The sequence below is a fragment of the Impatiens glandulifera genome, chromosome 8 (assembly GCF_907164915.1).
Source record: "Impatiens glandulifera chromosome 8, dImpGla2.1, whole genome shotgun sequence".
Lineage (NCBI taxonomy): Eukaryota > Viridiplantae > Streptophyta > Magnoliopsida > Ericales > Balsaminaceae > Impatiens > Impatiens glandulifera.
Genome location: NC_061869.1, coordinates 135,353 through 264,684, shown reverse-complemented (window position 1 = coordinate 264,684; position 129,332 = coordinate 135,353). Strand labels below are relative to the sequence as shown.

The 129,332-nt window shown below is 34.7% G+C and overlaps 12 protein-coding genes, 1 long non-coding RNA gene and 1 pseudogene across 16 annotated transcripts; 9 read left to right on the top strand and 5 right to left on the bottom strand.

The window, feature by feature from the left end:
- Window positions 1-21,165: 21,165 nt before the first annotated feature.
- On the top strand, window positions 21,166-25,855 carry LOC124912539 (malonyl-CoA decarboxylase, mitochondrial). Of its 3 annotated transcripts, none has more exons than XM_047453177.1 (16): window positions 21,166-21,266; window positions 21,490-21,578; window positions 21,679-21,769; window positions 21,971-22,100; window positions 22,179-22,362; window positions 22,912-23,056; window positions 23,139-23,229; window positions 23,577-23,635; window positions 23,697-23,774; window positions 23,874-23,957; window positions 24,140-24,279; window positions 24,413-24,541; window positions 24,720-24,792; window positions 25,180-25,265; window positions 25,417-25,504; window positions 25,662-25,855. In XM_047453177.1, the coding sequence occupies exons 1-16, from the start codon at window positions 21,204-21,206 to the stop codon at window positions 25,668-25,670; spliced, it is 1,539 nt and encodes a 512-aa protein (XP_047309133.1). In that variant the 5' UTR covers window positions 21,166-21,203; the 3' UTR covers window positions 25,671-25,855. The 3 variants fall into 3 exon arrangements, 2 of the variants coding, with proteins under 2 accessions (XP_047309133.1, XP_047309132.1); XM_047453176.1 differs by having other exon boundaries at window positions 22,161-22,362; XR_007096686.1 differs by lacking the exon at window positions 25,662-25,855 and having other exon boundaries at window positions 22,161-22,362; window positions 24,720-24,796.
- LOC124912541 lies at window positions 24,966-25,773 on the bottom strand. The gene is made up of 2 exons (XR_007096687.1): window positions 25,625-25,773; window positions 24,966-25,410 (listed from the first exon to the last, which is right to left on the bottom strand). It is a non-coding gene; the product is annotated as an uncharacterized LOC124912541 (long non-coding RNA).
- Window positions 25,856-27,666: 1,811 nt separating the features above from the next.
- Window positions 27,667-31,217, top strand: LOC124911568 (protein OSCA1-like). Its single transcript, XM_047452071.1, has 10 exons — window positions 27,667-27,983; window positions 28,101-28,259; window positions 28,358-28,493; window positions 28,588-28,689; window positions 28,775-28,897; window positions 29,108-29,188; window positions 29,275-29,615; window positions 29,723-29,968; window positions 30,249-30,573; window positions 30,654-31,217. The coding sequence occupies exons 1-10, from the start codon at window positions 27,667-27,669 to the stop codon at window positions 31,215-31,217; spliced, it is 2,394 nt and encodes a 797-aa protein (XP_047308027.1).
- Window positions 31,218-35,697: 4,480 nt separating this feature from the next.
- LOC124911222 lies at window positions 35,698-36,728 on the top strand (annotated as a pseudogene).
- Window positions 36,729-38,008: 1,280 nt separating this feature from the next.
- LOC124912285 (starch synthase 3, chloroplastic/amyloplastic) lies at window positions 38,009-44,963 on the bottom strand. Its single transcript, XM_047452881.1, has 17 exons — window positions 44,709-44,963; window positions 44,402-44,547; window positions 44,063-44,129; window positions 42,587-43,951; window positions 42,113-42,327; window positions 41,493-41,763; window positions 41,138-41,313; window positions 40,742-40,849; window positions 40,320-40,429; window positions 40,011-40,116; window positions 39,668-39,838; window positions 39,450-39,578; window positions 39,134-39,316; window positions 38,896-39,027; window positions 38,678-38,789; window positions 38,459-38,582; window positions 38,009-38,356 (listed from the first exon to the last, which is right to left on the bottom strand). Exons 2-17 carry the CDS (start codon window positions 44,528-44,530, stop codon window positions 38,224-38,226), a joined length of 3,531 nt encoding a protein of 1,176 aa, XP_047308837.1. The 5' UTR covers window positions 44,531-44,547; window positions 44,709-44,963; the 3' UTR covers window positions 38,009-38,223.
- A 1,470-nt stretch (window positions 44,964-46,433) lies between these two features.
- LOC124912195 (cysteine-rich PDZ-binding protein) lies at window positions 46,434-48,478 on the bottom strand. Its single transcript, XM_047452759.1, has 4 exons — window positions 48,359-48,478; window positions 48,133-48,250; window positions 47,469-47,560; window positions 46,434-46,741 (listed from the first exon to the last, which is right to left on the bottom strand). Exons 1-4 carry the CDS (start codon window positions 48,372-48,374, stop codon window positions 46,677-46,679), a joined length of 291 nt encoding a protein of 96 aa, XP_047308715.1. The 5' UTR covers window positions 48,375-48,478; the 3' UTR covers window positions 46,434-46,676.
- A 4,207-nt stretch (window positions 48,479-52,685) lies between these two features.
- LOC124911565 (glutamic acid-rich protein-like) lies at window positions 52,686-55,754 on the top strand. The gene is made up of 6 exons (XM_047452068.1): window positions 52,686-52,951; window positions 53,020-53,719; window positions 54,010-54,138; window positions 54,276-54,434; window positions 54,780-55,187; window positions 55,614-55,754. Exons 1-6 carry the CDS (start codon window positions 52,686-52,688, stop codon window positions 55,752-55,754), a joined length of 1,803 nt encoding a protein of 600 aa, XP_047308024.1.
- A 16,638-nt stretch (window positions 55,755-72,392) lies between these two features.
- LOC124911525 (N6-mAMP deaminase) lies at window positions 72,393-75,046 on the top strand. Its single transcript, XM_047452025.1, has 11 exons — window positions 72,393-72,576; window positions 72,680-72,750; window positions 72,883-72,974; window positions 73,090-73,149; window positions 73,392-73,616; window positions 73,705-73,781; window positions 73,887-73,956; window positions 74,055-74,168; window positions 74,284-74,350; window positions 74,487-74,591; window positions 74,700-75,046. Exons 1-11 carry the CDS (start codon window positions 72,476-72,478, stop codon window positions 74,849-74,851), a joined length of 1,134 nt encoding a protein of 377 aa, XP_047307981.1. The 5' UTR covers window positions 72,393-72,475; the 3' UTR covers window positions 74,852-75,046.
- A 534-nt stretch (window positions 75,047-75,580) lies between these two features.
- LOC124911162 (phospholipase A I) lies at window positions 75,581-83,238 on the top strand. Of its 2 annotated transcripts, none has more exons than XM_047451612.1 (18): window positions 75,581-76,304; window positions 76,462-76,609; window positions 76,733-76,811; window positions 76,930-77,083; window positions 77,173-77,382; window positions 77,491-77,736; window positions 77,831-77,993; window positions 78,067-78,327; window positions 78,456-78,574; window positions 79,034-79,195; window positions 79,387-79,579; window positions 79,677-79,813; window positions 80,562-80,700; window positions 80,972-81,175; window positions 81,272-81,734; window positions 81,840-82,073; window positions 82,158-82,247; window positions 82,363-82,505. In XM_047451612.1, the coding sequence occupies exons 1-17, from the start codon at window positions 75,768-75,770 to the stop codon at window positions 82,222-82,224; spliced, it is 3,516 nt and encodes a 1,171-aa protein (XP_047307568.1). In that variant the 5' UTR covers window positions 75,581-75,767; the 3' UTR covers window positions 82,225-82,247; window positions 82,363-82,505. The 2 variants fall into 2 exon arrangements, with proteins under 2 accessions (XP_047307568.1, XP_047307567.1); XM_047451611.1 differs by having other exon boundaries at window positions 75,582-76,304; window positions 81,840-82,056; window positions 82,363-83,238.
- A 14,302-nt stretch (window positions 83,239-97,540) lies between these two features.
- On the top strand, window positions 97,541-103,118 carry LOC124912154 (EH domain-containing protein 2-like). Its single transcript, XM_047452717.1, has 16 exons — window positions 97,541-97,708; window positions 97,823-97,902; window positions 98,320-98,388; window positions 98,497-98,554; window positions 99,339-99,394; window positions 99,484-99,520; window positions 99,591-99,652; window positions 100,302-100,418; window positions 100,737-100,839; window positions 100,930-100,979; window positions 101,116-101,244; window positions 101,367-101,618; window positions 102,076-102,155; window positions 102,337-102,466; window positions 102,538-102,681; window positions 102,782-103,118. Exons 1-16 carry the CDS (start codon window positions 97,624-97,626, stop codon window positions 102,965-102,967), a joined length of 1,638 nt encoding a protein of 545 aa, XP_047308673.1. The 5' UTR covers window positions 97,541-97,623; the 3' UTR covers window positions 102,968-103,118.
- A 266-nt stretch (window positions 103,119-103,384) lies between these two features.
- LOC124912552 (mitochondrial pyruvate carrier 3-like) lies at window positions 103,385-104,451 on the top strand. Its single transcript, XM_047453189.1, has 5 exons — window positions 103,385-103,540; window positions 103,825-103,923; window positions 104,005-104,057; window positions 104,151-104,224; window positions 104,316-104,451. Exons 1-5 carry the CDS (start codon window positions 103,474-103,476, stop codon window positions 104,377-104,379), a joined length of 357 nt encoding a protein of 118 aa, XP_047309145.1. The 5' UTR covers window positions 103,385-103,473; the 3' UTR covers window positions 104,380-104,451.
- A 622-nt stretch (window positions 104,452-105,073) lies between these two features.
- Window positions 105,074-108,305, top strand: LOC124911797 (fumarylacetoacetase-like). The gene is made up of 14 exons (XM_047452314.1): window positions 105,074-105,413; window positions 105,498-105,576; window positions 105,708-105,766; window positions 105,903-106,027; window positions 106,129-106,203; window positions 106,289-106,367; window positions 106,548-106,647; window positions 106,766-106,825; window positions 106,906-106,976; window positions 107,097-107,159; window positions 107,386-107,450; window positions 107,555-107,651; window positions 107,730-107,855; window positions 108,043-108,305. Exons 1-14 carry the CDS (start codon window positions 105,183-105,185, stop codon window positions 108,109-108,111), a joined length of 1,299 nt encoding a protein of 432 aa, XP_047308270.1. The 5' UTR covers window positions 105,074-105,182; the 3' UTR covers window positions 108,112-108,305.
- A 386-nt stretch (window positions 108,306-108,691) lies between these two features.
- On the bottom strand, window positions 108,692-110,755 carry LOC124911795. Its single transcript, XM_047452313.1, has 3 exons — window positions 110,510-110,755; window positions 109,303-109,530; window positions 108,692-109,210 (listed from the first exon to the last, which is right to left on the bottom strand). The coding sequence occupies exons 1-3, from the start codon at window positions 110,681-110,683 to the stop codon at window positions 109,004-109,006; spliced, it is 609 nt and encodes a 202-aa protein (XP_047308269.1). The 5' UTR covers window positions 110,684-110,755; the 3' UTR covers window positions 108,692-109,003.
- Window positions 110,756-119,512: 8,757 nt separating this feature from the next.
- LOC124911380 (E3 ubiquitin-protein ligase UPL5-like) lies at window positions 119,513-124,347 on the bottom strand. The gene is made up of 3 exons (XM_047451856.1): window positions 122,430-124,347; window positions 120,168-120,757; window positions 119,513-120,085 (listed from the first exon to the last, which is right to left on the bottom strand). Exons 1-3 carry the CDS (start codon window positions 124,345-124,347, stop codon window positions 119,822-119,824), a joined length of 2,772 nt encoding a protein of 923 aa, XP_047307812.1. The 3' UTR covers window positions 119,513-119,821.
- Window positions 124,348-129,332: the final 4,985 nt, after the last annotated feature.

Below are 129,332 nucleotides of genomic sequence, written 5' to 3'. Positions count from 1 at the left end.
TACAGTTGCCAAGTACAGTTATCAAGTGTACAGTTACCTCCTAGTATGGGTCGGCGCTGCATTATACCTTGGGAAGTCTCAACCGCATTAAATGCTATGTGGCTTGATAGAAAATAATTGTTATAACTTATGAAAAGTTTAATGAATAGATAAAACTAAGTTCAAATATATATGTTAAACTACTAAGTTATATCAAGTATATTAATTGGTTTAAATATAACAAGAAGCTGTTGTAGCGTAGTGGTAAACGCCTCTGCCTGTCACACAGGTGATCAGGGATTAAATCCCACTGGCTGCAAATAATATTTAAAGTTTTGTTATTTCAGGGAAATTGAGTAAAATCCATTCGGTTGGAAATATATATATTGTTTGACTTCGGTTTGTAGTAAAAGCAACCGGTTCGGCCAAGAAGTTCAGTCAACCGGTTGGTCAACTGGAGTTCAGTTAGGAGATCGGTCAACAGGCATTTAATGAAAGAAGGCTTTGGTCAACCGACACTTAATGCAGCCGCTTCAGTCATAAATAATCCGGTTGATTAAATGCAGCCGCTCAGTCATAAATGTTCCGGTTCCGGTTGATTAAATGCAGCCGCTCAGTCATAAATGTTCCGGTTCCGGTTGATTAAATGTTGTATATTCCGGTTGATTAAATGCAGCCGCTCAGTCATAAATGTTCCGGTTCCGGTTGATTAAATGCTGTATGTTCCGGTTGTGATTAAATGAGTAATCCAAATCCAGAAGCAATCTCCAGGCAGCAGGTAACTGTCAGGCATGCTTGTCCAAATCCAGAAGCAATCTCTAGGCAGCAGGTAGCTGTCAGGCGGCCGGCTAAGAGCATGTCTGCCATGTGTCCAAACATGCCAAACGGCTAAGTGCATTGTCTGCCATGTGTCCAACATGCAAACCGGCTAAGCGCATGTCTGTCATGTGTCCAAATTGATCTGTCCAAGAGGGAAGGCGTGCAAGCATCTTGATCATTACCGGGAGAGAGAAAATATGACCGTTGTCATACTTTTCATATAAATATAAGGCAAGGAAGAAGTAGCGAATCAATCAAGCAAGAAAATCATTCAATACAATTCAAGTGATAAGATTCTAGAGAGATAAACTTGTATATTCAAAACCGGTGTGTCTAAAACCGGAAGCTTTCTATACTGTGTTGTGTTGAGTTGTTGTATTACATCAAAAAGTGAGTTTGGTGTAACCGGCGAGTAGCGAAGTTGGGCTTGACCGGAGGTATTGTTATAACTATAAAAGTTAGTGGAGATCCTTCTCATAATCTGAGAAGAAGGGGTGACGTAGGAGGGTTTGCTCCAAACATCCATAAAAAATCTTGTCTCGTGTCTTTTATTTATTTCCCGCTTATTTATTCCAAAAACCGAACTATCACTAACCTAAACATAATACTTAATCAAAACCAGTTCATCTATCCTCTCCAACCGATTCCTCAAAAATATCATCCAAAGTCTTGTGTGTTGCTTCAAGCCGAAACAAACTACTTCCGCACTTGAACTCGGTTCAAGAAGTTTGTAACGGTTTGTGTAGTGTTAAGAAAGGTAATAGTCTCTAACCGGACTATCACCAAAGAGTGTTGTGTTGTAAGCGGCCACCCTTCCCAGAAACCGGAAAATACCCCGGTCCTCCAAGGGCGTCCCCGATCCTAACAAGTGGTATCAGAGCGAGGATCTTAACACTCAAGCAACCGAATACCATCATGTCTTTCATCAACGAGTCCCCCATGTTCTGCATCGAAGAATATGTTGATTGGAAGATACGGATGGAAGTGCATTTGGCCTCACAAGACGATGACATGTGGTATGTTATTACCGATGGTCCGATAAAGATTGATAAGCCAAGATACAAATGGACGACGGAAGATAAGAAGATGAACAACCTGGATAATGTTGCTAAAAACATTTTGTTCAAGTCGTTGGACAAAAATATGTTTAGTAAAATCAAGTTTTGCTCCTCTGCTAAAGAAATTTGGGAGAAGTTGATCCAATTGTGTGAGGGCATTGACCAAATAAAGGAGAACCGGAAAGATCATAAGGCTCTGATAACTTATGAAATCAATAGCAAATGGGCCGATAGCGATTCGGACGACTCATCATCCAGCGACGGCGATGATAAAGTTGATGCATGCTTCATGGCGGAGAAAGAATCTGAGGTATTTGATTTCTCTTCTGAAGAATTTACTAAAGAAGACTTAGTTATTGCACTCAACGACATGGTCGATGAGTTCAAAAAATTGGCTGTTTTAATACCGACCCAAACAAAATATGAAACCGGAAAGTTAAGTGGTACCGCTGGTGAGCCAAGCGGAACTGAGACTTACGAACCGGTTGGACTATCCTTAGAGAATGAGAAGCTCAAGGAGACAGTCCAATCGTTAACCGAAGAAAATGAGAGAATTAAATATGTCACGGCTTCTTGGAAGAGATCTAGTGAAGCGGTAAGCCAGATGTCTAATTACCAAAGACATCCCAAATGTAAATTTGGTATTGGTTATAACAAATCCGCCACTCACAATCACTTCAACGGGATGAAACTCACAAAAGACAATTTTCCTTTCATAAGATTTGTCAAGAGTTCATCAACCGACAATGAGGCACAACGTGACTCAAAACCGGAAAAAGAAATAAAATATGTAAGTCCTACGGACTCGGAAAAATGGCTTTATCCTGAGAGAAGGAAAGCCAACCGACCAGCAGGTAAACAAACTGATACACACCCACATAAAATTAATCAAAAGTCACCACAAAATAAGGCACTCTTAGGACAACAGAAAGATGTAAAACCAAGCATCGGAAAAGTAATTAGAATCATAACTAGGAAAGTTATCCGACTTATTAAAGTCTGGATTCCTAAGGGATTAATAAGCCACGGACCCAAAGAAAAATGGGGACCAGATTCTTTATTGTCTATAAATGCAGGTGAATCAAGACAGAAGCTTGGAAGAGACATCATGGCATCCGGACAGCCGGCTGCTGACGAACACATCATTTGAAGGGAACAAGCATGAAGTGGCTAACATCCTCACAAAGCCACTTCTCGAGTCTAAGTTTTCTTCCCTTAGAAATATTTTAGAATTGTTAGATTACAAAATTTGAAGAAAATTTGTTAAAAAAAAAAAATTCCTTAAACGAAACCGTTTTTCCAAAACCGGCCAAACAAATATAAGTTTTCAAAAAAAAACGGCCAAACAAATGTAAGCTCTTTAAAACCGGCCAAACAAGTATAAGCTCTTTAAAACCGGCCAAACAAGTGTAAGCTCTTTAAAACCGGTCAAACAAATATAAGCTTTTTAAAAAACCGGCCAAACAAGTGTAAGCTCTTTAAAACCGGTCAAACAAATATAAGCTTTTTCAAAAAACCGGCCACACATTACAAGTTTTGAATATTTATTCTAAATAATCAAAAAGGGAGAAATTGATAGAAAAATTAAGTAGATTAATTTTAAACCGGCCACACATTACAAGTTTTGAATATTTATTCTAAATAATCAAAAAGGGAGAAATTGATAGAAAATAATTGTTATAACTTATGAAAAGTTTAATGAATAGATAAAACTAAGTTCAAATATATATGTTAAACCGCTAAGTTATATCAAGTATATTAATTGGTTTAAATATAACAAGAAGCTGTTGTAGCGTAGTGGTAAACGCCTCTGCCTGTCACACAGGTGACCAGGGAACAAATCCCACTGGCTGTAAATAATATTTAAAGTTTTGCTATTTAAGGGAAATTGAGCAAAATCCATTCGGTTGGAAATATATATATTGTTTGACTTCGGTTTGTAGTAAAAACAACCGGTTCGGCCAAGAAGTTCAGTCAACCGGTTGGTCAACTGGAGTTGAGTTAGGAGATCGGTCAACAGGCATTTAATGAAAGAAGGCTCCGGTCAACCGACACTTAATGCAGCCGCTTCAGTCATAAATGATCCGGTTGATTAAATGCAGTCGCTCAGCCATAAATGTTCCGGTTCCGGTTGATTAAATGTTGTATGTTCCGGTTGATTAAATGATCTGATCAGTCATAAATGTTCCGGTTGATTAAATGCTGTATGTTCCGGTTGATTAAATGAGTAATCCAAATCCAGAAGCAATCTCCCAGTCATAAATGTTCCGGTCCAAATCCAGAAGCAATCTCCAGGCAGGTAACTGTCAGGCATGCTTGTCCAAATCCAGAAGCAATCTCTAGGCAGCAGGTAGCTGTCAGGCGGCCGGCTAAGAGCATGTCTGCCATGTGTCCAACATGCAAACCGGCTAAGTGCATGTCTGCCATGTGTCCAACATACAAACCGGCTAAGCGCATGTCTGCCATGTGTCCAAATTGATCTGTCCAAGAGGGAAGGCGTGCAAGCCTCTTGATCATTACCGGGAGAGAGAAAATATGACCGTTGTCATACTTTTCATATAAATAGAAGGCAAGGAAGAAGTAGCGAATCAATCAAGCAAGAAAATCATTCAATACAATTCAAGTGATAAGATTCTAGAGAGATAAACTTGTATATTCAAAACCGGTGTGTCTAAAACCGGAAGCTTTCTATACTGTGTTGTGTTGAGTTGTTGTATTACATCAAAAAGTGAGTTTGGTGTAACCGGCGAGTAGTGAAGTTGGGCTCGACCGGAGGTATTGTTATAACTATAAAAGTTAGTGGAGATCCTTCTCATAATCTGAGAAGAAGGGGTGACGTAGGAGGGTTTGCTCCGAACATCCATAAAAAATCTTGTCTCGTGTCTTTTATTTATTTCCCGCTTATTTATTCCAAAAAACCGAACTATCACTAACCTAAACATAATACTTAATCAAAACCAGTTCAATAATCCTCTCCAACCGATTCCTCAAAAATATCATCCAAAGTCTTGTGTGTTGCTTCAAGCCGAAACAAACTACTTCCGCACTTGAACTCGGTTCAAGAAGTTTGTAACGGTTTGTGTAGTGTTAAGAAAGGTAATAGTCTCTAACCGGACTATCACCAAAGAGTGTTGTGTTGTAAGCGGCCACCCTTCCCAGAAACCGGAAAATACCCCGGTCCTCCAAGGGCGTCCCCGATCCTAACACGGCTCTTTTTGACCAACCGCATTAAATACAAATCAGAAAGAGAAATATGACTGTTGTCATATTTCCACTATAAAAGGAGAAGTTGAAGAGCTGAAGAAACAAGTAACTTTAATCTTGAAATTTTTTTATCTTTCTAAGAACAACAAGCATTAATTTGTATTTGTGAATCAAGTGTATTACAAATCTGTGTGAGATCTGTAAAGTGAATATCGAGTAGTAAATAAGACTCGATCGTGTGTTGTATTGTGTTTGAATATTCCTAGTGAATATCCTTCTAGTTGTTTAGAAAAAGGGGTGACGTAGGAATTTTATCTCCGAACATCCATAAAATCTTTGTCTTGTGTTCTTTATCATTTCCGGTCATTTTATTACCCGAACTATTTTCACTATTTCAACTGATCCTTCTACATTCGTGTTTCTATCCGATCTGTGTGTTGTTTCAGGCTGAAACAAGCTACTTTCGCACTTGAACCCGATTTAAGAGCTTGTGACAGACTGTGTAGTGTTGAGACTAGTGTTAATTCTTAACCGGATTAGCGCCAACCATTATGTGTGTGTAAGAGTTCTCCTTTAGCCAGACCCCGGTCCCCTATCGGCGATCCCAATCCCAATAGGATCTTTCAAAACACTATTTTTAGGACAAATTTCAAGATTTTTCAAATTAGGCCATTATAAGGTCTAATTTTTGTTCCATTAGTTTTGAAATGATAAATATAGTTGAACACAACTAAAACAAGAACATCATTCAAGCATTAAAATAGTTTTGAAGATTGAATCAAAATTCAAAATTTTTAAAAACACTGTTTGATCAAAAATGATCAAAACAATGTTACAATTGCTTGAAAATCATACTAACACATTAACAAACATGTATAGAAACTAATTAAATAAAAAATCTGATTAAACTCAAGAACACAATATTTAAAAAAATCTAGATTTTAAACTTAAATTTTCGAAATTTTTGATTCAAGCTGATTTGATCAATTCTCTTTCAACATAAAGTTCATACATGATATAGATAATGATTCTAAACAAATAAGTCACATGAACAAGCCCTAGAACAGATCAAAATAGAAAAAATTGAAAAAAAAAATCAAATTTTGAATTACAAATTGATATATAAACGTTCTGGTTTCATACAAACACTTAAGATGTGTTGGAGGCTATCTATAAGCCTAGATCGAAGCAAGAGTCGCCGTAGATAGTTTTCACATAAACCAATTCTTGGCCGGATTTCAAAACCTATATTCAAATAGTTATATATTGTAATTGTTCAATTTCTGGTGTAGAAATCATATAGGAGTATTTATAGTACCTCAAGGTCGGTTGAGGTAAGCCAATTCAAGTCGGATTTGATAATCTCCGATCTTATCCCTAGTTCTTATCCTCTCTTTGGCAGCCTAGCTAAGGGATATGATAAGATCAATATGTATAGGGGTATTGTAGGCAGAGATAAGATGAACATGTGGATGAAGAAATCAACGGATAAGGTCAGCTGTAGAAGAATCTAAAGCTTCTAGAAGAAACGCGATCATAATCGTGGGTTGCAGGTTCCAGCAAAGAAGACGGTCAAAACGACGTCGTTTTGATTTGTCTTCAATTGCTTCATTGGTGTTCTATGACGTTCCGTCAGCGTTTGGCGATCTATGCTAACGAATTTGACGTCCTGTTAATGAATCTAAAGCGGACCCGTGCGCTTGTGTGCTCTGTTACAACGGGCTGCTTGGACGATTCATGGACGCTGGATGTAAATAAAAACATATAACCAACTTGGGGATTAAATAACTATAATCTGCACAAATTTAATTAATACTTTGTAACAAATAACGATAGGCTTAAAATAAGTTATATCAATATTTTTATTTTAACTTGAAAAAGTATTTGGTGTGTTAACTGACATATATTATTGTTCACACCACAATATTTAACTTTTTAACAGAAGATTTTAACTTGTAAAAAAATTGTTTCAATGTCTATATATTATATAATAAACTAATGGATTGATTAAGTAAGGGGTATAAGATCACGTTTAAGATATGTGTATCAATATTATTATTTACACCACAACATTTTAATCATATTGAAAGCTCAATATTGAATTATTTAAAAATAAAAAATCAATAAAATACGTTGTAACAAATAACAATATGAAATATTTCAGTTCAACTATTTGATATGCATGGTGTGTTAAAGGTGTTTCTTGTTGAATTAGAAGAGAAACATATGACCAACTAAAGGGTTGAATAACTATAATCTACACAAATTTGATTATTACTTTGCAATGAATAATAATACGTTGAAAATAAGTTATATCAATATTTTCATTTTAACTTGTAAAATATTTTTGTGTTACTAACGGATATTATTGTTCACACCACAACATTTAACTTTATAATACGTTGGTTTAACTTGTAAAAAAATTTTGTTTCAATTTTTATATATCATATAATAAACTAATGAATTGGTTTAGTAAGGGGTATATGATTACTTTTAAGATATGTGTGTCAATATTATTGTTCACACACAACATTTTAATCATATTGAAAGCCCAATATTAAATCACCTAAAATAAAAAATTAATAAAATACTTTGTAACGAATAACGACATGATGCACGATATGTGCCAATAAAATATTTCAGTTCAACCATTTGATATGCATGATGTTGAAGGTATTTTCAGTTAGATTAGAAGAAAAATATATTACCAACTTGGTGGCTAGATAACTACACAAATTTAATTATTACTTTGTAACGAATAATAATATAATGAAAATAAGTTATATCAATATTTTCATTTTAACTTGTAAAAGTATTAGATGTGTTACTGACTAATATTATTTTTCACATCACAACATTTAACTTTGTATAATGTGATTTTAACATTAAAAAAAATATTTTAATATCAATACATCATATAATAAACTAATGAATTGATTTAGTAAGGGGTATATGTTTACTTTTAAGATATTTGTGCCAATATTATTGTTAACACCACACCATTTTAATCATATTGAAAACTTAATATTTGAATCATCTAAAATAGAAAATCAACAAAATATTTTGTAACGAATAACGATATGATGCACAATATGTGCCAATAAAATATTTTAATTCAACCATTTGATATGCATGATGTTGAAAGTATTTTCAAGTGGATCAGATACAAAAACATGACCAACTTGGGGGTTGGATAACTTTAATCTGCATAAATTTGATTATTACTTTATAAGAAATAATGATATTATGAAATTAAGTTATATCAATATTTTCAATTTAACTTTTAAAGTATTTTAACTAACGGATATTATTGTTCAGAACACAACATTTAACTTTGTAACAAGTGATTTTAACTTGTAAAAAAATTACTACAATATCTACACATCATATAATTAACTAACAGATTGATTTAGTAAGGGGTACATGATTACTTTTAAGATATGTGTGCAATTATTATTTTTCAGGGCACAACATTTTAATTATATTGAAAACTATCACCTAAAAATATAAAATCAACATTTTAATTATATTGAAAACTATCACCTAAAAATATAAAATCAATAAAATACATAGTAATGAATAATGATATAATGCACGATATGTGCCAATAAAATATTTCAGTTCAATTATTTGAGATGCATCATCGATGATGTTGAAAGTATTTTCAGTTGGATCAAAATAAAAATATATGACCAACTTTGGGGTTGGATGATTATAATATGCACAAATTTAATTATTACTTTGGAACGAATAAAGATATGCTGAAAAAGAAGTTATATCAATCTTTTTATTTTAACTTGTAAAAGTATTTGGTGTGTTAATTGACGGATATTATTGTTCACACAACAACATTTAACTTTGTAACATGAGATTTTAACTTGTAAAACAAAATTGTTTCAATAAATATATATATATATATATATATATATATAATAAATAACATATTGCTTTAGTAAGGAGTATATGATTACTTTTAAGATATGTGTGTCAATATTATTGTTCACACCACATCATTTTAATCCTATTACAAAATCAATATTGAATCACTTGAAAATAGAAAATCAATAATATATACTTTATAACGATAAGATGTACAATATGTGTATATACTTTATAACGATAAGATGTACAATATGTGTCAATAAAATATTCCAGTTCAACTATTAGATATGCATGATGTTGAAGGTATTTTTAGAAGAAAAACATATGAACAACTTGAGGGTTGAATAACTATAATCTGCACAAATTTGATTATTATTTTTTAACAAATAACGATATAAAGAAAATAAGTTTATTCAATATTTTAGTTTTGACTTTTAAAAATATTTGGTGTGTTAACTAACATATATTATTTTTCATACGACAACAATTAACTTTGTAACATGTGGTTTTAACTTGTAAAAAAATTATTTTAATGATAAACTAATTGATTATTTTAGTAAATGATATATGATTATTTCTAAGATATGTGTGCCAATATTATTGTTAATACCAAAACATTTTAATCATATTGAAAGCTTAATATTGAATCACTTGAAAATAGAAAATCAATAAATTACTTTGTAATAAATAATGATATGATGCACTATATGTGCCAATAAAATATTTCAGTTCAATCATTGGATATTCATGATGTTAAGGTATTTTCAGTTGGATCAGAAGAAAAACATATGATCAACTTGAGGGGTTGAATAACTATAATGTGCACAAATTTGATTATTACTTTGTAATTAATAACGATATGATGAAAATAAATTATATCAATATTTTCATTTTAACTTGTAAAAGTATTTGGTGTGTTAACTAGTATATATTATTGTTCACATCACAACATTTAACTTTGTAAAATGTGATTTAAACATTTAAAAAAATCTGTAATATTTATATATCATATAATAAACTAATGAATTGATTAAGGGGTATATGTTTACTTTTAAGTTATTTATGCCAACATTATTGTTCATCCCACAACATTTTAATCATATTGAAAGCTTAATATTGAATCACCTGAAAATAGAAAAATTAATAAAATATTATGTAACGAATAACGTATGATGCACGATATGTGCCAATAAAATATTTCAATTCAACCATTTGATATGCATTATGTTAAAGGTATTTTCAGTTGGATCAGACGAAAAAATATGACCAGTTTAGGGGTTGGATAACTATAATCTGCACAAATTTGATTATTACTCTGTAAACGAATAACGATATGCTGAAAATAAATTATATAAATATTTTTAGTTTAAATTGTAAAAGTATTTGTTGTGTAAACATGAATATTATTGTTCATACCTCAATATTTAACTTTGTAATAGGTGATTTTAACTTGTAAAAAAATTACTTCAATATCTATACATCATATAATTAACTAACGGATTGATTTAGTAAGGGGTATATGATTATTTTTATAATATGTGTGTCAAAATTATTTTTCACACCACAAAATTTTAATCATATTAAAAAATATCACCTAAAAATAGAAAAATTAATAAAATACTTTGTAACGAATAATGATATGATGCACGATATGTGCCAATTAAATATTTCAATTCAACCATTTGATATGCGTGATGTTGAAGGTATTTTTAGTTGGATCAGAATAAAAATATATGACCAACTAACCAACTTGGGGGTTGGATGACTATAATATGCACAAATTTGATTATTACTTTGTAACGAATAACGATATGCTAAAAATATGTTTTATCAATATTTTCATTCTAACTTGTAAAAGTATTTGGTGTGTTAACTAACATATATTATTGTTCACACTACAAAATTTAACTTTGTAACATGTGATTTTAACTTGAAAAAATTTGAGAGGATATAGTAGAAGTTGAAACAATTATGTATAAGATAGAAAATACACAAACATATATTTCGTTCAAATATTATTTTTATCAATTTAAGATAATGTGATAATTTACGTTAAAAAAATGGAAAATGAATTAAATCAATAGAAATGAAAACTAGAATTTTGAATAAAAATAACCATATTTACAAAATCTGACCTAGAGTAAGCATCTCATAAGGTTTTATATATTTTCTTTAAATGAATCCTGATAAAGTTCAAAATATTTGGGAATCTTAGTTTAGTAGTTGATTACACTATTGCATTTCCCGTTATACAAAAAGGGATAAAACTAGATCGAGTTCGGTTGTAGTAGGTGGAGGTGACAGAACCTTCATTTTCTTCTTATATTTGCTGAAGGTGGAACTCATACATGATCTGGGCTAAGTAGTCCTTCATATCTTTTGGGATACTCATCTTGACAACACATTCCATAGTTCTAGATAGTTGACAAAGTCATTGTGTTCGATTGTCCTGTCTATAACAACCATACTACCATGACAGGAAGTCATGTAGTTTCGCCTAAACTACTTAAATAGTTCACTAGTTTAGTAGTAAGTGATCCATTTGAGGCCCATAAAAATAATTATGGGTTGGTCATCCATCAGATAGACTATTTTCTTGATATTATACCATAATAGAAGCTCACGAATGGTATCATTGTCATGAACGGGTAGCTCTAGTTTAGCGTTCCTAATGCATTAGAATTGGAGGGTAGCATTCATCTCATTGACTAGGAGTGGGGGAGGTATGCATTTCATCTTCTCCAAAAGCCATACGTAGAGGATGATAGGAGATCCTCTTTTATTGAGATGGTAGGAAAAATAGGATTCATTCAATCCTAATAGTGTCTCTACTAGGATGATGTCAGTGTGGTCCTTATTTCCAGCCCTAAGATGATAGGCCACTTCCAAGATTTTCGAAGATGGAGAGAGATTGCTCGAGAGAATGAGAAGGAAGTGAACCATCATGAATGTCATGGTGAACAAGGAAGTGCCAAAATTCAGTGGAATTCCCTTAGTTTGAGTTGCCAATTTTATCTAGCGGGGAATATTCAAGTAAGTTCGGGCAAAGATCTTGTCTACCGTGGTCTTCGTGTAGTCGAACTCTTCTTGGATGAGACGCCTAAGAGACATGGATTCTTTGTAGGGTTTGAGACTTATGACGTTCTTGTTGTCGATCATCATAATGGCTTTGAATTTCTCAATGGTTGGGTAAATCTAGCGATTGCCCAACATGAAGGCTTCGTGCACCGGATCCCACTTACGTTGCATCTCTATCATGAAGTTATGATGGACCCGAAAGTGAGTGTACAAGTGTTCAGTCCGTAGTATCGGTAATACCACTCTATTTCGTGGAAGTGTTGGCTCCATAGGAATAGATCATCGTTTCCTAACAAGGTTATTATGCGATCGTATAATCAACTTGACAAACATGTGATTTTATTTTGATAAAGAAAATATGCTTAAAGATGTTTTAGTATATCTATTATAGATGTATGCATGTATAATAAATAAGAACATATTGGGTTGACTTGTCAAGGTTTTGTTGTTCGGGCACATCAAATAATGGTTGGGTAAAGTAACTAGGTTTTGTGTGCTAAGGTTCGAGTAAAGGTTTGTGTTAGAATTTCTCCTCACCGTTGTTAAGGTCGCATCCTAATGGATGTATCAAAGCCGAAAGGGGGGATCCACTTTAGGTTCCTAGTTTTTTCTCACGCAACATCTCTCGGTCACAGACCGGTATGATCGGTCTTAAAGTAGTTTATAAAAGTGCAAAGTTCTAATTTGATACTTCTTCACGTAGTCCTTGGTGATATACCCATTTAGTTTCCGACAATTATTAGGGTATAGTCTAAGTACATGGTAAAACCTAAGTACCTATCAGGGTGATGGACCTCATAAGGTGGACTATTATGAATGTGGAATGTTATAAATAAAAATTTATATAGAAGAGCTTTTGTTTATAAATCAAAATTGAGTCCTAGTAGAGTCGCCATGAAAGCTGTAATGCAAAAACATCGGACTCCTATATTAGGTCCCCTTGGTTCCTTCATAGCTTAGCACGTGTCTTGTGGACACATAACAATATGAGGAGAGGGCCCATAGTCTTTGTTTGAGGCTCTATGATTTCAACCTTGATTTGCGTTCCAGACATCTTTTAAAATAAAATATTAATTTTAAAAGATTTTGATAAGACCCAACCGCTTTAAAATTAATCATGTAAGAATAATTAATTTTATATTCAAGTTTTAGTAATCGAGGGACCTGTTGTAATCAAATAAAAATTTGATTTTGAAACCCAATTTTAAATTAATTAAACATAATTAATTTAACAGACCACTTATATAAAAACAGAGTCGACAAATGATTTTTAGAAAAATCAATAAAATGTACGTGTATAAACGTACTTTATACCATAGTTTCTATAAGGGGTTCGTTATTTACTTACACTCGAAAAAGGGCTTTCACGCTATATCCTTCGCGTTCGCCAAAGGACGGTCTTATTTAAAAAAGTTATGGCTATTAAAAGATTTATTTATAACATTTACTCTATTTTATTAATAGTGCAAGGATCCTAAACAATGATAGATTTAGATTACGTAAATAATTGTACAAAATTATTTAAAGGGGTGTGTACCTATTGCGTTGATATTTTAACAAGACTTGAAACATATCAAAATGGGTGTTAGAATATGGATTCAAACAATGCCTTAGCTAGAATATTTGTTTTGGGAGATATCTCGGAAATATTTTATTTTCTGACATCGGGGACCATTTAAAAATGGATTGGAGTTTCCAAAATTATAAAAATAATTTTGGGTTTTGAAAAGTAGAACCAAACAGGCCTTAGGATTGGAGTCTTAGACGTTGGATCTGTTTATGTCATACGAAGATCGAAGCAGTTCTATTCTGAACCGAGGAAGCTCTTTATCAGTTTTGGGATGTCCGTTTGGGGATTCAAAGTCGCTAGATCTGGGTATCGAAGATTCCTGATCCTTAGGTGCGGTTATTAGTTTAGGTGTAGAAATCTATGAGTCCGAGTTTATAACTGGACTAGGGTCCTGAGTCTTGGGTTGGCTCGGGGCTAAGGGTCCACTGGTCTTAGGTCTAGGGTTAGAGTTAGGTTTATCGGTCCTAGGCTAAGAGAGGGTTCAATCATAGGGTTAGGTTTACCGGTCCTAGGGTAAGGTTTACCGGTCATAGGCTAAGAGAGGGCTCGATCTTAGGGTTAGGTTTACCGGTCTTAAGCTAAGAGGAGTTTTTGGTCCTATGTTAGAAAAATTGGTCATATTCTAAAGGGAATGCTTGGTCCTAGCTCAAGAACACCGATCCTAATTCTTAGTCCTAGCTCAAGAACACCGATCCTAATTATTAGTCCTAGCTCAAGAACACCGGTCATAATTCTCAGTCTTAGCTCAAGAACACCGATCCTAATTCTTGGTCCTAACTTAAGAACACCGATCTTAATTCTCGATCCTAGATTAGAAAGATCGACCGTGGGTTCCTCGGTCCTAGGCTAAGTTTCCTCGGTCGTGGGTTTTTACCTGTGTTCGTTTTCTCGGTCCTAGATTTCGATCAGGACCAAGGATCCTCGATTCTAAGCTAAAACCTAAGGACCGAGTGTTCTTGAATTGGAAAAAAATTACAGTTACTATAATTTTTTATACTGATTAAGGAATCATGATTTGTAAGTTGCAGCTAATTCATATTATTATGGAGAATAAAAGCCCTAACATAAATCACGATCATTGAATCTTTACAAAGATCAATTTTTAAAAACCGTTTTAAGTCAAACTTTGAGATTTTTTAAATTAGGTCATTTCAAAGCCTGATTTTTGTTCAATTAGTTTTTAAATGATGAACATAATTGAACAAAACCAAAACAAGAACATCATAGCATCATTATAAGGATGTTTGAAGACGAAATCAAAGTTCATTTTTTCGAAAAATACAGCTTGATCAAACATGATGGGGATGATGTTACAATGATTTGGAAATCATCATAACATGTTTAGCAGCTATTTGAATCAAAATTTCAAAAATAAAACTCAAGCACATGAATTTTCAAAAATCTAGAATTTCAATCCAAATTTCTGTTTTTTCGTTTAAGGTTGATTTGATCGAATATCTTTCAACGTAATGTTCATATAATATCTAGGGATTGATTCTAAATAAAGAAATCATACAATTGAATCTTTGAACTAAATAAACCGATCTAACTTAGAATAATCTAATTTTCAATTACAAATCGAATTACAAAGGATCTGGATGCTTACAATCAATTAGAGAACACTCCAAAGATGTGTTAAAAGCTTTCCAGAAGCCTAGATTAGAGCTTTGATTACTGGAGAAGGTTTCACAAAAACCAGTTCTTGGCCGGAATTTGATTATTTGATTTCGATTGTAATATGTGTTGTTTGTTTGATGGATTGATAGAGGATCACTTAGAGGATATCTATATATATAATGATGCTTAATTTTGAAAGTGTTCGGATTGCCGGGTCGAGAGCTGTGGTTAATTTTGATATATATGTGAGAGTAAATGGATACTTGGGTCGGATTCTGGGTTGACCCGGCCATAAACTTAAAATTGTTAAAAATAAAATTAAAAATGTTATAGGTATGTTTCAAACTCGTAACCTAACAAAACAAGTATAACTCTTTAACCAATTAGACTAATAAAACTTTATATTTTAAATTCAACACCAAATTTGATGAACGCGGGACGTTGTAACAATATAAATTTAACTTTTTAACTAACTAATCTATATATATAATGATGTTTAATTTTAAAAGTGTCCGGATTGTCGGGTCGAGAGCTGTGGTTAATTTGAATATATATGTGAGAGTAAATGGATATTTGGGTCGGATTTTGGGTTGACCCGCCTATAAACTTAAAACGGTTAAAAATAAAATTAAAAATTCTATACGTATGTTTCGAACTCGCAACCTAACAAAACAAATAGAACTCTTTAACCAACTAGGCTAATAACACTTTATATTTTAAATCCAACACCAAATTTGATGAACGCGGGACGTTGTAACAATATATTTTTATCTGTGTGCATCGCACGGGGATCTTCCTAGTTTATACTAAGTTTAGGTCGATTGAGGATATCAAATTCAAGTTCAATTTTATCATCGGAGATCTTATTCCTAATTATATCCTCATTCGTGGCAGCCTAGTTCTAGGCTAAAGTGGCGATCATAGGTATATGGCTATTGAAGGTGAGGATAAGGTGATCACGTGGGTGGAAAAAATCAAAGGATAAGATCAATTGTAGGCGGAGATAGAGCTTTTGAAAGGATCGTCATCGATCGATCACAATTCCGACGAGCTCTCTGCATCGGCGGAGAAGACGCCTAAAACAACGTCGTTTTGATTTAATGAACGCACCGTTAGGCGTTTCGTTGGGGCTCCGTCCACGTCTGGGCGATCGAGCTAATGGGGTTAGCGACACGTTAGTCGGTCCTGTGTAGACCGGGCGCGCATTCGCTTGGCTACAGCCATCAGGCGTGGTTGATTCTTGGACGCTGAATGAAAATCGAGTGCTGATCCGATGATCCAGAATCCTGCTGCATTAATTAAACATAATTCCGGCTACACAAGATTATCAGTTTCATTATTTTTTTATAAAAGGGTTATTTGAAATCGAATTTTAACCCTTCATTTTTCTTCACCAAAAATTGCGTAAAAAATATTTTTAGAAACATAATAAAATTATGTCCATTATTTTTATTTTGGGGTATTTATTTAATTGTTTTATGCCATAAATTATACATAATTTATGTTTAAAATCATAATTAAATAATTTCAACTCATTCTTAGGTTTAATTTGGGTAAAATAATTACAATATTTTAACCTCGAATTATTTTTGTATTTTCAAATATTTTTCTAATTATATCTTAATTACTACAATAATTAACCCTAATTTGATCATAAATAATTTTTAAATTATTTTCAATATAAAAATTCAAAATATTATTTTAAAATTATAAATTGGGGGTATGTCAAAATTTTATATTTATAGGTCTTTACCCTAACTAAATAGATTTAATTATCAAAATAATTAATCTTAATTAATTGTTTTAATATAATTTTTGGCCATGGGGTTAATTATTTTAATTTTGTTTATTCAAAAATAAATCAAAATAATTATTTTAATTTTATAAATTGGGTGTGTAGATTTTTAGTGTTTACCGTTATTAAACTCATATAATTTCGTATTTAAGTCACCCTTAATAAATTATAAAATTGTTTGAACTTTTCTATTTAAATTTTAATTTTTATAAATTTATTATACTATTTAACCTATAATTTTTTTATAGGTTTTTACGGACAGATGCCTACTACTGAATCTGACAGCAAAGAAGAATAGATATGTTGATTATTAGAAGGAAGAATTACCATTAAAATTTTGATCGTGTATCATTTGTAGCTAAACTATGAACGAGGGCTAGCAATCCTGACCGTATTGAAGATGTTCCTAAAATACATTATAGAAGAGTCACAATATTAAGAAAGGAAGTGCAACAATTTAGAAAGGATAAAGTCACTAAACAAATACGAGTTGTGGCTAATATCCGAGACATAAAAGAAACATTTTATACGGGATCTAGAAACCATCAGCCACTCCGATCATTCTCAACGAAAAAAGTGCTCTTTAAACTAAACATTAAACACAATGCTCATTTCTTGAAAGCGATCAAATAGTTAGTTTAAGAAGGGTGAGAGAAAGGCCAGTACTCATAAGTTTTTACGCAGATCGATATACAATAGTAGGACTTGAAAATAAACTAGTGCACTTAGCAAAAACTACTTTTAAAAATAAGGAAAGAAGGCCGAAGGTATTCTATGTGGATCGAACGAGATGGGTTAGAGCAAGTTCAGTTCTTGTTCCCCTAGTAAAATAAATCAATCAAGTTCCAAGACAATCTAAAATTAACTGAACCTACCTAACTTTCTTTATCGAACACACCCACTGCCACCAAGTTTAGGGAGTTAGAGGTTAGTGATTCTTAAGCTAAATCGGGACTTCCCTTCTTCTTCGTGAGCCATAGCAAGATGATTGACTGTGCAAGGTAAGCAAGAGCTTGCTGTATGTAAGCACTAAAAGTTTACATACCCAATTTCTAAAATTAAAATAATTATTTTGATTTATTTTCAAATAAATAAATTAAAATAATTAACCCTAAGGCGAAAACTTAATTAGATTAATTATTATGATAATTAAAATTTAATTAATTGAGGAAAATGGACAAACAAAATAAATAAAATTATTTGGGATAAATGTTTTACTCATTTTATCTCAAAATAATTTTAGAAAAATCAAAGGAATTAAAATAAATAATTTAGAATGAAATGTGGTACTCATTTCATCCACCAAAATTATTTATTTAACCCAAAAATATATGAAAAAAAATAATAATAAATTGAAAAAATATTTGTCATATTTATTTTTATATTTTATGTATTTAAAAGATTAAAATTAAAGTCAAAAGGGTGAAAGAAAAATACATTTCAAACAAATCCTTAAGGTTTTAAATTAAAAATAAATATGTAATCGGGTGTAGCCGAAATACATATTTATTGTTATAGCCGGAACCGCGACCATTGGATGGACGCTAGGTTTTCATCCAACGCCAGGAAGCGCCCGCGTAGCTCGCTGCAACCAGAGAAGTGCGTGCCCGCATAACAACGAATCAGCTAACGCCCGTTAACTGAAACGTGACGAAACACGTGGATCGCGACGGAACCGTGATAGAACGCCAACGGACCACTCTGTGTCTGTGTTCTCTCCCAAAATGACGTCGTTTCGTCTACGACTGTCTTCTTTATCGCGATCACCGGAATGATAAGGACGGCAGGCATCTTTGATTTTTCAAAGATGGAACTCTATCGTTAGTTCAACATTTTGGCTGATTCAAAAGGTGAAATGATCATCTTGCCACGGTGATCATTTCCCCTACATCTTTAGGCAACAATGATGCTTATTCCAGCAACTAGCCGGAAGAACAACCAAAATACCATAAATATATTTTGGTTAATTCAAGCCACTTGGCTATATCAACCGATTTTAGGAGGCTATAAATAGCCTTCCTTAACAATTCTGAAGCCAAAAGATCAAGTCTTCAACTTCTAATATGAATTTTTAGAAAATCCGCCATTAAAGCTCAAGCTTGTTGGATTTTTCAAAATTCTATATAAGACCTTAAAACTTGGATCTGAGCATTCCAAAAATTTTCCTAAGATCTAAGGAGTGTTCTCCAATCCTTATTACGTTTTCAATCACCATTTAATCATACTTCTAGTTTAAATTTAAAATTTTTATATTTCAGTTTTCATAAACTTGTATAATGCGTGGTTGTTGGATTTTTGATTGAAAATTGATCCCATGATCATTTATAAACTTTCTATGAAAGTCAAGACCGATCAATCAATCTCAAGCAAAAATACCCAAATTTGAATTTCAAGAAATTGAAAAACGGGTTTTTCGATCTTGATCTAATCCTAAAAAACATGAGCTTAAAAATATTCCCAACATGTTTCTAATGATGTTGGACAACTGTTTGGATCATGTTTAATCCATCTTGATTATGTTTGATCAAAATTAAAATTTTCAAAATAATTGAAATTAAAAGTTTTTTAATTGATCCAAATGAACAACAAGTCTACATATTTTGGTACCAATAAAGTATATGAGTATAAGGAAACTATTGACAAACTACTTACACTTCAACAATTTTAAAACTTAAAATTCGATTTTTTGTCATAAACTATTTGAATGAATTGATCATCACTCCGGTCGATTATACATTGTGATGATATTCTAAATGTTATTGTGGGCTTTGTGAAGCTACCTAGGCCCTTTGATCAAAGAATCAAAGTCTCCATCAAAATTGCAAAACCTGCAATTTTGATGTTTTTTAGGACCGATGGGTCTGACCGATAAATCTTAGTCAAGACCGAGAGGTCCGACCAATGTTCTTCATCTAGGACTGAGATGTCCGACCGAGAAGTCGGACCTAGGACTAAGGAGTCTCGTACCACCGAAAACTCCATAACCTATAGGACTGATGACTTTCACCCAGGACCGAGGCGTCCGACCGAGAATTCTTGTACTTGATCAAGAATTATGGCCTAGGACCGAGAGGTCTTAGCACCCCGACCGATGGACTTCCGCACCCCAAACGAGGATCTTACACCCAGACCGATGGGTCTTTGACCATGACCGAGAGCTTTTTAGCCCCGACCGATAAAACGAACCGAAGACCTAAGACACCGGTCCTAAGGCCTGTTTGATTCCAATTTTAAAATTCCAAAATTATTTTTAAAATTTTGAAACCTCGAACCATTTTCTAAAAATCTCAAAAAAATAGAAAATGGTTTCAAAATATTTTTGGGATATTTCCACACAAAATATTTTGATAAATGTCTATTTAGGATTTATGTTTAAACCCTAATGCCTTTAAAAAATTATTGTTCTTTAGGTATTTTCTTTCCTAGTTAACGGTATCCGCAATAGGTATCAGCATTTAAATAATTGTTGTAATAATTTTTTAAATACGTACAAACCTATGTATGTTAAGGACTATAAGAATAATCGGTTAAAATAAAGCGTTATATAACCGATTTTCAAAAGTCAAAATTATAAGTAGAGACCGTTTTTAAAACTGGTACGGAAGATGAAGTGCGAAAGTCATTTCCCGAATATCATCAAACTACAAACTAAAGAAAACTCTAACTAAAAATACATTTGTATCAGTTTATTAATTTTTAAAAATCAATTAACTACTATATTTTTAAATAAATAATCTTTTAAATTAATTATTTTTAATTAATTTAAATAACGAATTTTTAAAAATCAAATTGTATTTTAATAATTATAAATTCTCATATTATTTTAATTTGAACCTAAATTAATTAATTTCAAAAAATCGGTTAGGAATTATTTAAAATCTTTTAAAATAATATTTTATTTTGTAAAGATTCATGACACGCAAACTCGGTGTTGAAATACTCGAACCTCAAAACTTGTCACAGAAACAAAGAGTTTTTCCGGGTTACACTATATAATTTATTTTATAAATGTTATTTTATATTATTTAAAATTAATTTTTGAATGTAATCTTATTAAAATTGAGAATGATAATTATTTTTTTCATAAAAATAATAATATTTTTTAACTTTAAATCCAATTGGTTTTTATTTTCTCTCTTAATTTTAGGTTTCATTTTAGTACGTAAAGCTCTGCAAACTTTCCATTGAATTCTCTCCAACTATGAACAAGAAAGGTCTCGCCATCTTGATGAGAACCAGAATGAGACCTTTCTCGCCTGGATCAGTAAGCATTCTCTCTCTCTCTCTCTTATCAAACACCTATGAGAATATTCTGTTGCACACACGACTGGGATTCGATTGTTTTGGTTGGCAACCATGGAACAACTGAGTGCTGACTGATGAGATCACAAAGTTAGAAACTGTACATACTTTGTTGGTGGACCGTGGATGCATAAGCAACTAACTCTCTCAGCTGATTGGCTGATAATGAAATTCTAATTGTACAGAACAAGCTTAATCACTTGGAGCATGTTCCTATCCAAGGCTCTAAAGTTTCTCACGAGGATATTGATTCCTCGGGCAATACTATGAAGAGGTATATATGTATGCACAAACGTCCATATGCATCATCTTGTTTTCAGACTACTAGGTTGCATGCTTGTTTTTTTAGTAATATTTTTCTTTGTTGTTTGCAGGGATTTTGGAGCAGTAAGAGAGTCGATGCACTCTGCCATATCCATGAAGAAAGCAGAAGTTCTAGATTCTGCACTTGATGAATTTTCAGAAGTTAGTTTCCAATGCTTAAGTTCTTAGAATCAATTCCTTCATTTGTTTTAACAGTGTTTTAAATTGTTTTGAGAAAAGTGCCTCTTTTTTTTCAGATTACGTTACAATTATCTAAGTGCATCTCTCTTGTCTACCTGACATAACCTTAAAACCAAACTACCCAAAATGTTACAATGATAACCATATTTATCATTCATGTAGGGTTATCTCGATTTGTCAAAGAATGATCGTCAAAGTTTGCTTCTTATACTTGCCAAGGATTATGATCTTGACAGGTCTCAGATTCACGAGTTGATGAAACAGTATCTAGGGCTTGAGGCGTCAGCCACGGGTGAGTTTGTGATTGGCACTCTAATAACAATGAATCTTTTAATTATTACTTTATCATCAGGAGGAGTTATACTTGTAGGTGGCAAAGTTGATGCTTCCACAAATGAAGATGGAAGCTGTCTTGCTGCATTTTACCGGCTTGAACGGAACATAAGATATGCTCTGAAGCCACAGTATGAAGATCTATTTGAAAGGCTGAATACCCACCCAGGGGGCTTGAAATTCCTGTCAATCATGAGAGCTGATATTCTATCCATTCTTGAGTAAGTTTATATTCAGAAATTGACATACATATTATTAAATAAGTGCAGGATGTGCATCATGTAGCGTAAGAATCACAGTGATCTGCATGTCTATTCATAGTCATCTTTACCAATGTAAAAGGAAGTAGTATGAGTTGACTGCCTTGGAAATGCGAACATGGTAACGTTTCTTATTCTTTTCTCAAACAGATCATCAGGGTACCAGGATGATAAGGTACATTACAATATAATTGTGGTGAATTTGGGTGGATCAGTCAATGTCTTGATTAGGCTTCATATATTGATTAGAGATGCTGCTTCTTTTCTTTTCATGTAAAGGTAGTCAGAGGGAATTGAAAAATGGAATCCCTTTTGTCGATGTTCACTCTGATGAACCCCATTGTCTGCCCTTAATTTCCAGTTGACTAAATCCTACACCTTTGAGCAGAGTGAATATGAAGAATTGGTAGATGCAGTTTCATATTGCTAAGAAACTGACAGTTTCATGAATTGATTGTCAGCTTTTTTTTTTAATTTGTTTTGAGATAACTTCAAGTTTTAAACATGTAGGGAGGAAAATGTGGTGTCCTTGCGGGCATTAGAGTCTTACATGAAGCAAAAGCTTATTACATGGCTAAGTCCTGCTGTGTTAGAACTTCACCAAATCACATGGGATGATCCTGCTTCGCTCTTGGAGAAAATTGTGGCATATGAGGCAAGTTCATTCTTTTAATATTTTAATTCTTGATCTTCTTGAAGAGTATATGATGAAGAAGACATGAACATATCTCCTTTAGGCTGTGCATCCCGTCAGCAATCTTGTAGATCTTAAAAGAAGGTTGGGAGTAGGGCGGCGTTGCTTTGGTTATATACATCCTGCAGTACCTGGTTAGTATTTCACCTTTGTTGCTTAGGGAATGGATATGTTTTATGCTTCATGTGATAAGGTACTGCATATTTATTTCCTTATCTTCCCTGGTTATTCTACTGTTTCTAATAGATTAGGGATTCTAGAATGAGATGATCCGTAAAATTCCACTTTGAACTTTGGTTAAATTTTGATATTCTCTTTCGAACCCAACTTCACTAGTCTTCTAACCCCCTCCAACTTGCAAAATCCTAGTTCAATATTTTTTAAGTATTAGATAACCTTTTCTTTATATTCGATAAGTATATGCTCTTTATGTCTCAACGTCTTATCCATTCACTGGTTTTAATTATAAATATTTGATCAGGTGAACCATTAATCTTTATAGAAGTTGCTCTTCAGAAGAACGTTTCTCAAACAATTCAGGTAAAATCTTGTCTGCCTACTCAGAATTCTATGTCTGTCTGACGGCGACTCCCAATTCCAGGAAGTTTTATGGGATGAACCCTCAATGCATGAATGTGAGGCAACTTGTGCATTATTTTATTCGATATCGTCAACTCAGGTCCAAATTTTTTGTACTCGTAAATAAAGACTATCTTCTCCATTTCTGATAGCTTTGATTTTCTGTGCCTAATTTGCTGTTTTATTTTAAAATTGGCAGCCTGGTTTGAAAGGGATCAATCTCGGAAAATTCCTAATTAAGCGAGTAATTGATCTGGTGAAAAAGGATATGCCCAATATATATGTGAGTAACAACTATCTGTCTGCATATTTTTCTTCTTTGTGACAATCATATTCAATTCTATTGTTTACAGTAAACAGATCACATTCTTATTGTTCGTTTCCTGTCTACCATTGCACATATGTGGTGCAGTCACTAGGCGTTGAATGAATTTTCTTACATCAGTTCATAGTTTTTCCATTCAGACGTTTGCAACACTTAGCCCAATCCCAGGATATACACAATGGCTTTTAGCGAAGTTGGTATCTGCTGAAAGATCAGATTCTACTTTCAGGGAGAACATTTTGGAACCGGAAGAAGAAAGAGCATTACATGACGCATCCAAGTATTGCTTCAGCTCAATCTATTCATAATAATCCAACCCTCTCTTTCTTGGCGTTGCATTGTAGATGTTTCTGTAATAGTCCTATTTCCCTAGTAATATATAATTATTGCCTCCATTCAAATGGAGTTTGCAGGGAGCTCACGGGGGAGAAAGATGCCATGAAAGTATTATGGAATTTGTTAACATCAAGAAAGTATGAATGGATAAAGTCTGATGAACTCGTGTCTGTGTTAGAAGCCCCATTGATGCGATTATGTGCCAGGTAGAGGGTTAAATTTCTGCTTGTTTAGATAGGCACTGGGTAAGTCATAGAAAGCGTAGGATTTTTTGCTTGACAGTGTGGCTGGGTGCTGATACAATTTATTCATGGAACTGGAAATAATTGCACATCCACGATTCCTAGCATTATCTGTTCTTTGTGGGTTGTTTTTTTGCTGCAGGTACCTTTTGCTAGAGAAGAAGAGAGGAAGAGCTTTGGATTCCGTTGCAAATTTCCACTTGCAGAATGGGGCGGTAGGTAAATAGATACTTCATCTGATTATGCTATTTCCTATGAAAGACCTTGTCCTTTTGTTGTTTAAAACAAAAACATTTTAGTATATTTGTCCTCCTAAGCCATAGTATATCTATATATATTTTTAAGAAACAAAACTATTTGTCTGCTTAGGTTAAGCACAATGACAAAAAAAACATATACAAAATCATAAAAATAAATACAAATCCATCAACATCAAAACCACAAATACAACAACACCTTACACACCCTACAACGAAACTTGTAGATATAAGCCATAATATATCTACAAGTCACTATCACATTCTTGCTAGATTCCTTCATTACACTGGGATCAAATTAGATATAAATGAAACGAAGTGTTCATGTTTATTATGTTATGGTAGATGATTGGAAGAATAAATTGGATGGCTGATCGGTCAGAGAAAGGCCTTTGTCAAAGTGCTGGGATTATGGTCAATTATCTCTATAGGTGTGCATCCTTTGACCCATGTACTGTGCTGCAGATTATAGTATTCTATTAAAACACGCCTCATCAAATGGAATTCTAGAACGAAGATGTCTTGTTTCTCTGTTTTTTGCGTACGATTTCTGAATAATTCCCCCATGTATGACATCTGCAGGTTGGAAGATATAGAAGAAAATGGTCAGTCATATATTAGCACAGGAACTGTTCATGCTACTGATGACATCCATGGCTTTCTTCCAGGGGTAAACTACTTTATGTTAAAGAGAATATGGAACCTACCGCCCACCACCTCTCCCTGTTTTTTGTTTATGTTTTTGTTTTTGTTTTTGTCTAAAGATGGAAAAATTGGGTTGTTCTACTACCTGTTATTGATAATCCTTTATTCCCATTTTTTTGCAGGAGGCTTGATCTGGGAATGGATTGGAAAGAAGATGTGAATGAGTGGTTACTAAGCTGCTGCTGCTGCTGCTGCGTTAATTTGTTTCTTTTGCTGGATGTAGATGACTAGATGCTTTGCTTTGTGTATAATAAAATACCAACATCTAATAAGAATGCAAACAGCTGTATCTAGAAAAGTCTATCTGGTTGTGAATTTAGAATCTTCCTTAATGTGTAATAATGGTTGGTGGAGAATGGAGATATAGGACAAGGATCATATTCTTCTTCCGCGGGTTCTAATGCCATGGAAGTTTTGGTGGTAAATGTAACTAAATATTTTTTATATTTTAAATGTATATATATATATATATATATATATATATATATATATATATTAAAACATAAATAATTAAATTTATAAAATTAATAATTAAAATATATATAATATAAATAATTAAAATTTAGAATGTATTTAATTAAAAATGAATTGAGTTTGAATTAAAAAATAATTTTATTTGAGAATGAATCAAAAAAATAAATTTTTGAAAAAATAAGCTCTAAACAATGTTAATTTGAGAAATAATAAAGAATTAAGAGCTGATTTGATGTTGGGTTGTTTGAGATATTTTTTAAAAAATAATATAAAAGAAGTATATTATTTAAGTTTTAATGGGGTGAATTATTATAATATTTTTTAATTTAAAATTTTAATTTTATAATATAAAGTAAAAGTATTTTAACATGTTAATGAATTGATTAATTGAAAATAATAAAATAAGTTGATTTGAAAGAAAAAAAATTCATTAATGTTTTTCTTATAGCCCACCTCAATTTACCTGGCTCCCAAAAATTGGATTAACTCCCTTTCTTTCTTTCTTTTTTGTATGCCAAAAACATAACGATTTAAATAGGTAAATTTTTATTTTATTTTATTTTATGATTCCTTTTAAGTTATTTTAAAATCAAAGCATTTTGATCCTCTGTGAATTGTGGGATTCAGATGAAATGAAATGAGACAAGTGAATAAGTATGGGGATGGATAAGTTCAAGTTACATCTCAAATTAAGAATCAAATGGGCTAAACTCAATTCATGATTATTTGTGTTAAAGTTGTGCGTTTGTTTGTTTTCTTCTCAACATAGATGCAAGACAGAATTGGTGGGTGGAAGGAATCAACAGTTTTTTACTTTTGTTGCAAATAAAAAAGAAAAAGTAGTCACAGAAACAAAAACAAGAATCCGAATCAAAGGCCTGCATGCATAAAATATTCCTGGAATGGGATTGAGGTTAGGTAGGCTGTTGGTGGGGGCCATTGACTTTTGTTTTTGACTTTGGTCCAGATTTGGAAAATAATAATAAGATGGCCACGCAATGGACGCGAACGCTGGAAGGGAGGCCAACACGATCTTTGCTTGTTTGACCCACTACTCCTGCTCCGGTTATCAAACTTGAAAATTGATTATACAAAAATACTTCCTGATTATATACTAATAGAGTTAGGATAGAGAACATAAATTTAATGTTAAATGATGTTGGGAAATATCGTGTCAGGTTTCAAGTCCAATAAAATGCTAACACATTATTTTCATATATATATATATATATATATATATATATATGACACCAAATTTATTTATTCATACTAATTAATTTAATTAGCAAATAAATTAAATCAAACATGTCTAATAATATTGATTTTTTATCAAGTCGGCAGGACAAAAAGTTTGAAAAAGAGAAAGTAACCGTTGGTGACGCACGTGGCACGTTGGTTGGAGGAGGGGTATTTTCTTCTTTCTTCTTATTATTATTCTTCTTCTTGCCGGTAATAATAAGAACAGATCAATTATTAATTAATTAATTAATTAATTAATCTCCTACACATACTTTTCTTTCTCCTTCAGAATCATCAGAATAATACTTTCTTAGTCTGTCTGTCTGGTAGGAGCTTCTATCTATGATTATTAGACTGGGTGGTAGGTCGACGATATTGTGAATTGATTTATCCAGGGCGATTGATTGATTGAGGATGGCTACTCTTGGAGATATAGGGCTAGCAGCAGCTATAAACATTTTGACTGCGTTTGTGTTCTTGGTGGCATTTGCGATACTGAGACTCCAGCCTCTGAATGATAGAGTATATTTTCCAAAATGGTACCTTCGGGGACTGAGAGGGAGTCCTACTGCTCCTGGAGCATTCGTAAGCAAGTTTGTGAATTTGAACTTGAGATCATATCTGATCAACTTTCTCAATTGGATGCCAGCCGCACTCAGAATGCCTGAATCCGAGCTCATTGACCATGCAGGATTGGATTCTGTTGTTTACTTGCGGATTTATCTATTAGGGTACTATACTATACTATACTATACTATGCTATGCAATACACCCCACACCACATGATGAATTGAATTCATATGATATGATATATTCATTTGTTATTTGTTTTGTTTTATATAATGCAGACTCAAAATCTTTGTCCCTATTACAATCCTTGCTTGGCTTGTCTTGGTACCAGTAAATTATACAAATGAAACGCTGCAGATAGCCAAAGAGTTTGGGAATGTAACATACAGTGATATCGATAAGCTATCTATTTCAAATATTCCTCCCAAATCAAACAGGCATGAATTTCTTTAATTTTTCTTAATTTCCTCCTTCAAACCTAATAATAATTATTATTATTATGATGATGATGATTGATGATGATAATGGGATGCAGATTTTGGGCACATATAGTTATGGCCTACGCATTTTCCTTTTGGACATGCTATGTGTTGAGGAAGGAATATGAGAAAGTTGCATCAATGAGGTTGCACTTTCTTCAAACTGAAGGACGCCGCCCAGATCAATTCACAGTAATATAAGTCTAATTAATATTCATTTCATTTCATTTCCTTTCCTTTCCTTTCATTGATTGTTAGGCAAAGGCTAATTAATTTTATTGTGCAGGTCCTTGTCAGGAACGTGCCACCAGATCCCGATGAAACAGTTGCCCAGTCTGTTGAACACTTTTTCTTGGTCAATCATCCGGATCACTATCTCACCAGTCAGGTAATTAATTAATTAATTAATTAATTAATTCATTCCTTCCATCCCGTCAGATTTTGTTATTATGCATAAATTGAAATTGATGCAGCTTGTATACAATGCAAACAAACTTGCTAATCTTGTTGAAGAGAAGAAGAACAAACAAAATTGGCTTGATTATTATCAATTGAAATACTTCAGAGATCAGTCCAAAGCAAGACCTTTCCTAAAGGTTGGTACCTAGCTACTTTTACTTAATAGTTAGGTGATGAGTCATTTTTTTTATATATATATTTTTTTTTATTTTACCATACATTTTTGCAAACGGGCTCATGTCTTAATTTGTTGCCTTCCCTGTCGCAGCGACTGCAAAATATATATAGAAACTGCACCACCCATCCTGTTTTATGCTGTTGTTGTTGTTATTGTTGTTGTCTGGCAGACTGGTTTTCTGGGTCTCTGTGGGAACAAAGTCGATGCAATTGATTTTCAGACGGCAGTAATTGAAAGACTATCCAAACAAGTAATTTCTATGCAAGATACTTCTTCTTCTGAATACATGGATTGGATATTAAATTGTACGTTGTTGTTGTTGTTGTTGAACAACAGATAGGTGAAGAGAGAGAAAATGTGAAAAAGAACTCAAAGTCAATCATGCCAGCTTCTTTTGTGTGTTTCAAAACTCGATGGGCTGCAGCTGTTTGTGCTCAAACCCAGCAATCGAGTGATCCAACGATTTGGTTGACAGATTGGGCCCCAGAACCTCGAGATATTTACTGGAAAAATCTTGCTATTCCATACGTTGAGCTGACCATTCGGAAGCTTATAGTTTCTGTTGCTTTCTTTTTCCTCACATTCTTTTTTATCATCCCAATTACCTTAGTACAATCTCTAGCAAACATTGAAAGCATAGAGAAAGTGGTACCCTTCCTCAAGGCCGTTATTGAAGTGTGAGTATATATATATGCTGATCATTTGATTTTGAGTTTTTAATTAATTAATTAATTTAATCAATGAGAACATTCTACTAATTCACAATATACGTGCATGCATGCAGAGATTTCATAAAATCCTTCATACAAGGGTTTTTGCCTGGGATTGCTCTGAAGATTTTCCTGATTGTTCTACCAACGATACTGATGTTGATGTCTAAATTTGAAGGCTTTATAAGCAAATCAAGTTTGGAAAGGAGATCTGCATCTAGATATTACCTTTTCAACTTTGTCAATGTGTTTCTTGCCAGTGTTATAACGGGATCTGCGCTTCAGCAACTAAACTCGTTTATTCATCAGTCGCCAAATCAGTGAGTTAGTTATAATTAATATATATGCATGATTGTTGTTGTTGATTAGTATTATATTTTTTTTTTTTTTGAAAAAGGTGAACTTTTATTAAAAATAAAGCGTTCAAACGATTACAATAGGGAAGGAAAAAAAAACAAAACAATAAATAAGAAAACAACAACATAATTTTAAATGTCAATAAGATTGAAAAATTATAAGTATAAACCTATGTTGTTTAGTAATAGAAGAAGCTATATATATATATATATATAATCTTTGATGATGTTGTGCGCGGGACAGGATCCCAAAAACGATAGGTGTGGCGGTTCCACAGAAAGCAACATTCTTCATAACGTATATAATGGTGGATGGGTGGGCAGGTACAGCTGGGGAGATACTAAGGCTGAAACCGCTGGTATTCTATCACCTGAAAAACTTCTTTATGGTGAAAACAGACAAGGATAGGGAGGAAGCAATGGATCCTGGAAGCTTGGGTTTCAATACTGGGGAGCCTCAAATACAACTCTATTTCTTACTGGGCCTTGTTTATGCTCTTGTGACCCCTCTCCTGCTTCCTTTCATACTCGTTTTCTTTGCCTTCACCTATGTAGTCTTCCGACACCAGGTACTAATATCCTCGATCCTAAGTAAGTAATTAACAACAACAGATTGATTAATGAAATTTAAATTAGTTGCTGCATGCAGATCATAAATGTGTACAACCAAGAGTACGAAAGTGGTGGTGCATTTTGGCCAGATGTGCATGGACGCATCATATATGCATTGATTGGGTCACAACTGATTCTGATGGGGTTGTTAAGTACAAAAGAAGCCGCCCAGTCCACACCTTTCCTCCTGGCCCTTCCGGTCATTACCATATATTTTCATAGATTCTGTAAAGGGCGTTATGAACCAGCATTTGTCAAGTATTCATTACAGGATGCCATGAGAAAAGATACACTGGAGCGGGCAAAAGTAGATCCAACTCACAATTTCGACCTTAAGAAGTATCTTCTCAATGCATATATGCATCCAATTTTCAAAACAGAAGATGGCGACGACGATGAAGCAGAAGAACTGGAGATGAGGCGGAATCAAAAGAAGAGTGATCATCATGTGATAATAGTCCCCACCAAGCGAGAGTTGCGGAGAAACACTCCTGTGCCCAGCAGGGCCAACACGGATGATGATGATGATGATAATAATAATAATAATAATATGACTAGTAGTGCGGCAGCTGATTATAATTCTTCCTCTTCAATCAAATGATGATGATGATCGATCAGAATCCATGATGTTCACCAACAACCAACAACAATATATACACAGCCAGCACACACTTATACTGTTATACATATATAGATCTCTTTCTTTATTTTTGCGAGACATATACACATACAGACCTTGTAACTAGACAGATCAAAACTAAAAACAAATCTATAATATTTTTAGGCCTGTTTACCAGACTCAAAACTTTCATGTGGGTTGACTAAAATAAAAATATTTATGTGGAAGTAGCTAAAAAAACCCTTAGATATTGTCATTGGAAAATGGTATTGATATTCTGAAGCTAATTAGTTATTCACTTAAACTAGATAATATTTCAATTTATGAACCTTTTGTCAACAATGCCTATCCCTTAAAGAACTCACATAACCTACCCTTACCTCTTACTAAACTAATTAATTGTACCTCTCCAATTATGTTTAATAGCCCTAATTTGAATGTTCAACGTGCCTACATTTTGTTCAATATTATCCCATTTGAACTTTGTTAGGAAAAATTGTGAGAGTTTAAGATGTCTACAATATTTTATTTTATTTTGTTATTGAAGTGTCATTCACAACTGATTTTGATAAATTTATGCAAAATGGATTTATGACATTATTTTACTATTGTCACAATTTATGCAAAAAGGAAAAGCTGTGGGAGTTTAAAATTTACTATTGTCATCAAATATTGATGGAGATGGCATTTCTTCCCCCTTTTGCATTGTTATGTTAAGACAAATATTTGAAATTTTCGTGAATTTTGATCGTAATCCAATGAGTTATGTTAGAGATCGTCGGTGATGGTTGAGAGACATCGACAACGATCAAGACGGCTAATAGACTGAGGCTTAAAAATATGGGTCTTTATCTATATTAATTTTTATGATGGACTATCCAGTTAGAAAAAAATTTGAAAATATTGATTAAACCAAAGTAGACTAAGAATTATTTACAATGTCTCAAAAGTGTGAGGGTCAAAATCAAAACTAGACAAACTCTAACTATGATTAAAAGATGACAATCAAACGATCCTAAATAACCTTATTAATAACAATCAAATATACAAACAAAGATTATAAACAAAGATTATAAAATGTATTAAATCTTAACTATCCCAATCAAAATTTTTATTTCCAAACCAACATGTTGTATCAACAAGTTGTCTTTCTCTTCTCATTGTCTTTCCTCTTCCCTTCTCATTCCTCTTGCAATTAAAGAGAGATAAATTAAAGAAGTTGATGAATACTGTTTATTCTAATTTTGATTTCTTTATTTATGTGAATCCATTTTGAATTGATAGAAAGAATTATTATTTAGGATTTCGGGCTCTTCATCTTGTTATTCTCAACTTGAATTTCTAGATCATTGTCTTCATTTTCTTCAGCTTCAGGTTTGGATTCCCTTGTATCAACCTTGAAATTCTTTTATTTCTCTTGATTAGTCTGGGTAGTTTCATATATATTTTAACCAGCAACCACTTCAACTTGATTGTGATGCATCAACTACTTTTTCAACATGATTAGGTTGAGGTTTAACCTCCTTCATCGTACTGCTTTTTCTTGTACAAAATTTTCTTTATCTTCTGTTTTATGTTGTTTAACCACATTTTTCTCTTTGATTATAGACACATTTGTTTCACTTTTCTACATCTTTATTTTTTGGCCTTTATGAATTTTATGATCTTCTTACTTAACCAAATCACATATTGGTCTTGCATGTTGGAAGATATTGTATGGTCTCTACTCATAAGTGATTTCCATGATAGTAGATTTTCCTTTTGTCTATATTGTCATACTTTTTGACAATGTATTTTTAAGATGCACCTCAATACCAATTATAGCAAATGACTGGTGCTTTCCTCTTTTAGTAATTGAGTCAATGTATAATGATCTACTCAATAAACCTGTAAAATAATTTAGGGGGGCTTCAGAATTGTACATATGTGCATGTATATTATAGAGATTGAACCATATATGTGCGGTTTTCTTTGTCTTACTCAATAGGTTCAAATCTTCTGACCATTTTTTCAATTTCATACAGTTGGATCATATATATGTACGTCAATTTCCTAAAATTTCCTCCATATTAGATCTTTTCTTGAATTTAAGTAAATATATATTATGAACATTTGTTGAAATCTTCTCTAGCCTTTTTTCCTTCCATTGCTTCAAAAGTGTCTTTTTAGTAATTGGAATGATACTCTATTTTTCCCTATTTAGTTTCCCACAACTACATTTTCTCATTCATTTATACATTTTTTCCTCTATTTTAGTAGGCAATTTAAATTCAAATGGAGAATTTAGTACCTCCAATTTTGTCTATGTATAGTCCAAGTAGATTTTCCTTTTATAGACACTATCTTCTACATTTTATGTATTGTTGTTCTTCTAGGCTTAATTAGTTTTCCATGTCGAGTTGCTTCTGATATTATATGACATAGATCTGAAAGTTTTCATCAATTTATTCATTATAGCAACTGACCATTGAACAATTTTTTTCATATTCTTTTTTTAGTAAATTCCAATCTTGAAGATAGTGGATGTTGAGTTAAATTGTAATATGTTGTGTTTTCTCCTTATTAATGAAAACTTCTCACTTTTTTGCATGCATAAGGAACTTTGTTGTAACACCCCTAACTCCTAAATTACTTAGACCGAGTGAGGGATGTTTGAAACGTGAACATAACTAACGGAAAACAGAAACATGTGCGGAAGCGTTTGTTATTTATAAAAAGTGGTGCTACAAAATTCCGGTTTATAAAAATAAGACACGGTCCTTGGCTTACAAAAATACCAAGATAGGGTCATTTACTACAAAAATACAGTCTTTTAATAATAGGCCCAACAAAGGGCTCGGTCTTCTGTCTTTGTCCCTCCTTTCACACACATCCCTGCACATTGCCCCACTCCAAGCCTCCCTTCAATTGACATAAAAAGATTATAGTTGTGTACCTACACCACACAAGCATAGTGAGTCTAAAGACCCAGCAAGTCATAAACAGATTTATAGATAACACTTTTAAAAACTTCTTTGGATCCATATGCTGGTTTGTAAAGTATATCATCATTTGTGAAAGTACAGTAAAATCTTGAGCACATATTGACCCTCTACTATTCAAAGTTGATCCTGAAAGTTAGGAATCCAGAGCACATATTTGGAAATGCACTCTTCGGAGTCTATCCCTAAAATCCACAACCCGGTTAGACACTTGTCTGTGTGGGTAGGATCTTCTAGAGCTCATCCCCAAAGTCCGATCCCAATAGAAACTTCAGCACATATTTTGGAATCAGACCACCAGATCTCATCCCGAGTAGCCCTCCTCCCATACTGTCAATACTCATACATCATTACTCACAATCTAGAGGGTTGGTCACTTGCTGATCATAAGCATGGGATGGATAAATAGGTGATGAAGAGGGTTGGTCACCTACTGGTCATAAAATGAGATGGATAAATATGTGATGAAGAGGGCTGGTCACCTACTGGTCATAATCATGGGATGGATAAATAGTGTTGAAGAGGACTGGTCACCTGTTGGTCATAAACATTGGATGAATAAATAGGTGATGAAGAGGGCTGGTCACCTGCTTATCATAGCATGTGATTAATAAAAGGTGATGAAGAGGGTTGATCACCTACTTGTCATAGCATGGGAAGGATGAAGCATGAGGTGGATAAGCATGAGGTGGCTAAAATATAATCATTCGGACCCCCTCGGTCGTGACATAGATTTCTCTTGGTCTTCTCGGTCATAAGACATATTCCCTCGGTCTTAAGACATATTTCCTCGGCCCTAACACATATTTCTCGGTCCTAACACATATTTCCTCGGTCCTAAATCTCAAATTTGCCTCAGTCCTAATTTCCAATCACTTGGGTGCTTGGTCTTGGCCAGGACCGAAGGCATTCGGTCAAATATGAATTTTAAGGCGTGACATTTGTAATCTGATTTTTTAGTTAAAACAGATTAGTTTTTCATTACAGCGTATCTTCCAAACTGTTTCATTATTCCCTGTTTTTCTAATTATTTTTTACAGGAATATTTCCCAACAGCAGTTAGAGCAAATTTGTTTACTTGTGTTATTATCCTACTGTTCTTTGTTGACTTTTCAACAATTTCTTTCAATTCTTTTGATATGTTGCTTCCTTATTTCTTTCCAGCACAAATCTCTGACTTTTTTAGATTTATTATTTTTGTTTTTTTCATACCCATGATGGTAGAAACAGAATAATAAAACAGAGAATTGCAAAAACTTTAAGAAATAATTAAGGATAAACCGCAATCGACGGTAAATTCCAGCTGTGCTTACAAATGCACAATAAACTTTAAACTTTTTAGTTGTCAATTTTGAAAGTAAATCGGTATTCAGTAGTAATCGTACCTAAGAAGTTGTATGTATATAAATATACAGAGACCAAAACAACAAATCTAGATAGCGCAATTAAGTAACTGATCATCTGAATATGGCTGCTGATCATTATCAAGATACTGTTGTTGCTGCCATGCAAGACGAATTAGACGGATGGGCAAAGAAGTATAATCTTCGCTTCTTACATGCTGTTTTTCGTGTTGGCAATCTTGACTGTTCCATTAGGTAATTAATTAATTTGAGAATATTGAGAATTGAATGAATGAATAATTGTAGGTTCTAGAAGGAATGCCTTGGAATGAAAATATTGAGTAGAACTTTGCATTGAAGCTCATATGCAGTAAGTCATGAATGATCATGTATTAATGAATTGAATGCATGCAGTTGGATATATCAGTCATCCTTTTTATTCTCAAACTACGGAGTGGATCAATACGATATTAGCACAGGCTTTGGGCATTTTGCTATTACAACTCCAAATGTAATCATTACGTTTTTAATTTCAGCTTATATATAATTGCATTCTTTGTTTCTATTAAAATGATTACTAGGTTTATGAAAGGGTGGAAATTGCAAGAACCATGGAGGGAATATCAGCAAAGAAGCAGTTGAATTTTTTGGCGGGATGATAATATATGCCTTTGTAGAAGATCCTGATGCTTACACTTTTGAGCTACTCCAGAGAAAACTCTCCCCCAGCCCATCTGTCAAGTCATGCTACGAATAGCTGACCTAGACCGATCCATCAACTTCTATCACAAGGTGCTCGTAACTACTAACTACTGTACATTACATTTACATATATCTGTCCCTCCCAATTTATAATTATGATACGTTTAATTAATTTCTATCATCAGGCTTTGGGAATGAAACAAGCAATGAAAGTGGATGTTCCACAAGACAAGGTATACTAACAAAAAGAGAGCTAAAGATATTTTCAGAGTACATAATTTATTTTCTTATATACACACATGCAGTTCACGATAGGTATGTTGGGCTACGGCGAGGAGCACGAAACAACTGTTTTCGAGTTGGTATATGTTTATGGTGTCACTCAACATACCAAAGGAAATGGATATGTGCAGGTAATTATTAGTTATCTTTTAATTAATTAGGCAAAAGCTCATTTAGCCGATCATGATCACATAAAAGTGTACCTAGGTTAAGCATTAATTTTCTTCTTTTTCTGTACCTACATTCTTGTTGATAATAAAGATTTTCTCACAAAAGTGGCAAATTAACTTTCTTTCCTTTTCTGTACTTAACCATAATTTATTTTCTTATATACACACATGCAGTTCCCAATAGGTATGTCGGGCTACGGCGAGGAGCACGAAACAACTGTTTTCGAGTTGGTATATGTTTATGGTGTCACTCAACATACCAAAGGAAATGGATATGTGCAGGTAATTATTAGTTATCTTTTAATTAATTAGACAAAAGCTCATTTAGCCGATCATGATCACATAAAAGTGTACCTAGGTTAAGCATTAATTTTCTTCTTTTTCTGTACCTACATTCTTGTTGATAATAAAGATTTTTTCACAAAAGTGGCAAATTAACTTTCTTTCATTTTCTGTACTTAACCATAATTTATTTTCTTATATACACATGCAGTTCACAATAGGTATGTCGGGCTACGGCGAGGAGCACGAAACAACTGTTTTCGAGTTGGTATATGTTTATGGTGTCACTCAACATACCAAAGGAAATGGATATGTGCAGGTAATTATTAGTTATCTTTTAATTAATTAGGCAAAAGCTCATTTAGCCGATCATGATCACATAAAAGTGTACCTAGGTTAAGCATTAATTTTCTTCTTTTTCTGTACCTACATTCTTGTTGATAATAAAGATTTTCTCACAAAAGTGGCAAATTAACTTTCTTTCCTTTTCTGTACTTAACCATAATTTATTTTCTTATATACACACATGCAGTTCACAATAGGTATGTCGGGCTACGGCGAGGAGCACGAAACAACTGTTTTCGAGTTGGTATATGTTTATTGTGTCACTCAACATACCAAAGGAAATGGATATGTGCAGGTAATTATTAGTTATCTTTTAATTAATTAGGCAAAAGCTCATTTAGCCGATCATGATCACATAAAAGTGTACCTAGGTTAAGCATTAATTTTCTTCTTTTTCTGTAACTACATTCTTGTTGATAACAAAGATTTTCTCACAGAAGTGGCAAATTGACTGTCAGACATTGCCAACAAGGTCGATCAAGCCATAACAAAGATTTTCTCACAGAAGTGGCAAATTGACTGTCAGACATTGCCAACAAGGTCGATCAAGCCATCTTTCCCGCCGCCTAATTAATCAGATCGCCTCTGCTATTTCATTCAATACCAAATGAGACTTATATAAATCGACAGAGCTATATATTAAGTTTGTGTTGTTATTTGATATCTGGTCGGAAGAGATATATCTATATGTATATGTCATCCACATCCACAAACCACTATGCAAAAATATACAATACAATTGGTTATGTAATGGAATATTATGCTAAAAATTAAATTTCAATAAATAAATAAAGGGGGTGGTCCGTCCACTTAATACTTCTAAAAAACTGTATAAAATCTCCAGCTAGCTCTATCCAAATCATTATAGGCGGTTTTCATTAAATTAATACTTGCGCGCAGCATGGTAAAGCTCCAAGTAGTCGAGAGCAGGCCTGTTCCAAGACCAGTCTTGCTCCATCACCCGTTTGCACAACAAGTTGAACCACTCTCGTTCATCGTACCATGATGTAATCGCTCTACCACCAATATTATAAATATCATTTGGGATATATAACTATTAATACAATCTACTACTACTCAAATTAACCTTTTCAGCGAGTTACATATATAACATTTACCTGTTGAGAGCATAATCAACACCAGCAGAATCAGCTCCATCGAAATTGAATCCATTTGGTTCAAGGCCTTGGTCTTTTGCCCTCTCTTTGTCGTGATCCACGTCGAACACAGTATCATAAAGTCCTATATCAGACCAAGAACACATATAATTAAATTAATGCTTGAACATGAACCACTGAATGCAACAGTCAGATAAGCCGAACATTCATGATATTTACCTCCAGTTTTCCGAACAACAGGTACTGAACCATATCTCATTGCAGTGAGTTGGGTTAGCCCACAGGGTTCAAATATAGAAGGGACTAACATAAAATCAGATCCAGCATATATCTGCAAGTAGAATTGATTTTATATATATATATATATTTACAGTTGTAATTGTAATAACAAGGTGTAGGTACCAAATGAGAAGGCATGCATGTGTTTATTTACATACCAAATGAGATAGAGGCTCGTCGTATGTCAAAACAAGACGTGCATGGTCACCATGTGAAGAATGCAAGCGATTGGCTAAATTAACAAATTCATTCTGAATTTTGGGATCTGGAGCAGAACCCAGCAAGACGACCTGCCAAATATTATTTATTTAAACTCTTCAAGTCAAGCAACGTGAAATTTGCACTTCTCTCTTACCTAGTATCTTTAAGTACTACAAGAGAGGAAAGAAGTCCAACCTGTCCATGTCGTTCAAGAGTACGCCAAATCGCATGCTTTATGAGGTGGATTCCCTTTTGATGGGTCAAGCGAGTGATAATTCCCACAACCGGTACATCAGCTGTTTTAAGACCTAGTCTTTGCTGCAAGGCATGCTTGGCAGCCATTTTCCCTTCAACCACATTCTCTGAAGTGTAAGGTACCTACAAAACAGTGCTAATTCTGAAATAATAGTGTAGAGTCTAGTCATACATTAGCATTTAAATTGTTTTTTTGACTTTTCAGTTCCACCATCTTGCAGGAAGAGCAAAAAACAAAAGAAAAAAAGTGACTTACTGGAAGGAACATGTCGTTATATGGATCCCATATGTCAAGATCAATACCATTCAGTATACCATGAAACTTATGGAGATGAGGCGCAACTACGCGAGATCCAGCAACCTCCTTTGAATATGTAGGAGACACCTGCAGAAATCATAACCATTCAGCATTATGAATACATACAACAATTCCATCATTTTTTCAATATTTTAGTGGAGAGACTTCAAACTAACTGTTGTAGCCTTGTCAGAGTAGGTCATCGCTTTCCCTATGAATTGCTGACCAAATTCAAGATTATGAATTGTAAAGACAACTCGAGCTTTGCTAAGACCATAGTGCATATATTGGTCCTTAAACAACCAAGCAACAGGAGCACTAGACCAGTCATGGCAGTGAATTATATCCTGTAAAATGGGCAAAAAACCCCGAAGATTATGAAGTTGGGTAAAAATCATGTTTCTTCCAGTGCCACGACAAAACAAACCCAACCCAACACAAACAAATAGATAATTACTGTCAGGAAACAACCAAAAAGAATAACAACTATCTGGTCATTATAAAAAGTTTGACACTCACAGGATGAAATCTACTTTGGAGGAGAAACTCCAGAGCGGCATGACAAAAGAAACCAAACCTTTCCGCATCATTACTGGAACCATATATGCACCCTTTCCAAAATAACCTTCAAAGATGAATCATTTAAAAATTCATTATGTAAACAATCTCAGGTTGCAAACCATTCAAAGGCTTAAGTTATAAACCATTTCAATTATAATAGCCCGTCTTTCAGGACTTATATAAAAGATAGATAAAAAAAGAAGGTATTGCTTAAGGGGGGGAAAACCATTAACTTAATAATAGTGAATGTAGAAAGAAAATGCATACCCATTCTGAGGTTCCAAAAAGTAGACATTAAGTTCCTCAACCTTCCCAAACCAAACCTTTATCTCCGTGCCCCCCCAAGAATAGCTTTTGTGAAACTCCATGTTCTTCACCTATCTCAAATGAATAGATTACCACACAATTCAAATGGTGAATGATAAAACAGCATCACGTCAAAATGTTATTGCTGGTTTTGTTTTGGGTGGATGGAGTATCTATTGGCTCATGTTCTTATTTAAGGTATTAAACTCTCGGGAAGAAACATTAGCATATACCAGAGTTATCCTCTCAAGAAGTTCCAAGAGTACATACAATGTATCAATTAGAGTTGCTATGATTGATGAATGGTATTAGTATATGATCTGATCCCAAGTTTCAGCTGTTTTCATCAAATGAAAGAAACTACAATATGAGAACTGCCTTACCTGGTTGTATTTCAGACAATCATACTTGGGAAGGATTATGTCAACATTGTGATTTAAATCTTGAACAGCCCGAGAAAGACTAGTGACAACATCCCCAAGGCCTCCAACCTGCAGCAAAATGGATCATCCTATAATAAATATGTTTATAATATTCATCCAGGTTGCATGAATTTTATTATTAGGACTGAAATCATGTTTCATAGAGAGAGGAAATATATTATACTTGGATTATTGCATAAAATTTGATGTTACCATACCAAATATTCGCATGCACAGTAAATGAATATATAACCCAATAATCAGTCATGTGAAAGCAGTTAGCTAGTTATCTGAAACAGTATAACATTACAATTGTAACATCTAGAACAAGATATATACATATATATCTTAAACCACCTTCGCAATGGGTGCCATTTCAATAGCAATATGCACAATATGCATGGGTGGCTCCTTTCCTACTCCTCCAAACACAGGTACATGGTAATCTGTACCATCTTTGTTGTCAAAAATGCCACCATCTTCTCTCTCGGAGAATACGAAGTCCAACATATAAGCATCCAATGGAACCTTGACTGAAAATTTCCCTCTCGTTAAACATAATTCTCTCAAAACAAGTACTAGGCGAAATATATATATCATAGAGAAAAAAAAAAAAAAAAAGCTATTTAACAACAGCATCATCAAGCAGCACCCAAAGTGACAGATAGCATTCTGCACGGACAAACTTTAGAATAGCAATTTAACTCCATACCAATAGCCTTCACATGGGAGTCATTATCTGCAGGTAACATCTTCTGGGGAGGCAGTGGGCCCATGCGATGGGTCCAACGGTTAAACGAACCTCTAAACCAAATTTCAGATTTTCCATTGAGAATCGTGTTGGAAGGATTATAAAAAACTGTCACAGTTCCCCCAGCTTGAACATCAAGAGGATCAGTGTACACAATGTGCAGAAGGGACAGCAGAAACCTTTTCAGTGTCCTCTCTTTTGTCTCAGCCTTCATACATGCTGTTCTCTCAGCCTGTGATTAATCAAGAGAAAAGTGAAAATAATAACAGATATAGAAACAGAGGATGATAAACTAAATTAAATGAAGCAATTAAAAAAAGTAAACTAAATCAAATGAAGCAACTAAAAAAGGTATATATGCTAAGAGACAATTGGTCAGAGGGGATTCCTGAAAGCAAAGACATAGCAACGTATCCAGAATGACTGGTAAGATTACCATCTATCAGTCACCAGGATACTGCAAGGGATTTAAACAATCTTCAATGCGTTATAACAACGTCAGATTACAGTAGATATAAGGTCAATCATCTTGATTGTGAACAATATTAGTAAAAAAGATGAGTATGAACCTGTTAACTGACCTTCTCTAGTATAGCCTCTTCTTTTAACCTCCTTTCCTCCTTGAGTCTAAGAAGTGTACGTTCTTCTTCTTCAACCCAATAAAGATCTTCAGGAATGCACCTCGGTACAATGGCATGAAAATCTTGCTTCAAGTTGTTATCATAAACAGTAGCGTCCTTGGGTGGACCATTAGCAAAAACCCAATCCAAGACAAAGGCTCTATCAGGTACAGTAACTACATAATAATAGTCAGAAAAATGTTAGATGGCAATTAGCACCTCCCCCCACCCACACACACACACAGCTTAACCATATTGAATTTCTGATTGATTCATAGAGAATCAAATTCTTCTTTACCTATTCAAAATTTCAAATAAAAATCTGTGTTATTCAGAATAGCAACTGGCACCTTGGTGCATATTCAACAAAGTCAACACAACAGTGAACAGAAGGTGCATGTAAGAAATGAGTTTGAAGAAAAAAAAAACTTGTACCATCAGCATAATACCACCAGTCAGCATCCTCCTTTCCCACATAGCTTCTTTCAAGCTTTGTGACGATAGACAAGCCATTCATCCAGTTATTGTGCCCACCATGAATCCACAAATCCTTAGCATGAGCTAGAGGACCAGAACCCTTATTGTAAAATAACCTCACCAAATCACCTTCTTTGAAGTCATTGGGTTCTATATACCACACATTGTCAATGGATCTCACGGCGTTTCTTCTGGACTCTTGCAAAATGTCTCGTCTTCTCTGAATCTCCTCTTTGGCCCAAACTCTGTCAGCTTCAATTGCAGCCTTCACAGCTTCTATTCGTGTTTGTTCTTCAGCCTGTCTTTCTCTTTCAGCCTGCTCCTTAGCAAGCTTCTCAAGTTCACGACTTTTCTCTTGAAGCAAGAAATCTTCAAAATCAAACCTATCCATGCCACCTTCCACGGTTATGCAAAAATCTGTCTGCTTGTTATTGTCATAAACATCATTCCCATTGAAGAAAACAAAATCCATCTTGTATGCTTCTGAAGGGACATGAATGTGGGAAGACCACCAGTCCCCACTGAGATTTGATTTGTTCAACTTGTTTGTAAAATATTTGCAACGCCAATCATTAAATGCTCCCATTATCATAATTTCAGGTTCATTTTGTAGAATGGAAAGGCTCCTATTAAAGAATACCTCAATGTCTTGCCCAGGTCTCACTACCTCAGGATGGTAAAACATTTTGTTACCTCTAGAAAAATTCTCATTAGCAAGTCTGGCGAGCAACTCCTTGCGCATGCTAGCTTCCATATCCATTTTCAGACTAAGAGAGCCCTCTTTTTCCCTACTTTCTAAAATCTCGTTCTGTTTGGCTGATTCTGGTTCAGACGCCTCAGTTTCAGCACTAGATACTTGCTTCTTACCATTTTGATTTCTTAGATAATTCTCTTCCAAACATATTTCATCAATTGTGTCCTCCACTTCACTCTTAGCAATTGTAACTAATCCTTTTGATTCATCAGTGTTGGCGTTATCATCTTCATAACTCTCTTCTTCTTCTTCTGACTCTATCTGATTATCCTCATTACTAACACCTTCTGTTCCTCGCTGAACAGTGACATTGGGATTCTTTTCTGATGATACATCCTCCTCCTCAAATCTACTGTCTTCCTTGACTTGGTTCGATTGTAGACTGCTTGTAATGGTCTCAGTGGGAATTGAGGAGGAAGTAGTTGGACCTTCTTCTTCTTCTCCATTATTCCGTTGCTCCCTTCTATGGGTACTACTAGTCCCTACAGGCGATTTAGGCATAAATCCCTTAGGAGCAGGTCCTCTTGGGCTTGGGGCCAATATTCTTTTTGGCCTTTTTCTAGCAAAATCTACACCCATATAGTATAAAACATTTCACCCATTAACAAAAGGAATAGAAAATGGGAGAAGAAATACTCGATACAAACAAACTAATGGCTGACGATAAACAATCAACTAACCTGCACTTGCCCTTATTTTAGACGAAACTCCAATAGCTGCTTGGAAGCCTTTTCTAGGTAAACAACACTGATTATACATGTAACCATTTTGTTTGGGATACAAAAAGAAAACAAATATATAAGGATGAGGACTGAAGATTAATATTAAGATATCAAGATGCTTTCCTCTTCCAAATAAGTCGTAACATTGTATTCATGAACTACTATGCAACTTTAGAGACAAACAAACAATTAAACATTCAAAAAGGAAGATGCAACACAAAAAATTGGGCATATGTTCTAATGAATGTTGGGGTATGGGAGGAGGAAAACAGGAAGAAATTAGAAAAACAAACATACTTGTGAGAATCCATTGACCTGGCCATAATAGACTAAACCAAGGGAAGGTTGGATCTTGAAACGGATTCTGTCATCGGACACAGCCTTTGAAAAGAATTGTCTCGGAGCCTTTACAGGAACCACCTCCATGGTACTCCGCACTCCCTCTGAAGAGAAAAAAAAAAAAAAAAACTTTTATTTCTTCACCGCAAATTCCCCTGGTTTACTGTGCTAATGGGAGCAGACATCCCCTTTAAGAATATCTATATATCTAGCTATCTCTTGATTTGGTTGCAGAAAGAGGGAGAGAGGTTGTATAAGTAAATACTTGTAAGACTGGAAAAATCAAGGAAAATGTAAGATCATTGGGATGAGGTCCACACAAAGTCCGGAAGTCCAATAGGGTGTGATTTCCCAAGAAATTGAAAAGATTTGCAAGGCTTAGTGGTTGAGAGTGATTAATGGGTGATGGAAACAAAGATTAGACGGTGTTGATTGTTTGTTTTTTGATAGAGGAGGCGGTGGTGGGTCAATCTAGGATTTTCTTTCCTCTTCTTCTCCCTTTTACTCATGATTCTTGCTTTCTAAACCACCTGTGAGTCAGATGGCTACTACTAAAATAAAATAAAATAAAATAAAATAAAGTCTCACCTTTTGTAATTGTCAGAGCATATTAAGTTCCAAATTTATTAAATAATTTTAAGTAAAATAAAAATATAATAATAAAAATAAATATTTATATTTTTTAAATATTTTGTGTATTTTGTAAGTTGAAAATAAAGGTAAAATGAGTTTAAAAAATGGTAGTAATCTAGTATACCCGGATATAAAAGAATTGGTTGCAGCAAAGCATGCGACCATCGAATGAGCGTCTATACTTCATTCGACGAACCACCTACAACGAAAGTTGAGCGCTTTCGCGCAACACTGGATCAACTGATGTGTGCTTCAACACCGTTAGCCTGGACGCAGCTGGAACGATCAAACACCAATGGATGAAGACAGAACAATGCGCCCAGACGCGCGCGTTCACGCTTTGGCTTCAAATGACGACACACAGACGCGCGCGTTCACGCTTTGGCTTCAAATGACGACACACGACGAAGTTTATTTTCCAGGTTTACCTTGTGATTGATTTTTTTAGGTTTGAGAATCAGCCAAGAGTATTCATTAGTTGAGTTTTGGTTTTTGACTTGTTCCATTTGGGGTTTAGTTGGTGTTATTTTTTTATTGAAAATGAGGAGAATTTTTTTTTCTTTTAATAGAATGAATTTGTTAAATTTATATATATATATATATATATATATATATATATATATATATATATATATATATATATATTCAAATTAAAAATATAATTATTTTAATATAAAATTAAAAATATAAATTTTGTTTTAAAATTATTTAAATTAACATTTTTGTTAGAATATAATTAAAATGATCTATTTAATACTTTTTAAAATTGATTATCTAAATTAAAATAAATTTAAAATTATTTATTAATCTGGATTAAAATAATTATATTCTTAATCTAGATTTAAATTATTTATTATTAATTATTAAAATAAATTCAAAATTATTTATTATAATTACAAATATATATTATTCTAACTTTATAAATTTTAAATTATTATCATAAATAATAATTAAATTTAAATATTAATATTGTAAAAATGCATGTTCAAGATGAAGTTGAGGTAGACGAAGAAAATGCTACATATCAACCACCTTCTGATGTAGAGTTTGTACTTTTGAAAACAAGTGGCCATAAAGGGTTTGATTTCTATCATCTGATTGTGGGAATTCTATGAAAAACGTCAATAGATAAGATGACCAATCTAAAGAAGAATACTTGCACGTCATGATATTTTTTACTGTAATTGTTAAGAGAAAAAAATTTGTATGAAATTATTATTATTTTAATTAAATAGAACTAGATAATAATGTCATGCTTAAGATAGAATCAAACTCGTGACATTTTTGGTCTTTTAAGCCGACTCTTATTCACTTTTATTCAGACTACCTTCGTGGGTTAGAATGAAAATGAGAATTAGAAGATAAAAGTGTATATTATAAATCTCATTTAATGGGATACCAACATCATTGATCATAACCGAATTCACAACTAGAACTGGATTTCTACTGTTCCCACCACATACATACATAGTTGCTTAGAAAACGTTCATTTTTTTCATAAATAAAAATACATCTCTACTTAAGTTGTTCATCATTGCAAGTGCCATGAATAATTGCAACAACCCCACCATCCTCACTTCCATTCCTCTTACAAAACATGTCATACATTGCTCTGTTTATAGAACTTAGTGTCAAGTACCTGTTTGCCACACATAGCACATACTCCTGCGCCAACAAAAATAAAATAAAGAAATAAGCACTTGAATTTTGACATAATAAGATACCCAAAAGTATACAAGAAATTAGATATTAGATTAGTTCAACCTAGTCTTTGAAAGTATACAAAATCGCCTAAACTTTCTAAAAGGGGTACAATTAAACTCCTAACAGGTTTTTATCACAACACTTTATGATTCAACTCAACATGTGCAATTTGTGATACAATTATCTAATAAATACGTAAGTAAGAAAATTAACTTGAATAGAAGAAGGCAGCAAGAGTATTGGTAATGGGTGGAACCGATTTATAGGAGACACCGATGTAACAGGAGACAAGATCAATTCATACAACTATGTAGGAATCCAAGAAGGGGTTAGTTTATTGTGCCAAAAATATGACTCATCTTCTGTCACATGTCAACACTATTTTATTTTATTATTGCTAGATAAGTCATCGCTAATTGATCTTGTCAAAAGTAGAAGAGACAAAAGAGAGGATTAAAACTGAGGTACATAGCGTTCTTAGTGAGAATCAAGTCTGTGACCTTTGATCTAAGACACATGACTCTTGTCTCTTGAGAAACCTAGTGAGTTAATCATTAATTGAAGTTTTAATGCTTATATTTGTACTATCTCTCATAGAAGTATTAAATTTTAAACTCCTTTAGTAGCCCACCTTTGTACCTTTATTTTTATGAATTAACAGGCACAAGATCAAGATCAAAACCATTACCTTTACTATAAGCACAGGTGTGACAGTACTTGCCATCTTGATGCACTTGCTGCTTGCAGATGATGCATTTCGTATTCCCATAGGGAGTCCATCTGCAATACCAAACAATCCTGCCTTAAACACAAAACACTTGAACATCTATTGACAGAGCAAATGTGGTACGCTCAATCACTTAGCAAACCACGCCTTATATTTGAAGCCAAGTATCATGAACACAGACTTTTATGGGTTTTTTAAAGGATAAAACACAAACTTTTATGTTCTTTCATTCTATTGTGTATCTGTTCCAGAGCACACAGGGTGCAAATAGGAGGAAAATCCTCTACTAATAGAGATAAATCAGTTCAAATATATACCGAATTCCTCCTAGCTTTCAATTCTTTGACAGAGGATATAGGCATGATCCATGGATAATTAATTTGGTACAAGTAAATATCTATTGAACTGTTACAACTTTTAATTTATTGGATATGGTTTGCATCACTGCAAGGTATAAATTGAGTTAGGGTTACATTCTAACTCTAAGACTATCGCCCAAAGGTAAAGGTATACAAAAACTAAGGAGCTTAGGCTAATCAATCTCATATTCACTAACAACATACCACAAATTACACGGGCAGACAGCGAGGGAGAGGAGAGGAGAGAAAGAAACAAGAAAATAAACCTTTTGTTCTTGGAGAGGAGCTTGTTCTCGTTGATCTTACGCCCTCCGCCTTCGGTTGTATTGCTAGCGCCTTCCTTCCACTTATCAGGTACAATAACTTTCGACAGCTTCTTCTCACCTGCAAATTACCAACCAAAATCATAGAACTTTTAAGTCAGACGGATTACCAGACATCAAAGAATATGATGAGAAGAAATTTTGATGAACGAAAATTGAAGCCTCTTACACTTGTCGCACACCATTGTCAGGCCTCTGCCCTAATGCCCCTTTCTTTCTCACGATTTCTAATATTCGACTATTCGCTGAAATTAATTCGTCCTATTCTTTTCTCCAATTTACTTTAACATATCTCATATTTGGGGAATTTGATGAAATAACCCTCATAATAGGGGTTATTACCATATTTAACATAGCTTACTAATTTTTTCATATATAACCTTTTATCAGGGCAAAATGTCTTTATTGCCCTTTAATTTTTTTTAAAAAAACTCATTTTCTTTTCCTTCTTTTCCCTTCTCCCCCGTTTTCCCTCCCTCTCCCTTTCCCTCTGTTCAACTCTCCCTACACCGAAGATGACCGATCAGCCATCCTTTCCCCCGAATCCCGAAACATTGACGACGATTCAAACCCTTCCTCTCCCCCGAACCCCGACGAGCCCCCGACGACAAATAAGAGTCCCCGACGAGAAGCAGAACTCCAGAACGACGAAGGTAAGTTTATCTTCCATGTTTTTCCCGTTTTCTATCCGAGTTTTCCCTTTTTGTATCGTTTATATTCCATGCATGCTGAAATGGAAGAATGATTAGTGTTTATTGTTTAGGTTTATTGGCTGACTGAATCGTTTTGAGTTTAAAATGCATCTGTCGAAGGCTGTTGCAGGTTGTCGCAGACGAATGCGCATCTGTCGCAGACGAATGCGCATCTGTCGCCTACGACAGATGCGCATTCGCCTGCGACAGATGGATTTTTCGCCAATGCATTTTTCGCCTACGACCTTTTGGTTACTTGATTGTTTGTACAAACAATGTTAGTTTGCTTTCTGACATTGTGATTTACTTATCAGATATCTCAACACAAGTGTGAATGACCCTTTATGCAGTATGTTGATATTGAAGGTCTTGGGTTGGATGACTACTATGCGTTAAGGTACTTTTTTCTTTTCTGGTTTACATTTCTATTGATTTTAATGTTGGAAAGTGTGTATAGGTTATGGACAGACCTATGTACTTCAGTACTATAAAGAATCAAATGGAGGTAAAGATGGAACTAGTTATAAGAATGTCCGTGACATTTTTGCTGATATGAGGTTAGTGTTCGACAATGCAATGCAGTATAACGATTAAAAAAGCGATGTTCATTTGATGGCGAAGACTTTGTTAGAAAAACAAAGATATTTTTACAATTGTTTAGAACATTCAAATTAAGTGTCTTACAATAAATGATACATGGTGATAATTTAAATAATGATGAGAATGATTAAATCTTAGTACCCAGCTTCAATTGATTGTTTTCAAATAACACTCATTTATTTGAAAATAACACTCATTTATTTAAAAAAAAAACTGCAACAACAAACACCACCACTCAGTGATGAAAATAAAACCCTTCTAATTCACAAACATATCAATCAATCAAAATATCATTCTTTGTATTCAAATTTAGAATTGTTCCTCTTTTACTTAGCATTTAAATCAAACTCAATCCCTCCATCACGCCAATCGTTTTGCCCATTATAAGTCTCCTCGTCGTTTAGAAAATACTCTGAAGGTTCTCTCTGATCATCCATTTATGCATTCACCTCTCCACACCCATTGTTATTATTACCCATTTCATTCGGGCTCCCTCAATCCTCAACGCCCATTCTGTGTGCTCACCCATTGTTATTATTACCCATTTCATTCGGACTTCATCCTCAACGCCCATTCTGTGTGCCTCAAAAGCATTCAAACGTACAGGCTAATGAAGTTATGCTCATTCATTGATTATAGACATCAAAATAACACATGCATAGACCAGTAAGCAAAACATAAAATGGAGATTGAGAGATACATATTGTAAACGTCGCAGACGAATGCGCATCTGTCGCAGACGAATGCGCATCTGTCGCAGACGAATGCGCATCTGTCGCAGACGAATGCGCATCTGTCGCAGACGAATGCGCATCTGTCGCAGACGAATGCGCATCTGTCGCAGACGAATGCGCATCTGTCGCAGACGATTGCGCATCTGTCGCAGACGAATGCGCATTCGTCGCCTGCGATAGATGCGCATTCGTCTGCGACAACCTGCAACAGCCTTCGACAGATGCATTTTAAACCCAAAACGATTCAGTCAGCCAATAAACCTAAACCTAAACCTAAACAATAAACACTAATCATTCTTCCATTTCAGCATGCATGGAATATAAACGATACAAAAAGGGAAAACTCATATAGAAAACGGGAAAAACATGGAAGATAAACTCACCTTCGTCGTTCTGGAGTTCTACTTCTCGTCGGGGACTCTTATTTGTCGTTGGGGGCTCGTCGGGGTTCGGGGGAGAGGAAGGGTTTGAATCGTCGTCGATGTTTCGGGGTTCGGGGGAGAGGATGGCTGATCGGTCATCTTCGGTGTAGGGAGAGTTGAACAGAGGGAGAGGGAGAGGGAGGGAAAACGGGGGAGAAGGGAAAAGAAGGAAAAGAAAATAATTTTTTTTTTTAAAATTAAAGGGCAAAAGAGACATTTTGCCCTGACAAAAGGTTATATATGAAAAAATTAGTAAGGCTATGTTAAATATGGTAATAACCCTCTCATCAAATTTCCCTCATATTTAACCTCCATAATAATTTTTTTTTTTTAAATTTTTTCCAATTTTACCCTTAATAACTTTTTTACTTTTTTTTCTTTTCTTTTTTTTTCTTTTTTTTTTTCTTTTTTTTTTTTTTTCTTTTTTTTTTTTTTTTTTTTTTTTTTCTTTTCTTTTCTTTTCTTTTCTTTTATTTTCCTTTCTTTTCTTCTTCCCCCGCTTTCCCTTTCCCCCGACCGTTACACTTCCCCTTCTTCTTCCCCCGCTTTCTCCCCATCCGGTTCCGTTTCTCCCCTGCCCAGCCCTAGACGCCAAGCTCCGCCAACCACCATCCCCGACGTTCGCCAAGAAGCCCAACCCTTCCAGCCAGCCTCTTCGTCGATCGCCAAGCTGAACTTCCAGCCAACATCTTCGACGATCGTCAAACCTCGGACGATTCTAGCCCGACGATCTGAAGTTAGTTTAGGTTTATTGTTTAGGTAATCTTAGTTTAGTTTAGGTTTATTGTTTTAAATGATTAGATTGATATAATTTGTGAATGGTTTGTGAAATGCTGAGAATGTTTGTGAATGGTTTGTGAATATTTGTTTTGCATGTTTTGCTTATTATGAATGCTGAGAATGGTATATTTGCTTTGCATGTGAACATTAGGGTTTTAGGGTTTTAGTTTAGGTTTAGGGCTTGGTCGTGTGGCGTGGGCGTAGGGGTTGGGCGTGGGGCGTGGGGGTTGGGCGTGGGCGTGGGGCGTGAGGGTTGGGCGTGGGGCGTGGAGGTTGGGCGTGGGGCATGGGGGTTGGGCGTGGGGCGTGGGGGTTGGGCGTGGGGCGTGGGTCTTGGGCGTGGGGCGTGGGGGTTGGGTGTGGGGTGTGGGGCGTGGGGGTTGGGCGTGGGGCGTAGGGCTTGTGCGTGGGGTCTGGGCGTGGGGGTTGGGGGTTGGGCGTGGGGCTTGGGCGTGGGGCGTGGGGTTTGGGCGTGGGGCTTGGGCGTGGGGCTTGAGCGTGGGGTTGGGCATTGGGAGTGGGGGTTGGGCGTGGGGCGTGGGGCTTGGGCGTGGTGCGTGGCTGCAATTATTAATATGATTTTATTGTTTTTGATCAACCAAACATTGTGTATATGATTTTTAATGACTGTTTTTGCAGATGGCACCAAAGGAAACCATTCTCAATGATTTTAATGGCCGTGTTTCATTGAAATCCACCGGTCCCAACTTGGCAAAGATAAAGGAGAGGTTTACTCACCATGATCTTTTGGATAGGGCATTGCAGACCCAATTCAAGTCTATATTCCAAGCCCCGACATTATTATTTACAGGAACCATACTCCATCAGATGCTTATCAGAAAAGTCAGTTCAAATTCGAAGGAGATAAGGTTCTTGGTCAAAGGTAAGGAGGTATGCTGGGGCATGAAGGATTATGCATTGGTGACAGGCCTCAACTTTGGCAGATTTCCTTTGGTGGAGGAGGTTGAAGAATGTCCACCCCTTGTCCTCAAATATTTTAAGGGTAAAAAGGATGTTAGACTGAAAGAGCTTGAAAACATTTTCGTCGGATGCTCTGATAAGGAGGATTAATGGAAGATGGGCTCATATTTCTCATTTACTTGTATCTGTTCGCATCTGATAACATGAGGAAGATAAGTTTGAGAATCTTTCACATGGTGGAAGACATGGAGATCTTCCTCCAATTTCCATGGGGAAATGTGTCCTTCAGAGCTACCCTGTAGGGTATTGACAAAGATATCAAATACCTTTGTGGGTTATATCTCTCGATGAAGAAAAACTGGAACAAGAAAGGCATATGTGATGTCGCTTATATTTTACATGGGTTCGCACTAGCATTCCAAGTGTGGACCTATGAGCTTATCGATACATTCGTCCCCAATTTTGCTGAAAAGACACTGGAAGATGATCTTACAAGCCCAATGATAGTGCTCTGTAAATCTTTTAGGAGTTATACCGGACCTGAGGTATCCACAGCCATCCAGGAGTGCACTGTTCGAAGAAAAATTCATGAGTTTGCGGAGGAGAAGCGAATGTACTCTGGGGACGACTTTGAAGATATGACAGACAACATTTATGATGAATTTTTGGATGTGATACGAGGAAGAGAAAGATTGAAGTTTTTGAAGAAGAAGAAAAACATGAAAGGACTCCCAAACCGCCAACCAAGAAGAGTAGACATATTAGTCCCAAGGTCCGTGAAGTTAGTGATGAAACTAGCCAAGAAAGCTCCTCTCATTCAATCCCTTCTGCGACGACTCCTATTCCAACTGAAGACAAATCTACATCTTGTGCACCAAATCGAGTGTCTCAAGACTTAACTGCCAAACTTGATGTGCTGACAAATGTTGTGAATGTGATTAAAAGTGAAATCAAGCTCATGAAGGAGAATCAACAACTTATAATCACATTATTGGGGCAAAGAAATGAACAAAAGAATGGTGGAGGAGAAGAAAAAGAAGAGGCAGGTACTGCTGCAATCGATACTGAGAAGAGGACGACAAAGAGGAAGAATAATGATCTTACACTTGTTGAGAATAGAACGAAGAGGAAGAATGATGATGTTGATAATGAGAATGGGACGAAGAGGAAGAATGATGAGTTGATGAACTCTAAGAGGAAGAATGACGAGAAGATGAAGAAGATTAAGGAGGATGATGATGAGATTACAAGAAAGAGGAAGGAGAGGCGAGAAAGGCTGGCGATTTTGTCAAAGAAGAGGATTGCTGATGAGTTGGACAAGAAGAGGAATGCTGATAAGTTGGCCAAGAAGAGAAAGGCTGAGAAGAGGAAATCGAAAAAGGTACACACCCACACGCCTAAGTCTCACGCCCCACGCCCCACGCCCAACCCCCACTCCCAACGCCCAAGCCCCACGCCCCACGCCCAACCCCCACGCCCAACCCCCACGCCCCACGCCCAACCCCACGCCCCACGCCCAACCCCCACGCCCACGCCTCACGCCCACCCCCCACGCCCCGCGCCCAACCCCCACGCCCCACTCCCAACGCCCAAGCCCCACGCCCCACGCCCAACCCCCACGCCCAAGACATCAAAATGTATATTAATCTCATTTCATTTTTGATTTTGCAGAACGATGAGGAGGAGGAGGACGAGTACGAGGAGACTAAGGAGGAGGAGACTTTGGAGAAGGACGAGGAGACTGAGGAGGAGGACGAGGAGACTGAGGAGAATGACGAGAAGACTGAGGAGAATGATAAGGTATGATATAGAACGTGCGAATCCCACGTTCCACAATGTATATATATTAATCTGATTTTTTCATTGTGCAAAATGATGATTCGCGCCCCACGCCAAAAACCTCTCGCAAATTGAGTTTTGATGGCCCAGAGGAGAAGAATGATGATGTGCATGAGAACAAGGAGGTGGTGGAGAACAAGGAGAAGGAGGAGAATATGGAAGTGGAGGAGAACAAGGAGAAGGAGGTGGAGGTAGAGGAGAATAAGGAGGTGGAGAAGAACAAGGAGAAGGAGGTGGAGGTAGAGGAGAATAAGGAGGTGGGGTAGAACAAGGAGAAGGAGGTGTAGGTAAAGGAGAATAAGGAGGTGGAGGAGAACAAGGAGAAAGAGGTGGAGGTAGAGGAGAATAAGGAGGTGGAGGAGAACAAGGAGAAGGAGAAGGAGGTGGAGAAGGAGAAGGAGGTGGAGAAGGAGAATGAGAAGGAGGTGGAGGTGCAGAATGATGATTCGCGCCCTACGCCCCAATCCTCTCCCAAGTTGAAGGATGTGGATGAGGAGAACAAAGAGGTGGAGGTGGAAGCTGAGAAGAATGACAAGGTATTGCACCAAGTCCCACGCCCTACATTCCACAATGTATATTAATCTAATTTTTTGATTGTGCAGGAAGAAGATTTGCCCCATGTTCCAAAGGAGAAGAAAGAGGAGGTGGAAAAAGAGATTGTGAAGGAGGTGATTGTGGAGACTGAGGAGGAGAAGAAGAAGAAGGAGAAAAATAAGCAGAAGGAGAAGGAGGTGAAACAATTGACTCCATCACAATTTGTTGGTAAAAGTTTTCGGAGAAAGAAGAAGTCGAAACAATTGGGGGAATACACCGACCCTGGTGGGAAATGGTTTAAACTAAATGATCCGGTTAAGGTTAATCCTTTGTTACGAATTGACGAGGAAAAGATGAAGGAGTTAAAGAAATGGTTAAAGAGTGATGCAAAGGATTTCAAGGAGTTGACGGTTTGCTCTGCAGATCGTTCTCTTTTCAATAGATTGCTCAAGCCTCAACAATGGTTACACGATACGGTAAGTATTTTTGTTCTTTATTTTTGTAAGCCCCACGCCCAACCCCCACACCCCACGCCCACTCCCCACGCCTCACGCCCAACCCCCACGCCTCACGCCCAACCCCCACGCCCACTCCCCACGCCCCACGCCCAACCCCCACGCCCCAGGCTCAACCCCAACGCCCAACCCCCACGCCCCAACGCCCCAACGCCCCAACGCCCAAGCCCCACGCCCCACGCTCAACCCCCACGCCCCACGCTCAACCCTCACTCCCAACGCTCAACCCCCACGCCCACGTTCTACGCCTAATAATTTTTGCTTAATCAATAGTTTTTTCGTAGGAGATAGATGACAGATCCAATAATTTTACTAAAATGAAGGGTTGTGGAGTACCCTAAGACATATCCAAGAAATTTCTCAATTGCTGACTCTAAATTCTCTCAGAAGATGAATAATCGCTATGATATGTTTACCCCGAATCCTGCAGGCTACGAATTCGACGATCTCATGGAATACGTATTTGGTGAAGGAAGTAATCATTGGAATATTGTTGATATGATATATGTACCCTTGAACCTAAAGTAGAAGCACTGGGTCCTGTGCAAGATTCATCTACAAGATTGGTGCATATATGTATATGACTGCGAACATAATATGTTCCGAAAGGATGAATATGACGACTTCTTGAAACCAATGTGTGTAATGGTGTCGTACTTGCTTGAACAGGGGTTCACCACGGGCGATAAACAAAGGTTTCCACAGATCAAATTGGATGCGATGCCATACTCCATAATACCACACCCAATAGTCCGAAAGACAACCAAAAGTGGGGACTGTGGGGTTTTTACTATTATGCATTTGGAATACCTTACTGTCTCATTGAATATATCAAATGTGGTCACTAAAAATATGATTTTTTGGAGAAACAAATGGGCAGTAAGGTTATTCTATCAAATTGTAGACCCTTCATCTAAATTCAATATAAATAGTTAATTTGTTTGCTTCAAATTTCATTCTAAAATTAGTTAATTATTGTTGTCTTTGTTAGATTCAAATGACTAATATTTTCCAATAATAATATGTATAACAAAACCTTAAATTAATTCAAGTAACAATATGTAAAGCCCAACGCCCCACGCCCAACTCCCACGCCCCACGCCCAACCCTCACGCCCCACGTAACCCCCACGCCCAACCCCCACGCCCAAAGGCCCACGCCCCACGCCTAAAGGCTCACGCCCAAAGGCCCACACCCCACGCTCACGCCCACTCCCCACGCCCAAAGGCTCACGCCCAAAGGCCCACGCCCCACGCTCACGCCCACTCCCCACGCCCAAAGGCCCACTCCCCACGCCCAGAGGCCCACTCCCCACGCCCAGAGGCCCACTCCCCACGCCCAGAGGCCCACACCCCACGCCCAAAGGCCCACGCCCCACGCCCAAAGGCCCACGCCCCACGCCCAAAGGCCCACGCCCCACGCCCACGCCCCACGCCCAAAGGCCCACGTCCCACGCCCAAGGCCCACGTCCCACGCCCAAGGCCCATGCCCACTCCCCACGCCCCACGCCCCACGCCCAACCCCCACGCCCAAAGGTCCACGTCCCACGCCCAAAGGCCCACGCCCCATGCCCACTCCCCACGCCCCACGCCCAAAGGCCCACGCCCCACGCCCAATGGCCCACGCCCAACGCCCAAAGGACAACGCCCCATGCCCAAGGCCCACTCCCCACGCTCAACTCCATTGAATTCCTGAACATGATGAAAACTTATTGCATTTGGGCACCTGCACATCAGATCTGTTACAACAGAAAAAAGGCACCTGCACATATATAAAAAAGGCACCTGCACATATACCACCTGGACAAAACTACCACCTACATATATATATATATATATATAAAACATCATGTGGAATAGTCACTAATTCAGTTGGTGCAAAAACATACAATTTAACAAAAAGATACAATTTAACCAAAAGAAATATTGTCTAGAGAATGTGGCAAAGATGAAGATTGTGAAGGTTTGGCCAACTATGATGGTTGTGAAGGTTGTGACACTTGTTGTCTTGAAGTAGATGGTGTAGGCATCACTACTTTGCATGTTGCCCTGTTATGGCCTCGACCGCCACATGAGTTGCATCGTCTCTATTCCTTACGAGGCTCACCTTGTGATGGCCTACGCTTTGTTGTTGGCCTACCCTTCTTAACCTTGATGGGGGGTTTTAGACAAACTTGTTCCTTGATATTTTCTGGAATATCCAAAAAACCTTCATCGCAAACTGGATAACATGTATCTACATATTCCATGCACCATGCTTCAGTTGTGAAAAACCTGAAAAAATAATAATATTTAAGTTATATAAATTCAATCTTAGAATTAAACAATGCAATAATTCTCTAACCTTGAGCAGTACTCATATGGAATAGTTTTCCGAGAACGGGCAGCAGCAAGGGCATGTTTACAAGGAAGACCAGATAGATCAAATACCCTACAAGTACAAGTTCGAGTTTGGAGATCAACTTGAAAATCATGTTGACCGTCATTCACATGAAACTCGAATCTGTTAAGCGGATTAACGTTGTAGAATCTGCCTTCTCAGCTTGTTCACGTAAGAACTTTTCATAATATTGAGATAAATGTTCTGTGTGGTTAGAAGCTTTTTCTCTTCTATCATTAAACCATTCTTGTAGTGTAATTCGTAAATACTCAGCTAATGTTGATATGGGATATTTCCTAGCATTTCTGCACTGACTATTAAAGCTCTCAGCGTAATTGCTTGTCATTTGATTGTATCGAAAACCATGAAAAAATGCACGACTCCATCTCTCCACTCCTATCTCTTCCAGATAGGCAGCAATACGAGGGTTTTTGGTCTTAATCTTGTCAAAATGTTGATGAAACTTTGGCACTGTGTATGCGCGTGAAGCCATATCAAACTCATCGTGGCAGTTATCGGTTTTGAATTTGGCTATAATATTCATTTTGATGTGGTATGTGCATGCCGCGTGATGTGCTTCTGGAAAAACAGCGGACAAAGCATTGGCAATACTTGGGTGTCTATCAGATACGAAGACGAGATCCGGGACTAATCCAATTGCCACTCTTAATTGTTGCATGAAATATATCCAAGAGTTATTATTCTCCGAATCAACGACGCCAAAAGCAACGGAAAATAGTTGTTCATTCGCATCTAATGCAATCACAATCAATAATTGACCTCCAATATTGTGTTTAAGAAAACTGGCATCGACGCATAATACTGGACGACAATACCTGAAACCTCTGATTGAGCAGCCTAAGGACATGAACATATATCTGTAATGGCCATGTTCATCCGTCTGAATGTCAGTTATGGTACCTGGGTTATTCTTCGCCAACATGAACAGGTATGATGGCAATTTTCCATATGATTCCTCCACTATTCCTCGCACTGCCATTAAGGCTTGTTCCCTAGACCTCCAAGCCTTATTATATTTCAGCTTAAACCCATAATTTGTCTGCATGTCTTCCATTATTTTCTTAGGCATGTGGTCATGGTGATGGTCCATATACTTACGTTTGATGCACTCCGCAATTACCCATGATGGTGCTTGCCTCACATTCTCTTGCCTCGTCAAAATTGAGCATGTGTGTACATGTAGTAATTTTCGCATCTCAAACATCTCTTGAAATTACGCAACCTCCACTTGCAATTTTCATTCACACATTTCACAAACCAAAGAACTTTTGTTGACTTTTCGATTTTGAATTCAAAATGATTAGCCATCGCATATCTATGCACCCTCAATTGAAGTTCTTTTTTATTCTCATAAAACGTACCCACTTCTAATCCGTTTTCAAAGGTTAATTGAGCATCTGTTTCAACCGGGATTGGTTCCTCAACATTGATGGATGTTTTCCTCATAGGGGAAGTGGTTGGCCTGGGTTCAAAAGGGGGTACTAGCAACCAATTCACTCGGGTGAAGAGATGGGACTTGTTGTTCTTCATTTACTGCATTGTGTATGTCATTTTGGGGGAGTGGATCTTCATGCTCAAATTCAGGAACCTCCTCTCTTTGGATTTCATCCATTGGGTGTGAAGGTTGTGACTTCTCTAGTAAAGATACACAAAGAGGAGTGTTTTGCTCTTGGTGTGAAGTCGAAATATGTTGCACATAGAACATCACATCTTTATCACATCGGATAACAGCAGGAGGAGCTCTTTTAAAAAGACAATTATACTTCACTTTCAACACTAAATCATATCTCACTTTGTCCACACGAATAACATTATAGACGATTTCAGTTAATTCTTCATATGTAGTATTTCGGAATATATGCACACTTACTAAAGAATTTGCTTCAAAAGAACTAACACCTTCATCATCTTTCAGCCACTCACCATCATATAGGACAAAACAGCTAACATATAAATTGGAATCTGCAATTGATAGAAATTTAAATGTTAGTGTAGTAAACAAAACCTAACATAAATGGATCGTGGGGCTTGGGCGTGGGTCGTGGGGGGGCGTGGGGATTGGCGTGGGGCGTGGGGGTTGGACGTGGGGGTTGGACGTGGGTCTTGGGCGAGGGGCGTGAGACTTGGGCGTGGGGCGTGAGGGTTGGGCGTGGGGGTTTAGGGTTTAGACTTTAGGGTTTAGGGTTCAGGGTTCAGGGTTTAGGGTTCAGGGTTTAGGGTTTAGGGTTTAGGGTTTATGCTTTTGGCGTGGGGCGTGGGGGTTGGGCGGGGCGTGGGGCGTGGGGGTTGACCGTGGGCGTGGGAGTTAGGCGTGGGGCGTGGGGGTTGGAGATTGGGCGTGGGGCGTGGGGGTTGAGCGTGGGGCGTGGGGACCGATTTTGACAGCATTTCGTTTACGTAGCATTTCCCAGCATTTCAACCGTAACATTTTGACAACATTTCAACGTGAATGAAATGAGAATGATAGAAATGAACGTACCCATTTAGATGTTGGTCGGTTGGTCTCGTCGCGGGGTCTTAATTGGGTCTCAGGTATCGTCGCGGAGCTGTGTGGTTGGCGGCGGTGGCTGTTGGGTCTCCCTCGGTTCGGTGGCTGGCAGTTGGGGGAAGGGAGGGTGGTGGGGTCGCGGTGGAAAGGAAACGGGAGAAGAGAATGGTGATTGGGTTTGGGAAATGGGACATGTGGGTGGGGGGACCAACCAGTGAATGAGAGGGAAAGGAAAGAAAAGAAGGGAAAAGAAAAAGAAAAAGAAAAGAAAAAGAAAAGAAAAAAGAAAAAAATTGTAAAAAGTAAAAAGGTTATTAAGGGTAAAATTAGAAAAAAATAAAAAAAAAGATTAAAAAATAAAAAAGTTATTATGGAAGTTAAATATCAAATTTCCCTTCTTTTTAAGGTCATATTATCAAATTTCCCTTCCCCAACTAACCATGTTTGGAATTAATTTTCCCAATATAACCTTGTTTTCAACGTTATAATCTTGGTTCAAACTCAATATTTGTTTAACTCATTTATATTATATATATATATATATATATATATATATATATATATATATATATATATATATATATATATATTATTTTATAAATTTGAAAATTTATATTTTAATATATCAATTTAAATGGTTAATTTTATAAATTCGATTACTTATATTTTAATATTAATATTTACATTATTATTTTGTAAATTTAATTATTTATATTTTAATATTACTATTTAAATAATTATTTTTAATTTGACTATTTTTTTAATATAATAATAAATATTTAGTTCTTCGTCTTAAAAAATAATTAATAAATCCTAATAAATTTAAAACATTATAGTCAAAATAAGTGTTCCAAATTTCGGCCTAGCCGCCTAATCGTTAGGCGCGCACCGAAAAGCCTCTATTCTTTTGAAAAAATTGCTCGATCGCCTAAATCAATTCAGGAACCCAACCAATTTTTTTATTTTTTATTTAGTTTCTAATTAAAATAATCTATCAATTGTCTAACTCATCATTTTTTTAGTCTACTTCGTGTCTATTATTATTATTATATTATTTTATATTATGCCTATTGTGATGTTTGGACATTAGAATTTGAAATTTTATAATTTTGGTGTATTGTTGTAAACTTGTAGTTTTATTTAAAAGTTTGTGATGGTTGGAATGATTGAAATCCTGTTATTCTCATATTTGAAATTTTGGAATTGATTATTAATAGTTGTAATTGTATATTTAAATTGTTTGATATTACTCTTTCCTTCATTTTTTTAACTAATTACAGATTTATTGTTAAATTGAAGTACACCGCCTAGGCCCTACTTAGGCCCCCACTAAACGTCTAGGCATTATGAAACATCCCTATTCATATATTATAACTAATGCTCAAACAGTTAGATCTATTAACATTGATATCATTAGTGAAAACCATCTAATACTAGTCATGTTTAACATATAATTTTTTATAATTTTAAATATATTATCAAATTTTTGTTATTATTTATTTTATTTGAAATTGGACTACTATGATATTAAATATTATAAGATAAATATAACCTAAATTATGAACTATTAATATTCAAATAAATAGAAAAAAAAAACACTTAAAGATGAGAGTTAATAAATAAATAAATAAATTATTAACTATAAATAAATATATATATATATATATATATATTAACAGAGGATATACATGAAAATTAATAGAGGTGAAAAATAAATAATTAAAAAACAATTAAGAATTTATATTTAAGTTTTTATTCTCTTAAATATATATTTATCAAATATAATATATATTTTAAATTATATATATTTATATATTATAAAAAATAAATTATTAATAAAGAGAAAAAAAAATATTAATGGAGAGAAGAAAAATAAATAAACATTTAGTCACATTTTCACATTATTTACTATAAATCTTTTGTTCCCTCTGTCATTAATATAAACTAGCATGTAGTCCGTGCATTTGCACGAATAATGATATAAAAAATCGCGAAAAAAAATTACAGTAAAAATGTGATAGCATTTTAAATTCAAAACATACCTATAATATTTTTAATTTTATTTTAAATCATTTTAAGTTTATGGGCGGGTCAACCCCAAATCCGACTCAAGTATTCATTATTTTCACATATATCCAAATTAACCACAGCTCTCGATCCGGCAATTCGGACACTTTAAAAATTAAGCATCATTATTATTATTATATATATATATATTAGTTAAAAAGTTGAACTTATATGATTAAATGTCCCGCTTTCATCTAATTTTGTGTTGAATTTAAAATATAAAATGTTATTAGTCTAGATTGGGTTGTACTTGTTTTGTTAGGTCGGGAGTTCGAAACATACATATAACATTTTTAATTTTATTTTAAACTGTTTTAAGTTTATGGGCGGGTCAACTCACAATTCGACTCAAGTATCCATTTATTCTCACATATATATCCAAATTAATCACAGCTCTCGATTTGACAATTCAAACACTTTAAAAATTAAGAATCATTATATATATAAATTTGTTAGATGAATATATTTATTACATAATTTAATTAAAGTTTTATAATTAGTATCTATAAGTTTTTTTGAATTTTGTTGTTTATGAATTTAAATTCATATTCAATTCTATTTATTTACAAATTAATTATTTGAATAAATATTGATATACAATTAATACTTACAAAAATGTGTAAATAAAAGAGACTACATACTGTAATTTCTCTATTAATTTATATATTTTATTTTAGAGAAAATTAAAGTTATATTGTTTATGACTGTATTAGCCATTTAATGCATTGTTTCTCTCCACTTGAATTTAAGTTGATATTTTTTTCTTTAGCAAGCATATTATACAACTATGTTGGTTATCGTTTTTTAAGTAAGAAACGTATATTTTTTTTACAACAAAAAAAGATAATGTCGTGGAATATTGAGTTTTTTTTAATAAAGAATTTTTAGAATTCATTTGATATCGTAGATTTTTTTGACAGATATCTTCTCAGGTAATTTTTATGGATTTTTCGTTATTTTGACTATATATATGCAAATATAAATTTTATCGTACGTTCAGAATTTGGCTAGAGAATCCCATGCAAATGCACGAATAAGAATATATATAATATTATTTATCTATAAATATTTAGATAAAATTAATATTATTCAAATCTAATTAATTTAAAATTAGTTTTAGTTTGTAAAAATTAAGTTTAAATTTAATATTAACATATATTTTATTTCATATGCATCCACTTAACCCCTTAATTGACCATTATAACCCCTTAATTGACCATCATTTTGTGACTTACACTTTTTCATATGCATTATTTATTCCCTCGGCAAACCATCCATCGATTTTTGTCGACCTCAAATGATGACATACCTCATATATCTCGTCAAACTCAACCACTAACCCTCCATTTGACCCTCATCTTGTGACTCACACTTTTTCATATGCCTCTTTATCCCATCGGAAAACCACCCACTAACCCCTCAATTGACCATCATCTTATGACTCACACTTTTTCATATGCATTTTTATCCCCTCGGCAAACTACACACCAATCTTTGTCGACCTCAATTGATGACACACCACATATATCTCGTCAAACTCAGCCACAAACACTCCAATTGACCCACATCTTATGACCACACTTTTACATATGTCTTTTTATCCCATCGGCAAACCACCCACTAACCCCTCAATTGACCATCATCTTGTTATTAGTAATCTTATCTCATAACTATTACACGTAAATAATATATGAATACAATATAATGATAATAGAACAGATACAATAGATTATTTAAGAGATGAAGAAAAATCTTCTCGTTTGCTCTGAGGCCCGTGGAATCACAGTTCCCTTAAAATAGTTTCACCATCTCTCGTTTGTGCTGGAGTGTTTTGTCGGTGGCTGCTTCCTAGGGTATAACGGAACCTGCAATAATTTAGTATAGACAAACCACTATAACAATTAACTAGACAAAAGTACCTAAATCACAATCACTGAGTTTCATAAAGAAAATGATCGAGTCAAGAAGCTCGAAGAACACTCACAAGAATACTCACAAGAAACAAGGAAATACTTTTAGAATTCTAGAGTGAGAAGTGATAAGATAATGTGTGGAGAGGAATACAATGTGAAGGGATATTTATAGTTGAAAATTAAACTCATAATCAATTCTTTAATCTAACGACCACTAATTCATCATTTATTCATCCAACGGTTATCCTTGCTTGCCTTTTCATCATCCTTGCAAGTTACATTAATCATAATAATTAACAAATTTAATTCACAATGAATTTGATATGAATTCCATTTGGATTAAATTTCACCTTAATTCATATTTGAAGTTGATATGAATTTCATTTGGATTAATTTCACAATTAATTCACATTTGAATTTCATGTGAATTTCATTTGGATTAATTTCACAATTAATTCACATGTGAATTTCATTTAGATTAATTTCACTTTAATTCACATTTGAATTTCATGTGAATTTCAATTTGATTAATTTCACAATTAATTTACATTTAAATTTCATGTGAATTTTATTTGGATTAATTCACACCACTAATTCACATTTGAAATTGGTGTAAATTTCATTTGCCCAAATATCATTTCCATTGAATTAATGGAATTAGTTTAATTCAAACAATCCCCCACATTAATGGAAATTAAAAAGATTAACACAATGAAAGGTTCACTAGTTGAATTCTACATAGGATAGGTATGTGTAACCCTTTGAACCTTCCCTTATGAAAGTATATAACTATACTAGCCGATAGTAGACTCGATGTGTCACGCCCAAAAATTCACTTTCGATCGAGTATCTTCGGTCCTGGCCAAAACCAAGGACCCATGAAAAATTTGTGTAAAGACCGAGGAAAATAAGTGTCAAGACCGAGAAAAATAGGTGTCAAGACCGAGGAAAATATGTGTCAAGACCGAGGGGTCCGACCGAGGATATTCTTGCCTTATTCATAATTCACCCAACCCATACTTATTCCACGTCATTCTTATGCAAACTCATACTTCTTAAAACCCATACTTCAGCCACCCATACTCTTGCTACCTCATGCCTATGTCACCCCATGTCATGACAAGCCCTTTATATTAAAATATACAACCCATACTATGACCAGCTGATGACAAACCCTTTATATTAATATATACAACCCATACTATGACTAGCTGATGACAAACCCTTTATATTAAAATATACAACCCATACTATGACCGGCCGATGACAAACCCTTTTCATTAAACAAATATTTAACCCATTCTATGAAAAAGCCATGACAAACCTTTTTCATTATCAACTTGTCTAACCCATGCCTATGACAAAGTCATGACAAACCCTTTTCCTTTTCAACTTGTCCAACCCATGCCTATGACAAGGCCATGACCAACATTTTTCATTAAATAATTGTTTAACCCATGCTATGACCAACCAATGACCAACCATTATTGAGTCCTATATATACTGCTCCTATTCTTTCATTTTATCATATCTTTCTCTCACTAAGAAACAAGAAGACATACTTTAGAAGAATCCATTTAAGAAAGTCATTTAAGAACTTTCTTCACTTTAGCAAGATCATCTAAGGCAAGCTCTTTTCTCAACATATCTTTAGAAACTCACACCAGCTTTATATAATCTATTTTATAAAGTATGATATTTTCTTCAAAGTATAATATGTTTTTCAAAGTATAATCTATTCTTCAAAGTATAATCTGTTCTTCAAAGTATAATCTGTTTCTCCAAGATATAATTCGTTTCTCCAAAATATAATTTGTTTTTTAAGGTATAATCTGTTTTCCAAAATAAGATATGTTTTTATGGAAACCATAGTGAATAATGATGTTTGGTTTTGATGGATATGGGATGAAGGCTAGCCAACATGAGCTCTGGTAGTCCGATTCCAAAATTATGGCTGCTTATTATGGGATTGATTTCTGAACATGAGCTATCAGAAGATCTACCCACACAAAATGTGTCTAACAAAGTTGTGGACTTTAGGGATAGACTCGGAAGAGTGCCCTCCAAATATGTGCTCAAAACGGATACCTCACCTTGAGGATCAGCTCTCAAGGTCAAGGGTCCAAATATGTGCTCGAGATGTTATTGTTCCATCACTATGAGAAATGATTTTATAAACCAGCATATCAATACCAAGAAGTTTTTAAATGTCTTTCTATAATCTTTTAAATGTTTGTTGGGTCTTTAGACTCACTATACTTGTATGGTGTAAGTACACAACAATAGATTTTATTAGCCATGATGAAGGGAGGCTTGGAGTGGGGCAAGTTGCACGAATTGTGTGTGAAGGGAGGGATAAAGAATGAAGACCGAGTACTTTTAGGGTCTAGTACTTAAAGACCGAAGCTTTTGTAACAATGGACAGTATCTTAAATATTTTTGTAGTAAAGGACCGTGTCTTATTTTAAAAGACCGAATTTTTGTAGCACCACTTATATAAATATACAACTTTTCCGCATATGTTACTATTTTTCATTTATGTATGTTAACGTTTTAAAACATCCTTTACTCGGTCTAAGTAATGTAGGAGTCAGGGGTGTTACACGATGTCCTTGAACTATTCTGCATTTTATGTAAACGATTATACTTTCACATAAAATTATTTTTGACACGTGTCAGTTCTCATGATTGTGTTCGTTGACCATGAACACTCGCCTAGTTTAGTGAGAGGGTCTAGAATTGAGTCGTGCAAATCTTTCGAAGCGGCTTCACTTCTCTCTCACATATGTGGCCTCTTTGTTCACAAAGAATCATTAAAAGCCCATGTGCTTATACTTTTCCGAGATACTATTTTATCGTAGGATTTTTCACTTATAGTTATCTACCAAGTTCAGTACAATTAGGTTGTCCTATTGAACCTAGTTCTTGGGATTTATAGTCATCATATGTTGGGTTTCCCTTCATATTAACTTATTGCAGACTTAAGTCCCATTCCTTGTGAGGACTTTAATACCAACTCTCTATTTAACCATTTGGTTAGCGGATTCGTAATATTATCTTTTGATTTTACGTAATCAATTGAGATAATTCCAATATAGAGTAATTGTCTAATGGTATTATGTCTACGACATATATGTCTAGACTTACTATTATACGTATGACTCTTAGCTCGTCCGATCGTAGATTGACTATCACAATGAATAGAAATTACTAGTACGGGATTATACCACATTAGAATATCTTCTAAGAATAGATGTAGCCATTCAACTTTTTCACCACACTTGTCAAGAGATATAAATTCAGATTCCGTCGTGGATCTAGCAATAACAGTTTGTTTAGAAGATTTCCAAGATATAGATGCACCTCCAAGTGTAAATACATATCCACTTCTTGACTTAGAGTATTTCATATCTAAAATCCGATTAGAATTAGTGTATCCTTCGATAACAGTAGGATGTCTCGTGTAGTGTAGACCATAATCATGAGTATTTCTCAAATACCTAAGTAATCGTATAATGATTTTCCAATGTTTATTACCCGGATTACTCGTGTATCTACTTAGTTTGCTCACTACATAGGCTATATCTGGTCTTGTACAACTCATTAAGTACATTAGACTCCCAATTATTTTAGAATATTCTAATTGAGAAACACTCTCTCAACAATTTTTAAATAGAATTTGACTTGTATCTATCGGAGTCTTAGCCAATGTATAATCGCCTTGTTAAATTTTTCAAAAATTTTATCCACATAATGTGATTGACTTAGAACTATTCCTTCCGATGTTCTAATTACTCTGATTCCAAGAATCACATCAGCCAATCCCATATTTTTCATGTCAAATTTTGAATTTAACATATCTTTAGTGGATTTAGCCATTTTATCATTAATTTCAATGATAAGTATGTCATCTACATAAAGACATAAAATGACGTAACCATTTTTTTGTGTCTTTAATAAAAATACATTTATCACATTCATTGATCTTAAATCCACTTGAGATCATAGTATGATCAAATTTCTCATGCCATTATTTTGGAGTTTGTTTTAAGTCATATAATGACTTAACCAATTTACAAACTTTATTTTTTTGCCCTTGAAAAGAAAACCTTTGAGGTTGATCTATGTAAATTTATTTTTCCAAGTATTCATTTAAGAAAGTTGTTTTTACGTCCATTTGATTAACTTTTAGATTGCGCAAAGAAGCAATCACAAGAATCAATCGAATATAAGTTATTCTCGTAACTAGAGAATATGTATCAAAATAATCAAGACCTTCTCGTTGGTGATATCCTTTTACCACCAGTCTTGCCTTATATTTATCATTTAATCCATCAATTTTCATTTTCCTTTTGAAAATTCATCGACAACCTAATGGTTTATTTCCTAAAGGCAGATCCACTAGTTCTCATGTATGGTTTTGTAAGATAGATTATATCTCACTATTAATTGCCTCTTTCCATTGATGCCTTTTAGACGAGGTAATTGCCTCAGTATACGTTTGAGATTCATTTTTCATCATGAAAGTAATAAAATATGGACCAAATGATTTTTCAGTTCTAGCTCATTTACTTCGTCTAAGTTTAACCTTAACTTCATTCTTATTTTCTTGTTCATTTAGTTCAAGAAATCTTTTTGGAGAACGTTGTTCTTCATTAGACTTATATGGAAGTACATGTTCAAAGAACAATGCATTTCTCGATTCCATTATCGTATTCTTATGAACATCCGGAATGTCCGATTTAAACACAAGAAAACGATAAGCACTACTGTTATGTGCATATCCAATAAACCTACAATCAACAGTTTTTTGTCAAACTTTTACCTTTTTAGGTAATGGTATGACTACCTTAGCTAGACACCCCCACATTCGCAAGTATTCATATGATGATTTTCTTTCATGCCACAACTCATATGAACTCTTATATAGCTTCTTTCGTGGAGCCTTATTTAAAAGGTAATTAGCCGTCAAAATAGTTTCTCCCCACATATTCTGTGGTAGATCAAAACTTAATAGAAGTGAATTAATCATTTCTTTTAATGTTCTATTTTTCTCTCAGTCTTACCGTTTTGCTGAGGAGAATAAGGTGATGTCGTCTCATGGATTATACCATGTTGAGCACATAGCTCGGCAAAAGATGATTCATATTCACATCCTCTATCACTTCTTAACATATTGATCTTTTTACCAAGTTGGTTTTCAACCTCATTTTTAAAGAGAGTGAATTTCTCTATGGCTTCATCTATACTTTTAAGAATATACAAATAATAATATTTTGTGTTATCATCAATAAAAGTAATGAATTATTTTCCTCCACCACGTGTTGGTGTTTCTTTTAAATCACACACATCTGTATGAATTAAATCAAACGGTTTATTACTTCTTTCAACGTTTCGAAAGGATGATCTCGTCAATTTTGTTTCAACACAAATTTTACACTTGTGTTTCTTATTTATTTCGAATGTAGGTATACTCTTCAATTTTATTAATCGATGCATCGTATCATAATTAATATGACATAGTCTACAATGCCATAAAATGGAAGACTCCGACAAATAAATAGAAGAATTATTCTTTTCATTCATACTTGACTTAACTATCATTACATTGAGCTTAAAAATCCCATCAGTAACATAACTTCTACCTACAAACATACCACATTTGGATAAAATAATTTTATCTGACTCAATCACAATTCTAAAACAATGTTTACTCAGAAGAGATACAGATAACAAAATTTTCCGAATCTCCGGAACATACAACACATTAATCAAAGTTAAATCTTTCTCTAAAGACAACCTTAATACCACTTTTCTACTATCCCTCAATTGACCACCATCTTATGACTCACACTTTTTCATATATATATCTTTTTATCTACTCGGGGAATCATTCACCAATCTTAGTCGACCTCAATTGATGACACCATTCTTAATTTCGACCTCACACTCGACAAACCACCCACCTAACCTCCATCTCGTGACCTCACACTTTTAAATGTTCCCCAAACCAACCACTAATTCCGACCTCACACTCGACAAACCACCCACCACATGACATTCATCTCGTGACCTCACACTTTCAAATGTTCGCCAAACCAACAACTAATTCCGACCTCACACTCGACAAACCACCCACCACCCGACCTCTATCTCGTGACCTCACACTTTTAAATGTTTGTCAAACCAACAACTAATTCCGACCTCACACTTGACAAACCACTTACCACCCGACCTCCATCTCGTGACCTCACACTCGACAAATCATCCACCACCCGACCTCCATCTCTTGACCTCACACTTTTAAATGTTCGCCAAACCAACAATTAATTCTGACCTCACACTCGACAAACCACCCACCACCCGACCTCTATCTCGTGACCTCACACTTTTAAATGTTTGTCAAACCAACAACTAATTCCGACCTCACACTTGACAAACCACTTACCACCCGATCTCCATCTCGTGACATCACACTCGACAAATCATCCACCACCCGACCTCCATCTCATGACCTCACACTTTTAAATGTTCGCCAAACCAACAACTAATTCTGACCTCACACTCGACAAACCACCCACCACCTGACCTCTATCTCGTGACCTTACACTTTCAAATACTCGTCAAACCAACCATTAATTTCAACCTCACACTCGACAAACCACCCACCACTCGACTTCCATCTCGTGACCTCATACTTTCAAATGCTCGTTAAACCAATAACTAATTATGACCTCACACTTGATAAACCACCCATCACCCGACCTAAATTTCGTGACCTCACACTTTCAAATGCTCGTCAAATCAACCAATAATTCTGACCTCACACTTGACAAACCACCCACCACCTGATCTCCATCTCGTGACCTCACACTTTTAAATGCTTGTCAAACCAACCACTAAATTTGACCTCACACTTTCAGATGCCTCGTATCCTTTGTTTAAAAGATGCGTCACCATATATTATAGTCAATAATGCATTCTTGAAAATCTAAATTTACATGTTTTGGGATTCGAACTCTGGTCTCAAGCATAAAATGTGAACACTTTAACCGCTAGATCACTTGAGATTATTCAAATAATTTTATTATTTTGTGTATGTATATATATATTTTGTATTTAATATTTATTACCAATTATTCAACAAACCACCCACCACCCGACCTCCATCTCGTGACCTCACACACTTTCAAATGCTCGTCAAACCAACAACTAATTCTGACCTCACACTCGACAAACCACCCACCACCCGACCTTCATCTCGTGACTTCACACTTTCAAATGCTCGTCAACCCAACCAATAATTTCGACCTCATACTTGACAAACCACCCACCACCCGACATCCATCTCATGACCTCACACTTTCAAATGTTCGCCAAACCAACAACTAATTATGACCTCACACTCGATAATCCACCTAACACCCGACTTCCATCTCGTGACCTCAGTCTCAAGCATAAAATGTGAACACTTTAACAGTCAGACCACTTGAGATTGTTGAAATAATTTTATTATTTTGTGTATGTATATATATTTTATATTTAATATTTATTATCGATTAATTAACTTTTATATTAACAAAAAAAATTATTTATGCTAATAAAGAAAATATTATATATATATAAGAGAAAAATGTATAATAAAAATAAAATGTATTTATATAAAATTAATGAAGAAAAATATTATAAAATAAAAGAAGTAAATATATAAAAGTGATAGGGATAATGGGTAATTTTGAAAGGTGAGTGGGAGTGGGGCTGAGGGTGAGAACCTCCCATTTAAAATTTATTACCAGTTAATTTTTATATTAACCAAAAAATTATTTATTTTAATAAAGAAAATATTATATATATATATATATATATATATATATATATATATATATATATATATATACTATGAGAGAAAAAATATATAATAAAAGATAAAATGTATTTATATAAAATTAATGATGAAAAATATTATAATATATATATATATATAGTTAATCTAAAAAAAATAATTAGGAAAGAAAAAATATATTTATAATTTTTAAATTTTAATTAAGAAATAGAGAGATATAAGAGAGGAAATAGAAAGTATCTATGATAACGTGAGTTATATAGTTAATGATGTGAATTAATGTGGTGTTAATTAATTTTAAACATTATTATAACATTTTAAACATTATTATAACATCTTAATTTAAGAAGAAACTAGGATAAGTTGTAGGTGAGAAATAAAACATCAATAAAATTTGTGAGTGAATTGTTATGTTTTTTTTCCAACTCAGTAGTACGTGTTGCGTGAGCATTTCCTTTCTAATCTTGTGCCCTATTGCAGGTCTGCAGAAAAAAGGAAATATTGCAAGATTGATAGAAAGGCAAAACAAAGTCCATCTATGGCCGGAAGAACTGGAGAGAAGGATGATTGGTGGGTATCTATTCCTAAGATTGAACTCCATGCCCACCTTAACGGTTCAATCAGAGACTCCACTCTTCTGTACACCTCTCTCTCTCTCTCTGAAAGAAAAATTGGTGCTAAGTCTGTGATTTCCATAATATTTAGTTTAAGAATCTCCTCGATATCCAATTTTACTATGTAGAGAGTTGGCTAAAAGTTTGGGGGAGAAGGGTTCAATCGTTTTCGCGGATGTTGAGCACGCTATCTTGAAAGGTAGGTAGTATTTCGTTAGTTTATTATACTTCATGGCACTGTAATTACTTCAATTTCTATGTTATAGTTTCCAGAAGCTCGATATGAAATCTATTCAACTAATAACTTTAAGTTTTCTTGTATCCATTATAGATGATCGCACGCTCACAGAAGTTTTCAAGTTGTTTGAATTGATCCACATTGTTACCACTGACCATAATATTCTGACCAGAATAACCAAAGAAGTAGGAGAACTTCACTCTTATTTTCTTCCACATTGTGCTTTTCTGCAATAATAATTGAACCTTGAATAACAGATGTTTTCTGTTATTTTCTGTTTGATGGTTGGGGATGAAGTAGGTTGTGGAAGATTTTGCTGCTGAAAATGTTGTTTATTTGGAATTAAGAACAACGCCAAAGGTGTGATTCTTAATGTATTGTTATCTGTTATTTTTGTAAGTCAACTCTTGCTCTGACTAGTTCATCTGAAATGTGGATCGTTTTATGCTTAACGTCCTTGGAGGTGATTTTGTATTTTATTTTTGTCTTTTTATCTGTTAACTGGACATCATCCACGGATTAGTTTCAATCAAGTTGTGATAGATGATGCATATTACTTTAAATGTAACCGTATCAATGATGTAGTACATGGCGGTTTGCAGAAGAACGCCTCAATAGGGATGAGTAAGCCATCCTACATGGAAGGAGTGATAGAGGGCTTAAGGGCTGTCAATGCAGTAGAAGTTGCTCTTGCTCCTCACTGTTTGGGAAAAAAGGGAAAACCTTTTAATTCGGGTTGTGTTTGTGGAACTCCAAGAAAGAGGATATACATTGGACTCTTACTTAGTATTGACCGACGTGAGACTACTGCTTCGGCAATGGAAACTGTATGATCATAGCTTGTGAAGTTTTTTCATGATTCTTCAGAAGATAAAAGGCTTTATATTTCTCTCTCACACTATTTTTTTTCCGAAGGTGGAGCTTGCACTTCAGATGAGAGATATGGGGGTAGTGGGCATTGATCTTTCAGGAAACCCTACTGTTGGAGAATGGTATAAAGCGTTATTATTGATGTTGTTCTCCCTATGTAATTAACAACCACTTTTGTTTCTGATTATTATATGACTAATTTTTGTTTGTCGTTGCACTCATGACAGGTGCACTTTTTTACCCGCCTTAGATTTTGCCCGGAAGAATGGCCTCCGTATCACTCTTCACTGTGGTGAGGTGGGCTCATCCTTTTTGGCTCAATACATGGGGTTTTTTTTTTTTTTTATTGTAGAAGTTAGCACTTGACCGTCTATTTTTCCTACTAGTGCTTGTAGGTACCTAATTTAGATGAGATCCAGGCAATGCTAGACTTTGTACCTGAGAGAATTGGACATGCTTGTTGCTTTGGAGAAGAAGAATGGAAGAAATTGTTAGAACTCAAGATTCCTGTATGTGGTTGATATTGCATTGCACCTCTTTCATTCATTACTTAATTATTGATAGTTTCATCTTTGAAAAAAATTCACTCATGTAGTTTCTATTGTGATTCGTATATATATCCAGGTGGAGATTTGCTTGACATCCAACATTCGGACCGAAACTATCTCTTCCATAGATGTTCATCATTTCGGTTAGTATCTTCTTCTGCTTAAAAGAAAGAGAAACATTTAACTTAGTTATTTTCTGATGGGGGTGTGGGTTGTATGAAGTTCCTTAGGCCGTGATACACATTGTTTCAAATAATATATATATTTCTGGCGTTGCAGTTGATTTGTATAAAGCAGAGCATCCTATAATCCTCTGTACCGATGACGCCGGAGTATTTTCTACCTCATTGTCTTCTGAATATATTCTGGCAGCCTCTACATTTGGTGCGTGTTGTGTATTTTTATTTTTATACTCCTTGTGTTTATGAAATTACTCAAAGTGTATGGGGTGGTGGTAAGCATTGATGGATGTTTTAAATGTGGAATGACAAGGGCTCGGAAAGCAGAAAATGTTGCAATTGGCAGAGAAAGCTATCGAATTTACATTTGCCGATGAAGAGGTGAAGGAAGAGCTACGCCAGATATTTGATTCTGCAGCTAGGACCGCCAGAAGAGATGATCTGATGAGAAAGGAGGAGGAATAAGTGTTTTAGGAACAAATGTTCTTTTTTAGTTTCAATCTTTTATGTGCTAATAGTGCGAAATAATCTCTCTTGTGAGTGATTTGTGTGAGATCTCATTACTCTCAAATCAACTGTGAAGAAGTAAACTGTATCTGTAACTGGCTTAGCTCATTGAAGAATTGGTGATCCAATAAACTGATTTTAATTGCCTGCTCATCACTAACTCTCTTTGTATTTTACAGACATATGCATCTCAAAGTATATTTAGAGAAACACAATAATCTTGAATCATATATATATATATATATATGAATGAGTGAAAGTCATCTAAAGTTCCCAGAAACATAGAAAAAGAAAGAACATTTAGCTCCTCAACTTTTACAAATAATGAACATCATACTTGTAAATGTGTAGCATATGCCATAATCAAACTTATATCATTTATTTAAATATTGACTAATTATTTTTTTTACATACTCAAAATTATTAACTGTGTAAGGTCGAGATTCAATTAAAGTATTATTATAATTAAATTAAAATTTATGTATTTTGGTTTTGTATATAATTAATTTTTAATAATAAATTATATATATAGTGAAATTTTATTTTATTTAGTTGTAAATATAAGATTTTTTTTTGATATGATTCAAATTATTTTATAAACTAATTGTGATTTTTGATACTATTATTATTATTTTTATTACTTTTGCCGTCTTCGTTTTCTTAGTCGTCTTTTAACTCTCTCTCTCTCTCTCTATATCTCTCCCGGAGTAAATTCGGCGGCAAGTCTAACAAAAATGTATCAGTAACTCTTTAGCTAATTATGTGTCTCCAAAGAAAGAAACCGTCTAAACTCTTCATCTGACATGGGACTTGCATCTACCTAGTATTCAGATCTGTTCTTTTATCAAATCGCCATTGTACCCAAACCCTACACATGTCTTGGGGATTAGGTTGGAAGAGGCCTTCAGATATCTTCCATCTTACTCTGAACTATGGAACAGAAGAAACTGCAGAGGATCAGAGTGCTTCATCATCATCTAGATCGTCAAGATCGTCGTCAGGATCAATAGATCAAGAAGTTGGTTTCAGGATTGATCTTGATTGGACGGCAGGCGATGACGAGGATCAGGTAGCGCTGAGATTGCAATCGCAGCTGATGGTTGCACTACCGATGCCCCAGGACGCGGTTGTAGTAGAGTTGAAACCACTGGAGATTGAGGATGAGAGCAATGTCGCTGTTGATATGAAGGTGGTTAAGCGAAGAGAGCCTCTCCAGGCGCTGATCATGTCGAAAGGCGGCAATTCGGGTCAGCAGCACGATGGAATGGGTGTGCTTACGAGGTTGTTGAAGTCGAGAATTACCAGACCAGAGCCTTCTGGATCGCCATCCGCAGTTGTTGATTGCGTGCTAGATTATGATGATCATTGGCGGAGCATCACCGTGCTCAGCTTATGTGGTTGCGGCTTATCGGTGAGTGACCACTGTCTTTGATTCTATTCATATTGTTCAATTCCATTTGTAGAAATTATCTTCTCTCCATCTTTAAAGGAGAACTTTTAATGTTCTCTTGATTGAACTCTTGCTAGTTGGTTTCGTGTTGATTGGAACAATCTGTTTGTAACAACAGGTACTTCCAGTGGAACTAACTCGACTGCCCCAACTTGAGAAGCTGTACCTTGATAATAACAGGCTCTCCAGTTTGCCATCCGAAGTTGGTAATATGAAAAACCTAAAAGTTCTCGGTGTTGACTATAATATACTCGTATCTGTACCAGGTATATGCTAGATCTATCACTTATTGATTTTGACAGTATTAAAAAGCTTCCTTTATTTGACTAAAAGTAGCAAAACAATGTAAGTTACCTTTCTGGCTTGCCATTTGTTGGAATCATGAACAGTTGAATTCAGGCAGTGTGTTGGACTTGTGGAATTGTCACTGGAGCACAACAAACTAGTCCGCCCTCTTCTCGATTTCAGGTCACTTCATAACAACTTTAAAATTTCTTTGCTTTATGATGGCTGATCAAGTACCTATTTAATTTTTGTTTCTGGTCACATTACGCGTGACTAATGTTTACCATCTGTTTGATTGCAGGGCTATGGCTGAATTACGTGTTCTTAGGCTATTTGGTAATCCCCTTGAATTCTTACCTGAAATTTTGCCGCTACACAAACTTCGTCATTTGTCCCTTGCCAACATCAAAATTGTAGCAGATGATAATTTGAGATCAGTGAATGTGCAGATAGAGGTATTGAATGTTCCATAGTTATTGCAACTCCTTTCCAGTTGCTCAAATATGAATCCATCATTTGTTGACTCGTTAGGTAATGTTCGCAGATGGAGAACAGTTCATACTTTGGCACAACCCGGCACAAACTGAGTGCATTCTTCTCGCTTATATTTCGGTTTTCTTCTTGTCATCACCCATTGCTAGCATCTGCATTGGCAAAGATAATCCAAGATGAAGCAAATCGTGCTTTTGTTGGTAAAGATGAAAATGCTGTAAGACAGCTCATAAGCATGATTAGTAGTGATAACCGTCATGTGGTGAGCCTACAACTTTTCCTTAATCAACTACTCTCTGTCTATCACTCCCTTCTTCACTCCTTGTTTCTAATTTCCTAATCCATTTCTCCCCCACCCATTCTTACTCAGGTAGAACAAGCATGCTCTGCTCTTTCATCTCTTGCAACCGATGTTTCTCTGGCTATGCAGTTGATGAAATGTGACATCATGAAACCAATTGAAAGAGCACTGAAAAATGTGGGACCTGAAGAACTAATTTCCGTATTGCAAGTTGTTGTTAACCTGGCTTTTGCATCTGATGTTGTGTCTCAGAAGATGTTATCCAAGGATTTAATCAAGGCATTGAAATTATTATGTGCCCACAAAAATTATGAGGCAGGTCCACAGAACTACTTATATGTATTTTTTTTCCATGCCTCTTGTTATATTGACTAATATATAAGAATGTTTCTCCATTTCTTTTTTGAAGGTCCAACGGCTCTCTTTACTTTCAGTTGGAAATCTAGCCTTTTGTTTGGAGAATCGCCGCAGTCTTGTGATCTCCGAAAGTATCCGAGAACTTCTTTTACGGTTAACGGTTGCATCTGAGCCACGTGTCAGTAAAGCTGCTGCTCGTGCTTTAGCAATTATTGGTTTGTGTCTGCATCTGCTATTTTGTTGTTAAATAATCAAAATATTTTGCCTTTCTAAGGTTTTTGATAACAGGGGAAAATGAGATCTTGCGCCGTGCCATTCGAGGGAGACCTGTTGTTAAACAAGGACTGCGTATACTTTCAATGGATGGGGGTGGAATGAAAGGTCTGGCTACAGTACAAATTTTGAAAGAAATTGAGAAAGGAACTGGTAAGCAAATACATGAAATGTTTGACCTCATATGTGGCACATCCACGGGTGGCATGCTTGCTGTAGCTCTTGCCATCAAACAAATGTCCTTGGAGAAGTGTGAAGATATATATAAGAAGCTTGGTGAGTTACGTAAGATTAGGTTTTCCATGACCTATCTCAGTACAAATATAACCCATTCTTAGATATATTCTGCTGTTATAACCCATTCGAATTTATAACCATTCTTAGTTTCTGTTTAAAATTTTCAGGGAAACTTGTCTTTGCTGAACCTGCTCCAAAGGACGAAGCGGCGTCTTGGAAAGAAAAGTTGGATCAACTGTACAAAAGCTCGTCTCAAAGTTTTAGGGTGGTTGTGCATGGATCTAAAGTATGAATATGTTTCCATCTTCTGCATTGTGGAATATTTTCCTAGTGTCAATCCAGTACTAGTATTGTTAATTGTCTTCATTAGAATGGGAAGTTTCTGATCAAAATTTATTTATGTGTTGTACTTTTCCCCTCTTCTTATGCTTTTCTATTTTTATTTATTTTTATGTGTTGTTATTATGGTTGACAACACCTGTTGATGCAAATTCAGTTTCTTTGATTGTATTATTCTCTTGTACAAATAATTCTACTCAATTTAATTTCCGGGTTCATGTATAATATGGTCTATAGTGCTTGTGTTTGTAAGTGGATCTTATAATTATCTGGAAATCTGATAAAAAATTAAATGGTCAGAGTTTCATGAATATATTATGGTAGCTACCTGTATTTTGCAAGTATTTTAATATCCTTGATGAGATGTATGATCCTATACTGAAACGATAAATGGTATTTTTTACAGCACAGTGCTGATCAATTTGAGAGGTTGCTAAAAGAGATGTGTGCTGATGAAGATGGAGATCTAATGATAGAGTCAGCTGTGAAGGGAATACCCAAAGTTTTTGTAGTGTCAACCCTTGTCAGCATGGTGCCAGCTCAGCCTTTTATATTTCGAAATTACCAGGTCCTAAATGAAATTTCCTTTTGAGATCTATGTATCTTCATTTTGCTTCCTTTTCATATTTCAATCAACTTGTTTCAAACTATTTTAGAGCTGCAAGATTCTGTGGAAAGTGCTCTGCCATAAATGATTTCTTCTGTTTGTTTGTGCTGCCAATTCCTCATAATAAATCATGTTTCCTTTATGAAGTGTAGTACCCTGCTGGCACCCCAGAAATATCTATTAATGTTTCAGAGGGTTCAGTTGCCATTGGCCAAGGAATACCTAGTACAAGTCCTCATATTGGATATAAACGGACTGCTTTCATGGGGAGTTGCAAGCATCACGTGTGGCAGTCTATAAGAGCATCTTCTGCTGCTCCATATTACCTTGACGACTTTTCTGTTGGTAATAGATTAGAATGGGCTCTTAGCCATTTTCAATATCCTTCCCACATCGATTATGACATCCCTCTATAATTTTCTCACATTTCATAATTTTTTAGATGCTTATAGGTGGCAAGATGGTGCTATTGTGGCAAACAATCCAACCATATTTGCCATTCGAGAAGCGCAGCTTTTATGGCCAGATACTAAAATTGATTGTTTGGTCTCCATAGGATGTGGTTCAGTTCCTACAAAGGTAAGCATGGATTGCTTGTTGTCTTCTAAAGATATTCAGAATTCTTATGTGGATGCTCTGGTTCTAATTTCCTATAGCATCCACAATAGTGGCTATACAAATATCACTGATTATCTATACTTCTATGACTTGGCTATCCCAGCCTCCAATAAGGCAGACATACTGCTGAAACATATTTCCTTCTCTCAAACTTTACTACTATCACTTTTTTTCTTCTAGAAAACATTAAGAGGCAGAATGCAGTAATGATATTTTACATAAATAGAGATACTTAAATTATTTTCTTTGGTGACAATTGTTTTTAAAAAGGTCAACTTCTGTTTCAGTCTGACATGAACAAGAAGTGTGTTCACATGTCACAAGCAAAAAAAAAGGAGAAAAAAGGGAAAATGTAATTAGATTAAATCCCTACCTATCAACTTGAAAAAGTTCCATCCCGTGCAAGTTCCTCATTTCTTAAGTGAGGTGAAGGTGTGGAGGAAGAAACCTTTGATCTACCATATCTGATGTGACTTATGTTTGATGTGACTTATCTGATTTGCGGTGGTGACATTATCGACAGCAACACTGCATTATTATTTTTTTAGTATATTTCCCAATTAAGCCTAATAAGTAATAAGACTGGCCTTGGAAATGTACAACCATGCTATGAATTATATGAAACTGTACAAACAGTCAGTTCATTCGCGATAGTAGAGTTTGAATATTTTTTGTTTCCTTTGTTTGTATGATTGTGCTGCTATTATAGATTAGGAAGGGTGGTTGGCGCTACTTGGACACTGGTCAAGTATTGATTGAAAGTGCATGCTCCGTGGACCGAGTTGAGGAAGTTTTAAGCACTTTGCTTCCTATGCTTCCTGAAATTCATTATTTTCGGTTCAACCCAGGTTAGTTAATTCTTCTTTTTTTGAATGGATGTAACAATTTCATCAGGTTACTTAATTCTTAGTGAGGTGATTCACAAACAGTATTTTACCAAAATTTCAAATGGCACTATGATAATTTTGTCCCTATAATCAACACAAAATAAGTTATAAGTTATAAGATAAGGAAATTCGATTAAAACCTATAATCAACACAAAATCTCTTAAATGCAACAGTAGCATTAATCTTTTTTGGACACAGTATTCCTTCTGACTATGTTTATCTCTATTTCAGTTGATGAACGGTGTGACATGGAGCTGGATGAGACTGATCCTACAGTCTGGCAGAAATTGGAGGCAGCAACAGATGAGTACATTCAAAAGAACTCCCATGAAATCAAGGATGTCTGTGAAAGACTGCTACAGGGTCAACATGAAGATAAATTTTCAGAGTATTTAAAGTCGCAGCAAACAGTGAAGTCTAAGACTTCAAACGGCAGTAATATCACTACTACTATGGATCACTTTTATACGTATATTCTTGAACTGTCTTTGTTTGATTTTGATGATTATATTTTTTTTGTGACATGGCCAGATGAGAATGGGCCCTCTTTGGGTTGGAGACGCAATGTATTGCTTGTGGAAGCTTCTCATAATCTTGATTCAGGAAGAGTTTTCCATCATGCTCGGTCGCTCGAGTCATTCTGTGGTCAGAATGGAATTAGACTGTCTATGATAAATGGAACATCAGGGACACGTAAGGGCACACCTGGAACAGCATTTGCATCTCCTCTCTTCACAGGAAGCTTTCCGTCAACTCCACATCTATACAGTCCTGATGTTGGGCCTCAAAGGACTAGTAGAATAGACTTGATTCCACCTTTAAGCTTGGATGGGTTCCAAACTTCCAAATCAGTTTCTTCACCACCTGAGTCTCCCTCTGGACCCAGGCATTTCTCCTCACCGGTCAGATCTTTACAGGAGAAGCTACAGAATTCACCACAAGTAGGAATTGTACATTTAGCCTTGCAGAATGATACAATAGGCTCAATATTAAGGTAAACTTGCTATCCCTAGCTCCTATATTTTGCTGTCCAATATTTTGGTATGCTTTTTGACCTAGTCCTAAGCTGCTGCTGCTGCTGGAATTTTGTGTTGTCTAGTTGGCAGAATGATGTTTTTGTTGTGGCCGAGCCTGGAGAACATGCAGATAATTTTCTGCATAGTGTTAAATTTAGCTTACTCTCAATGATGCGTATCCGCACTAGTAAAAATATATCAGCCGTTCACAATATATCAACAGTCGCCGAATTAGTTGCATGCAGGCCATACTTCCAGATAGGATGCATTGTGCACCGATATATTGGTCGCCAAACACAAGTATGTATGCTTATCTGGTAATTTCTCTACGTACACTGTTTCACACCGATTTTAGCAGCGGCATCAGAAGCTAATGATTGGGAATATTTGTTGACGATTAGGTTATGGAAGATGACCAGGAAATTGCGGCTTACATGTTTCGCCGAACAGTACCTTCTATCCACTTGACACCTGATGACGTCAGGTGGATGGTACGCACTAAATTCCTTTTTCTTTCATTTATTATAACAAATGGAAATATAGCATAATAAATAATCTGACTGACTGATTGACTTTGGCATAATATTTGGTGGTGTGGGAGTACAGATAGGAGGGGCGTGGAGGGATAGGATCATAATCTGCACAGGGATGTGGGGGCCCACCCCATGTTTGATCAAGGCATTCCTGGACTCTGGTGCGAAAGCTGTTATATGTCCCTCGGAGGAACCACAAGAAATGCATCTAATAACACATTTGCGGGTTTCATCTGAGACTAATAATAATAACAATAATAATAATAATAATAGTAATGCATTAGAAAATGGAAAGTTTGAGATAGGAGGAGAGGATGAAGTAGAGGAAGAGGAAGAAGAGGATGCAGCAGGAGGAGTAGCGCATGCAAGTCCAGCTGTAAGTGACTGGGAAGATAGTGAACCTGAGAAAAACAAGGAGCGGTGGGGAATGGGTTATTTGGATGATGATGAAGAGGAACTGTCTCAGATGGTCTGCAAATTGTATGATGGCTTGTTTCGGGAAGGGGAAAGAGTAGATGTTGCTCTCCAAGGTGCTCTGGCCTTGCATCGGAAGATGAGGTTTTCATGTCATCTCCCCAACAATATAAGGTGATTTGTTTTTTTCGGTTCTTTTTTAAAAGTTTAGGAATACAACATAGAACAAGACAGAACTCTAGTGGGAACAAATAAGATAAAAGAGTAGTAGTAGCAGCGTGTCTTAACTAAAATGAGGAATTGAGGACGTGATTCACTTGCCAAATTTTGAATACATCTATATATTCTATTACATGTGAAGCTGATGGATTAACTTATGTTTCTGAGGACCATATATATATATATATATATATATATATATATATATATTGTCCATGTCTCATATTTATTTCAATATTTTTCTTCCTCTATATGTGGTTTATTTCTCCTAAATTGAAGTAAAGTTTTTCTTACACAAGGAAAAAACCTCTTTTAAGGAACTCTACCATTTGTCTTATTATTATTATTATTATTATTATTATTATTTATTGTTTGTCCAATAAAATAATTTTCAATTATTTTTGGTTTGAGAGAGCTATTTGGGTGGTGGCGTGCAGTTAGTGCTTTCTGATATTGGGCTTTGTTGAGCAAGTTTACTTGAATATATCATTTGGATTATTTATGTAAGGTATTTCTTCTCACTCATCAATCAATTTATAACCAAATTAATTTTTCAAATAAATATTTTTCATTAAGTCGTTTCATCTCTAATTCAACTTTTCATTATTTAAATAACTTACACTAAATTTATTCATCCATTTTAACTTAGAATATTAGACAATTTATTTATCTAATTTAAAATACAATACTTATACTATATTATTTTTAAAACTTTTTAATAAAATTTTATTTATTATTTTTGAACTTTTAAAATATTTAGATATTAATAGGGAAATTTAAAAAATGAAAGACAAAGAAGGCATAGTTGAAGGGGACTAGTAAGGGTGTGAACGAGTCGAGCTCGAACTAATCTTGACTCAAGATCGGCTCGACTCATTTTTTATTGGCTCGGTTCGAGCTCGATCGAGCTTTTAATATTAAGCTCGAATTCGGCTCAGTCATATAATCATAGACTCGAATTTAAATATATTTATATATTAATTTCTTATATTAAAAAAAATAACTAAACAAGATTTAGGGTTTTATCGAAGCGAGATTTAGGGCTTCGAAACGAGATATAAATTTGTTGAAGAAGTATCAATAGACAGTCTCTTTAGTCTTCTTGCAAAATGGTTGTGGAAGTCGTGTATTATAATTGAGATAAACTTGAAAATATATTAGACTCAAATAAGTTTATTTTGAAAAATAAAATACTTTATAATAAATAAAAATAATTTTATATCTAATAAAATATAATATATTGAGATGACATATATTAAATAATATTATAATATAATTATAATTTTTTATTTAATTTTTAAAAATTATGTTTATATAATTAAATTAATATCAAATTTATTTATTTCCTTACAAGTATTATATAATATATATTTTTTAATTTATAAATATTATTCTAGTATATCTTGATATTGAAAATCTTGTACCTTTTACATACCAATAATCGGTATCCTAAATAATAAATCCATAAATAGTTTATGGGTGTTTCAAATTTTGATTAAAAAATAAAATATAATAAAAAAAAATATATATGATTAGACTTGAAAAAACTCGACAAGTCATCAAAAGAGTTTTACCTAAATTCAAATTCAGCTCGAATCTTAAACGAGCTCGGTTCGAATTCGATTTTGACCGAACTCGAATCGAGCTTTAACCGAGAGGTACACGAGCGACTCAACTCATTTACACCCTTAGGGAGAGCTAATAAGAGTCATCTGTTTGGATGAAACTGAGGAAAGACTTATGTAAAGATAGAAGAGATTCTGAAGAGGGTTGGTGAAGTAAGCTTCTCGGATGGAGAGGAGGCCACCATTGTTGTACAGATTTTTGTGAGGTTTTGTTTTTGTAGTGATTAAAAAGAAACACAAAAAAGTTATTATTCCTAATCTAGTCCAACTATATTCGTATATAAATCAGAAAATGTATAGAAATTATTTTCTGAAATTTTCTACTCTAATATTAGACAGGTTTTTTTCAAACATTTTCCCCTTAAATTTAACCATAATCAAACATAGTCAATTACCAAAATACTTTATACTTATGAAAGATAAAATATTTATCATTATATATTAAAAGTAAAAGCTCATTTAAAATATATATTAGGAATAAATCTTATAAGAATATATATTTATGTATATTTATATATATATATATATATTTATATTTATATATATTTATATAAGTTTAAAAAAAATTTGGATAGGTTGAATAAAATAATGATAAAATTATAAATTTAACGAGGGAATATACGTGAATTTAACATTTTTTTTTAGATTTATACAAAAAAAAAATTATGAATAAAAATGAAAAAAATTATTAATGAGTTATGTCCCTCTCCTATAATTTAATTTTTTTTGTTAAAGCTCATTCTCAGTCCTAACCTAAATCCACACCAAAAGAGAGTTATACTTATATACTAGCAAAAAGTCTGTGCGTTTGCACGAAGATAAATTAACACATATATTAACTAAAAAAACATGAAAAAAAAATTAAAAATTAAAAAAGAAAAATTAAATTTTCTGTTTTTTTCGTCTTAATAAATCTTCGTTCGGCGAACAGCCACTAAATGCTTGTACTACTTAAATCTACCATTCAAATGGATTCATTTGTGTTATTTTTTGAGATTATAATATAAATAGATATTATAATAATTAGTCTAAATTGTAAACATAAAAAAAAATATAAGATGAAATAATAAGTGAAATGAATATCGATAATTGAACAATATTTTTTACTACATTTTTTAAGGTTGTAAGGATTGTAATTGGACACAACACAAGGAATCATAAGTTATAATTTCTCAAAATTTATGACTATAAATATCATTTAAAAGTCCTACAATTTGAGACTCAAACAAAACTCTTATTCATAGTATCGATTCAATCAAAACTTATCCAAATTAAATTACAGAGATCAATAAATACGATTGAAATCATCATCCGATAAGGATTTAGTGGTTCTGCACATTCAAACAATAAAATTGTTGTTCGATATTTCTCTTTTTATATTCTTGCAGATAATTTCATTTGAAATGAAATAGATGAAAAAGTAATAGAGAATAAAAAGTATAATATCAAAAGGTTAAGAGTTTAGTAACATTCTCAATAAACATCTTATTATTTCAATTTTAAATCACTAAAATATAGAATAGTGACAAGAAAAATAATTAAGTTTATTATAAAATGTAAAGACAAATATATATATAAATACCAAAATAATGTAGATATTGAACAACCAACAATATAACATTAAAGTTAAAATATATCAAAAAATAATAATAATAAAGTTAATAATAATAATAATAAAAATAAAATATCCATTGTTTATGAATTTACTTGTACCACCCAACAATTTGTCTAAGAAACTCAATTTTTTTTGTTGGTGTCGAAATGCTTATAATCCAATTTCCATAATATTTGCATTAATTTGTTTTATTTGATGTTAATTATTTTTGGATAATTTGTTAATAAATATGAATTTAAGGTTGTAATAATATTTAATATCCATTAATTTTATTTTCATTAATTAGTTATAAATTAGAATGAAACTGAATTATTTATTTTATGGATGGAATGTTATAATAATATTTATTATTGTTAGTGAACATATTAATGTGTGTATATTTTTTTACAATTTAAATCTCCTAAATAGTTTTCATAATTAATATTAATATTTAATGCAAATCTTAAATAGAACTGAAAGAGTTTGTTTTATTTGATGTTAATTATTTGGATAAATTATTAATATATATGAATTGAAGATTGTAATAATATTTATTATCAGTTAAATTTATTTCAATGAATTAGTTATAAATTAGAATGATTTATTTTATGCATGGGAGGTTATAATAATATTTATTATCCGTTAGTGAACATATTCAATGTAAGTATTTTTTTTACAATTTAAATATCCTAAATAGTTTTCATAATTAATATTAATATTTAATATAAATCTCAATAATTATAGATGACTTTTTAGATGAGAAGGGTTTATTTTATTTGAATTTATTTATAAATAATCAAATTATTTAGATGAAATATTTAATGAAAAATATTAATATATATATATATATATGGTAAGTTATATTTATTGAGTTTATTTTTACTAACATTTATTTTTATAAAAACAGGAGTATCAAAAACTAAAATATACCATAAAAATAGAAGTTGAACAATAAATTTAAATTCATAAAACACATTATTATTTCATTAAAATTAGGAGTATTAAACAAAATATTTGATCTTCAATTATTCCAAGTTAGTGTATAAGATACAAATCTAGAGTCAAATACAATTATTTCAAAATTAAAATATTTGAAGTAAACAAACATTCAGAAGTACAATACAATGTCTGAAAGTACCTAAAATAAACCAAACAAAATCAGGAATTAATGTAATAGAAAAATTTTAAAATCTTTTTACAAACGAATTTTATGATAAAATGATCTAAATTTCACTGACTTACCAATGCTCACACCTCCAGGCATAATAACACGATTATCACCAAAACAACTTTGCATAACCATGATAGCACCATTATCGTCAAAACTTAATAAAAAAATCAAAGTTATTTAATCTTGAATCCAATGAACCCATCATCTCCATCAAAACATCAATTGAAATATTAAAAACTCAACCTATTAAAGTGATGACTAAAGTACTTGAAACCAACCAAACAAATCTAGAATTATTATATATATATAGTCTCCAGATAACTTTGCTCTCATCTGTCTCTAAATAACAGAGTAAGACTTAAGGAGAGACGAAACATAATAGTGAATAAAACTTTTATTTCAAGAACTAATAAAAATATGTGATAAGAAATTTAGACTTGAGCTCAATAGTTCATACCACATTACACAAATATGGATCTTCTTTGAAATAACTGAAAGCCTCGTTCTCCCTATAAAAATGACAACATTACGTCAACAAAAACTCAAAAAAAAATATTCATTGCATCAATAACAAATAAATATCTTTCAGAATATGTATAATCAACAACTCTCTATAACAAATAAAGACCTAAAAGGAGACGATTTCTGATTTCCTGTTGAGAATGAAAGAAGAGAGAGCATGATTAATATATATATAATATTTTAGAAGAGAATTCAATAGGTTTATTTTAAAATAATTAATAAAAAATATTAATATATATATATATATATGAAAGAGAAACCTACATAGATTAATGCTTAAATTTTCGTTAAGGGTGTGTTTGATGAGAGGGAATTAGAATTGGAATTGGAATTGGCATTGGAATTCTAATTCCAATTCCTATGTTTGGGAAAATGATAGAATTGTAATTCAATTCCAATTTCTATGTTTGGGAAAATGATAGAATTGTAATTAATTATAATTCCTATGTTTGTAAAATAAAATATCGGTTCAAAATTTTAACTTTTTAAATATGTTTTCACGTTTTTGGCATGTTTAATACGTTTTTGACATGTTTAACACGTTTTTAACATGTTTAACACATTTTTACACGTTTTTGGCACGTTCAAACACGTTTTTGACATGTTTAACACATTTTCACACTTAAAATACATTTCCACACGTTTAACATGTTTTTCACACGATAAACATGTTTTTCACGTTTTCCACACGTTTTTCACGTTTTCACACGTTTTTTACACATTCTTCACGTTTTCACACGTTTTTCACGTTTTTCACACGTTTTTCACGTTTTCACACGTTTTAACAAGTTTAACACATTTTCACACGTTTTTCACGTTTTTCACACGTTTTAACAAGTTTAATACGTTTTCACGTTTTAACATGTTTAATACGTTTAACATGTTTTTCACTTTTTTTCACACGTTTAACACGTTTTTGGCATGTCTAACACGTTTTGCATATTTTTGACACGTTTAACACGTTTTTTCACGTTTTGGCACATTTAACACATTTTTCATACGTTTAACGTGTTTTTCACGTTTTTGGCACGTTAAACACATTTTTGGCATGTCTAACACGTTTTTCACACGTTTTACACATATTTGACACGTTTAATATGTTTTTACGTTTTGGCAAGTTTAATATGTTTTCACACGTTTTTCAGGTTTTCCATACGTTTTAACATGTTTTTCAGGTTTTCACGTTTTTCACACGTTTAAACACGTTTTTCACACCTTCACACATTTTCACGTTTTTAACACGTTTTTCACGTTTTTAGCACATTTAACACGTTTTTGACACGTTTTTTTACACGTTTTGATAGGTTTAAAACGTGTTAAACATGAAAAAAACGTAAAAATGTGTTAAACGTATCAAAAATGTGTTAAACATGCCAAATAAGTGAAAAATTTATTAAACGTGCCAAAACGTGAAAAACATGTTAAACATGTTAAATGTGTTAAAAATGTGTCAAACGTTTCAAAAATGTAAAAAAACATGTGAAATGTGTCAACAACGTGTTAAACGTGTTTAATGTGTTAAAAACGTTTTAAATGTGTTAAAACATGAAAACGTGTCAAAAACGTGTTAAAGGTTTCAAACATGTGAAAGACTTGTTAAACATGCCAAAACGTGAAAAACGTGTTAAACGTGTAAAAAATGAGGTAAATGTGTCAAAAACATAAAAATGTGTTAAAAATGTCAAAACGTGAAAACTAGTTAAACGTGTCAAAAACGTAAAAAAATGTGTTAAATGGTCAAAAACGTAAAAACATGTTAAACGTGTCAAAATGAGGTAAATGTGTCAAAATCGTAAAAATATGTGTTAAATATGTCAAAACGTAAGCAAATGTGTTAAATGTGTAAAAAAACGTAAAAAAAACGTGTTAAATGTATCAAAAACGTGAAAACATGTTAAACATGTCAAAAACGTGTTAAATATGTGAAAAACTTGTTGAACGTGCCAAAACGTGCAAAATGTAACCAAATGTAAAAAACGTGTTAAAATGTGAAAATCATGTTAAACGTGTCAAAAACGTGTCAAGGACATGTTAAACGTGTCAAGGACGTGAAAATCGTGTTAAATGTGTCAAAAACGTGTTAAACGTGTCAATGACGTGAAAAACGTGTTAAATATGTCAAAACGTGTCAAAAACGTGTTAAACGTGCTAAAAACGTGTTAAACGTGTTAAAAACGTGAAAATTATATTAAACGTGAAAATTATGTTAAACGTGTCAAAAACGTGTTATACATGTCAATGACGTGTTAAACATGTCAAGGACGTGAAAAACGTGTTAAATATGTGAAAAACGTGTTAAATATGTTAAAAACGTGTTAAACATGTCACGAACGTGAAAAACGTGTTAAATGTGTCAAAACGTGTTAAACGTGTTAAACATGCCAAAACGTGTTAAACGTGTCAAAACGTGTTAAAAACGTGAAAATCTTGTTAAACGTGTCCAAAACGTGTTAAACATGTCAATGACGTGTTAAACATGTCAAGGATGTGAAAAACGTGTTAAATGTGTTAAGGACGTGAAAAACATGTTTGATGTGTCAAAACGTGTTAAACGTGTCAAAAATGTGTTAAACGTGCTAAAAACGTGTAAAACGTGTTACACGTGTTAAAAACGTGAAAATCATATTAAATGTGTTAAACGTGTCAAGGACGTGAAAATCGTGTTAAACGTGTCAAAAATGTGTTAAACGTGTCCAGGACGTGAAAAACGTGTTAAATGTGTCAAAACGTGTTAAACATGCCAAAAACGTGTTAAACGTGTTAAAAACATGTTAAACGTGTTAAAAATGAGAAAATCATGTTAAACGTGTTAAACGTGTCAAGGACATGTTAAACGTATTAAACGTGTCAAGGACGTGTTAAACGTGTCAAGGACGTGTTAAACGTGTCAAGGACGTGTTAAACGTGTCAAGGACGTGAAAAACGTGTTAAATGTGTCAAAAACGTGTTAAACGTGTCAAAGACATGAAAAACGTGTTAAACGTGTCAAAAATGTGTCAAAAACATTTTAAACGTGTTAAAAATATGAAAATAATGTTAAACGTGTCAAGGACGTGAAAAATGTGTCAAAATGTGTTAAACGTGTCAAGGACATGAAAAACGTGTTAAATGTGTCAAAACATGTTAAACGTGTCAAAAACGTGTTAAACGTACCAAAAATGTGTCAAAACGTGTAAAATGTGTTGAAAATGTGAAAATCATGTTAAACGAGTCAAAAACGTGTTAAACGTGTCAATGACGTAAAAAAATGTATTAAATGTGTCAAAAACGTGTTAAATGTGCTCAAATATGAAAATATGTTAAACGTGTGAAAAACGTGTAAAAAAAATAAAAAACATGTTAATTTAGAATTACAATTCTAACATAAAAAGATTGGAATTGAAACTATCAAATTACACTATATTGAATTCTATTAGAATTCTAATTCCAATTCCAATTCTTAATATTAAAGTGTCTAACAAACATAAGAATTGAAATTGGACCTTCCAATTCCAATTTCAATACCAATTCCAGGCTCATCAAACACACCCTAACAGAATATAAAAAAAATATATTTTATATATTATTAGTGTGGATATATATATATGGTAAAAGATAGAAAAACAATTAATTAATAAAGATAAATGGAGAGAGAAATATATATATATATATATATATATATATATATATATATATATATATATATATATATATATATATATATATATATATATATATATATATATATATATATAAAAGAAAGATAAAATATTATATAATGATGATCCCAATCATTTTGGGGAGAGCGTGATGTACACCTCCAACATTTTAAATTAAGCGTAATTAGATATATATAGATATAGATAAGAGAATATTAAAAAAAATATATGTTATGAAATTGAAATAAATTTAATAAAGCAAAATTTTAATTAAGTTTTTATATAATTAAATGTAATAAAAATACTTTAAACTCAATTTGTAACTGATAAAATAATAAAAGAAAATTGTCCAATTGATCATATTTATTACTAATTACATACCAACATTTAAATATAATTATAGTTTACATTTTTTATTAAATATAAATGAATAAAATAATAATTAATTATCATAAAAATAATTAATTTTTATTAAAAGACTTTCTTATATATATTTTTATTGAACATTATTATTTGAGATTAATTCCAAAAAAAGTTAAAAAAATAAATAAGATGTAATTAAAAATAATCATAAGATATAATTAAAAAAAGATTCAAAATAACTTTATGCAAATAATAATAATATTATTATTATTGAAAGATGAAAATATACTAATTTAATATAATTATTTAAATACAATAATTATTTATTATAAAAATATGATTTGAATATAAAGAAAAAAAATAAATTAAAAGTTAAAAACCACCCATAAATTATAAAAATACTATAAATCATATCAAAACAAAATCTAAAACATAATTAAAATCTAAATAATCATTCAAACAAAATAAAATAAAATAAATATATTTAACCTCTCTTTCTTCTATTTCTCTTAAATAATACATAAAAAAAACTTATTAGATACTTAACCGCATCACCTTCTCTAAATTGTATATATATATAAAAAAATTATAAATGAGCTAGAGGTGGGCTCATTTATAATTAATCCCAAGTGGGTTCATATATATATATGAGAGATGATACAGAAAGCGAATATGGGGAACGAAACCCTGAGCGAGTCTACCTGGCGTGCCATGTAGGTAAAATAATAATTAATTTTGCTTTCTTTTTCCACGTAGGATAATCCCCTCATTTCAAACTCCTCTCATTTTCTCTCAATCATTCTCTCTCTTCAAACTATCCCCGCTCAAACTTCTCTCATTTCCGCTAAACAATCTTCTCTTCAACCTTCATTTCAATCTATCTCCGCTAAAACTCACTTCCATTTCCGCTCAAACTCACTCTCAAATCCGCTCAAACTCTATATCCGCTCAAACTCTAACCCTAAATTTCCGCTCAAACGGAATCCGCTCAAACAATGATAAAGAAGAACAATAAAACTTTAGGTAAAAGGAAAAGTTCAGATAGAGATAAAAGGTAAGCTATCGTTGTTGCACTATTTTCATTTACTGTGTCCCTTGTTCATTGTGGATCTATTGCAGCGTTAACTTTGTTGGGGTTAGAAATTAAAGATATGAAGATTTAGATGAATTTGAATCTAAACCATGGTTATTTTTATTCATGAAATTGGGATCTGCGCTTGTTTATTCTTCATTGAATTAGTTCTTTATTTTCTGGTATATGATTGACTGTCGATATCTGTAATGATTTAGGTTAGTGGTAGAAGGAAATGGAAAAGATAACAGAGGTATGAAAAAGTAAAGAAAAACTCACAGCCAATATATTATCAACCTCACTTTGTGTTCTCCAGTTTAAACAATCAAGCAGCTGTTATTACCACACTTGAGAGATAGAGACAAGGTATGCGCGAACCTGATATTCGCATAAAAGACAGATGAAGAGGAGATTTTATACTTCAGCAATATGACTACTCTCAAACGCGGCACCCTAAAGACAATTCAGAAAAATAGTTGGCTGAATGCAGGGATAATCGATGCTTGGGCTCATTAAATGAATATCTACGTCAAACACACTACAAAGCCAGGAGCACCTCGAAGTCGAGTTTTTTTCTCAACCATTCATAGTGTGAGTACTACACATGAACATTAAGTCTTTATATAATACTTTTTTTTTGTCTAACATAAAAGTTCTTCAACAGAGTGCAACAAACTTGTCACAAAAGGACTATAATACTGTATTACTAAAGGAATTGATGGAGTTTGAATTAATGTTTGGAGACCTTGAAAGGGCTGAACTTGTAAGTCTATTGTCTTGTGTTTAATACGCTATTGTACTGTGTTTTGTACTGTGTTGTCTAGTGTCTTACACTTTGTTGTCCCTTGTCTATACTATGTTAACTCTATTGTGTTGTGATATTTGGATACAGATTTTTCTACCCATAGGTTATGATTCTCATTTTTATCTGGTCGTTTACAATGCGAAGTCGAAGACAATGAATATCATTGACAATAGGCCACTCCCGAAGGGTATAAATATAGGTTCAAAGTACGCAGTATTGAAGACTATTGGATGCAAGTTTTTGAACTTTGTTGCGGATATGAAGTTGAGCATTTTTGACACACTCTTTAAATGTATTGCGAGGCTATTGAAAATGACCTGGCAAGACGTAGGGAACTATAAGGATTGTGGAGTATTTTGTATGCTGCACATGGAGACATACAAGGGAGATCTGAAGTGGACTTGTGGCATAACCTGAGCAAATGCGAGCAAGAATATTCATTGTCTACGAATCCAATAACTATCGAAGATTCTACAATCCGATTCTAACATTTATCGAATGAACTTAAAATACAAGACCAGAAAGTTGTATGAAACCAAATTATCCGAAACATTAATGTAATAGTTTCATGTTAGTAGAATTAAAACACTTCCTTTTTGTGAACCATCAAGTTGTACTTAACGTTTTAATGTGAAACAACAAGTTGTACTTACCATTTACTTGTTGTAGAAATATAACATTTATGTACTCAGGACAACATAATAATAAACACAAGACAACATAGTACAAAATACAGAACAACATGGTATAAGACATAGGACATCACCGTTATAAATATAGGACAACATAACAACATAGTATTGGTTTCTAGAACTGTTATAATTTTCGACACTAACGCTATTTCTAGAACCTGGTTTCTTATTTTCTTTCTAAATGTAAAGTAATGATGTATTAAATTTCATTCATAAAATAATGAATATAACATTTCTGTAATCGTTTTATCCAAAACAAAGTTATCTTCTAATGTTGTCCCCACATGAATTATCTTTGGGAAACATATTATCAGATACATGATGTAATTGACCCAACAATAATGAAGTAAATGATAGTTGAGTCGAGACTGGATGGGTGGTGAAGTGTTGATTCCATTGCTCTTGCGTTGATATTGGAGAAGGATTACTTGTTGCGGTAGTATCCTAAAACAAAATGACAACGGAGTCTTAAAACATAGTGTAATATATATGACAACATAGTGTAATACATAGGACAACATAGTGTAATACATAGGACAACATAGTGTAATACATGGGACAACATGGTGTAATACACGGGACAACATGGTATTGGACATATGACGACATAATTGTTGACACTAACCTTATTTCTAGGAACTGGTTTCTTCATTGCTTTCTCAATGGCAGACTGTTTCCGTTTTGTGGGTGGTCGCCCTCGAGCTCTTACCTTGACGGGCGAGTGGATAACTTTTTCGGTTGGTTCAGAATCCGTCGTACAATTTGGAGATATCTTAAACTTTTCCTTCATATCTTTCATCACTTCATCTAAAGCAGAACAATTAACTTGGGATTTAGATGCAAGTTGTTGAACCTCTAGCATGATGGGAGTTAGATAGTTTTTCCGATTTCTTTCAATTTCACACACATCCGAATCATAAATATTGGTGAATATTTGGTAACCTCTCTTCAAGTCTTTACGCCAACGGTCCAATATATAATATGCAGACACCTGGTTCACTTTCATTCCATTCAAAACAGCCAATATATGCCTACAAAGCAGTCCAAAAATATTAAAAGTTTTACACAGGTTTTTGAAAACAACATAATATTAATAGTCTAACTACATAAACAACAAAAAGATATACATATTTATGTTCCTAGTTGTTAGTATGTTATTTTCAGAAATAAACGACATCCCAACCTTGGTAATTTTGTCTTCGGTACATGGTGATGATGGTTCATCCATAGGGCTACATAAGACAAAAAAGAGAAATCAGCACAAAGAATACATGACAACACATGAACAACATATTACAGTAATACATGACAACATATTGGATAAAATGCAAGAAGACATATTGGATAAAACGCATGAAAACGCAAAAAAAATAGTTTAAAACACGGAACAACATATTACAATAACACAAATGACATCAGAATATTAATATTTCGAGCAACTTAAATATTTACACGGGACAACATAGTTTAAGACACGGGACATCATAGTTTAAGACACGAGATAACAAAGAACAAAACATAGGACAACACAAGCCAACAAAAATATTAACAGTTTTATATAGGTTCTTGAAAACAACAGAATATTAACAGTCTAGCTATATTAACAATCACCGGTTGTTGGTTCCTACACATAACAATCACAAAACAACAGAAAACGTGAATCTCTTGAAACAAACAGAAGAACAATAAAACAAAGAAAAAAGTAAACTATGATGGTAGAGAAGATATACCATTAGAAAAAGAAACTAAACGGACAGTCGGATAGTGACGAAGACGAATCTAAACAAAACACAGATCTCCAGAAGTAGTGATCTATTCAAACGAACAAAAGAACAGTAAAAAGTGTCACGAAAAAGATGAAGACGAATCTAAAGAACGAAATGAGAAGAAGCTAAACGGAGAGGATGAAGACGAATCTAAAGAATGGAAGGAGAAGATGATAAACAACGTGTTGACGAGGGTGAAAAAAATGGAAGAATAAGAAGAATGAGGGTTTTGTTTGATAATGAGCGATAAATGAGATTTTGCTAGAGAGAGAAGATGTAACTTTTTTCTCTTTCCTCCGTGACATGCCAGGTGGCTTCGCTCAAAATTTCGTTCCCCAATTCATTCTCTATATCATTTCCCAATAAATAAATAAATAAACTATAAATAATTTACAGCAGCACCTCATCATCATCATGAGTCATGATGACCTGACCTGACCACTCTTTTGAAATTCAATTCCTGGAATTATTATTATTTCGAAATAAGAGAAGCGGCGGCAAAGACTAAGGCCTCGTTTGATCTTTGGGTTTTTGGGATAAAACCCAGGTTTTATCCCAAAACCCAACAATCCCATCATCCATCAAATCAACACTTTTATTAATTAAAATATCCATATTACCCTTACTTAAATATTTTATTTTATATTTATAAATATATATATATATATATTATTTTATTACATTATAAAATTTATTTTCATATAAATTAAATTAATAAATTCATTTATTTTAAAAAATTATATTAAATATAAATAAATTTAAAATATAAATAAAATTATAACATTTTATATTATCTAATATACCATTTAAATTTTAAATAATGTAAATAAATAATTATGTTAGAAAATAAAGTGACATATATTTAAATAAAAATATTTATAACATTAATTTTATGTAAAAAATTATATTAATTATATTAAATAAAAATAAATATACAATATAAATAAAATTATAATCTATTATTATTTTATGTAATATTTGAATTATAATAGTAGTTATTTATAAATATTTATAAAAAATTATTTATATATTAATAAAAGTTAATATTAATATATATATATAGTTTTTTAATATTTATTTTATTATATTTAAAATTTTATTTAATATAATATTATTTTATTATATATATATATATATATATAGGGAGAGGAAGAGAGAGGATGAGAGAGGGAGAGAGGGAGAGAGGGAGAGAGGGAGAGAGGGAGAGAGGGAGAGAGGAAGAGAGGAGTATAATAGGAATAAAATTAAAAAAAACCTAGTTTTTTATCCTTTTCATCACACAAGGGTTATTTGGAAAAAACCCAGAATTTATCCAAATAACCCATACATCAAACGAGGCCTAAAAGAGCCCATTTTTTCATTCAACCGTCACCCACCACCCCCTTATCAATTTTCATCATAAATTCTCCTTCCTTCCTTCCTTCCTTGTTGTATTGCTTCTTCTTCTTCATCCATGGACTCTGTCTCTGATCCCATCAGTTCGTGTTCCAGCGAGCATCAGAAAATCTATCATCAATGGTTCAACGTCGCCGATTCTGGTCAGTTTCTTACAGCAATATTCCGCCATGAACACCTGCTTCTATCCCCCCCCCCCCCCCCCCCCCCCCCCCTTATTCAGATAGAGAGTTTTTCCATATGCTTTTTGTTGATAGATGGAGACGGCCGGATCACTGGAAATGACGCCATCGATTTCTTTGCCACGTCCAAGTTATCCCGATCTGAACTCAAGCAGGTGACTATTTTACGTTCCTTCTCATGGCCACAAGAACAGAGATCATTGATATGTCTCGCAAATTTATTAACACTATACATTTCCTTCTTGTTTGTGAAATGTCTGCACTAATCAACTAAAATCTTATATAATCAATATCAGTTGTGTCTTCTTTCTATGCCAAAGGAAGCTAGCTGTATAGTGTTGTTGTTAATCAGACTCAAAGCTCTGAGTTTCCACCTTTTTTTTTATTTTTGCTAAGATTATCAATTAAGCCTGCTAACAAAGTGGATTTATTTTAATAAACTATAAACAAATTCACAACATATTAGAGTTAGAGCCAGCAGTGTAGGTCCGGGAAATCCGCAAAATATTCATGAGGCCTTGTTTGTTTTTTACTGGACCACTTAGAAGACTCTACTACTATTCTTTTTACAGGTTTGGGCAATTGCAGATTCTAAAAAGCAAGGATTTCTAGGATTTAAAGAGTTCATCACAGCAATGCAGGTTGTGATTGCACTTCGCTTATCTATCTTTGCTAACTGTGTCGTTATCAATATTGACCTTTTGGCTGATTGCCTTATTACTTTGCCTTTTTCTAATCCTAATAAACAGGTGGTGTCTTTAGCACAAATGGGGCATGAATTAACTGCCCATCTCCTAAAAAAGAATGGTAAGTGGAATCCTTGAATTTCTTATATTTATTGGCACTTGAGTTGGAGATATGCATATATGTGAAGATGAATTTGTCCTTAAAACATAGCGCATCTTATCTATTATTTTTGAGAATTATTATTTTTTAATTTCATAAGATTCTTTTGGGCCAAATTATAAAACTTGCATGCATGTGTCTTGGACGCCAAAATTTCTATTCATAAAGGGTTCTGCAAAATTCAAATGTTATAGTTTTATACCCACTTTAAAAACAATTTGGACTGTTAAAAATACATCATAACAAAGTGTAATTTGGATGCATTGCCGCAATTTCTTGTAAGAGAAAATGAAAATTTCATTAATAATCATAAACGTAACGGCTATGATTGGAAAATAATCCAGTTAAATACAAGTCATCATGTGTAGTTTTGAATTCGAAGAAAAAAGAAGACATCAAGGGTCACAACAACTCACAGTGGTGCTCATATATGAAGAAGAGAAAAACAAATGACTTCCTAGTGCCGCAGTTGACTCCGGAATAGATAGATTCATTCTTTGATCTTGTTTGCATTAGGATAATATTAAGGGCCAGTAAATTACTAAAGTTGCTAAAGTGTATTATACTAAATATTTTATGTGTGAGAACCTTCTGGCTTATGCTAGTAAATAATTGTAAGCAACTCAATATGCTCCAGTTCTACGGTGATGAAGGAATGAGTTCCCATATAGTGACGATTTGAGTTTTTCTTTCTTTTTCTTGAGTGGTAATTGACATGTATTGATATTTCTCTTTTTACTTGCAGTTGATACAACGACTTTAGAACCTCCAATTATGGAAGGTCTGGATGATCTCATAGCCGTAAGTTTTCCCCAAATTTTGACGTGTCTTATTGATGCTGAAGTGTTTCTCTTACCAACATTATTATCCTTTTGGTTGCTCACTTGCAGAGAGGTAGGAAGATCCATCACATCACTAGGGGAAATGGTAAGTTATTTTTTATGGTTTTCTATCAGATAGTCTTTATTTAGCATCTGAATATTTTGATGATCTGCAGAAACTAATCATCAGCAATTACCAGCTTCAATTAATTCATTTTCATCCAGATCCAATAAGAAGGTACATATTTTGTGTACAAACAGTTTTCAAGCTTGGAAAGACGTTTAAAAAATGTTGCCTTTGAAGTTAAGCCAATGTTGATTCTAAGTTTGGTGTATCTTTCTACTCCATTTCCTTTTTAAGTGATTGCTATTTCATTAACCTTGAGGTCCACATTTAGTTGCATGATGCGTTTTTCTGATATTTGCTGAGTTTCTTAAGAAATCTTACCTACTTTTTGTTAAGTTGACCCAACACTCTATGTTTGGTTTGGGAGGATTTGGGATTAGAAATGGAACCGAGGGTCCAATTCTAAATCTTTTTTGTTTGATGACTTGAAGAAATAAATTGATACTAGAATTATAATTACAATGGAATTTAATGCATCTGATTTTCAAAGTTTCAATTCCATCATTCTAATATCGGAATTGAATTATAATTCATTGCCAATTTCTTACAGAATTAGATTATAGTTTCAATTCTCATCCTACAAACATAGCCTAATGATTCTAAGGATTTTTCTTTTCAGAAAAATAAGATTTGAAGAGCTTGACCTCTGATTTGGGAATAAAATCTACAACCATGAGAACAAGCTTCGAGTATTTACAATTTATTTCAATTGTACAATGGTTCACCCCTAACAGTTTCTTCAATATTTCTTCTTGTCTAGCAGGAAACTCCTATGATAGTTACATCAGTGATTGATGGATTGAAGAGGCTATATAATGAGAAGCTTAAGCCTTTAGAAATTGCATACCAGTTCAATGATTTTGCTTCCCCATTAATGGTTAGTCAACCTAATACTCTTAGTTGTTACATAAACACTTCATAATTAGTTGCGTGTGCTTATGCAACGGATGAGACTACTTTGGCTTAATTGGATTTTAACTCCCTGTTTTTCTTTGATGCTTTCAGTTTCTTTTTTGTAATGAACACTTTTTGAGTTCCACTTTTTCCAATTTATAAAGAGTTGACCTCTTCTTTTTCAATTTAAAAATAAAATAAATTAGTTGTGCATGCGTAATAGTTTTGGTAGATAATTTATCCCCCTGCCGTGGAAGTAAACTTGATCTTCATGTTTGGTCATTGATCTGATTCTTTCCAGACAAACAGCGACTTTGATGCTAAACCTATGGTTATGCTACTTGGACAATATTCAACTGGAAAAACTACATTTATAAAGCACTTGTTAAAATGCAGTTATCCAGGTTAGTACAACATGCCATAAATATATTAACAGTAACTTCTGTGTAGTCCAACTAAAGTTCATACTCTTGCAAATTCTTTTGTTCATTCAGGGTCTCACATTGGTCCAGAACCAACAACTGACAGATTCATAGTTGTCATGGTAGCGATCAAGCATTTACTCTTATGAGATATGTAGTTACTTGAAGCTAACCATGCATCTTATATTAAAACTGATGGTCACTCGGTTATGATATCCTTAATTTGATGTTTAATGGTCATTTTTATTCTTGTACTAGTCTGGACCTGATGAAAGAAGCATACCTGGGAACACGATTGCCGTTCATTCAGAGATGCCCTTCACTAGTCTAACAACGTTTGGTGGGGCATTTTTGTCAAAATTCCAGTGTTCCCAAATGCCCCATCATGTAAGTTCTCTCATAAGAAAATCTCTATATTTTGTTAGCAATATCTTCTTCCTCCTTCACATGCTCAATGCACATCTCAAATTAATGCCAACACTTAGTTCCATCTCCGTAAATGCTTGTAGCTGCTAGAGAATATTACACTTGTAGACACACCAGGTGTTCTATCTGGAGAGAAGCAACGCACACAAAGAAGCTATGACTTCACGGGTGTTATATCATGGTTTGCAGAAAAATGTGATCTTATTCTCCTTTTATTTGATCCACATAAGCTTGATATCAGTGACGAGTTCAAGCGTGTCATTTCATCACTACGTGGCAATGATGACAAGATAAGAGTAGTGCTGAACAAAGCAGACCAAGTTGATACCCAACAAGTAAGGTTTTGTTAGTTATGTATATTAAATAAGCAACAGCTAGCCCGCCAAGTAGACCTCAAAGGTCAAATAAAAACAAAATTAATATTATTATTTTGTCATGAAAATTATAAAATCTCAACCCCTTTATACAATTATGTTAAAGGTTTTTTTTTTTTTTTTAATTTTTTTTTATACTTGAGTGTGCTTAATTAGTTGAACTATTCTTTTACAAAATTTAGCTGTTGGCTTAGTATTATATTATCTGTGTTTGTGGTTTTCTTTTGGTATTGGGCCTAAAGTTTGAGGGTTTATTATTTGATTATTTTCCAAAAGCTATCAACTCAAAGTATATATCTAGGAAAAGAAGAATCTTATAAATTTTGGTAGGGTTTATTATTTGATTATTTTTCAAAAGCTATCAATTACTCAATGTATATATATATATATAAATTATTTTTTGTATTTGATATTTCAGTTGATGAGAGTTTATGGTGCCTTGATGTGGTCACTTGGAAAAGTTCTGAATACTCCAGAAGTTGTGCGTGTATACATTGGGTAAAAAAAATTCAAAGTTTTTCTTACTTTGTTTGTTGTTATTAATTATGGAGTGAGGTCTGTATTAATTTGGTAGTTAGTTAATTTTATTAGTAAAAGGGGTGGTTATAGAGTGAAACAATGGAAAGAATCTCTTGGTTGGTTCTCAAACTTATCTTGAGAGTTTGGACTATTTTTACAGGTCATTCAATAATGATGAGTCTGTCAATGAAGGTGTTGTTGGTTTCAGAGGGAAGGAGCTATTTGAGAAAGAGCAAGACGACCTTCTTGTAGATTTGATGGACATTCCAAAAAAAGCTTGTGATCGTCGTGTATGTATGCTGTATCTCAACTTTTTTGTGCAAATCGAAAGATTCGAACAAAGTTTTACTTTATATTTCAGATAAACGAATTTGTAAAGCGGGCCAGAGCTGCTAAGATACATGCTTACATAATTAGCCAACTGAAGAAAGAGATGCCAGCTGTCATGGGCAAATCCAAAGCTCAACAGCGTCTAATTGACAACCTTGAAGATGTTTTTGCAAAGGTAATTAAAAATATAATTTCTTATTCTTTCTTCTTCTAATTTTTCTGTCTGTCTGTCTGTCTGTCTAATTTGCAAAGGTTAAAAAAAAAAAAAAAAACAGGTCCAACGAGATAATCATTTAGCAGCAGGAGATTTTCCGGATGTGAATCATTTCAAAGAGATTTTAAACAACTATAACATTGATAAGTTTGAGAAACTGAAACCTAAGCTAATTCAAGCAGTAGATGACATGGTTGGGTATGACATCCCTAATCTCTTGAACAATTTCAGAAACCCCTACGGTTGAAAGCGCTTTTACAATTGCATGTTTTTGTTTTTTTTTTTCTTTCTATAAGAATTGATGATGTAATATTTTATCTTTAGACGATTTGTTGAATCTCATAGTGAAACAATTATTTTGTCAAATTGGATGGTGGATGTGAGTATTATAAATGAAAGGTGTTATGAAGAGCATGGTGTATTGAATTGTTGTGTATAGCCTAAATGACAGCAGCTATTAATTAATATTCTTTCACGTTTGAGTTTGAGCTTGAGCGAAACCTGGTTAGTGAGTTTGGCTGAAGAAAACGTGCTTGACTGACCCCTGGCAATTGGACAGAGTAATAAATAAGGCGGTAAAAGAGAAAGACAAAAGTGTGGGACTCAGAGAATACGTTTGACATACGTTACTAATTATTAATTAGATATATGAGAAAGATGGATAGATAGATAGATAGTCTTAATTCTTAAATATATATATATATAGAGAGAGAGAGAGAGGGGGGAGGGAGGGAGAGAGAGAAGATCAAATCCATGGCGGCGGCGACGGCATCGAAGAAACTGAAAGCGTTGATGAACCACCCAGCAGGCCCTAAAACAAGTACTTGTTGTTGTTGTTGTTGTTCATAATAATTATATTCATTTAATTCTTCTAATTAATTAATTAATTATACATGATTTGTAATTTGGTGAGCAAGCGAAGCGAAGCGAGGTGTATAAATGGTTTTCATCCAATTTTGGATCATCATCCTCGTACTGACTGACTGACTGGTCCCTCCAAATCCAATCTATAATAAAAAGAATAAGAGTGGAGCTAGAAAGATGATTTGATTTGATTAAGAATGAATGAATGAATAGATTTGATTATTATAATTAATGGTGCAGTTCATTTCTGGGCACCAATGTTTAAATGGGGGATTAGCATCGCAAATATTGCAGACTTTAAAAAACCAGCAGAGGAGGTTTCTTATCCTCAGCAAGCAGGTATAATTAAATTAAATTAATTAATTAATTAATTTAGCTAGTTCTTCTTAATTAATTAATTAAGCTGTTAACTGTGTGTAGCTGTTACACTGAGTGGGATAATCTTTTCACGCTACAGCACTGTCATAATTCCGGTGAGTTGGATGGATGGATGCAATAAATAATAATCGAATTAATTGAAGATTATTTAATAAATAAGAATGAATGAATTGAATTGAATTGAATAGAAAAACTGGAACCTTGTTGGCGTGAACATGACAATGGCTGCAACAGGCATCTATCAGCTTACGCGTAAAGTCCGGTCAGTAGTACGTATGTAGTTAACATATATATCTTTATTTATTTATTTTGATGGATGCTAGCTAACTAACTTCATTTCTTATAATTATAAGGCATGACTATTTTTCCAAGGAGGAGGAGGAAGAAGAAGCTGTATCTGCTTTGGCCAAGGAATAACAACAAGAAGAAAGAAGAAAGAAGAATTAAGAACTGCTTCCAGCCAGCCAGCCAGCCAGCCAGCCAGGGAATAACAAGACAATTAATTAATTAATTAATTAATTAATTAAGAAGAAAGTTAAGCTAGCTATAGCTATAGCTATACAAGCTTGTAGTTGTAATAATAATTAATTACTTATAAGTTGACTGCTATGCTTCCATTAATTAGTCTCTCACTCTCCTTGCTCGCTAGGTCGGCTGGCCCCTTATATATATATATATATATATATAAATTGATATTTATGATCACAAGTCATTTGTTAATAATTATTTTGTGTTAATTTGAGATTAAATTGATATTCCCCACCAGCAGAGCAGCAGCAGCAGAAGAACATTCATGAATGAATATATTCAAAAGAGGATGCAGTTTCAAATTGAAATATATCCTCTTTATATTTATTGATTGAATGAATGAATGATAGGCATAACTAACTAATCGTGTAGATAGGAAGGAAGAGGAACCACTCAATATTTTCACCTACCACGTGGACACACACACACACGCTCCCATCTGATTCTCATCTCAATCTCAGAAAAAAAAAGAAGAAAAAAAAAGTATATAATAGTAGTACTATATAGTTAGTATATATGATGAGACACTTTCGTCTACTCCTTGTTTGGTTGGTTGGTTGTTGACTACTTACTACTTACATAGATACATACTTACTTAATAAGAAGATTTCCCTAGGAGTGAGATTAATTAAATATCATTCGATCGATCGATCTACGATCTACTATCAGTGAGTGAGTGAAGGAAGGAAGGAATGAAGAATATGGGCGGCGGCGATCTCAAGTCTTTCGTCCAAGTTCACCCTGACTCCCATTTTCCTATTCAAAACCTACCCTTCGGCGTTTTTAAGTCCCAATCTTCTTCTTCTTCTTCCAACCCTAGACCCGCCGTTGCCATTGGCGACTTCGTATTGGACCTCTCCGTCATTTCTTCTGCCGGCCTCTTCAATGGCCCTCTTCTCACAAACTCAGACTGCTTCAATCAGGTCCTTTCTTTCTTTCTTTCACAACTTGTCATTCTTTTTGTTATTAATAATAATATATTATTATTATTTGCTTCTTCGTTCCAGCCTAACCTCAACAAGTTGTTGTCTATGGGACGTCCAGCATGGAGAGAAGCTCGGGATACAATTCAAAACCTTTTATCCTGTAAGCATATATATATATATATATATATATATATATATAATCATCTTCTTGACTTGGATGATGATGATGATGATATATAATAATAATAATAATAATAATCAGTTTCTTCTGATTTCTTCATTTACTTTCAGCAACAGAGCCAACATTACGTGATAATGCAATCTTGAAGAAGGAAGCACTTGTTCCCATGGTAAAAATAAACCAGCCTACATTTTTTGTTATTTCTCTCTAGTAACAGCAACAGCAATAGCAATAGCAATAGTAATAGTAATAGTAATAGTAATATAGTTAGTTAGTTGTTACTCTTTTTGTTCTTAATCCTTCAGGACAAGGTACAAATGCTTCTTCCAACTGCAATTGGGGACTATACAGATTTCTTTTCATCTATGCATCATGCCAAAAATTGTGGCACCATCTTCCGTGGACCAGAAAACCCAATTCCAGCTAACTGGTGATTTTTCTTTTATATCTTACACAAGTCTCCTTTTTGTCTTCATTTACTATTCATTCATTCATTCCACTATATATGTATGTTATTCCTTCAATTTCTAGGTTCCACCTTCCTATTGCATATCATGGAAGAGCCTCTTCAATTGTTATATCTGGTACTGATATTGTAAGACCAAGGTGAGAAAACTATTATTAGATTTGGATTGTTTATGATTTCAAAGACTATAATATAAAATTGTTAATTATTCCTATCTTTCTTCAGAGGACAAGCCTATCCAAGTGGTAGTAATTCTCCACCTTATTTTGGACCGTCGTTAAAGCTGGATTTTGAGCTGGAAATGGTAAGTTGTTGTAGACGGCATTAAAGCTGAGAAAATAATCAGTTTCAGTGTCTACTTAACACTTGTTCCTTAAAAAAAAGAAATGCATTTTGTTGTTGTTGTTGTTTGTCATTCATTATGATGATTGATGATTGTTGTTGGCTACTTTTTTTCTTTGTATGTATGTATGTATGTATGTAGGGTGCTGTAGTTGGACCAGGAAATGAGTTAGGTAATCCCATAGATGTCAATGAGGCTGCAGATCATATATTTGGACTGGTTTTGATGAATGACTGGAGTGGTATGTATTATAATAAGACTGCAAACTAATTCATCCTTAAATCACAACATTAGTTTCTATATATATATATATAGGAGTTCCATCTACTCATTTGGGTATATATGATCATGCTACACAGCTAGAGATATTCAAGCATGGGAATATGTCCCACTTGGCCCTTTTCTTGGGAAAAGTTTTGGTATGCAATTGTTTCTACCAATTATATGACGTTTTATCATCATCCTGTATGCATAAAATTTATCTTGGAGCATTAATTAGGTACGACAATATCTCCATGGATTGTTACCTTGGAGGCCCTTGAACACTTTTCTTGTGACGCCCCTGAACAGGTTCTTCTTACGTTTAAGAATATAATACTTAGGCATGAAATCAGTTCATTTCATTTTGTTGTTTGCAATGCTTCATTTGTGTAAGATTTTAATCATCGATCATGCATGTGATTTTTACAGATCCCTCAACCTTTGCCATATCTGGCTGAAAAGATTTCCAAGAACTATGACATTTCATTGGAGGTTGGTAATAACTAATAATAATATGCATGGTGCTTGAATAATATATTTTTATATATTTTATTTTGTTATCCCATGATTTTTGCATTCAATACTTTTGAACATGTTGGATATATTTGTCCTTTACGAGTGTTGCATTCAAATATCATATGCATTCAAGAAGATGGATCAGAAGAAGTCTAATTCTTTGTTTAAAAGGCTTAAGTAAAAAAGTGCTATGTCACTGAAGGTGCGGATCAAACCAGCTGGGCAAGAGGAGTCTCATGTGGTTACAAGAAGCAACTTGAAGCACCTGTAAGGGTTACCTATTACTAGTTGCAATAATAAATGTTTTTTAGCAATTAGGTAATGGAGTGAATAGACAGGATGTATATTATCTCGTGTGTGGATGCGTGCAGATATTGGACTCTGAGTCAACAGGTAGCCCACCATACGATTAACGGTTGCAACTTGAGGCCCGGAGATCTCCTTGGCACTGGGACAATCAGTGGACCTGTATGTGACTGAAACAAAAATAAAAACTATCTCTGTATGGATCATTTCATTCATTCATGATGTGAATTATATAATTAGGATCCAGAATCTATGGGATGTTTGCTGGAGTTAACATGGAACGGGCAGAAGCAACTGTGTTTGGGAGGAACTGAACGCAAGTTCTTGGAAGATGGAGATGAAGTCATTTTCACTGGATGTTGCAAGGTGAGGACTACTTACTTACTTGTTCATCGTATCATTCATTCATGTAAGGATTTTATTAGAAAAAAAAAAATCATTCATTCATGTAAGGGTTGGATTAAAAAAACAATTAAATAAAAAATAGTAAATAGTAATAATAATAGGTTTAGGGATTATTATAGCATGTGGAATTTAATCATGTGGCATGCAGGGGAATGGATACAATGTGGGCTTCGGGACATGCTCAGGGAAGATTCATCCCTCCACCAAATTAACCTAGGTAGGTACCTGCTGCTGCTGCTGCTGCTGCTGGGAGTCATATGTGGGTTTTTCTTTATTGTGGTGTGTAAAAATAAAAGTTAATGCAAATATACTCAACTCTAGCTAGAGTAATATTTGGTATGTTGTTGATGTATTATTATTGCACGACTCTAAAACATTTTACAAGGATAAATAAATGTTGGTTTTTAATTTTGGAAGGAAGTTCAAATAAGCAAAGGAAGGTTATTAATCAATTGTAGATGGGGGTTGTTGGTTCATGATCATCTACATGAATCCAGATGATAGATGAATAATAAGAATTGAATGATGGGGTCCTGCCTGGCTGACAATAATCATAGACTAAAGTAAAAGATAATATTCATTATATTTTTTAGTCTTCAGAATTACAATTTACAACCACCCCCAAGTATGGCCACTCTCAAGTTTCTTATATAAATAAAAGCATATCATGCAATTTTATTTGAATGTTATGACACGTTATGGTAGGATCAACTCAAAACGATTACAGATTAAATGAACTCGTGACCTTTTAGTTTAAAAGCATATTATGATTTGATTCCTAAAGCAAAACAAAAATTTTGCACAAAATCATATGAAACATCTTGCAAATTTATCTTTCTCTTCCAAACCCAACAAGAATACATTAACAGGTGGGGTGTTCATCAACCGCGGTGCCTTAGGAAAAGAAAAATGAACATCTTGCCAAATTTTTTATTTTTTTGGAATCCCAAACAATAGAAATCCCTAGCCTCTATTTATGTTTACCCAAAATATGATATGCTGTTGTTGTGCCATCATGACTGCCACAAGGGAAATGAGGTTTGCCAGCAGCATTTCTATTTGGAAAAAAAAAAAAAAAAAAAACTTCCACTGGCAGAGCAAATACTTGTTTATTGGTCGCTTCCCCATTTCCTTAACACTCTGCTTTTAGCGGATGAATCATAATTGGCATCCCCAGTTGTCACATTTTCAAATTCACCCTTTCCTGACATATGTGTTGCTAGAAAAGCAAATGCATTTCTTGTTCCTCTTAAGGCAAACAGCAAGGGATTGAGTATAACTGCCAGCATAACTTCCCCTTTTGCAATGATGAGATACTGTGCAAAATGACAAGAGGATGGATCAGTAGATGATGATGATGATGAATGGTCAAGTAAATTTGTTTGGAAAATAAATAAATCAATCTTACTACAAGGATTATGCCTAAAACAGCAAGGCTTGCTTGTTGGGCTTCCTGCCAGAAATGGTCACCATTGGACCACCATCTAAACCAACCACCACCGCCACCTCTTCCTCCTCCTCCTCCACCTCCACCTGCCGCCTCCTCCTCCTCTCTCTTCCTAATTTCTTTGTCCCACTTGTCCAATTCAGACTTCTTTCCACCAAGAGCATCTTCCAACGCTTTTCTTGCTTGCTCCTGCAGTAAACTTTATTTAAAGACACCAGAGCTAGCTAAAACAAAAGATGAGGGAGGAAACAAGACAGTACACATAAAAGAGCATAGATTTCTATTCTATGTAAGCTCCCACTAAATAATCACCCATTCTTTTCTTTCTTATTTCATGGCCCTCTTTTTCCAAAGTAAGTTCCTGGAAAATATGGCACGACACTAGACAAACAAAACAGGCAACGCCACTTATGTGGAAAGTTGACCAAACTAGAATGAACAGCTAATCTTGTATTCATGAAATCGCATTTGGCGATATTTTTATGTATTAATGAACAACTAATTGCTTTAATGACGTCAGCATGCAAAAGAACATTCCAGTCACGATATTACAATAAAGTAAGGAAAGAAAAAATGGCCAATTGATGACAAAAGGGACTTCAAACCATTCTATGTGCACTTTATATTTGGATACAGAGATGTTTGGAACAATACATGAAAGTGGAAGATGCCAAAATCTCAATACATCTTAGTAAGAGTACTTGCCCAATGATACAGAAAGCAAATCTTAACCATTTAGGACTCTGAGAGATTTTGATTTTCTATTTAAGTTGTCTCTTTTGCAATCTTAAAGCTTTTAGGATTCGAGAGATTTTGATTTTCTGTTTAAGTTGTCTCTTTTGCTTGTTTGTCTTTGAAACTATGAGATGTGGAATTGGGTGGAAAACTTTGTTTGTGCAGTTTCTATTCTCTCACGCAGCATTTGTTCATCTGGATTAATCACAAATTGTATAGCCCATTGAATAATTTCGGAGAGGATGTCACAAATTTTGGTTAATGGTTGCAGGGGGGATCAGGCCAATTTATTAAAAGCCCCCAAATTTAATGGACTACAGATCTGATAATAGACAATGAAGCTCCATGATGTTACATAACAATGAAGTCTTCAACTACATTTCTAGACTTTATTAATCACTCGGATAGTATGAAATGAAAAGGATATGCTTACCTGTTTATGGTTATCCCAAAGGAGACAAGTGAATCGTCCATTGCATTGAAGGCTGTTTCGCAACGATGACCAACTTGTTGCATCCTCTCTCGGACGGCGCCATAAAGGCTGCTGCGTTTTACGGAGGCAGCACAAGGAGGACGAGAGCGGAGGGCCAAGGTTAACCTGCGCCATGGCTCAACCTTCGTAAGCTTTTATTCTGGTTGCTGGCCTGTGGGCCGTGAGGTGAACTAGAAAGAGAGAGAGAGAGTAGCTAGTGTAGTGAGTTTAAATGGGAAATTTGAGGAAATGACCCCAAAATAGGGCCAAATGGCCGATGGTGCGGGCCACTAATTTTTATAGCGCTGGTGACCCCCAAATTTTTTAATGACCATTTTACCCATGCGTCACGCACCCTCCAGGTGCGTGACGCCCCCTGAACCCTATAAAGACTTGATTTTTTTTCATTTTCGTTTCAGTTTCTCTCTCATCCAGCCCTTTTCTTCCCGTCTTCTCCGCCGTGAAACCCTAATGGTGGCGGAGAAGATTTTCTCTTCTTTTTCAGCGATGAAGAACGAATCGAAGAGGCACCGTCGACCATGGCAACATATTCAACGGCCTATAGCTTCGAAGAACATCCAATGGAGACGAGTTTGCACAGCGCTGAAGATTTTGAACAAATTGACATTTCATTCGACCATTCCACTATATTTTGTGTTTATTTCGTTATTGTTTGTTTCGATTTCCTATTCAGTTCGTGTATATTTCATTTACAGAACGTTCCTCATTGATTCGCTGATTCGTTGAATGCAGGTTGTTTGTTTGGTAGGATGCGTCACGTAGGATGCGTCAAGATGGATGCGTCAAGATGGATGCGTCAACATGGATGCGTCAAGATGGATGCGTCAACTCCGATGCGTCAACTCGGATGCGTCAACTCGGATGCGTCAACTCCGATGCGTCAACTCGGATGCGACAACTCCGATGCGTCAACTCGGATGCGTCAAGTAGGATACGATGCGTCACATTTATTTTTATTTTATATAAAAACCCAAATAAGCCTCGACCACTATTCATGCTCTCTCTCTCTCTCTCACCCGACGACGCACCTGCCTCGACGACGCACCTGCCTCGACGTCTCTTCCTGCTCGTCTTCGTCTTCATCTTCTCGTTCATTCATTGACTTCATGAGGTTAGTTTTAGTTATGTTTGTTTATGTTCATGTTAGGTTTTAGGGTTGATTGCTTCTTGTTTGTAAATGGTTCATTCATGGTTTATGTTAGGGTTTAGGGTTGCTTCATGCTTGCAAATGGTTCATGCATGTTTTATGTTATGTTTTTAGGGTTGCATCTTGCTTTCAAATAGTTCATGCATGTTTTATGTTAGGGTTTTAGGGTAGGTTGCTTCCTGCTTTCAAACGGTTCATGCATGTTTTATTTTAGGGATTAGGGTAGGATGCTTCTTGATTTCAAATGGTTCATTCACGGTTTATGGGTTGGGTTGCGTCAAGCAGCTGCGTCAAGCAGCTGCTTGACGAATCTGACAGTTGTTTCTAGCTATTTTGACGGTTGCTTTTCTTCTCGTTTGTTTATATTTGTTGTGAAATGTTTTCACAAACATTGTTGTTTTTCTTTTCCCTTTTGTAGATGGCAGACTTCACGGTTTATGATTTTCCTGGTAGGATTTCATTGAAATCTGTCCTAGCCTTGAAAAAAGTATCTGATAGGTTTGAAGCGCTGGGTCTTATGGAGAGGGCTCTAAATTCCCAATTTCAGTATTTATTGAGAGGAGTCCCAGACTTGTTGTTCTCAGGGACCATTTTACATCAGTTGTTGGTTCGGAAGGTGAAGGCCAATTTGAATAGGATGATTTTCAACTTTAATGGGGAGAAATATACTTTTGGTCTGAAAGAGTACGCATTGATTACAGGCCTCAACTTCGACAGATTGCCTGAATACAAAGATGAATGCCGAGGTTGTCCACCCTTGCTGATAAAATATTTCAAAAGGAATACGTCAATTCGAATGATGGATTTGGAATCTATTTTCATGAAATGCACCGATAAGGAAGACGCATGGAAGATCGGGTTGATCTGCTTGATTAACCAGTACCTCTTCTCATATGACCCAAAACGGCTTTTAAATCTCAAAATCATCCATATGGTTGAAGATGTTGAAGATTTCCTCCGATTTCCATGGGGGAATGTGTCCTTTAGATTCACCATGAGGGGTCTTGACCAGAACATGAAACACCACAGGTCCGTATATATGTCCAGGAAAGGGAGTGAAGTTACTAATTCTTTTGCTTATAACGTGTATGGGTTTGTACTAGCACTACAAGTGTGGAGCTATGAGATCATTCAAAACTTGGTCCCTAAATTCGCCACAAGGAAAGACGTTGATGGCCCTTTTTGCCCAAGGATACTGTTGTATCAATCCAAAAGGAAGAATACATTTCAGGAGGTACAATCTGCCTTTAACAGCGCTGTGTTTTCTAAGATGAAAGAGTCCTCCGAGGAGACGAGTTTGTACAGTGGGGAGGATTTTGAACACATTAACAATTCATTCGATGATTTGTTTGAGGGAGTTACTGATGGGGGAAAAAAGAGAAAGGCTGATGAAGATGTTGATGAAGATGATGATGATGAATATGTTAATGAAGAACCTACTACTGTCCAACCTTCCAAGAGGAAGAGGAATGTTGAATATGATGATATATCCCCCCAGCAAAGCAGCCATCAAGCGTCGTAGCATGCGTAACATGAGTCCCCCATCCGCAACTTCAACACCTCCATCATCACCTGCACGTGAACCGGCACCGGCATCTCATATTCAGATAAAGGATGCCGAAGTGATAAAGAAGGATGTCGAAGAGATAAAGAAAGATGTCGAAGAGATCAAGAGAGACATAAGAGACATCAAATTGAATCAACAAAACTACTTTACGAGGTTTGAAAAGATGATTCTCAGTCTAAGCAACCAGTTCGCCAGCCATGTCACCAACCAGGTAATTCTGTTAGAGCTTTCTGTTTTTTAATGTCTTGATGCAGCTGCTTGACGTAGCTGCTTGACGCAGCTGCTTGACGCAAGCTGCTTGACGCAACTGCTTGACGCAAGCTGCTTGACGCAACTACTTGACGCAACTGCTTGACGCAGCTGCTTGACGCATCCTGTATATAAATTCTTTTCATTTTTGTAGCAGGAGCAGAAGGAGAATGACATCGGTCTGAATGACATTCGTGACGAAGAAGAGGAAGAAAAGCAGAATGACATTCGTGACGAAGAAGAGGAAGAAAAGCAGAATGACATTCTTGACGAAGAAGAGGAAGAAAAGCAGAATGACATTGGTCTGAATGACATTCTCGATGAAGAAGAGGAGCAAAAGGAGAATGAGAAGGTTAATAATGGAGCCATTTTGCAAGACAATGTTGAATTGGAGCAGAAGAAGATTGAGAATGAGAATGTTGAGGATGAGAATGTTGTCGAGAACGTTATTCATGAGGCTGTTGTCGAGAGAGAGAATGTTGTCGAGAAAGAGGCCGTTGTTGAGAATGAGAAAGAAGAAGTGGAGATTGAAGAAGGGGAGAAGAAAGAAGAAGTGGAGATTGAAGAAGGGGAGATTGAAGAAGAAGGGGAGAAGAAAGAAGAAGTGGAGAAGAAAGAAGAAGTGAAAAGAAGCCTATACAAAAGACTTTTTAGAAAAAGGTGGGGAAGAAGGTTGGGAAGAAGAAAGACGAAAATGACGAAGATGAACTGGAAATAGTGAATACTCCTCCTCCTCTTCCTAAGAAAGTCATATTGGTCACGAGAAGGAATAGGAGGCCGAAGAATGATCCAGATTTCACCGACCCCAATCTGAAACAGCCCAAGTTAAAAGATCCTATCACCGTCAATCCACTTCTAAAATATGACGATCAACTTCTTCATCAATTGCAAACATGGCTTAAAGATCCAAAAACTGACAACACAAAAATTGAGCTCCATACTATATTAGGTGATAAGGCATTATTTCGCCGAATGCTAAAAAGGTTCACCTGGCTGACTGATGATGTAAGTAATATTCATGTTAGAATAATTTTAGATTTGCAGATTGTATTTTAAATGTTTTTCTCTTGTGTAGGAAATCGATGCAGGTTGCTTCATTCTGAGAAGAAGAGCTTGGGTATATCCAAAGACATATAAGAAGAACTTTTTTATTGGAGATTGTTGGCTCCACACCAAGTTCACTGCTGAGTACCCTGCGTTTAAGAAAAGTCGTATTGAGTTTGACATTGAAAACTTTTTCGAATACTTCTTGGGCGATGAAACTATAGGAATAGTTGGAAAGTATGCGATGATATATATATTCCTTTGAACATCAAAGACGTCCACTGGATACTTTGTGTTGTCCGTCTACAGCAATGGCGCGTAGACGTATATGACTGCGATCCTGGATGTTATGCTAATCTTGATGAGTTTGTGCTACCGATGTGCCAAATGATTCCGGTTATATTTGACAAGGCATTGCCTCTTGAAGATAAACAAAGATTTCCTCTGCTCAACCCTGATTCCGTTTTGCCATACACAAGATTTCCAGAGTCAGAAGTTCCCAAAGCAACTAAGAGTGGAGATTGTGGTGTATTTGTACTAATGTATATTGAGTACTTGACTACAGGTCTGAATCTAGCAGAAGTGACCTCAAATGAGATGAAAGCTTGGAGAGAAAAGTGGGCAGTGAGGTTATTTCATGGACTTGTAGATCCATAGGTTATTTATGAAACTTTTGTACTGATATCAAATTTTTGTAATGTTAATCTCAAACCTTTGTAATATGGTTGATTTAATGATATCAAATGTTGTTAATGATATATATGTTATTGTAATTAATTTAATGCCTTAAGTACACAGTTATATAAACCATGTCTAATGTAATAGGTTCTGCACTAATGTAAACCATGTTTCGTCAAGCAGCTGCGTCAAGCAGTTTCGTCAAGTAGTTGCGTCAAGCAGTTTCGTCAAGCAGCTGCGTCAAACAGTTTCGTCAAGCAGCTGCGTCAAACAGTTTCGTCAAGCAGCTGCGTCAAGCAGCTGCGTCAAGCAGCTGCGTCTACAAAAACACTTGGTACAAAAACCCTGTCCCTGTATTACATTCACCAGAAAACTACAAAAACACCCGAAAACACCAGAAAACAACATTCAATGAATCTTTGTTACAATACAATACACTTTACTGAATCCTTGAATCCTTGATGCAAAAACAACATTAACACCTCCACACAAGACATTTGGTAATAAGTCTACAAAAACAACATTAACACCACACCACAACACTAACAAGTTCATTCTAAGCTAATGGCTCGTAAAATTGAGATGATGGCTCGTAGAGCTGAGATGAGGGCTCGTACAGTTGAGATGATGATGGCTCATTCTGCTGAGATGATGCTCTTGCTCTTGCGGTAGACGGTGCAGGCATCACTGCTTTGCATGTTGCTCTATTATGTCCTAGACCTGCACATGAACTGCATCGTCTCGGGACCTTACAGACCTCACCTTGGGATGTCCTACGTTTAGTTTGTGGTCGACCTTTCTTAACCTTCACAGGTGGTTTTAGACACACGCGTTGTTTGATAATATCGGGAAGATCCCAATTCTCTTCATCACCAACCAGATAACATGTCTCCGCATATGCATTCAACCAAGATACAGTTGTATAATACCTATGAGAAGGAAAATAAAATGATTAAAAATAGGTTAAATAAATAGGTTCAAAACGATTAAATACCTTGAGCATAAGTCGTAAGGAACCACATTCCTGTGACGGGCAGCAGCCAGTGCATGTGTACAAGGAAGACCGGAGACTTCAAATACCCTACAAGTGCAGTCCTTGTCCTTAAAATTGACTTTATAATGTGCCTCATTATCATGCACATACAACTCAAATCGGTTAAGGATGATACGGTATAGAATCTTGCTTTCTCAAAACCATCACATAATAACTTTTCATACGTTGGAGATAAAAATTCTTGGTAGTTGGACGCTTTTTCTCTTCTATCATTAAACCACCCTTGTAATGTTGTTCTTAAAGACTCAAGCATTGCTGAAATTGGATACTTTCTGGCTTCCCTGCACTGACTATTCAAACTCTCTGCATAATTGCTTGTGAGTTGATTGTATCGCTTACCGGGGAAATATGCTCTACTCCATCTTTGAAACCCAATCTCTTCCAAATAGGCAGCAATCCTATGATCTTTAACCCTTATCTTGTCAAAAAACCGATTAAATTGGGGGATAGTGTACGCACGAGAAGCCAAATCAAACTCGACATGACAATTATCAGTTTTGAATTTGGCATTAATATTCATCTTTATGTGATATGTGCACGCACCGTGGTCTGCTTCTGGAAAAACAGCACACAAGGCATTGGCTATACTTGGGTGTCTATCAGATACGAAGACGAGATCATCAACTAATCCAATTGCTTCTCTAAGTTTTTGCATAAAATAAGTCCACGAGTTATTATTCTCTGAATCAACAACGCCGAATGCAACAGGATACAGTTTCTCATTGGCATCCAATGCAACAGCCACCAATAGTTGACCTCCCACCTTGTGCTTGAGAAAACTTGCATCAACACACAATACGGGACGACAGAAGGCTTTGAAACCCCTAATTGAGAGGCCTAGAGACATGAACATATATTTGAAGTGGCCGTGCTCGTCTGTCTGAATATCTGTTATGGTACCCGGATTATTCTTCTCCAACATGTATAGGTATGAAGGCAATTTTCCATAGGAATCCTCTACCGTTCCTCGCACCGCCGTTAAAGTCGTTTCCCTTGCCCTCCAAGCCTTATTATAAGTCAAAAACATCCCATAAGCTGACTGCATGTCTTCAATTATTTTTTTAGGCAAGTGGTTATGGTGATGGTCCATGTACTTACCCTTCATGCACTGCCCAATAACCCATGCCGGTGTTTGCATTTTTTTTCCGGCCTCGACAAAACTGAGCATTAGTGTTGTCGATTGAATTTCCGAATCTCAAACATCTCGGAAAACTTACCTTTTACAGCACGTAAGCTCCACTTGCATGTCTCATCCATACATTTCACATACCAAAGATGTTTTCGAGACTTTTTCACTTTGAATTCAAAATGATAAGTCATCGCATATTTATATAGCGTCAGTTGAAGTTCTTTTTTAGTATCAAATAATGTACCGACTTCCAATACGGTTTCACTAGTTAACGCCAATGCAAATGAAGGGTCTGTCGGTGATACGTCTGTCGGTGATACGTCTGTAGGGTTTGTCGATGGTGTACCCATTGACGCTCTTGCACTAGATGGTGTACCCATTGACGCTCTTGCACTAGATGGTGTACCCATTGACGCTCTTGCACTAGATGGTGTACCCATTGACGCTCTTGCACTAGATGGTGTACCCATTGGTGTAGGTATTGACCGGTGCGGCGTGCGTGCAACTGCTGATGCAGGACTAGTAGTAGCTTGGAAATCACTAACCCGTTCATAATTAAAGTCAATAACGCGTTCATGATTAATCAGTTCATGATGAGCCCGTTCATCTTCTTCTCCTCCTCCTTCATTATCACTTTCAAATAAAATCTGTTGAGAAACAACTCGAGAAACAACGCCGGGTATAGTTTTTTGAGTAATGATTGGTAGTGTAGTATCTTGACTTGGGTACTTCTCTACTAATGAGACACAAAGTGGTGACGAAGATGACGAACTTCGACCCGATATCAACCGTGATAAATACATGCCCACATCTTTATCTCCCTCAATAACAACAGGGGGAAGTTTTGCAGAAGGATCATACATGACTTTAATCACTAAATCATATGCAGACTTTTGCACGTTAATCGTCTCATAGATTGTATCAACTAATTCAGCAAATGTAGTACATTGAGGTATATCCATGGTTTTGCATGATTGTGCAGAGAAAGACCTGGTACCATTGGCTGCAATTTGCCACTCTCCATTGTACACAACAAATACGTCAGCAAATACTTTAGCTGCAATTGAAAAAATGATAGTATCAATCGAGAGACACCGTAACAATGAAATGCAAGTAAAGTGTATGGGGTGCGTTACGCATCTGCGTAACGCAACTACGTGACGCAACTGCGTTACGCACCCAGTTTCCGCCGCGACAGTGGCATTCCACCTACTCATTCCCTAATCACTACACCCTAACAAACAAAGCGTGGAAAGAGAGAAATGAAGAAGGAGAAGAATACCTGTAGCAGCAGAAAGAGACATTGTGAAGGAAGAGAATGGATTCCGCTGTCGTCTTCGTCGGTCGGTGGTTGGGTTTTTTAGAGAGAAGGAGGAGAATGGAAGTGAAGAAAGAGAAGAAGAAAGAAAGAATGAAAAGAACTGAGATTTTTTTTATTATATAGTAAGGGCATTGTGGACTTTTCACAATGCCCTCAGGTGCGTCACGCAACGGGAGGGTGCGTGACGCAACGGGGGTATTTTCGGCAGAAAATTGTTTGGGGGTCACCAGCGCTATAAAAATTAGTGGCCCGCACCATCGGCTATTTGGCCCTATTTTAGGGTCATTTCCTCAAATTTCCCGTTTAAATCTATCTGATTAATAAAATTGGTTTAGGTAGAGGACGATAATTTGGTGGGGTTATTGTGTGATAGAGAATTCAATTATAATAGAATAGACAAATTTTATTTTTCAATTTCACTCCAAACCAAACCTTGTTCATGACATACTCCCACACCCAAAAAATAGTAAAAAAAAAGGCCCGACCCCCATTCTTGACACTAAATTTTCCTCCACTCCCACACCCAAAAAGAGAAAAAAGATGTTCGGACACCATTTATGACATCAAAAAGAAGAAAAAAGAAAAGTATTCTACCTACCTAGATCAGTGTAATGTACTATTAATTTGATCAAAACAGAATATCATTCTTCATTATTAATTTATTTATTCATATATAACTAGTATTATTATATCCACAGTTGTAAGGCTCACAAGAAGAAGAAGAAAATATATATAATGACAACGATATTATGGAGAGAGATAACACCATTATTTCATAAAGAGAGAACCAAACAACTAAAAACTTGTTCACCTATTATAGTCTATATATATATATAGTTTGTCCTGTACACAGACAGACAGACAGACAAAGTGACAGAGAGAGATGGGTGGGTAACAAAATCCTTTTTTTTTTTTTTTTCTTGTTCTTATTCTTCTTTATGTACTACTTATTACTACTACTCCTTAACAACAGGAAGGAAGGAAGCAAGCAGCAGCAGCAAAACAACCTAATTAAATGAAATGAACTAGTCTTTTGAGAGTTGTCGATTATCTGACAATCGAATCACCATGTACCAAAGCTGCTGCCCACATGATCTTGAGTGATGATTCGCAGTCGATCCTTCATTACATCCATTGAAGGATAAGGCGGGAAGCAGAGTCTATAGAAGCATGTATGAGATGATGGAAGGTGATCATTACACTCTCTTGTCTTGTATATGTATAGCCGTGACCCCAAACCCCCAAACCCCTCTACTGGCAGATATTTCACCGACGTCCAAAACAACAGCAGTATCCTTCTTTCCGATCCCAACATACCTCTTAATATCTGCACCCACATAATAACATCATCATCGTCATCATCATCATATCATCTCTAATTAACAATTAATTTAAAGCAACATTCATACCTTCCAGAACCAATTGATCTGCGGATCGCTTTCTTTATATCCATTGTACTCTGTATGCGCCTCCCAATCATCAACACATATCTCACTTCCACTACCGTGCAGCATCAAGTCAAGATCCTCTACCTCTAAGCTCTTAAAAAATAACCTTTTCAGCTTTGAATCGCACATAATATCCGAAAACCCTCCTGAAAAATGTTCTACCTGCTGCTCGATACATTTCACAAAGTTATGCTCAATAAGAAGCTTAATATACTCTTCCCTGTTCCTACTATTTACACCTCTATTTTTCCCTTCATGGCATAGTTCTATCGTTTTCCTCATTCCTAATTCTTCAATCTCTTGCACAAAAGTTAATCCCAACTCCTCCGAATCCATTATCTCGCTTTCCATCTCCAGTATCTTCTTGTAACTACTGTACAATAATGGGTCCGCATCTTTAATATCTTCCAGTGAAACGACATTCCCTGCCAACTGTGACAAAAATACGCGATCAAGAACAATGCCTACGTGCACCTTATACATTAGAGCCAGCGCAATCACCCTGCCAGCAAAGGTAAAATAATCCAGGTGCAATGGGTCCACCTTCGATGCTGCAAATTCAACATAATAATAATCAGTGCATCATTCAAATAGTTGTAAAACGCCGTTGCATTCAAATAGTTGCGCAGACAACAAACAAATGCAGCATCAGAGGGAATGATTGTCACTCTATTATCAAGTATTAGAAATCATGACCACTGCCAATAAACAATTGGAAAAAACAAAACAAGCAAGGCTTCCACATATAATGCATACACAAGCTTTATCTTTAATAATATATTTTCACCATCTCATGGCCTGTACTTTCTGTGACAACAACAAAAAAAAAACAATGGTGTATAGGGTACCGTTTCTACATCCCATATGAACTTGGAAGACAAAACAAAAATTATAAAAATTTAATCTGTAAGGAGGTGAAGATGTCTCTAGGAGAAAAGGAGAAAGAAAGTTGATAGCACCTGTAAACAGGAGTTCAATTCTCATCAAGTCCACTATACATGGTTGGTTTCACATTTTCAAAAATAAAAGAAAAAAAAGTCCACTATTAATGGTTGCACAAGAATTCATGGACCCATGGTTTGCAAGACAAGCGAATGGTCTCGATAGACAGTGACTAAAATAAAACATCAATAAATCTTGTCTGTGACTGTGAGGCAGAAGCATGTGCCCACAAATGTTCGTATCAAGCAAACAGGCTACAACAAATTTTGGACACAATATCCACAAGTCTTCCAGGAATGATTTTGCAGTGCAAGGCATAGCAGCTGGCATGCTACAGTCCAAGACTAATAATAGTGTCACATGATGCATGCCCATACATGAAAAACCCACCCTTCATTATGCTGCTGTGTGGCACATATCCACACAAAAATTGTCTCCATGTAGCTAGATGAACAATGTAAACTCAGAGGTTCATAATACGCTTCTCTACACAGACATGACTGAAATCTTTACAAGAGGTCCATCATAGATAAAGGTTCATCAAGATTCAAATGTTGGGCGGTGCTAAAGCATGAATTTTAGAAGATTGCGTGGACATGTAGTGAGGTTAATTTTAGGACAAGGATGTCAGAAAAGTTACAAGATGAACTGAACTAGCTGGGGGTACCTCTCTTACAAAAATTGAAAGAAGTAATATCATCCAAGCAGAATGAGGCACCAGTAGAACAAGACAAATACATATCTACAGAGAGAAGGAGAATTAAGCAAAATATTGGAGAGTTGAGAGGAAAAGAAAATCCCAACTTATATATCCAAATCTTATTGATACATTCTTTTTCCCTTTCTCATGAAAATGGTAATAAAGAAGTGCTGTAGACAACAGGCTAAATAAAGCCTTAAGATGGTTATCCATCCATCTTAGTCCTACCGTCTGTAAACTATATATGTACTACATCATAGTTGTAAAATTCATAAGATAGATAACATCCTGAAGTTCATGGTTGAACAGTTGCAACGGAAAGTTAAAATATTTGACTTCATTGTGGAAATCTACCTTGTCAAATGATTATAAAATGTTGAAGCTTCAACCATGTCAGACAAAATACCTATGTATGTACCTATATGCATTTCTCAAGTAAAACAATCTAACAACACTCTACCTGGGAGGGAGAGGAGAAGGGAGGTGTATTAGGGGCACCATTAACGTATGAATGGATGATATATTTTGAAGTCTGCGATAATAAAATTCAGTAACATTTAGAGTGTAGAAACTGAATATACCTGGGTTGGGATAAAATCTTCTACGATCATTTGGGCAGGCCACAAAAAGGGCATTTTCAGGATTAAAAATGGCTTGACATACCAATAAAAACCATTCTCGCAATACACCTGGGCCTGTAGCTTCCTCGTTTTTGAACTCCATAAACAGTCCACCACGTAATGCTTCAGCATCTGCATGAGCTAAGTACTCGAATGACTCGGCCAACAAATGTGACCGGTCAATAAGCATTTCATGCAGCTCTTCATACTCATCCTTCAGCTCAGGAAGCATCAACAACGTCAAATGTCTTCTACACTCGAAATCAGTCATCTCCTTACGCTCAAGGAACCAGTTGTTGTCACCATCCCTCTTAGCATAGTTAACAATAAGGTAACGTACAGCAGCCTTTCTTTTTCTCATATTTTCCCAAAAATGTTCATCAGCCCCTCTATAAAGCTTAGAGATGCCATGCAACTCCTTTAGAATAGTAAGATAATGGGACCAACCAGGGGAGGGAAGATGACTTGTCTCCTTTGCAGCCAAGCGCTCCTCCATTTTCTGAAGACATTGGTCAATTTTGCCTAACAAATCAATGAAGATGTCATGAAGAGACCTAATCTCCCCACTGTAATAGGCAAGATTACAGTTTTCCTCATCAAAAGGTATGCTGCAGGGGTTATTCCCTAAACTCATGGCAGTTCGCAAGGGAAGCAAGAATGCTATAAAGTCATTGATGTCGCTTAGCAGCAGCCCGACAGCGGCGGAATGTTCCATGGTTGACAGAAGATCACTAGACAACCTATCTGCAAGCTCTTTAAAGAATGGGAATATATCTTGCATTGAGATGGTCCCGCTTCTTCCTGGGTAAGTAGTAGTAGTAGTAGCAGCAGTAGTAACAATCTCGTTCAGCTCATGGCCTCCTCCTATACCCACACGCTCTACCATTGAGCCCAGACTACTTCTACAGAGAAAATACAGGGAATCGTGAGAGGTTCTACCCAGCAGCTTACAGAATTCTAAGACAATGGGAGCACACAAGGGCTGTAAAGGCAGGGGCATGACGGTGCGGCATGAATTAAGAAATTGACGGATAGAACCTTCAGCACATTCCCTGTTACCTTTACGGGGAGAGGTGTAGAGCATAAGCAATGCGGAGGGTACATCAGAGGATATGAAGACCCGCAGATGTCCTTGTGCGGCTTCAAAATGACTTTTTGCAGTGATATTCAAGAATTCCATCATTCTGGACTTGACGAACCTGGAAGGGGAAGTCAATTCGCCCTTGCAGAGCCTGCATATTATGGAAATCAAATCGTCGATGACCTGCCAGGCTCGAGGGTAGTGGGTACTCTTCAAACGAGCTACCAATTGAAGTCCTGCATCCTTCTCTATACATTGGGACAAGGACTGGTCCCACTGCAGTTGTTTCCCGCTATAAATGAGTCGCTGCTCCTGCAAGGGGATTCCAGTGATGGACTCAATTGTCTGGTGTACCGATTTGACGGTATCGTCAGAATTGCCGTGTAGTACAAGTGTATTACCTCTGGGAATCATTCGAACGAAGAATTGTATTCTGCTGGAGACGGGGGGGAGGCTATGATTTGAAGGAGGGTCTTGTTGTTGTTGTTGTTGTTGGGGGCTATGATTTGAAGAGCAAGTGGGCAATCTGGCATCGAAGGCCCTAGGTTCAAGTTGAGATAGCTGCAGCAGGAGAGGAGGAAGCGGTGGTGAGTTCTGTTGTTGTTTGTCGGAAGAATCGACGGCGTTGGATTCGTCCTTCCTCATCCTGACGGTTACCAAGTCAGAGGATAGGGCGTCTTCGTCGGCGGGGCCATAGTCGTCCAATTTGCGCTTGGATGATATGCGATCGAGGAGGAGTCGTTGTTCTAAGGAATCAGCACCACCACCACCACCAGAGAGGGGTTCGACCGGAGACATAGAGTAGTTTTGTTGCCGTCACAAACATCAACACCGCCGCCAGCAGTCGATCAAAGCAACAACCAAAAGCCCATGATACAAGATAGATAGAAGATAGATAATTACTTGCAAACAAAACAAAACAAAACAAAACAAAAGCCTGTAATAAATAAAGTATATATATATATATAAATAAATAAATAAATAATCAATCTTGAATAAGTAAACAGATAAAATCAAGAAGAAGAAGAAGAATACTTTTTATTTTTATTTTTATTTTTATATATATTATATAATATATATATATAGAGAGAGAGACTCCGATGATCAATCGATGGTTCTTCTATCCCACTGCCTGCCCCGTCCCCCTACACATTCCAATCTTCTCCACCATTTAATAATGTGTTGCCACGTCACCTAATTAAATATGAGCTATTGATTCATTTATAAATTAAATATTTTATAAATAACTATTTATAAATTACTTTTAACTTAACTTTTTTTTTTTTTTTTTTCACACAATTGTCTACTTTTTTTTTATTTTCTAATTAAGGAGAAACTTATTTTCATGAAATTCATAAAGAAAGATTTAGGTCTTTTAAACTGATACTTATCCCCTAGCGCTATAATACAGCATATTGCATTGAATTGCACTCCTCCTCCTCTTCCTGCAAATTTTCCAATGCTCAATTCCATTAAATAATGCTGGGCAGTAGTATTAATTAGAAGAGAATAAATATGGCAAACAAGTTTAAAATATTTTACAAGTTTTCTCATATGTATGTCTGGTCTAGACCAGATCATCCATCCATAAGATGTTTATTATAAAATCTCTTCCTTATAGAGTTTTATTGTTATTAAAGATGAGAAATATATAATAATTACAACAGTACGTTGTTGTTGTTGTTCAAAGGGGAAGAAACAAAAGTGTCATCGAAAAAGACAGATGAAAAGAAAGTTAAAGTTAATTTCTAAATTTATTAATCAACGCCTCATGTTTAATTAGGTGACGTGGCGGCCGAGTGGGGGCCGTGTGTGAGAGAGAGAGAGAGACCAAGGTGTATCAATGTTTTTGTTCTCCAGGATTTTATCAAATTAATTAATTTATAATTAATAAAGGAAATATTCATATATTGCTTACGTGTTCTATTTTCTTTGCGACTTTGGTTTATTTTCCATTTTTCAATTATTTAATTATAATATTTTTAGTATTTTAATACTTATATATATATATATATATATAATATTATAAAAAAAAATAAAAATAATCATATAACCCAATATCAAACAAGGCTTAACCGTCGGATCTACATCTTTTTATTTAAATTCCATCCTCAATAATATTCCATTATTTATAATTCAAATTATATATATATATATATATATATATATATATATATATATATATATATATATATATATATATATATATATATATATATATAAATTCTAACAACTCATCATGAATTGCTCACAACTTTTAAAAGGGGAAAGTCTAGACGCTTTATGTTTATTTGAAAATATGTTGTTGAAACTTATGAGCAAATTAAACAAAACAAAAAAAATCAATATTTGTTAACTGAAAGAAGTTATTAGAACATAATAATTAATGGTTATTAGTATGGATTAAAATAAAATTGGATAGTTTATAAGCTAGTGTAACAGATGACTTACAAAATAAAATTAAAATAAAAAAGATTATCGAGTTTCATTCTTGGGACTGTAAGTTATGGGACCACCACACTACCACTGTGTCCATTCTAATTTTGGAAAATAAGAAATTCCAGAGACAGATATATATATATATATATATATATATATATATATATATATATATATATATATATATATATATATATATATATATATATATATATATATATATATATATATATATATATGTTCATTTGCTGCAATGAGTTCAGAAAAAGGAAACCAAATTTTGTTGTTGGAGGACTACAGTATGCAGGACATCCTAGAGACTTGGAATAAATCTTGCCGAAAAGAAGTAAAATTTTGTTAGAAGTGGATCATCACTTGCAATGAGAAAGGAAGAAGCATTTATTTTATTATATATTATATACATGTGAGGAAGAAATAGATTCTACGGAGAAAGAAGTAATTAGTTAATCTTCAATAATATGCAGAAGAGGAGAAGAAATTATTTTCATGTATGTTGAATATATATATATAATTCATCCTCTGTTTGAAATCCAAAATCTAGTATAATAATGTATCGGAGCAATCATTAATTAAGAAATAATAATGTATCTTGCTCTACAAATTCCTAGACAAAAAATGAAAGAAAGAAATAATAATAATAATCTCTTGCTTTCATCAAGGATCTGTCTCCTGATCTCTCCAATTCGAACAAGGGCTGATGAATACGGAACCAAGGACTGTCACAAATGAGCACTCCTATCCTAAGAAGAAGAAGAAGAAGGTGAAATTGCTTCTCAAGATTTTTATTTATTTTCAAATAACACTCATCCAAACAGTTGAAAAACATGAAGATGGACAGAACCGGACCGGACCGGACCGGGATATAGAAGTGGACAATGGGCCGAAATAGAAATGGACTGAGAAAATTAAATTTGAAGTTGTGACCAACTCTCTAAGTCTGTAAGGGTAGCTCTTATAACTCTTTTAATAAGAGACTAATTAATACAAGAGGAATAGAGGATCGAGTGGTCACTCCAGCTAGGGTGGGGAGTAGGGACACTCTTATTTATAGTCTTATTATATAATAGAGCAAAATCAAGCATTAGAGAAGAGTCAAATCAAATACACCCACAGTCCAGCAAATTAATTCATAGTTTTTTTTTTAGATTCGTGAGTTTCGTTTCTTTTTTAAAGTACGACTAATCTCCACGGGTTAAACATATAGCCCGCAAACACATTTGACAAATTAACTAGGCGAAAAACTTATCGGACAGAAATGATAAATGAATTAATTTTGGTTCGTGCTTGTTCTGACTAATATCTTTTTATCACTCTATCTATCTATAATAACTAATTTACTTAATTATTTCTTAATAAATAAATAAAATTCAATTGGGTGAACTATTAGCTTTCAAGAATCCTTTAATTTATTATCTCTTGATGATGGATAACCTCCATTCTAAAGAGATGAGAGAGAGGGGAGAGCCCCTGCCCTCCCTTTTGACCCAGTCAGACAATGAGATAGAGCGACTTCAATCTCGCCTCAACAAGTTGCTCCACCTCAAACACTTACCTTGCTTCCTTGTTCCCTACCTACAACCCCAACTCACTAACAAATGATCATACCCCAACTCCAACCCTTACACCTAACCCTAAACCGGTCGCCCACTCTAACCCTAATCCCAAACCGGTAGTCCACCCTAATCCTAAATCGACTGTCCATCATAACCCTAACCTTAATCCTAAACTGGTCGTCCACCCTAACCCACAACCCACATCGAAACCCTCAGAAAATCTCCATCTCCCTTAGTTGGCTCCCAAGTTAGAGAGAGTTTTTCTTATTTAGAGGTTCTCAAAGGCTCTTCACATGAACGTTAGCGTCATCCCATTAAATTTGGTGACAAAATTATTGGGATAGAAGAAAACAATAATGCCAAAATATCTATTATATGCACCGAGAAGGTTCGCGCCGCCCTCAAAATATTCACCTAAGCCTTACCGATGCAAAACTATTGGCGAAGTTGTCCAAAAGGCCTCAATATCACTTCCACAAAATGGGAAGATTCATAGATAAAAAAGACACATCAGTATGGGTCAACTTGAATAGACACAACCACTTTTGCGGAATTAAGCGTGATGGCAATAATACATTTCAGATCATCATTTCTCTCGATGTAGAGGGCTCATTTTACAACATAATTATAGATGGTATAAAACATTGTGTTTCTATTCGTAACGATTATGTTTCAATGGGCTAAAATAGAGATTAACAACACAATATAATCGATTTCGGTTCGAATTAAGATAGAGAATAGAGGTCTTATCTGCGATCTCCCGGTGTGGTTAGAATCATCTTCGGTAGTATCAATTGTGGATAGTGATCAAACGCTAGCAAGCTTCAATGAACAAGTTAGAACATAGCGGAATCCACCAATCAACAACGCAACCCCGACCCATGATAAAATTTCTAGCATAAACATCCTTCCGAGCCAAACTATCCCCAACATCTAATCACTACCAATAAACTCTGAAGTTAGAACATCACCAACACATACCACTCCCTAATCCCATCCACCCCTCACTCCTACACACCATTCATCCCCATATTTAATCGTTTCAATTCTCTATCTTCTCCTAATATAACAAACGCACAACCTCATTTCTCACCACCACCTATTTATATAGCTCAATCTCTTTCAACATAAATCCCAACCTATATAACATTCTCGCAGTATTCTACATGAGAAGACGTACGCATAACATGTCATCTAACATACATTGTAACTAAAACTCACTAGCACGTCAACCCCCATCGACCACCATTAACCCTATCCTCATCCAACCCCTCCCACCTCAATCATATCCTCTCCCATCATTTATACCACACAATTTCCCTCACTTTCTTCCATTCACACAAACTCACTTCTTGAACCCCTTATTGCAAACTATTTCTCCATATATCCAACCTTAAAACCACCCAACTACATTTCCCTCATATTTTTTTACCACATTACTCCTTCAGTATCAAATTCCCCGAATGTAACTAGTCAAGTGCGGGCGACAACACTCGATGTTAACAATTCTCAAAAAAGCACTAACGACGAATCCAAAGGAGAATTTGAAGAACGAGTTTCGCAAATATTGTTCACATTAAAGTCATAAATAGCGGATTTAAGACATCAAATACCCTAAAACAAATGTGTAATGAATGTATTTACAACTCTGATTACGATAAGGAAATTGTGATCCCTGTAGAGGCAACTAACACAATCGTTACTGCCCAAGCATTACCTGAAATGGTGATTTCAGAACCTTAATCAATCCAATGTTCTTTGTGTTTAACA

Bases quoted from the DNA above. Each gene is read 5' to 3' on its own strand.
- LOC124912539 (XM_047453176.1), top strand. From the start codon at position 21,204: ATGAACAAGAAAGGTCTCGCCATCTTGATGAGAACCAGAATGAGACCT. The intron at 21,579-21,678 runs GTATATATGTAT...TGTTGTTTGCAG, and splicing joins TCGGGCAATACTATGAAGAG to GGATTTTGGAGCAGTAAGAG. The intron at 24,280-24,412 runs GTATTGCTTCAG...TGGAGTTTGCAG, and splicing joins GCATTACATGACGCATCCAA to GGAGCTCACGGGGGAGAAAG.
- LOC124911568 (XM_047452071.1), top strand. From the start codon at position 27,667: ATGGCTACTCTTGGAGATATAGGGCTAGCAGCAGCTATAAACATTTTG. The intron at 27,984-28,100 runs GTACTATACTAT...TATATAATGCAG, and splicing joins TTGCGGATTTATCTATTAGG to ACTCAAAATCTTTGTCCCTA. The intron at 28,494-28,587 runs GTAATATAAGTC...TTTATTGTGCAG, and splicing joins GCCGCCCAGATCAATTCACA to GTCCTTGTCAGGAACGTGCC.
- LOC124912285 (XM_047452881.1), bottom strand. From the start codon at position 44,530: ATGGAGGTGGTTCCTGTAAAGGCTCCGAGACAATTCTTTTCAAAGGCT. The intron at 41,764-42,112 runs GTCAGTTAACAG...GATTAATCACAG, and splicing joins AAGAGGCTATACTAGAGAAG to GCTGAGAGAACAGCATGTAT. The intron at 40,430-40,741 runs GTAAGGCAGTTC...CATTTGAGATAG, and splicing joins ATTGTCTGAAATACAACCAG to GTGAAGAACATGGAGTTTCA.
- LOC124912195 (XM_047452759.1), bottom strand. The intron at 47,561-48,132 runs GTTTATTTTCTT...TTGGTATTGCAG, and splicing joins CTCCTCTCCAAGAACAAAAG to ATGGACTCCCTATGGGAATA. The intron at 46,742-47,468 runs GTAATGGTTTTG...TTGTTGGCGCAG, and splicing joins CACCTGTGCTTATAGTAAAG to GAGTATGTGCTATGTGTGGC.
- LOC124911565 (XM_047452068.1), top strand. From the start codon at position 52,686: ATGAAGAAAAACTGGAACAAGAAAGGCATATGTGATGTCGCTTATATT. The intron at 52,952-53,019 runs GTACTCTGGGGA...ATGTGATACGAG, and splicing joins TTTGCGGAGGAGAAGCGAAT to GAAGAGAAAGATTGAAGTTT. The intron at 53,720-54,009 runs GTACACACCCAC...TTGATTTTGCAG, and splicing joins AGAAGAGGAAATCGAAAAAG to AACGATGAGGAGGAGGAGGA.
- LOC124911525 (XM_047452025.1), top strand. From the start codon at position 72,476: ATGGCCGGAAGAACTGGAGAGAAGGATGATTGGTGGGTATCTATTCCT. The intron at 72,577-72,679 runs GTACACCTCTCT...TTTACTATGTAG, and splicing joins ATCAGAGACTCCACTCTTCT to AGAGTTGGCTAAAAGTTTGG. The intron at 72,751-72,882 runs GTAGGTAGTATT...TATCCATTATAG, and splicing joins TGAGCACGCTATCTTGAAAG to ATGATCGCACGCTCACAGAA.
- LOC124911162 (XM_047451611.1), top strand. From the start codon at position 75,768: ATGTCTTGGGGATTAGGTTGGAAGAGGCCTTCAGATATCTTCCATCTT. The intron at 81,735-81,839 runs GTAAACTTGCTA...TGTGTTGTCTAG, and splicing joins ACAATAGGCTCAATATTAAG to TTGGCAGAATGATGTTTTTG. The intron at 82,248-82,362 runs GTACGCACTAAA...GTGGGAGTACAG, and splicing joins CTGATGACGTCAGGTGGATG to ATAGGAGGGGCGTGGAGGGA.
- LOC124912154 (XM_047452717.1), top strand. From the start codon at position 97,624: ATGGACTCTGTCTCTGATCCCATCAGTTCGTGTTCCAGCGAGCATCAG. The intron at 97,709-97,822 runs GTCAGTTTCTTA...TTTTGTTGATAG, and splicing joins GTTCAACGTCGCCGATTCTG to ATGGAGACGGCCGGATCACT. The intron at 100,840-100,929 runs GTTAGTACAACA...TTGTTCATTCAG, and splicing joins GTTAAAATGCAGTTATCCAG to GGTCTCACATTGGTCCAGAA.
- LOC124912552 (XM_047453189.1), top strand. From the start codon at position 103,474: ATGGCGGCGGCGACGGCATCGAAGAAACTGAAAGCGTTGATGAACCAC. The intron at 103,541-103,824 runs GTACTTGTTGTT...TTAATGGTGCAG, and splicing joins CCCAGCAGGCCCTAAAACAA to TTCATTTCTGGGCACCAATG. The intron at 103,924-104,004 runs GTATAATTAAAT...AACTGTGTGTAG, and splicing joins TTCTTATCCTCAGCAAGCAG to CTGTTACACTGAGTGGGATA.
- LOC124911797 (XM_047452314.1), top strand. From the start codon at position 105,183: ATGAAGAATATGGGCGGCGGCGATCTCAAGTCTTTCGTCCAAGTTCAC. The intron at 106,028-106,128 runs GTGATTTTTCTT...TTCAATTTCTAG, and splicing joins AACCCAATTCCAGCTAACTG to GTTCCACCTTCCTATTGCAT. The intron at 107,160-107,385 runs GTTGGTAATAAC...ATGTCACTGAAG, and splicing joins ACTATGACATTTCATTGGAG to GTGCGGATCAAACCAGCTGG.
- LOC124911795 (XM_047452313.1), bottom strand. From the start codon at position 110,683: ATGGCGCAGGTTAACCTTGGCCCTCCGCTCTCGTCCTCCTTGTGCTGC. The intron at 109,531-110,509 runs GTAAGCATATCC...AGTTTACTGCAG, and splicing joins TTTGGGATAACCATAAACAG to GAGCAAGCAAGAAAAGCGTT. The intron at 109,211-109,302 runs GTAAGATTGATT...CATTTTGCACAG, and splicing joins TTTTAGGCATAATCCTTGTA to TATCTCATCATTGCAAAAGG.
- LOC124911380 (XM_047451856.1), bottom strand. From the start codon at position 124,347: ATGTCTCCGGTCGAACCCCTCTCTGGTGGTGGTGGTGGTGCTGATTCC. The intron at 120,758-122,429 runs GTATATTCAGTT...TTGAATTTGCAG, and splicing joins AAGATTTTATCCCAACCCAG to CATCGAAGGTGGACCCATTG. The intron at 120,086-120,167 runs GTATGAATGTTG...ATGTGGGTGCAG, and splicing joins AGATCAATTGGTTCTGGAAG to ATATTAAGAGGTATGTTGGG.